At 39.5% G+C, this 136,926-nt stretch overlaps 1 protein-coding gene across 11 annotated transcripts; it reads right to left on the reverse strand.

Annotated features, from left to right (window-relative positions):
• Nucleotides 1–27,092: 27,092 nt before the first annotated feature.
• Nucleotides 27,093–117,226, reverse strand: pomt1 (protein-O-mannosyltransferase 1). 11 transcript variants are annotated; one of them, XM_069918518.1, is made up of 20 exons: nt 117,127–117,226; nt 115,530–115,667; nt 109,650–109,756; nt 88,360–88,410; nt 86,749–86,895; nt 86,119–86,230; nt 85,956–86,021; nt 85,126–85,219; nt 77,213–77,368; nt 76,028–76,158; nt 75,189–75,284; nt 73,941–74,033; nt 72,917–73,013; nt 64,922–65,014; nt 63,000–63,120; nt 62,421–62,518; nt 61,455–61,568; nt 60,542–60,668; nt 58,413–58,590; nt 27,093–27,394 (listed from the first exon to the last, which is right to left on the reverse strand). In XM_069918518.1, exons 1-20 carry the CDS (start codon nt 117,171–117,173, stop codon nt 27,289–27,291), a joined length of 2,172 nt encoding a protein of 723 aa, XP_069774619.1. In that variant the 5' UTR covers nt 117,174–117,226; the 3' UTR covers nt 27,093–27,288. The 11 variants fall into 11 exon arrangements, with proteins under 11 accessions (XP_069774619.1, XP_069774606.1, XP_069774612.1 ...); XM_069918505.1 differs by lacking the exon at nt 27,093–27,394 and adding an exon at nt 56,617–58,253 and having other exon boundaries at nt 117,127–117,225; XM_069918511.1 differs by lacking the exons at nt 27,093–27,394; nt 117,127–117,226 and adding exons at nt 56,617–58,253; nt 117,017–117,117.
• Between the last annotated feature and the right edge of the window lie 19,700 nt (nt 117,227–136,926).

A 136,926-nucleotide genomic window follows, 5' to 3' on the forward strand; every position in this document is an offset into this window, starting at 1 on the left:
TACCATCATCATCAGAGGTGGGAGGGCAGCCATCTTGCTGCACCACAAGGTCAACGCCATCTTACCCGTGGGCAACCCAGGATGGTGGGGGCCACTCGAGTGAGGAGTATGGAGTCTCTGGGATCCTAGCCATGATGGTTCTAGATCAGGACAGACCTCACCAGCTCAGCAACTCCACAGTGACAGTTAAGGTAAATGAACATTCTACTAAATGCCTAATCGACACGGTCTCTACTGAAAGCTTCGTAGATTTACTAACTATACAAGAATACAACCTGAAGATATATCCTTCTAATTACCGCACATTCCTTGTATCTCATTCACACTCTACCCGTATTTAAGAACATTGTATAGTACATCTGTCGTTTGGGGGTGGGGGGGGAATTATTTAAGATTCACCTGTATGTACTTGATGAATTGTGTGCTCTGGTACTGTTGGGTCTGGAATTCCTGTGTTACCTTAAAAGCGTGACCTTGGAGTATTCTGGTCCCCTTCCCTCTGTAACGGTTCAGAATGGAGGGCCCCTAAAAATCAGAATCATATGCAGCCTCTCCATACCGAATATCGACCCCCCCCCCCCCCACCTCTCTTCCTGAATCTGTCCCCTGACTGCAAACCCATTGCTACCAAGAGCAGGAGGTACAGCACAGCAGATCAAGATTTCATAAAGTCTGAGACACAACGTCTTGTAACGGAGTCCGGAGGACCCCAAAAACCAGCAGCAATAGATATGCACCACAATACAAAGGGTAGCTTAAACAAAAGTAGTTTTTAATTATCTTTAAACATGAAAACAAAATCAAACTTTAACTTATCACTATTAACTAGCCCAACTTAACCTACTTAATCCTACCTCTAGTACTAAAAGCAAGTGTTTTTCATGTTTATATAAGCTTAGAAAAGTTTTTTTGGATCACAATCCAATCTCACTGGTTGCAGGCAATTCTTCTGTGTATTAACAAAGTTCATCAGTCTTTGGTGCTTAACAGGCAAATGGTTACCACTCAGGAGGGTTCTGGTTGGTTTTCTGAGAGAGATTCCTTCTGTTCCAGGACATCCACACCTGATTCCTTTCTAATCAGTCTTGCTGACAAAACTTTCTCCCTTCAGGTCACCTTTCAGACAGCTCCTCTTCTCCTTTGACCAGGCAGTCTTCCAAAGTTTGCCAGCTTGTCCCTCTGGAACCAAAGTCTGTGTCTCTACTGTCTCTCTGCTCCCTCCTTCTCTGAGAGCAAATCTGTTCTCCTCTGCCTGCAAAGATCACATGCTCTCCCAGGCACTCCGCTAAATGTTGCTACTTTGTTGCTTTCTGAAAAATAGCACTTTGCAAAAGTCCTGCAAAAATTCTGTGTTTTAAAATGTTTGTGTGCAATCTGCTCTAACAATTCCTCCCAAACCACCTCTAAATACTCTGTCACAGTCTACTCTATGAAGGTATCATCAAACCTAGCACCAGCCCATGGAGAGTGCAGGTGGTGGTGGTAAAAGGAGAAAACAAGTTCAGGCTAGTAATTGACCATAGCTAAGCTATTAATCGATACACACCCCTGGATGCTTACCTCCTCTCCCCCCACCTCGAATTTTGGACATGGTGAATGATATTGTGCAGTATCAGGTCAATTCAACCACTGACCTGAAAGCTGCTTATCACCAGCTGCCAATCCGTTCTGAGGACCATCCATATATGGTATTGGAGGCTAACGGTCATCTCTATTAATTCTAGAGGGTCCCTTTCAGAATTACTAATGGGGTTGCTATCTTCCAGAGGCAGATGGACAGAATGGTCGACAAGTATGGATTGAAGGCTACCTTCCCCTTCCTTTATAACGTCACCATCTGTGGCCATACCCTAGAGGACCATGACGCCAACCTCCAGAATTTTCTCCACGCAGCGAAAGCCCTGAACCTCACATAACTCTAGCAAGTGTGTGTTCAGGACTAAACGTCTGGCTATCCTTGGCTACGTGGTGGAAAATGGCATAATTGGTCTCAAGCCCAATAGGATGTTCCCTGTTAGAGATCTCCATCCCCAGGACCATGAAGGCTTTGAGGAGATGCCTGGGCTTTTCCTCACATTATGCCCAGTGGATCACTCAATTCGCTGATAGCATTCGACCTCTCTTAAAAACCACTAATTTCCCCCTCTCAGCCAAAGCCCAAACAGCTTTTAACTACCTACAGAATCACATTGCAAAAGCCGCCATGCACGCAGTGGACGAGAATGTACCTTTCCAGGTGGAAAGCGACGCTTTGGACATGGCCCTGGCCGGTACCCTCAACCAGATGGGCAGGCCTGTTGCACTTTTCTCAAACATTGCAAGACCACAAGCTCCAAAACCACTCTGTGGAAAAGGAGGCTCAAGCCATTGTAGAAGCCGTGAGGCACTTGGGGACACTACCTAGCTGGTAGAAAATTAATGCTCCTCACTGGCCAGTGCTCAGTCACATTCATGCTTAATAATGTCAAGAGGGGCAAAAATCAAAAAATGACAAGGTTGCTAGGTGGAGGATCGAACTCTCCACCTACAATTATGACATTGCCCATCATCCAGGAGCCCTTAATAATCCTCTAGATGCCTTATCCAGAGGAAGCTGTGCCTCTGCACATACCGGCCAATTGTGGTCTCTATGTAATGAGCTCTGCCATCCAGGGGTTATCCACATGGCTCATTTTGTCAAGGCGTGTAATCTTCCCTACTCCATGGAAGATGTCCAGGTCTGCACAGAGTGAAAGCCGCACTTCTACCGTCCCACAAATGCGCACCTGATCAAGTCATCCAGGCCCTTCGAACGGCTCAGTGTGAATTTTAAGGGACCTCTCCCTCCACGAATGGGAACACTTTTTTCTTCTCAATCATTTTTTTTTCAGTTTGTCTTTTTTTTAAATTTTTTATTTTTCACACCATAAACCACATTAACCATGATACATACTTTTTCCTTTTCAAATATATACAGTGCCATTTTCTCCACCCCCCTCCCTCCTCCCATCCCACCCTCCCTACCTCCCCCCTCCCGTCCATTTAAAGTACAAAATCTAGGATACATTAAACCAGTCAAACAATGTTGTCATTCAATAAAAATAAACAAGAAATTCCACTGAGTCAATTCTTTTCATTTCCTTCTCCTTTCATTAATTTAGGTAGTGAATGTCCCCGGTAGGTTTTCGCTATTGTGTTTCATGTAAGGCTCCCATATTTGTTCAAATATTTCAATATTATTTCTTAAACTATGTTATTTTTTCTAATGGAATACATTTATTCATTTCTATATACCATTGTTGTATTTTCAAATTATCTTCCGATTTCCAGGTTGACATAATACATTTTTTTGCTACGGCTAGAGCTATCTTTAATCTTTTTTGTGCATCCTCCAAATCAATTCCAAATTCTTTTTTTTTTATGTTACTTAGGAGGAAGATCTCTGGATTCTTTAGTATATTGTTTTCTGTAATTTTATTTAATATTTGGTTTAGATCTTCCCAAAATTTTTCTACTTTCTCACATGTCCAGATTGCATGAATTGTTGTTCCCATTTCTTTTTTACATCAAAAACATCTATCAGATACTGTTGGGTCCCATTTATTTAACTTTTGAGGTGTAATGTATAGCCTGTGTATCCAGTTATATTGTATCATACGTAACCTCGTATTTATTGTATTTCTCATCGTTCCAGAACATAACTTCTCCCATGTTTCCTTTTTTATCTTTATATTTAAATCTTGTTCCCATTTTTGTTTAGTTTTACCATTTGTTTCCTCATTCTCCTTTTCTTGCAGCTTAATATACATATTTGTTATAAATCTTTTGATTATCATTGTATCTGTAATCACATATTCAAAGTTACTTCCCTCTGGTAAACTCAGACTGCTTCCTAATTTGTCCTTCAAGTAGGATCTCAATTGGTAATATGCCAGCATTGTATCTTGAGTTATATTGTATTTATCTTTCATTTGTTCAAAGGATAATAATCTATTTCCTGAAAAACAATTTTCTATTCTTTTAATCCCTTTTTTCTCCCATTCTCTAAAGGAAAGGTTATCTATTGTAAAAGGGAGTAACTTGTTTTGCGTCAATATTAGTTTTGGTAATTGATAATTTGTTTTATTTCTTTCTACATGAATCTTCTTCCAAATATTGAGCAGATGATGTAATACTGGAGAACTTCCATGTTGTACCAATTTTTCATCCCATTTATATAATATGTGTTCAGGTATCTTTTCCCCTATTTTATCTAATTCTAATCTAGTCCAATCTGGCTTTTCCCTTGTTTGATAAAAATCTGATAGGTATCTTAATTGTGCGGCTCTATAATAATTTTTAAAGTTTGGCAGTTGTAAGCCTCCTTGTTTATACCATTCTGTTAATTTATCTAGTGCTATCCTCGGTTTCCCCCCTTTCCATAAAAATTTCCTTATTATTTTCTTTAACTCCTTGAAGAATTTCTCTGTCAGGTGTATTGGCAATGCCTGAAATAGGTATAATATCCTTGGAAAAATGTTCATTTTAATACAGTTTATCCTTCCTATTAGTGTTAGTGGTAAATCTTTCCAATGCTCTAAATCATCCTGTAATTTTTTCATTAGTGGATAATAATTGAGTTTATATAGTTGGCCGAGATTTTTATTTATTTGTACACCTAGGTATCTTATTGCTTGCATTTGCCATCTGAATGGTGATTCCTTCTTAAATTTTGAGAAATCTGCATTATTCATAGGCATTGCTTCACTTTTATTTATGTTAATCTTGTAACCCGACACTTCTCCATATTCTTTCAATTTCTTATATAATTCTTTTATTGATAGTTCTGGTTCTGTTAAGTATACTATAACATCATCCGCAAATAAACTGATTTTATATTCCTTGTCTTTTATTTTTATCCCTTTTATATTATTTTCTGTTCTTATCAATTCTGCTAGTGGTTCTATAGCTAACGCGAACAATAAAGGTGATAGTGGGCATCCCTGCCGTGTTGACCTGCTTAAGTTAAATTGCTTTGATACATATCCATTTACTGTCACTTTCGCTAATGGTCCCTTATATAATGCTTTAATCCAATTAATATACTTCTCTGGTAAACTGAATTTTTGCAATACTTTGAATAAATAATTCCATTCTACTCTGTCAAAGGCCTTCTCTGCGTCTAAAGCAATTGCTACTGTTGGCGCTTTACTCCCTTCTACTGCATGAATTAAGTTAATAAATTTACAAATATTGTCTGTTGTGCGTCTTTTTTTAATAAATCCAGTTTGGTCTAGATTTACCATTTTCGGTATAAACTCTGCTAATCTGTTTGCTAATAGTTTAGCTATTATCTTATAATCTGTGTTAAGTAAAGATATTGGTCTATATGACGCTGGTGCAAGTGGATCTTTCCCTGTCTTTGGTATTACTGTAATTATTGCTGTTTTACATGAATCAGGTGAGCTTTGTGTTTTATCAATCTGGTTGATTACTTCCAGGAGGGGTGGAATTAATAAATATTTAAATGTTTTATAGAATTCTATTGGGAATCCATCCTCTCCTGGTGTCTTATTATTTGGTAATTTTTTTATTATCTCTTGTATTTCTACTATTCCAAATGGTTCTGTTAATTTATTTTGTTCCTCTATTTGTAGTTTTGGTAGTTCAATTTTAGTTAGAAATTCATCTATTTTGCCTTCTTTCCCATCGTTTTCAGTTTGGTATAATTGTTCATAGAATTCTCTAAAGTTTTCCTTGATCTCCTTTGGATTATATGTGATTTGTTTGTCTTTTATCCTTGATGCCAATACCATTTTCTTAGCTTGTTCTGTCTTGAGCTGCCATGCAAGAATTTTGTGCGCTTTTTCCCCTAGTTCATAATATTTCTGTTTTGTCTTCATTATATTCTTCTCCACCTTATATGTTTGTAGTGTTTCATATTTTATTTTTTTATCTGCCAATTCTCTTCTTTTAATTGTATCTTCCTTCATTGCTAATTCTTTTTCTATATTTACTATTTCCCTTTCCAACTGCTCTGTTTCCTGATTATAGTCCTTCTTCATCTTGGTTACATAACTTATTATTTGCCCTCTAATGAACGCTTTCATTGCATCCCATAGTATTAACTTATCTTTCACTGATTCCATGTTTATTTCAAAATACATTTTAATTTGTCTTTCAATGAATTCTCTAAAATCCTGCCTTTTGAGTAACATGGAGTTTAATCTCCATCTATATGTTCTTGGAGGGATGTCCTCTAACTTTACTGTCAATATTAAGGGTGAATGGTCCGATAATATTCTAGCTTTATATTCTGTTTTTCTTACTCTTTCTTGCATACGAGCTGATAACAAAAATAGGTCTATTCTTGAGTATGTTTTATGTCTAGCCGAGTAATATGAATATTCCTTTTCCTTTGGGTGTTGTTTCCTCTATATATCCAAAAGTTGCATTTCTTCCATCGATTTAATTATAAATGTGGTTACTTTTTTCTTTCTGTTAATTTTTTTCCCAGTTTTGTTCATATTTGAATCCAAATTCAGGTTGAAATCCCCTCCTATTAATATGTTCCCTTGCGTATCTGCTATCTTCAAAAAAATATCTTGCATAAACTTTTGATCTTCTTCGTTAGGTGAATATACATTGAGTAGATTCCAAAACCCCGAATATATCTGACATTTTATCATTACATATCTCCCTGCTGGATCTATTATTTCCTCTTCTATTTTAATTGGCACATTTTTACTAATTAATATAGCTACTCCTCTTGCTTTTGAATTATACGATGCTGCTGTTATGTGTCCTACCCAATCTCTCTTTAATTTCTTGAGCTCCAATTCAGTTAAATGTGTTTCTTGCACAAATGCTATATCAATTTTTTCTTTTTTCAGTAAATTTAGCAGTTTCTTCCTTTTAATTTGGTTATGTATTCCGTTAATATTTAAAGTCATATAGTTCAGCGTAGCCATTTTATACTTTGTTTATCTTCCCTTTCCGTTTCTCCATCATTACCTTTCCTTCTTATCCATTTCTGCTTTCTTGTTTTGAACACTTTATAAGACAACATTTCTAAAACATCAAACATTTTCCCTATTCTCCTATTTAAAACTTCTTTAACCCCAATCTCCCCTCCCCCTCCTGAGTTGTCCTTTATCCCTTGTCGGACAACCACATCTCCCCTCTCCATTTGGATTTGCGAATTCACTCGCAAACATCAGCTGATTTTACAGTGACCGTAACTCCTCCCCACCCAGCCCCCCCAGAAAAGATTTCAATTTTCATATGTAACAAAGGTCACTCTTTTAATTCCCTCCTTATTCCCTCTATTCCATTTTCCTCCCTTATTAATTCTTGTCTATACTCTATATATTTTCCTCTAAATATGGATACATTCATGTATGCACACTATATAGATATATACACACATATACCCCTTTACACACATACATATAGATCGTGGTCATTTTTACTCTTATTACATGTCTTCATCTCTCTGCTTGTTTTGTAATTGTTCTGCAAATTTACTTGCTTCCTCTGGATCCGAGAATAGTCTGTTTTGTTGCCCTGGAATAATTATTTTAAGTACCGCTGGGTACCTTAACATAAATTTATATCCTTTTTTCCATAAGATCATTTTCGCTGTATTGAACTCCTTCCTCTTCTTCAGGAGTTCAAAACTTATGTCTGGATAGAAAAAAATTTTTTGACCTTTATATTCCAGTGGCTTTTTGTCCTCTCTTACTTTCTTCATTGCTTTCTCCAATATATTTTCTCTTGTTGTATATCTTAAGAATTTTACTAAAATGGATCTTGGTTTTTGCTGCGGTTGTGGTTTCGGGTCTAAAGTTCTATCTGCCCTCTCTATTTCCATTTCTTCCTGTAATTCTGGTCTTCCCAGGACCCTGGGGATCCAATCTTTTATAAATTCTCTCATATTCTTCCCTTCTTCATCTTCCTTAAGGCCCACTATCTTTATATTATTTCTTCTATTATAGTTTTCTATCATATCTATCTTCTGAGCTAATAGCTCCTGTGCTTCTTTAGCTTTTTTATTAGATTCTTCCAATTTCTTTTTTAAGTCTTTTACTTCCATATCTACAAATGTTTCTCGTTTTTCCATATTTTCCACTCTTTTTGCCAATTCTGATATGGCCACTTCCATTTTATTCATTCTTTCTTCTGCATTCTTAATTCTTCTTTTTATCTCATTAAATTCTTGTAATTGCCATTCTTTCACTGATTCCATATATTCTTTAAAAAAAGATGCATCCATTGTCTTGCTTTTCTCTTCTTCTTCCACTTCTTTCTGTTCTTCTTCTTCTTCCTCTGGGTTGACCATCTGTTGTTTCCTTGTTTTCTTTTTACCCTCTTCTTTCTTGTTGTCGTTATTGTCTGTGTTCTGCACCTGTTGCTGTGCTGCAGGTGTCTCTCTCAGCTGTAGAGATCGACTCCGCAGCTGTTCCCCCCTCCCGTCAGTGTGTTTTTTGTGATGCGTGGTTGCGCACTTTTACTCGGCTCTGCGAGCCATTTTTGTAGTCCCGAGCCCGGGACCTCCACTGACCTGAGGGAGCGGGCTTCTCTCTCCGCGGCGGGCCTCTTCGGACAGGTAAGGCCTTCACCTTCTTCTTCCGACGTCTTTCCTTCTTCTTTTCTTCCCGTTGTTTTTGGTTTTTCTTTCTTCGCTGCCATTTTCTTCACACTTTTACTTTCACTTTGTTTTGGTTTTTAAGTTTGTGCCTTTGTTTTTTCTCTATCTTTTTTTAACTTTTCTGGAGAGGGCTGGAGTTCCTCTACCGGCCACTACTCCATCACGTGACTCCCCCTTCTTCTCAATCATTGATGGGTACTCCTGCTTCCCGTTCGCTATCACATGTCCAGGCACATCCATTTCATCAGTCATAAAGGCCCTAGGTTCCATTTTCACCCTAGTCGGGTATCCCCACTATATTCATAGCAACTGGGGCTCATCTTTTATGAGCGAAAAGCTACGTCAGAGCCTGCTGGCGAGGGGCATCGCATCCAGGAGGACCACTAGATACAACCCCCAATGGAACAAGCAGGTTGAAAAGGAAAATGCCACGGTCTGGAAGGCTGTCAACTGGCCCTCAAGCCAATAGGCCTTCCAGATTCACAGGAAGTCCTCCCTATGGCATTCCATTCCATCCAGTCACTACTATGTACCGTGACCAATGCTACTCCTCACGAGCTCCTATTCAATTTCGAGAGAAGGTCGGCATCAGAAACTACACTCCCAATCTGGCTCACCGCTCCTGGTCCAGTCCTTCTCAGGAAGCACATTAGGAGAAGCAAGTCTGATGCCCTGGTGGAAAGGGTAAAACTGCTCCACGCCAATCCCACTTACGCCTATGTGGAGTACCCGGATGGCAAGGAGGACACGTCTCCATCAGGGACCTGGCACCCACGGGAACAGAGGGTCTGTTGCCTCAAGTGCCCTACGAACCGCGGAACTCATTCTTGCCACCCCCAGTCAGGGTCTCAGGGAATCCGGTTTAGGAGGAAAGTGCATCCCCCTCCACTATAGAACCGGAGACCCCACCCACCACTCCTCCCTCACAAGGGGACCAGGAAACCCAAGGATCTCAAGGCCCTCCCATGCTTAAGTGCCCATCCAGGATCTCTGCTTGAGCCCTTCATCAAGATATTTACAGTATCAGTGCACGGGAGTACATCGATGTCATCTCTCTTGATTGAAGGCAGGGTTGGCACCAAGGGAAGGCATTTGCAGGCATTGCCCACCCCCCCGCAAATGAGGTGCTGTGCCCCCCCATTACGGTCACGAGACCCGTACCCATCCCCTCCCGCATCACGTGTCTAGCTTGATGCACACTAGCGACTCTCCACCCGGCCCTGGCCGCGTCACAAGTGTGCGTCAAGCATCAGTAGTGTCTAGTGATGCTTGATGCAATAAAGCAGTACCCTGGTCTCCTATGTTGGAGGAGTGGATGCTGTTAATGTTCATCGACAAGTAGGTCCTAGCATCCACTAGCACCCCCCGTCAACAGGTAGGTCCCAGCAACCACTAGCACCCCCCACTCAGCTGAGCAAGTTTATGAGCACTCCACTGCTCCCCCTCCATCACGCTAATATCCTCTCTAACATTCGTTCTGGCTCCGACCCTGATTGAAGGAGAGGTTATTGTACCAGGGTCCTCTGACATTTAACTGTACCATCAGGCTAATACACTGCCAGTCCTGAGGGAGCACTCCATTTTGAGAGGGCCTATTTTTCAGGTAGGACTTGCACTGAGGCTCTGCCTGCCCTTTCGGGTTAGCATAAAATATTGAAAGCTTGCCTCTCAGGGAAGAATTATTGGAGTTTGCTCATGTACCTCATCCTCCTTCTCGAAATGTTTCTTTCCTAATCACAGAGCACTCACGGCATAGGGATTATTTAAAGTGGGATAGGAGTGGAAAGAAAAGGTGGAGAACCACTGGTTCAAGGTGATGAGAGGAAGTTTTAAGGTGGATGTGTGGGGCAAACCTTTTTAACAGGGGCCTGGACCAGGCTGCCAGGAATAGTGGTGGAAGCAGATACAATAGTAGTGTTTAAGAGGCTTGAACATAAAGGAGAAGGTGAGATATCTACCAGAAGCAAGCACTGAATTTTAGTTCGATTTGGTTATTATGTTCAGTACAGGCAGGTGGGCCAAAGGGTCTGTTCCTGGGCTGCATTTTTCAATGTTCCTGTGTCTACAGTTATTGATTTTTATTTGTTTTCCATGCCTTTAATCTAAGGCTATTCCTTTCATGATTACTGGAAGGGTCATGATGTAAAGAAACAGCTAGGACACTGGTCTGAAGAGAGCTGAACTGAATACAGCCAAAGTTAATTGATACACAGAGAACCATAGAATGCTACAGCACCAAAACAGTTCATTCGGCCCTTCTACACTGTGACAAACTACTTTCTGCCTAGAAGCGTGGACCTGCATCCGGATCAAATCTCTTCATACCTCACCCGGCCACGTACCTGTCCATATTTTCCTTAAAATTGAGCCTATATTTACCAATTCAACTGGCAGCTCGTTCCACCCTCTCGCCACTCTCTGCATGAAGAAGTCCCCCATTATGTTCCCTTTAAACTTTTCCCCTTTCACCTTTAAGCAAATTCCTCTAGTTTTATCTCATGCATTGGTTTAAACAATAACACAGAGGAAACCATTGTAATAACCAGGTAAAAAGGTCCATTATTTGTCCTTGCTGGTAATAAGTAGGGAAAAAAAGCTTTTTGATGAAAAGAAATTGTCACAGTTTGGAAATGCAGCCTGCTTGACTATAGAAGATCCAAATGTTTAAAGAATTTGGGAGGAAAGTAAAGAGCCTTCTGAACTACCAACAGATTGTTGTCCTGCTGCAGCCTCTGGGGTCGGATTTGGACTCACAACCTTCTACGTCAGAGGCTATAGATGGTACCTGTTCAACTGTAGCTGGTAGTTCAAGTTTGTAACTTTCCCGATCAGCATGGGTCAGTTTGAACAGGACCTGTGTTTTTATTAACCAAAGCCCCTGGTGTGGAAAGTTTTTCAATCATGTGTGTCGATGTGGAGTGATGCAGATCATTGTTTCGCAGCTCAGACGTGTTAAATGACTGCAATGGAAGTAAAAAGAATTGTCTGGAGTTAATCATCAATTCTTAAAAGTAAACCTTTAAAATAAATGAAACGTGACAGTGTAAATGATGCATTGCAAAAAGACTTCAATCATATTCCACCTACAACAGCAGGTTGAACTCCCACATGCCTTCAGTGGTTGCTACGCCAGAGTAGTTTGCTTTATTCGGCCAGTGGGAGAGAATATAGAAATTGTCTTGAAGCTGGTACATCACTCTGCTCACCATCCAAACAGCAACATGACTGCCTGATTTCTATCAAATATTGTTTGCCTGAGCTTAACCCTGCCTCAGTTCCTTAGTAGCGCCGGAATATGGAGAACATTTCAGATTATTCACACTTGGGTCAAAACAGATTCCTATATTCAAGGAACATACAGTAAATTCCTTTACCCAGAATTCAAGCAATCCGCAAAAATAAAACCCCGCAGAAAGTAAATGGGTAAAAAACATGGATGTTTAAAATTGGTGTACCTTGCTGTTAGTTCGCCAATCACACAACATGCAATCTCAAGCAACCAGAAAATTCACTTATTGGCATCTACCAATCCTCATAGGTTCCAGATACCATGGTTTTACTTCATTTTGCTACCATATTTGGTCTGTCCATTCAAGGCCTCCCTTACAAGATGAATAGAGGAGAATGGGCACATCTTGTGATCAATGAATTGTTTCTTTAACTGATATTCCTATTTAATTTCATCTTTTCATTTGTGATGGCCATTTGAAAGTCAGAACATCCAGAAAAAAGGAATGCTCTTTAATTTCCATTTAGAGATTAAATATCCAGTTGGTAAGTTTTTGCAAAGTTTGATGCAAAGGGTATATTAAGTGTAAGACTTATTTGTTGGTTTCTATAATATTAACAAAATCAGTGATGTTTATTCTTTGTTTTTGGAAATTGTGTGAGTGCTATTCCATTATTAAGACAAAATAAATAATGAAACACAGCCAAATCTAATGGCTACAAGTCAACATGGCAGAGGCCACAATGCATAGAATTGTTTTAGTGAGGGACCTTTGCTGACTATCCCTTTTACAAGTACATATTACTTTACATCTGTGCTGGCTGGAATGGCCTCTGAGAAGACCTTAATAAAATAGTACATGGAAAACACTTGCAGGAAATTCTCCATCATGGTTTACAATCCCAATGTGAATGGGATACAATGGGATCACACTGAACAGGAGGTGAAAATTCAGCATGGATACAATTAAATGGGGTATCAGTGACATTATTTGTCTAATAGATCAGAGCTTTCAAGTTTGAATTCCATGATGTAATTTGAAATTATTTTCTTAATTCTGGACATATCACAGGCTTAAAACTCTGGGATTATTATTTTTTTTTAATTTTTTATTTTTCACACCATAAATCACATTAGCCATGATATACACTATTTCTTTTTCACACATATACAGTGACTTTTTCTCCCCCCCCCCTCCCTCCTCCCAAGCCACCCCCCACCCCCCCCTCTCATCCATTTTAGGTATACAATCTAGGTTGCATTAAGCCAGTCAGACAATGTTGTCATTCAACAAAAATACACCAGAAATTCTACTGAGTCCATTCTTTTCTTTCCTTCTCCTTCCATCAACTTAGGTAATGTTTGTCCCCGGTAGGTTTTCGCTATTGTATTTAATGTAAGGCTCCCATACTTGTTCGAATATTTCAATATTATTTCTTAACCTATATGTTATTTTTTCTAATGGAATCCATTTATTCATTTAAATTTAGTAGTTTCTTCCTTTTAATTTGGTTATGTATTCCATTAATATTTAAAGTCATATAGTTCAGCGTAGCCCTTTTATATTTTGTTTATCTTCTCTTTCCGTTTTTCCATCATTACCTTTCCTCCTTTTCCATTTCTGTTTTCTTATTTTCAACTCTTTATAAGACAACATTCCTACAACATCCAACATTTTCCTTATTCTCCTATTTCTATCTTATTTATCCCCAATCTCCCCTTCCCCTCCTGAGTTGTCCTTTATCCCTTGTCGGACAACCACATCTCCCCTCTCCATTTGGATTTGCGAATCCACTCGCAAGCGTAAACTGATTTTGCAGTGACCGCTATTTCCCCCCACCCCGCCCTCCCAGAAAAGATTTCACTTTTCATATGTCACAAAGGTCACTCTTTTAATTCCCTCCTTATTCTCTCTATTCCATTACCTTCCCTTATTAATTCTTGTCTATACTATCTATATTTTCCTCTAAGTACAGATACATTCACGTATGCACATTGTCTCTATTCACTCTTATACCTCTTTACCCGCATACATATCAATCGTGATCATTTTTACTCTCATTACCCGTCTTCATCCCTCAGTCTATTTTTGTCTTTACCCACATACATATCAATCGTGATCATTTTTACTCTCATTACCCGTCTTCCTCCCTCAGTCTATTTTTGTAATTGTTCTGCAAATTTTCGTGCTTCTTCTGGATCCGAGAATAATCTGTTTTGTTGTCCTGGAATAAATATTTTCAATACCGCTGGATGCTTTACTATAAATTTATACCCTTTCTTCCATAAAATCGCCTTTGCTGTATTGAACTCTTTTCTCTTCTTTAGGAGTTCAAAACTTATATCTGGATAAATGAAGATTTTTTGCCCTTTATACTCCAGTGGTTTGTTGCCCTCTCTTACTTTTCCCATTGTCTTCTCCAGTACCTTTTCTCTTGTAGTATATCTTAGGAATTTTACTACAATAGATCTTGGTTTTTGTTGTGGTTGTGGTTTAGAGGCCAATACTCTATGTGCCCTTTCTATTTCCATTTCTTGCTGTAGTTCTGGACATCCTAGGGTTTTAGGGATCCAATCTTTTATAAACTCCCTCATATTCTTGCCTTCTTCATCTTCCTTAAGGCCCACTATCTTTATGTTATTTCTTCTGTTATAATTTTCCATTGTATCTATTTTTTGAGCTAGTAGTTCTTGTGTTTCTTTAGTTTTTTTATTAGATTCCTCCAATTTCTTTTTTAAGTCCTCTACCTCCATTTCTGCGGCTACTGCCCGCTCTTCCATCTTGTCCATTTTCTTTCCCATTTCTGTTAAGGTCATCTCTATTTTATTCATTTTCTCTTCTGTGTTGTTTATTCTTTTTCTTAAATCATTAAATTCCTGTGTTTGCCATTCTTTAAATGACTCCATGTATCCTTTAATAAGAGAAAGTACCTCCTTTATCTTGCCTTTCTCTTCTTCTTCTATTTCACTGTACTCTTCCTCTTCCTCTTCTTCTTCCTCTGGGTTGGCCATCTGTTGTTTCTTTGTTGCCCTTTCCTTCTCTTCTTTCTTGTTTCTATTGTCTTTTGTGGTCTCTTCTTGCTGCAGGTGTTCTGCAGCTGTCGTTGTCGGCTGTGGAGATCGACTCCCCAGCTGGTCCCCCCTCCCGTCGGTGTGTTTTTTTTCATGCGCGGTTGCGCACTTTTACTCGGCTCAGCGAGCCATTTTTGTAGTCCATTATTTACCGACCTGAGGGAGCGGGTTTCTCTCTCCGCAGCGGGCCTCTTCGGACAGGTAAGGCCTTCACCTTTTTCCTCCGTTGTCTTCTCTTCCTCTCTTCTTACCGTTGATTTTGATTTTTCTTTTTTTGTCGCCATCTTCTTTCCACCTTTATACTCACTTTTCTGTAACTTTTATTTCTGTGCCTTTGTGTTTTCCTTTGTTTTACCCGACTTTTCTGGAGAGGGCTGGAGTTCACCGTCCGGCCACTACTCCATCACGTGACTCCCTCCAAAATTCTGGGATTATTGAAAGCTGGTTCATTATTACCTTTAAGTAGAAGGAATTCTGTTGCCATCATCCATCTGATTTATGTGTGGCTCCAGTCTCAGACCATTGCATTTGCCTTTAAATTGTCTCCCAAGGAGGCCTAAAAATGCATCCAGTTGAAAAATGTCCATAACCACCACTGATCAACTAAAGGGCCGCCTGACCATCAATATCCATGTCCCAAGAATTAACGAGGAAAGTTCACTGAAAATAAAAATTGATGGGTAATGCTCACATAATTCAGTCCAGTGGGATGGAAGTTCTTCCAATAGGTGCAAGAGGACCTTTTTTTTAACTATTTGACTTATCTGTTAATTAACTTAATTAATTACATTGTTAAAATAAATTGATGATATTGATGAGTTTGCCACCTGAAGATCAAGAGATTATTTCCCTTGCCACCCACACAAGATCCTCTTATAGTTTGAAAACCAGTTTAATTTCACAATTTACATCAATGGTACAAGCGATTCTTAATGTTAGCTATTAATTTTCATTTGGTTCATGTTTGGTGAACATTCTCAGATACTTTGGTGCATTTTACTGCTTCAATGGTGTGTCATCTGTTCATGCACATGATGCTGTAGTTCCTGTTCACAAGTCTATAGTTTCACAGGAATCAGACACAGGAAAACCAATGTGTCATCTTGTTATTGATGAGTTATTAGTGCAATAACTGGGTGGAGTGAATCCTACTTGGTGGGAGGTGGGGAAAGAGAAAGGAGCATATGAATAGAACAGTGGTTTTCAACCTTTTTCTTTCCACTCACATTCCCTATGCCCTAGGTGCTCGGTGATTAATAAGGGATTGCTTAAGGTGCCATGTGAGTGAAAAGAAAAAGGTTGAAAACCACTGTTTTAATTGTACCTAATTGACTCATTATGTGCACGGTTTCATAACTCCAAAGGAAATAGGCCAATGACAATTTTTCTCAAGCAAAATATTTCAGTAACTATTGGAACTAGAGCAGTGATTTTCAACCTTCCCTTCCCATCCACATACCTTAAGCAATCCCTTACTAATCACAGATAAATTATGGCATAGGGATTGCTTAAAGTGTGACAGATTATGTTGTGTTTGTATTGTATATAGATATGTTTTTGGGAGATAAATTTGGGAAAGTTTTTTAATGCAAGTCACATACAAACACTTCAAAACATATCTCATTTAAAATACTGGAGCTCTGCTCAAGCTAGACAGGGTGGCTCCTTGGGGCCTTTGCAAAAACTTTGGGGGGGGGGGGGGTGCCAAAGAGACTTCACTAATGGATTGTTGTTTTGAAAAGCAACAGATGAAAGAACTCGGAGCAGTAGTTTGGAGCCGCAGGCTATCTGGAGTGCAGCTTGCTGTTCTAAGAAGATTCTTGTCAGTTTTCAGAGAGAGATTTGTTGTTCCTGGATACAAACTGATCCCTTTTAATCAGCCACCTTGCTGAAGAGACTTTCCCCTTCAGGGTTCTCCAGATGACAACCTCTTTCTTTCAGGTCACCACAGAGTTCCTTTCTTGTTTCTCTTATTTCAAGTGAAACATTAGACAACCAGTCCTCTCTTCTTGTATGAACCACAAGGGCTTTGACCAGGCTGAACTAAGCACTTACAACCTGTCTTCAAAATTGGGGTTTTTCCACAAGCTTTCAAGCTTGTTCTGTTCCATTCCTAGCTGCTTCTGCTGCCTGTAACACTGAAGAACTGGGTCTGCTGCTCATTAGTAACATCAGAGTATGAAACACTTATCATGGGAACATTGCAGATTATTCCCATGTGGACCAATAGCACCAGTTAGTTGCTGCAGGGTTATGAGTTCAGGTGTAGATCACAATAGCACAGAGAAGAATTACTCCCGTCATTAATGCCAAATGTTATCAATAATATAAAGTATACAGTTATGGAAGTTAAAAATTAATTTCAATTAATGATTTATTTCCATAATCAGTCTGTAAAATACTGTGACACCCAGGCCATGGTAAAGCAGATTGCACTTCTGAGGCAAGAAAGAGTGATTTTAACTCAACATTATTTGGACTTGGTTTGTCTGGCTGCCTTATAAGAAAATGAGCTGGAGAGAGTTCAATTCATCTTTACTGCAACCAGACAAATTTTCCATTCAGGTTTGGCATCTGGGCCAGTATGGGGAAGGGTTGTGGCAGTCATGTGACAGCACTGCCCCCTACCTAGTCAGAGGACACACCAGCTACCAATCAAGGTTTGGTTCCGCCCCACCCATTGGTGCACACCTTGCTGTTGGCCCCTGGTTTGGACTCTCCAGCCTGCTTGTACTTGGCCTTGGGCCATTGGCTGTTGTAATTGGATTAACCCTCCTGGTACTGAGCCATTCGGCTCTGCTATTGATCAGGGCAGAACCCTCCAGCACTATAAAGGTGCCATGTGTTCTTTGTTCTCTCTCTTTGCCAACTTGGGACTACCCTGCTTCACTCCAGGCCTAGAAATGTGGAAGGGCACTGGAGAAACTGTTGGTAAGATGTGCACTATTAAAAGAGTTGGGAGCATTTAATTAGTGCCCTTGTAGCATAGAGCCATGTCTGCACTGAAGCAAGGGGTGGTGGGGCATCACAGTGATTTTTCCCTGATCATTGTATTACCAGTTCATTGTGCGTGTGTGTGTGTATTTTGTTCCCAAGCTATTTTCTCCATGTCTGTTATTGATTATCAACTATTATTTTCCCACGGTGGCTGTAGTGTGTGTGTGTGTGTGTGTGTGTGTGTGTGTGCTGCATCTGTAACCTTTTCCCACAATTGCCTTCTGTAAATAAAATCCTTCCCCATCAAAACTGTGTCCAGAGTCCTTGCCTTTGAGACCTACCAAACCTGTTTCTTCACTCACAACAGGGCCTCATTGGCAAACGCAGTATTTATTGCCTGTCTATCCCTCATTGCCCTTGAGAAAGAGGCATCTTGAAATGCTGTAGTCCTACTAGTAAAAGTATTTTCACTGTACACTTGGGAAGCAATTCCAGGATTTGCATTGATTGATGACAAGTTAGGATGCTGCTCCATTAGGGGAGTGGTGTTCTCATTTGTCTATTACTCAAGGTTGTGGGTTCTGTCGGAATAGTCCAGCTAAATATCTGCAGTACGCTTTGTAGTCGGTGCACATTGCAGGCACCATACTCCAAGGTTGTTTGGGATGAAGGTGTAGGCTATTTGACGAAGTGCCCACTCTATCTTGGTGTGAAATTTCTTGGGAATTGATGCAGTACATACTCAGACAAAGAGTATGTCTCTCAGGCCTTGGGTGTCAGAAAACGATTTACTCTCTGTAGAATCCACAGACCTTCTCTTGTAGCAATGATATTCATATGACTGGTCAATTGTTGGTGGGGGAACCAGGTGGCATTGAATATCGAGATTAAGTGAAATCTTGTTGAGGTGGTCTTTAACTATTATTCTTGTGGTGCAAATGTGACTTGCCACTTTTCAGTCCATGTCTCAATGTAAAGCAGGTCTGGCTACACATGGACATGGCTGCTTCATTTGCTGAGGATTTGTGAATGGAATTGGACATTGTATGAACTCTTCATTCTCACCTTTAGGACACAGTGCTGAAGAGGGGATGATTGACCATATTCTGACACTATCTCCAGAGTGTCTTCTCTTTGATGGTATAAATTTCCATTTTACCAGGTCTTTATGTTACACTAGGTCAACTGGTGCCCTGATGTCAAGGGGAAATCACTTGACATCACCTTCTGGAACTTAACAAGAATGCTTAACGGATGTGACCCTGTACAACTCGGAGAATTGTAGACCTAATGGTGAACAGGTTGAAGGTCAAATGATAATAAAGTGAGAGCCACCATTAAAATGTATTGAATGCCTGATGTGATTGATCAGCAGGCAGTTATATTACACTTGTTTTTTCACTTTTAGATTTTCCAATGGAAGCTTCTCCTAGTCAACCAATCTTCCAATATATTCAGTGTGGGTGTCAGGTCACACTGATGCTGAGTTAACTGAGAAGAATGAAATCATTCTACCAACCATGGGAGCCTCTGAAGAACAGAACTCTGGAGAATTCGTGTTTCCACAGTCAGCAAAAATAACAAAAATCTCTGCTGTTTGTGACTGGATGTTGCACAGTGGATATGATTGTCAGATCTGGCTCTCAGAGTGGCCATCTCTCATCTGCATTGGACCATTCAGGAGACCTGAGTCCATAGTTCAGCTGATGTTTCAGTGGAGCACATTGTGAATGCCTTGGTGTTGGGACCACTGCCATTCAGTTGAGATCATAAACCTGCCCTCATAGCAGGTGTTCAACAAAGATGGTGAGGTTCTACCCACAGCTCTGGCAAGACATCCCTCACCCAACATCACAAAAATAGACAAAAATTTTCACATTGCCGTCTATTTTCAGATTGCGTGATTTAAAAAAAAAAATTGCTTTCTTAATGGAATGGTGATTACTGTGATGGAAACATGCTGGTGAGCAATCATCGTTCACATGGTGATGGTGTTTCCACAACTAAACATTGTATGTGTGAGGTATTGAGATGCTTTCTGGTCTTCCGATAGATCCCTCAGTATTACTTTGAAGGTAAACTGGTTCCTCCTGTTAACAACCACTGCCACCAACAGCACAGATTTTTACTTCTTAAGATTCTTGTCTGAGCAAGTCTTCTGCAAGATTTTCGAAGGATGATGCGTGTGTGGGGCTGTGAGCTGCATTTTCTGCTGTGCTCACACCTTTAGCTAGTGTGTGGGAGGAGGTGGGAGTGAGAAGGGCACAGCTCCAACTCAACATTTTTCTTTTGAAGGAGTTAACAGGGTTTTTAATACCTCCAATTAAATAAACATCACAACCAGTAATTATTTTCGATGAGTTCATTTACAACTACTGGCTTTTGACATCTTCGGAACGTAAATGTGAAATACATAGCAAGGGAGCAATGAGGATGTGGGGTGGAAAACTGGTGCAAACTGATGTATTTTTCCATATATTCTTTTCTCATTAGATTAGTATTATTAACACGCCAGGATCTTTCTTCTTATTTTAGAAATATACCTTATAATTATACAGGAAATACAGTTAGGACACATCTTTATCTACATTTATTGTCAAATCAATGTTTTGTTGCAATGCACGTGCTGGGGGCAGTTGAAGAGCCCAGCACATTGAATTTTTGAACGGGTTTGTCGGTTAGTTGGAGGGCAGTCTGTCAGACTGTCAGTGTGCTCATCCAGTAATTCCAGTGGGAGAAAGGAGACTAAGCTACTTTGTATACGGTAGCCAGCACTGTTGTCCTGTCAGCAGTTTGTGCCACTCTGATACCAAGAGTGTGTGTGAGAGAGAGAGAGAGAGCGAGAGAGAGAGAGAGAGAGAGAGAGAGAGAGAGCTGGGCTTCCTCAGTCCCCTTCCAAGATGAGGACTTCATTTAACAGGAATCTCTTGACAACCCAATACGGTGTTTAGAGGAGTTAGACACTAGAGGACAATGGGCACAAACTAGCCACCAAAGTCTATTTCAAAACCACAGACACACACACCCTCCTACACACCTCCAGCCACCACCCAAAGCACACGTTTTGGAGAATTGTCAAGTCCCAGCTGACCCATTTCCACTGCATCTGCACAAGAGACGAGGACTTTAATCAGGCCACAACCATCCTCTTCACTGCACTCAGACAGAGGGGATACACCATACAGTTTCCTCCCACCATTGAAAAATGTACTGGGGATGTAGATCATTTGGGTGTATTTGGGCAACACAGGGTCATGGGATGAAATGACATGTTACTGTGCTGTGTATCTAAAATTTAAATTAAAAAAATTTTTCTTTTAAAAATGTTATTGTTTACATTATGCAAATTTTAAAAGTACAGTTATATAGTGTAATGTACAATTCAAAAGATAAGAACATTTTTAAAACCTTTATCATTCAAAACCCCTACCTACTTAGCAAGCTTAAAAGCTAACACTTAGGAATCAAGTGACAACATCCTGGGGATGGACTGTACAGCACAAAAGCTTCAGAACCATCATAATTCTTTAGGTTATAATAATTGTCCATAAATGGGGTCCATGTCTTTTCAAAGTTACTAGATTCTTTAATGGCATAGTCAATTTTTTTTTTTAAAGTTGAACACAACTGTACAGCAAAACACAGCTTGAACCACATCATCAAGTTTGTTGACGACACGTCTGTGCTGGGCCTGATCAATAAGAATGACGAATCAGCAAACAGAGATGAAGTACAGTCGCTAACGGACTGGTGCACAGCCAACAACCTGTATCTTAATGTCCAAAAAACAAGAGAGAAGGTTGTCAATTTCAGGAGGGGCCGGGGGACCTCGCTCCACTGACCATTGATGGTTTCACCATTGAGGTTGTCAAGTGTATCAAGTTCCTTGGTGTGCACTTGGTGGAGAGCCTCACATGGTCCTTTAACATAAGCTCCATAGCCAAGAAAATCCAGCAGTGCCTCTACTTCCTGTGAAGGCTGAAGAAAATTCATCTCCCACCCTCCATCCTCACCACATTCTACAGAGGATGTATTGACATCCTATGCAACTGCATCACCACCTGGTTTGGAAGCTGTACCACCTCAGACTGCAAGACCCTGCAGAGGATAGTGAAATTAGTGGAAAAGATCATTGGGAGCTCTCTTCCTTCCATGACGGAGATCTACAACACTCGATGCAGGTGAAAGGCAATAAACATTGTGAAGGACTCCACACACCCCTCGACTAAACTGTTCTCCCTTCTGCCATCTGATAGGAGGTACTGCATCACTCAGGCCCTTACATCCAGATTGGGCAACATTTTTTTCCCCCATATCATATGTGGATAGTGTATCATGGACTTTCACTGTATATCTCTTAATATTTCAATGTGTTCAACTTCTAACTTACATTGATGTAAATATGCTCCGTTGTCCTGGAGAAACGCTATCTCATCTTTACCATGCGAGCGTGGTATGAACAATAGATCAAGGTGATTTGACTTGACACAATATCACTTTACCATTGTGTATGTGTAGGTGGAGTATTATCTTTCCATTTAATCAATATTGCACGACTGGCCATCAATGAAGTTAAAGATAAAATTCTGTTTTGAGTTGGAATGAGTAAAACATCTTGAAATGATCTGAATCAAGCAATTAAAGAGCAAGGTTCTAATTTAATCTTAAGAATCACTGATGATGTGTGACAAATATCTTTCCAAAATTTTTCTAAACTAGAGCAAGTCCAGAATATGTGAACAAAGAAGCATCCCCAATTTTACATTTGTCATATAGAGATTTATATCTGAATAAAAATGAGACAATTTAACTTTAGACACATGTACTCTATGGATCACTTTAAATTGCAACAAACAATGTCGTGCACAAAAGAAGGTGGTATAAATCAGATTACAAATAGAGTCCCAAACCTCATCTGAGAATTAAAGGTTCAGATCTGGTTCCCAATCATTCTTGATTTTAACTAATGAGGCTATCCTTAAATCAAGCAAATTATTATAAATAAGATATTAAACCTTTATGAGAAAGTTGTAAATTAAAAGGTGTCTAATTATTGGATTATCAGTCAATTTATGTAAAGAAGCTGATTTTAAAAATAAACCCTAAAATTGCCAACATAGAAGTAATTTTAGTAAAATTCAGTTCCATTTCTACCCATGGAGGAGGGTCAAATAGATTATTGAAATCTAACAAAGGAAGCAAATTTAATAAAATCTAAAATTAGGTGGGAAATGTCAATCCACCATTCCTTTTAGCTTTTTGAAGATGAGCTTTATTTAAGTGGGAGCATAATTCTAAAAATTAAGTGCGAGATGTTGCATTTTAGGAAGTTAAACTGAGGCAGGATTTGAACAGAAAATACCAGGGATCTGAAGTGTGCTTGTATGACAGAGGCACCAAGGGATACAGATGCTTAGTACTTTGAAAGTGGCAACAAAAGTAGCTAGGGTGATGTAGAAGGAATCTGGTAAATTTGCCTTCATAGATCAGGAGATTGAGTACAAGAGCGAGAACATCATGTTACTACACAGACATTAGTGAGAATACAGTTGGAGTAATGTGTGCAGTTCTGGTTGCCTAGCAAAAGGAAGATGGTCATTAAGCTGAAAAGATGCCCAATGCTTACAAGTAGAGACTGGATTGTATGTCAGAGGGATGACCTTTTTAGAAGTATACAAAATCCTGAGGGGCATAGATAGGGTGAATGATCACTGTCTTTTTCTAAGGGAGTGTCTAAAACTAGCAGGCATAAATTTAAGGTGTGAGCGGAAAGATTTAAAAGGGACCTGAGGGACAACTTTGAGCACATGCAAGTATGTGGTACAAACTGCCAGAGGAAGTGGTGGAAGAGGGTACAATTACATTTAAGATATTTAGAAGTTACATGGACAGGAACAGATTAGAGGGATATGGGCCAAACATGGGCAAATGGGACTAGCACAGATCAACAAATTGTCCAGCATTGCCCAGTTAAGTGTCAAGTTTCTGAGCTGTGTAACACCATGAGAAGAATGGACAGCGTCTGATTGGTTCATGCATTGTATGTACATCCAATGAGTGGTTTAGAGAACCAGGTAGTTTCATGGTATGTTGGAGAGGTTCTCCCCGCGCATCAGGGAGTTTGAGCTCAAGTATAGGATACAGTTCTGTACCTATAGTTTGTGATTGACCCATTGGCCAGGCTTCACAGTGAGGTTAACTTGATGCACATTGGCTTCATATAGTGCAGACCTTCAGTAACGGATAACTTACCTTAAAGTAATTCTAAAGCTGTTGAGAGACTGGTTGAGAGAATGCAATGCAACTATTTGTAAACATATAATCATCATGTCCTGATGAAGTCAGCTCTTACTGAAGTTATGAAGCTGGCTGGGAGCCCTGATATGAATCACTGTAGAACTGGTGGTGAAAAGTGCCCTGACTGTCTCCTGTGAAGAGTGTTGGAATGTTTAACTGCATTGAAGGTGTTATGTAAACATGAGATGCTGTTATAGTTTGCAAACTTTTGGTCAGGGTTATAACCAACAATTTTTTCCCTCCCAGTTCAAATAGAAAAGTTTTACATGGTTGGAAGGAAGCATGGTAACCTTTCAAATTTTTTTTAGGATCTGAGTTCTCTGCCAAGGCCATTACTCATTGCTCATCAATCTAGGGCCAACTAACTGATCAGCGACCATTATAAAATAACATGTTAAGTACCCTGTCACACATGCAGACTAAATAAAACTTCAATTTGATTTGATGATCATGGACCTGCCATAAACATGCAAGTCGGGGTGCTGAATCACTCTGCTTCAATTCTCCAGGTTCCAAATACCTCATTACTGCCCAAATTATATTTGAACGATGGTTTAAAATTTTAGTTGCTAAATTCAATTTAATAACTTTTCCATACGGAAACAATCTTCTGACTATGAATTGTTGTGTGATCTGGTTCATTTTTATGATTGTCTTATTTGAAACCCCAGCAACAACCCTGGCTGGTATAATCCTGTTTGAGAGAATTAAACCTGTTTCATCTTTATGTACCACTCATGTTAACATATTCTGAATTCCTTGGTGGTGAAAGCTGCCGGTGCCTTTGTACATGCAAATTGTGCAGATGATGCATTTTGAAGAGGGAGAAAAGAGGTGAGAACATTTATTTAACTGATCAAAGATATGCAATGACAATTAGACCTTCAGTGCACAAATAATGAGAAGCTGGATCAAGCAGCATCTATGGATAGCAATGGTCAGTGGGTGTTCACTGTTTGTACCTCAACCAAATGTCCCAATCTGAAATGTTGACTGACCATCCATACCCATGGATGCTATGTGACCTGCTGAGTTCCTTTCATTGTTCAAGGTTCCAGCATCTGCAGCTTCTGGATTTCTCAATTGTAGATAGAACTGGAGTGAAACCAATGGCCACAAAATGCCATTGGATCATCCAAAACACATTTGCCATTGATTCTTGGTTATTAATTAATTATCCAGTGTATAGTCTGGCTTTCAATTCAATATTCCAACACTGATCAATCAATAGCTGAGCTTAGGCTATTTAGCCCCTTGTGACTGCTTTGTTGTTCAGTTGATCATCACTGATTCTTTACCTTAGCACTACTTTCCCGCAAAAACCCAGAATCTCACATTCCTTATGATCCAGTAATTGCTCTTAAATGAACTCTGCCATCAAATCTCCTTGGATTCACAACCCTCTGAAGAAAGTTCTTCTGATCTCTCTCCTGATTTCCTGATTGCTGATCCCATATTATGAAACTGATTCCAGGTTCTATACATCCTAGCCAGCAAAGGCATATTTAGCTTGTCAAAAAAAGGGCATTTCTTGCAGATAATTATGAGTTTAGGCCGACTCGGATTAATTTCTTGACACATGATACACTTGCCATCAAAGAAACCAACCCAGTGAACTTGTACTGCACTCACTCCTCCCCACTAGTGTTGCCTCCCATCAACAAGGAGAGCAGTCCTGGACATAACGCTCCACCAGGACACTGCAGATGGAGAAAGACAGACTCAAATCATCTTAATGAAAGCCATTTATTTTCTTAAATGTTTGCTGTACCTGCTTGATAAATTCCATTATTTATATGGGATACCAAAGGCCCTTTGAACATCTTTCACGATCCCATCTTTTAAAAAATACTCTGCCTTTCTAATTTTCTATCAAAGTGGATGATCTGATATTTTTCACATTATTTATCTGCCACATTCTTTTCCATTTACTCAGGTCTCCATTCTCTCCACAATTCATACTGTCACCTGGCTTTGTTTAATAAGTAAACTTTAATTCATGACACTTGATCCCTGCATTCAAACCTTGATGTACATTGTAACTCTGTGCTGATCCCTGCAACATCACACTGCTCTCTGTTATCCCCATCAATTTATTCTTGCTGTGTTTTGGCTGCTAATCAATCTTGAATCCATGATAGTATTTTAGAGCTCATATAAAATGCAACAATTTTGTTTCGTAATCTTGTGTGGCATCTTCAGCAAAGACAATATGAAAGTGCTCCACATCAAATGGTTTGCACTTGTCCATTTTCTAGATTTTGCTTTAAAGGAGCTAAATTTGTTAAACCTACATCATTTTTATTTAGACATTATAGTACGTGTCAGGCCTTTTTGGCCCATGAGTCTGTGCCACCCAATTTACCCCCAATTAACCTACACCCCGGAACAATTTTGAACAGTGGGAGGAAACCGGAGCTCCCAGAGAAAACCCACACAGACACGGGAAGAACATACAAACTCCTTACAGACAGAGTGGGATTCAAGCCCCGGTCTGGTTCCAATAGCTGGCGCTGTAAAAGCGTTGCACTAACCGCTATGCCAACTGTACTGCCCTGAAGAATCACCTTGGAAAATGGGCAAACTGTCAAGTAGGTTATCTTGCCCTGTGCTGTTTCTCAATTACAGAGCACAAGATCATTTGAACCTAGAAACTAAGAAAAGGATGTAGCAGGTCAGGAAGATTAGCATTCTGATGAGCAGATCACTTACCCAATGCTGGAATCCAATCTTGGGACTGCAAAAATTTGGATTATATTCTCTTCTCAAGTAAATTAAGTTGAGCTGTGACATGAAACCTTATTTCATGGTATAGTCTTCAGAGTGCTGAAGTTGGAAATATGTCAGTAGTAGGATTGTACATGCAGTAAAGCACGACTTCAGTTTATTAATCTTGTTTGTGTGGTGTAATTGTACAAGAAAATATATTCACCTTCTACAAAGAAAATCTCTCTGTAGCAGACAACATAGAAACAAATATGGAGACCCAAGTAACTTTTTTCTGCACTGGTTCAATAATATCAGTCATGGACAATATTACTATTTTTTTTGATGGGCAGATTTATAACACTCTTGATCATTTGACTGAATCTTTCTAATCTAGTTCTCAGAAATAATCTGGCACAAGTTTTATCTGCTTCAATAGTCAATTTGGTGAGGTGGTCTTACATCGGGTCAATCCATTATACTGTGAGAAAGAGCAGAGACTTATCAGGAAATCCATTTGAGCTTTCGTCTTTCTAAAGGTGACTCTGAAATGGTAGGAAAAAGATGGGTTTCAGAGAACAATGTCAAGATCAGTGGACTTTAAATTAAACTGTCAAAGACAACTTTAGTTTCCAATTTATCTATATAGAAAGCAAGTACAATATTTACAGGATCTGTAACAATTGGAAATGCTATGTTTGATCTTGTAAGGGTTAAAATGACTTTCAAACATATTCTTGAAACCAGCTGGCAAATATGGTTTATGAATTCCATTAAGTGTCTCCTAGTAACAGCCAACTTCAAGGCTGGCTAGTTTTTGCATATTTAAGATAAACAATCTGTCTTGCGCTTTCCTTTGTACTGTTAGAACCAGGACAGCATGGAGGCACTCCAAATAATTATTTTGACCATTTAATTGTTTTATTGAATGTTTGGTCATTGCTTTAAGTATAATTTTAATTGTTTTATCACAGTTCTAATCGTATAAGGTTCTAATAAACTGGAAAAACTCAACACAACTTTAGAATGGACTTTTCATTTAACGAGTCAAAACAATGGCACTCCATACTTTCCATGTGATTATAAAGGAAGATAGTCACAATATTTAGTCAAAAGAACTCGGATTGACTTGTTAATCAAGAGAAGATTGAATTGAAGACATAGAAAGTTGGAAATTGGATTTGGAAGAGAAGACTGGATCAATAAAGGAGGCAAAAACATCAACAATCCCAAGACCATTGAAGAAGCAGGTAAGACTTATTGGAACTTCCTTCTGTGTATATTTTAATTTAGAACACAGTTTGGTGAAATTGCTGCTTGTCCTATGAAGACTGTTTTGGTTTTGGAGAGATCATTGTGCATGTTTGATGTCTGAGTATGATGATCAACTGAATGGAGGAGACAGCAGCTGGGGAAGTCACGTGATGGAGTAGTGGCCGGACGGTGAACTCCAGCCCTCTCCAGAAAAGATGAAAAAAATAAAGGAGAGCACAAAGGCACAAAAATAAAAATTAAAGTAAAGTGAATATAAAGGTGGAAAGAAGATGGCGACAAAAAAAGAAAAGTCGAAACCAACGGTAAGAAGAGAGGAAGAGAAGACAACGGAAGAAGAAGGAGAAGGCCTTACCTGTTTGAAGAGGCCCGCGGTGGAGAGAGAAACCCGCTCCCTCAGGTCGGTAGAAAGTGGACTACAAAAATGGCTCACTGAGCCGAGTAAAAGTGCGCAACCGCGCATGCGCGACTCCTCGTGCATGCGCATTGCGCATGCAAAAAACCACACCGACGGGAGGGGCGACCAGCTGGGGAGTCGATCTCCACAGCCGGCAATGACAGCTACAGAACAGCAGCAGCAAGAGGAGAACATAGAAGACAACGAAAACAAGAAAGAAGAGAAGAAAAAGAAAACAAAGAAACAACAGATGGCCAACCCAGAGGAAGAGGAAGAGGAAGAGTACAGTGAAATGGAAGAAGAAGGGAAAGGCAAGACAATGGATATATTTTCTCTTATTAAAGAATACATGGATTTATTTAAAGAATGGCAAGCACAAGAATTTAGTGATTTAAGAAGAAGAATAAACAGTACAGAAGAGAAAGTGAATAAAATAGATATGACCATATCAGAAATAGGAAAAAGAATGGACAAGGTGGAAGAACGAGAAGTAGCAGTAGAAATGGAGGTAGAGGACTTAAAAAAGAAATTAGAAGAATCTAATAAAAAAGTTAAAGAGACACAAGAGCTGTTAGCTTAGAAAATAGATATAATGGAAAATTATAACAGAAGAAATAATATAAAGATAGTGGGCCTTAAGGAAGATGAAGAAGGCAAGAATATGAGAGAGTTTATAAAAGATTGGATCCCCAGGATCTTAGGATGTCCAGAACTACAGCAAGAAATGGAAATAGAAAGGGCACATAGAGCATTAGCTTTTAAACCACAACCACAACAAAAGCCAAGATCCATTTTAGTAAAATTCCTAAGATATACTACAAGAGAAAAGGTACTGGAGAAAACAATGGAGAAAGTAAGAGAGGACAACAAGCCACTGGAGTACAAAGGGCAAAAAATTTTTATTTATCCAGATATAAGTTTTGAACTCCTGAAGAAGAGAAAGGAATTCAATACAGCAAAGGCGATTTTATGGAAGAAAGGGTATAAATTTATACTAAAGCATCCAGCGGTATTGAAAATATTTATTCCAGGACAGCAAAACAGACTATTCTCGGATCCAGAGGAAGCACGAAAATTTGCAGAACAATTACAAAATAGACTGAAAGATGAAGATGTGTAACGAGAGTACAAAAGACTGCGAACTAAAATGACGTGTGTATAGGACTATATACATATATAATACATATATTACATAAGTGTATGTGCATTTAAAAGAAAATATATAGTGTTAGAGAAGAATTAATGAGGAAAAAAGGGGAAGAGAGGAGTAAAGAGGGAATTTAGAGAGTGACCTTTGTTGTATATAAAAATTGAAATCTTTTCTGGGGGGGGCTGGGTAGGGAGAAATTACGGTCACTGCAAAATCAGTTGATGCTTGCGAGTGAATTCGCAAATCCAAATGGAGAGGGGAGATGTGGTTGCCCGACAAGGGATAATGGGCAACTCAGGAAGGGGAGTGGACAATGGGGTTAAAGAAATATTAGGTAGGAGAATAAGGGGAATGTTTGATGTGTTAAAAATGTTGTCTTATAAACTGTTCAAAGAAAGAAAGCAGAAATGGATGAGAAGGAAAGGTGATGATGAGGAAACGGAAGGGAAAGATAAACAAAGTATAAAATGACTACATTAAACTATATGACTTTAAATATTAATGGAATACATAACCAAATCAAAAGGAAGAAACTGCTAAATTTACTGAAAAAAGAAAAAAATGATATTGCATTTGTGCAAGAAACACACTTAACTGAAGTGGAGCACAAGAAATTAAAGAGAGATTGGATAGGACATGTAACGGCAGCGTCATATAACTCAAAAGCTAGAGGAGTGGCTATATTAATCAGTAAAAATGTACCAATTAAAATAGAAGAGGAAATAATAGATCCAGCAGGAAGATATGTAATGATAAAATGTCAGATATATTCGGAGTTTTGGAATTTACTTAATATATATTCGCCTAATGAAGAAGATCAAAAATTTATGCAGGATATTTTTCTGAAGATAGCAGATACGCAAGGGAATATATTAATAGGAGGGGATTTCAATCTCAATTTGGATTCAAACATAGATAAAACTGGGAAAAAAATTAACAGAAAGAATAAAGTAACCAAATTTGTAATTAAATCGATGCAAGAAATGCAACTTTTGGATATATGGAGGAAACAACACCCAAAGGAAAAGGAATATTCATATTATTCGGATAGACATAAAACATATTCAAGAATAGATTTATTCCTGTTATCAGCTTGTACACAAGATAGAGTTAGGAAAATAGAATATAAAACTAGAATATTATCGGACCATTCACCCTTGATATTGACAATAGAGTTAGAGGATATCCCTCCAAAAATGTATAGATGGAGATTAAACCCCATGCTACTTAAAAGACAGGATTTTAGAGAATTAATAGAAAGACAAATTAAAATGTATTTTGAAATAAATACGGAATCAGTGAAGGATAAGTTTATATTATGGGACGCAATGAAAGCGTTCATCAGAGGGCAAATAATAAGTTACGTAACTAAGATGAAGAAGGATTACAATTAGGAAACAGAACAGCTGGAAAAGGAAATAGCAGATATAGAGAAAGAATTAGCAAGGAAGACACTACTAAAAGAAGGGAATTGGTACATAAAAAAAATAAAATATGAAACATTTCAAACATATAAGGTGGAGAAAAATATAATGAAGACAAAGCAGAAATATTACGAACTAGGAGAAAAAATGCACAAAATTCTAGCGTGGCAGCTTAAGACAGAACAAACTAAAAGAATGGTATTGGCATCAAGGAAAAAAGACAACAGATCACATATAATCCAATGGGAATTAATGAAAATTTCAGAGAATTCTACGAACAATTATACCAAACTGAAAACGAAGGGAAAGAAGGCAAAATAGATGAACTCTTAACTAAAATTGAACTACTGAAATTACAAACAGAGGAACAAAATAAATTAATAGAACCATTTGAAATAGTAGAAATACAAGAGACAATAAAAAATCTGCCGAATAATAAAACACCAGGAGAGGATGGTCTCCCAATAGAATTCTATAAGACATTTAAAGATTTATTAATTCCTCCCCTCCTGGAAGTAATCAACCAGATTGATAAAACACAAAGCTTACCAGATTTGTGCAAAACAGCAATAATTACAGTAATACCAAAGGCAGGGAAAGATCCACTTGCACCAGCATCATATCGACCAATATCTCTACTTAACACAGATTACAAGATAATAGCTAAATTATTAGCAAACAGATTAGCTGATTATATACCAAAAATAGTAAGTCTAGACCAAACTGGATTCATAAAAAAAAGACGAACAACAGATAATATTTGTAAGTTTATTAACTTAATTCATGCAGTAGAAGGAAATAAAACTCCAACAGTAGCGGTTGCTTTAGACGCAGAGAAGGCCTTCGACAGAGTAGAATGGAATTATTTATTTAAAGTACTACAAAAAATTAGTTTACCAGAGAAATATATTAATTGGATTAAAGCATTATATAAGGGGCCATTGGCAAGAGTGACAGTAAATGGATATGTATCAAAACATTTTAACTTAAGCAGATCAACAAGACAGGGATGCCCACTATCGCCCTTATTGTTCGCGTTAGCCATAGAACCACTTGCAGAACTGATAAGAACAGAAAATAAAATAAAAGGATAAAAATAAAAGGCAAGGAATACAAAATCAGTTTATTTGCAGATGATGTTATAGTATACCTAACGGAACCAGAAACATCAATAAAAGAATTACTTAAGAAATTGAAGGAGTATGGAGAAGTGTCGGGATACAAGATTAATGCAAATAAAAGTGAAGCAATGCCAATGAATAATGCGGATTTCTCAAAATTCAAGAAAGAATCACCGTTTAGATGGCAAATGCAAACAATAGAGCATTGGAAAGACTTACCATTAACACTAATAGGAAGGATAAACTGTATTAAAATGAACATTTTTCCAAGGATATTATACCTATTTCAGGCATTGCCAATACAACTGACAGAGAAATTCTTCAAGGAGTTAAAGAAAATAATAAGGAAATTTTTATGGAAAGGGGGGAAACCGAGGATAGCACTAGATAAATTAACAGAATGGTATAAACAAGGAGGCTTACAACTGCCAAACTTTAAAAATTATTATAGAGCTGCACAATTAAGATATCTATCAGATTTTTACCAAACAAAAGAAAAGCCAGATTGGACTAGATTAGAGCTAGACAAAATAGGGGAGAAGATACCTGAACATATATTATATAAATGGGATGAAAAATTGGTAAAACATAGGAATTCTCCAGTATTGCACCATTTGCTTAATATTTGGAAGATTCATGTAGAAAGAAATAAAACAAACTACCAATTATCAAAACTAATACTGACGCAAAATCAGCTAATCCCTTTTACGGTAGATAACCTGTCTTTTAGAGAATGGGAGAAAAAAAGGGATTAAAAGAATAGAAAATTGTTTTTCGGGGAATAAATTATTATCCTTTGAACAAATGAAGGATAAATATAATATAACTCAAGATACAGTGCTGGCATATTACCAATTGAAATCCTATTTAAAGGATAAATTGGGAAGTAGTCTGAAGTTACCAGAAGGAAGCAATTTTGAATATCTGATTACAGACACAATGATAATTTAAAAAATTATAACAAACATGTATATCAAATTACAAGAAAAGGAGAATGAGGAAATAAATGATAAAACTAAACAAAAGTGGGAACAAGATCTAAACATAAAGATAAAAAAGGAAACATGGAAGAGGTTATGTTTAGGAACTATGAGAAATACAATAAATACGAGATTACGTATGATACAATATAATTGGATACATAGGTTATATATCACTCCTCAAAAGTTAAATAAATGGGATCCAACAGTATCTGACAGATGTTTTCGTTGTAAAAAAGAAATAGGAACAACAATTCATGTAATCTGGACTTGTGAAAAGGTGAAAAAATGTTGGGAAGATCTAAACCAGATATTAAATAAAATTACAGAAAGCAATATACCAAAAAACCCAGAGATCTTCCTCCTAAGTAACATAAAAAATAAAGAATTTGGACTTGATTTGGAGAGTGTACAAAAAAGATTTGTTAAGATAGTCCTAGCTGTAGCAAAAAAATGTATTATGTCAAACTGGAAATTAGAAGATAATTTGAAAATACAGCAATGGTATATAGAAATGAATAAATGTATTCCATTAGAAAAAATAACATATAGTTTAAGAAATAATATAACATTATTTGAACAAATATGGGAGCCGTACATGGAATATAATAGAGAAAACCTACCGGGACATCTATCACCTAAAATGACAAAAGGAAAAGAGAATGGAAAGAATTGACTCAGTGGAAGTTTTTGTTCGTTAATGTTGAGTGACAACATTGTTTGATGGGTTTGATGTATCTTGGACTCAGAGTTTTGAATGGATGGAGGGGGAGGTGGGGAGGGGGAAGGGGAGGAGGGGGGGTGAAAACGACACTGTTTATTTGAAAGGAGAAATGTGTATATCTTGAATAATGAGATCTATAGTGTGAAAAATAAAAAATTTTAAAAAAAGAGGAGACAGCAGCTGCAGCACCTAAGGAACTGTGTGTCGAGGAGATGAAGGTATAGGAACTTATAGAATTGTGAAGCTGGAAATTAGAGACAAATGGAAACAAAGCAACTCTTGAAACAAGACTGAGGGAGGATATGGATAATAAGGTTAAGTTGTTGGGGATATAAATCTCCCAGAATTACTGCAAATACCAGTAATTTTTAAAAAAATTAAGAACAGCCACAAGGAAATGGCTGAAGCTGAGCCACAAGATGGTGGTGAGGAGGATGAACAATCCAAAATGGAGACAGGGTCAGATATTAAAGCAACATCTGATGTACAGGACCTTATACGACCCAAGGATAGAGTTTCTAATGCTGCAAGCAAGAGAAGTAAGAAGAGTTCCAGACCAAGCTCCAGTGTTACAAGTACTGCATCTACATCTAAAAAGATGCAGGCTGATGTGGCAGCTCTTGAAGTAAAAAAATCCTTCACATCAAAGTCAACTTAGAAAAATGCCAGAGATGGTTAAAAAGATAAAAGGAGCAGCAATTACTTCAAGAGAGATAAGACTTTGAACAGCAGGAGGAGCAGTTACAGACGGAACAGGAGCTGCTGGATCTAGAAACAAAAATTGCTCTTAAACAGGTCAGATCAAAGGCACTAGGAGGCTCAGTGGTATCTGGTGCTCAAAGTAAAGTATTAAGAGCATCATGCTTTGACGAAGGACAACAGAAAAAAGAAACATTGAATACCAAGACTGAGCCATTGCCACAGTTGCGAGATGTGCAAGATCCTGAATTGATCGGGTTAAGGCAAGGGGTCAGATCTCAAACCCTAATGATGACCCCATTGGTCAGGGATGGGAGCCAAATACTATCTTATGAAAGGTCATACCAGGCACTCTCGGCAAGTATCAGAAACCTGTTGTACACCTAGGCACAACAAGACAAGATAGCTGCATATTTAATACATTTACAGACAATCTCTTTTCTGCCCAAGAGAGATTGATAGTGACCCCATTGAAATCAGAATCAGAATTTATTGCCAAGAACAAGTCATAAAATTTGGTTGGTGTTTTGTGGCAGCATCACAGTGCAAACATTCATACTACAACAATATATAAAAAAAAATTAAAATAATAAAGCACGAAAAGTAAGGAAGTGTCTTTTATTCACTGATTATTCAGGAATCTGATGGCAACAGAGAAGAAGTTGTCCTGTGTCCCCGAGTGCTCGTCTTTAGGCTCCTGTATCTTTTTCCCGATGGTAGCAGAGTGACAGCATGGCCTGGGTAGAGGGGGTTCGTTGAGGAGAGAGGCTCCTTTTTTTAAGACACCACCTCATGTGGTTGTCCTTGATGGAGTGAAGTCTGGTGCCTATGATGTCACAGGCCAAGTTAACACCCTCTGGAATTTTTCCTCATCCTGAGATTTGGCTCCTCCGGATGGTGATGCATCAGCCAGGATGCTCTCCATGGTGCATCTGTAGAAGTTTTCAAGAATCTCCAGTGACATACTGAATCTCCTCAAGGACCTCACAAAGTATAGCCACTGGTGAGCCTTCTTCATGATTGCATCAACATGGACCTTGGAGATGTTGACACCCAGGAATTTGAAGTTCTTGACCCTCTCCACTACTGAGCCCTTGATGAAGACTGGTTCGTGTTCCCTGACTCCCTCCTGAAGTCTACAATCATCTCCTTGGTTTTGCTAATGACAAGCTCAAGGTTGTTGTCATGACACTAATCAAAGAGCTGCTCGATTTCCCTCCCATACACTTCCTCATTGCTGTTTGTGATTGTGCCGACAATTGTGGTGTCATTGGCAAACTTGTAGATAGCATTGGAATTGTGCCTGGCCCAATAGTGGATGGATCCTTGGGATGAAACTGTGTTGATAATCATTTTTTATAAACAATCATTTATAAAAAGCTTTGAATGCAGTATTAAAATTAGGTGTCAAAGCCAGGAGAATTGTTTATATTATTTGCAGCAGTTTACAGAGGATCACCTCAAGATCTTGTAAAGAGTTGCCAACATATGGCTCCTAATGTAGGATTCAAACAGTTTAAGTGGCTACTGGAGAAGCATTTTGGCCACAAGCATAGAATTTCTACAGCTTATTTACAGAAAGCTCTTTCGTGGTGTTAGGTCTGCTTTGTTCATGAATGAGTGAGACAAACACCAGACTGAGTCGAAATCAGGGTTCTTTGTTCTTTATTACCGGATTGTAACACTTGCAACTAACCATGTTAGTCGGAGAATGCATTCTGCCGTTATCAGCAAAATGGTGATTTTTTATACCCTTGGATATGTGCTTAGAACATCATCATATCATTACTTGTCCAATGACTAAAACTGTTGCTATCCTTTCCCTGCTAGCTTCCTGCCTCTCAATCCATCAATGTCTCTCTTATCTTGTAAGTACAAGGATGCATTTACATCTTGTTACAGCCCTGTACAGGGCAGGGTAACTCCTTACACATTCCCATCTCATGATGTTTTACCTTACAGTGGTCATTAATAAGACCAGAAGACATGAAGGGTTTACAAGCTTACACCTTCTTTCTAGGAGGATGTTGCAACATCATGATAGAGATTGGCCATCTTCGAGAGCTTGACGTACCTCATAATATGGTAATCATTGTAAATAAATTACCCAACCAGATAAGAGAATTATGGAGAAGTCAAGTTGTTGACGTAAGAAACTATGTGACAGTTACTTTTAAGGATTTGGTGGAGTTCATTGAAGGGTAAGTGGACACTGAGTACTTTAATTCCACACACTGGATCTGTGACAAACAGATAATAAAGAAGTTGAAAAGTCCAAATTGTATCCTCAACCAAAACTGAAGAAAAATACGTTTGCCACCTCTCTGACAAATGAAAGTTTGCCTGTTGAGAAGAAATATTTGTTCTGAAATGATAAGCATGGTTTGGAAAAGTGTGTACCGATGGAAAAGAAGATGCATAGAGAGAAAAATCTCTTTTCTGAAGGAAAATGGAGTATGCTTTGGCTGTCTGTGAAAAGGACACACCAACAAAAACTGCAAAAAAAGACAGCTGTGACAAATGTAGTCAAAAACATTCTAAGATGCTACATGTCTTTAAAGAAAAGAATGATATGGAAAGTGAACATATAACAAAGAAAGAAGCAGTTGAAAACAGTGCTGAACCCTTGCTATTGACAAATGGTCTTACTGGGGGTGGTGAAAATAACCGCAAGCTTTTAATAACACCTTTGCAGGTCAAGGCCAAGAAAAGTGCATTAGTATGTACTTTGCATTTCTTAACTCAGGAAACACTGTGGGGTTAATGAATAACCTCAATTTTCAAGGAAGTACAAAGATTCTATTGAAAACTATAGGTCAAGTTAAACACATTGAAACCAACATGGTTTTTGGCCTAGAGATCGCTGGACTGGATAGCAATGATTTTTGTGAACTTCCAGGCGCATATACTCAGAAGACTATGCCTATACATAAAGAAAACATGCTACAGCAAAACACTGAACCATGGACACATTTGAAAAATATTTGTTTACGCGATATTGACTCTGAGATTGAGTTGCTAATTGGTTCAGATGTACCAAAATCTCTGGAAACAATGGATATGATAAAAAGTGTGGAACTGTCAAAATTATGCTTGGTTGATTGACCATTGACCATTAGGAGAAAGAGGTTCAAAATCAATCAACTATAAGTGTCAACAAGATTTCAATTGTGAAGCTTGATAAGCTGTGGGAGCAGCAGTTCAAGACTTTCCTGAGTGCATCAGGAATGACTAAGAACCTACAAAGACCAGCAGTTCTTGGATTCGGTGTCACAATCTGCCAAGCTGCTTAATGATCATTATTGCATTGGATTACCGTTGAAGGGAAATATGCCTGTCTGACAATAGAAGTGTTATTGACAACATACACTGAATTTGAAGATTCAAGATTCTACCTTTCAATCAGACTACACCAAATGCATGTCTGATATGATATCCAAAGGATATACAGAGAAAGTATCAGATGATATTTTGGATCATAGTGATTGCAAAAACTGGTACTTACCATCCCATAGGGTTTTCCATCCACAAAAGAAAAAAACTTCGTGGTGTTTGATTGTGGAGCAACCTTTCAAGGAGTTTCACAATTATGTAGTCCTGATTCGAACAATATGTTGAAAGGAATCTTAACTAGATTCCGTAAAGAACCTGTCATCATTACTGCAGATATTGAAGCAATGTTCCATTTGGGTGAAAGTACCAAATGAAGACCGTGACTTGTTACGATTCCTTCAGTGACCTGATGGGAACTACAAACAGAACTTGGTGGAATGCAGAATGACAGGGCATCTATTTGGAGTGACTTTATCACCAAGTGGTGCGAATGTTGCCCTTAGGAAGTATGCTGAGGACAATATGGAACAATTTACCTCTCAAGATACAAGATCAAGAATAACTTCTATGTAGATAACTGTAGCTGCAGAAGTGAGACAGTTAAAGAAGCAATAGCTCTTTATCATGAGTTAAGTGATCAGTTTCAAAGGAAGTTTTCTACTTACCAAATGGACAAGTAATCTTCATCTTTGGCTTGGCTTCGTGGACGAAGATTTATGGAGGGGGTAAAAAGTCCACGTCAGCTGCAGGCTCGTTTGTGGCTGACCAGTCCGATGCGGGACAGGCAGACACGATTGCAGCGGTTGCAAGGGAAAATTGGTTGGTTGGGGTTGGGTGTTGGGTTTTTCCTCCTTTGCCTTTTGTCAGTGAGGTGGGCTCTGCGGTCTTCTTCAAAGGAGGCTGCTGCCCGCCAAACTGTGAGGCGCCAAGATGCACGGTTTGAGGCGTTATCAGCCCACTGGCGGTGGTCAATGTGGCAGGCACCAAGAGATTTCTTTAGGCAGTCCTTGTACCTTTTCTTTGGTGCACCTCTGTCACGGTGGCCAGTGGAGAGCTCGCCATATAATACGATCTTGGGAAGGCGATGGTCCTCCATTCTGGAGACGTGACCCATCCAGCGCAGCTGGATCTTCAGCAGCGTGGACTCGATGCTGTCGACCTCTGCCATCTCGAGTACCTCGACGTTAGGGGTGTGAGCGCTCCAATGGATGTTGAGGATGGAGCGGAGACAACGCTGGTGGAAGCGTTCTAGGAGCCGTAGGTGGTGCCGGTAGAGGACCCATGATTCGGAGCCGAACAGGAGTGTGGGTATGACAACGGCTCTGTATACGCTTATCTTTGTGAGGTTTTTCAGTTGGTTGTTTTTCCAGACTCTTTTGTGTAGTCTTCCAAAGGCGCTATTTGCCTTGGCGAGTCTGTTGTCTATCTCATTGTCGATCCTTGCATCTGATGAAATGGTGCAGCCGAGATAGGTAAACTGGTTGACCGTTTTGAGTTTTGTGTGCCCGATGGAGATGTGGGGGGGCTGGTAATCATGGTGGGGAGCTGGCTGATGGAGGACCTCAGTTTTCTTCAGGCTGACTTCCAGGCCAAACATTTTGGCAGTTTCCGCAAAGCAGGACGTCAAGCGCTGAAGAGCTGGCTCTGAATGGGCAACTAAAGCGGCATCATCTGCAAAGAGTAGTTCACGGACAAGTTTCTCTTGTGTCTTGGTGTGAGCTTGCAGGCGCCTCAGATTGAAGAGACTGCCATCCGTGCGGTACCGGATGTAAACAGCGTCTTCATTGTTGGGGTCTTTCATGGCTTGGTTCAGCATCACGCTGAAGAAGATTGAAAAGAGGGTTGGTGCGAGAACACAGCCTTGCTTCACGCCATTGTTAATGGAGTAATAGTCAAGTAATAGTCACCAGGTATTGGCTGCTGTACCTGAAAGGGGACTTGGATCATGACAACCTTCCTGTTGAAAGGGTATTCAGAGGACAATGTAAGGTCCAATGTGTTTTTAAGTTGAAAATAATTTTGAAGTACCGACCTCTCACAAGAAGGGGGATTCTATCAACAGTTAGTTCAATATATAGTCCTCTAGGAATATTGACACCAGTTGTCCTGATTTCCAAGAAGACCCTGCAAGATATGTGTAGGAAGAAGATTGGTTGGGATGATGAAATATCAAAATCCAGTATACAAAAATGGATGTGTTGGATGCATGATCTTTGGAAGCTGGAAGACTTCAAGATTAACAGATACTTCAAACCTACAAACTTCGGAACAGTAACGTCTGTTCAATTGCATCATTTTGCAGATGCACGTGAAGACAGTTACAAAACTGCTGGTTACCTATTACTGCATGATAACAAAAATCAGGTACATTGTGGATTTGCAATGGGAAAGGCCAGAGTGCTCCATTGAAACCAGTCACTAGCCCACAATTGGAGTTGATGGCCGTTACCCTGGCAAGCAAGATGGACACAATGTTGAAGAAAGAGTTGGAGATGAAACTAACAGACACCATATTTTGGACTGATAGCACCTCTATGCTCAAATACATCAACAATAAACAAAAGATTTTGAACTTTTGTGGCTAACAGAGTCACTCCTGATGTACCTTCCTTTGCATTTGTTGGAGTTTATTTTGGACCTTTTGAAGTGAAGCGCTATGGTATCATTTTCATGTTTAGCCATAAAAGCAATTCACATCAAAGTGGCATAATCACTTGATACAGACTACTTCATTGACACCCTTTGGTGTTTTATTGCCAGCCGTGGGCAAGTGAAGGAACTATCATCTGATAATGGGACTAAATTTGTGCTGAGCTCCCATGAAATAAGATACAATAGTAAACTGGAATCAAACTCAAACTAGTTCAAAAGAAAATTAATTGGATCTTCAATCCCCCTACTGGCCCACGCCATGGAGATGTATGGAAAAGACTGATTAGATCAGTATGAAAAGTTCTTAATTCAATATTAGATGGACAAAATCTTGAGGGACTTCAAACAGTTTAATATGAAGTTGAAGCTATCCTCAACAGTCATCCAATCGCTAAGACTTCAACAGATTCAAATGATCTTGAAGCACTTACCCTGAACCATCTTTTGCTTAAAGGAAAAGCTTTGCTGCCACCAGGACAGTTTCAGAAGGAAGATCTATATGTGCACCACAGGTGGAAGCAGGTGCAATTTATAATGGATTTGTTCTGGAAAAGATAAGTGAAAGAGTTGCAGGAACGACAGGAATGGTTTAAGATCAAGCACAATTTCATGGAGTGGGAGTCACGTGATGGAGTAGTGGCCGGACGGTGAACTCCAGCCCTCTCCAGAAAAGTCGGAAAAAATAAAGGAAAACACAAAGGCACAAAAATAAAAATTAGAGTAAAGTGAGTATAAAGGTGGAAAGAAGATGGCGACGAAAAAAGAAAAATCGAAACCAACGGTAAGAAGAGAGGAAGAGAAGACAACGGAAGAAGAAGGAGAAGGCCTTACCTGTTCGAAGAGGCCCGCGGTGGAGAGAGAAACCCGCTCCCTCAGGTCGGTAGAAAGTGGACTACAAAAATGGCTCGCTGAGCCGAGTAAAAGTGCGCAACCGCGCATGAAAAAAAACACACCGACGGGAGGGGTGACCAGCTGGGGAGTCGATCTCCACAGCCGGCAACGACAGCTGCAGAACACCTGCAGCAAGAGGAGAACATAGAAGACAAAGAAAACAAGAAGAAGAGAAGAAAAGGGCAACAAAGAAACAACAGATGGCCAACCCAGAGGAAGAAGAAGAGGAAGAGGAAGAGGAAGAGTACAGCGAAATGGAAGAAGGGAAAGGCAAGTCAATGGATATATTTTCTCTTATTAAAGAATACATGGAGTCATTTAAAGAATGGCAAACACAGGAATTTAATGATTTAAGAAGAAGAATAAACAACACAGAAGAGAAAATGAATAAAATAGATATGACCTTATCAGAAATGGGAAAAAGAATGGACAAGGTGGAAGAACGAGAAGCAGCAGTAGAAATGGAGGTAGAGGACTTAAAAAAGAAATTAGAGGAATCTAATAAAAAGTTAAAGAGACACAAGAGCTGTTAGCTCAGAAAATAGATATAATGGAAAATTATAACAGAAGAAATAACATAAAGATAGTGGGCCTTAAGGAAGATGAAGAAGGCAAGAATATGAGAGAGTTTATAAAAGATTGGATCCCCAGGATCCTAGGATGTCCAGAACTACAGCAAGAAATGGAAATAGAAAGGGCACATAGAGCATTGGCCTTTAAACCACAACCACAACAAAAGCCAAGATCTATTTTAGTAAAATTCCTAAGATATACTACAAGAGAAAAGGTACTGGAGAAAACAATGGAAAAAGTAAGAGAGGACAACAAGCCACTGGAGTACAAAGGGCTAAAAATCTTCATTTATCCAGATATAAGTTTTGAACTCCTGAAGAAGAGAAAGGAGTTCAATACAGCAAAGGCGATTATATGGAAGAAAGGGTATAAATTTATACTAAAGCATCCAGCGGTATTGAAAATATTTATTCCAGGACAGCAAAACAGACTATTCTCGGATCCAGAGGAAGCACAAAAATTTGCAGAACAATTACAAAATAGACTGAAAGATGAAGATGTGTAACGAGAGTACAAAAGACTGCGAACTAAAAAGACACAAGTTTTGAACTCCTGAAGAAGAGGAAGGAGTTCAATATAGCGAAAACGATCTTATGGAAAAAAACTATTCTCTGATCCAGAGGAAGCAAGGAAATTTGCAGAACAACTACAAAACAAGCAGAGAGATGAAGACATGTAATAAGAGTAAAAATGACCACGATTTATATGTATGTGGGTAAAGAGGTATATGTGTGTATATGTATAGTGTGCATACATGAATGTATCCGTATTTAGAGGAAAATATAGAGAGTATAGACAAGAATTAATAAGGGAAGGAAATGGAATAGAGGGAATAAGGAGGGAATTAAAAGAGTGACCTTTGTTACATATGAAAAGTGAAATCTTTTCTGGGGGGGCTGGGTGGGGAGGAGTTACGGTCACTGCAAAATCAGCTGACGCTTGCGAGTGAATTCGCAAATGCAAATGGAGAGGGGAGATGTGGTTGTCCGACAAGGGATAAAGGACAACTCAGGTGGGGAAGGGGAGATTGGGGCTAAAGAAGTTTTAAATAGGAGAATAAGGAAAATGTTTGATGTTTTAGGAATGTTGTCTTATAAAGGGTTCAAAACAAGAAAACAGAAATGGATAAGAAGGAAAGGTAATGATGGAGAAACGGAAAGGGAAGATAAACAAAGTATAAAATGGCTACATTGAACTATATGACTTTAAATATTAATGGAATACATAACCAAATTAAAAGGAAGAAACTGCTAAATTTACTGAAAAAAGAAAAAATTGATATAGCATTTGTGCAAGAAACACATTTAACTGAATTGGAGCACAAGAAATTAAAGAGAGATTGGGTAGGACACGTAACAGCAGCATCGTATAATTCAAAAGCAAGAGGAGTAGCTATATTAATTAGTAAAAATGTGCCATTTAAAATAGAAGAGGAAATAATAGATCCAGCAGGGAGATATGTAATGATAAAATGTCAGATATACTCGGAGTTTTGGAATCTACTCAATGTATATTCACCTAACGAAGAATATCAAAAGTTTATGCAAGATATCTTTTTGAAGATAGCAGATATGCAAGGGAACATATTAATAGGAGGGGATTTCTGTCAGAAATAAAACTTCTCACACATGAGTCTCTTTAAAACTGATGACACGACAAGCTTTATTTACAAGTCTGCAGAGTTGGACTCAACTGGCTTCTCACCAGTTAAGCCCCGATACATACAGTGCATTGATTTTTATACCCTTATTGTTTGCCCTTCCCCTACTTATTAATACTGTTTTAATTGGTTAGTATTGCAAAAGCATTCTAAGTACAACTGCATTTTTAATTATCACGTTCGTTACGTACGCTGCGAACTCTACATACACTAAATTCTGTTTCTCACCCTTCTTATCAATCTTTTGTCTCCTGCATGTCTCTCACTATGACCATGGAAAGATATGTTTAAAAAAACATATCCAGCTGAACCTTTTGTCCTTGGCTGCTAGTAAGCTCCCTGTCCGTTCTGGCTTCCCTTTTTATGATTAATCATCACATTTTAACTTAAGCCATTTTAACCTAAATTCTCTATATATAACAATCCACCCCTTTCTCTCTTTAAAATGTGTGTATGCAAAACCAGAGTCCATCAGGGCATGGTGGGCCTGAGTCACCCTTCCAACCGTTAAGAGGGAAAGGAGTGGTATTAGGAATCTGTATATAATGACCCATATTATTTCCTTCTTTTTCCACACAAGGGGTATATGGATGTTGGGTGGTATTTTCTGCCCAGCATTTCTCAGGAACTGAGGTATGGGAAATAAAATTACCCTCCTTTCTTCCCCAAATGTGGTCCTGAAACAGGACCACTGTGTCTCTGCATTTCTTACATTTCACACCTGATAAAGACATAGGCAAACTAAGAAAAATCAAAGAACATAACAATAACATTGTGAATCAAGTCTTTCTGCGAAATCGCAAGGTAAGAGGTTTTTCTCCAGGAACACAAGTCCAATCTGAGTTCGTATCAGGGTCCTGAGGCGCCTCTACAGGTCCCTTAAATCTGGATGCGTGCGTCCACCCCTTCTCTCTTGTTCATGCTGCAGCCTCTGTAGTTAAGAGAACTTGGTATGGACCTTCCCACTGGGGCTGGAGTTTTTCAGTTTTCCAGGTCTTGATGAGAATCCAGTCTCGTGGTTCCACTTTGTGTAAAGAAAAGTCTAGAGGCGGTGTTTGTGCCAATAGTCCTCTCTTTCGTAAATCTGTAAGAGAGCGTGACAGTGCCTGTAAATAGTTCCTAACAAATATATCCCCTTCCCCCAAGGTGGGACACCCCTCAACTGTACTCCAGAAGGGAAGCCCAAACATCATTTCATAAGGGGACAACCCTACATCTTTTCGTGGGGCAGTATGAATTCTTAATAAAGCCAGGGGCAGACACTTTATCCAAGGCATTTTAGTTTCCACCATTAATTTTGTCAATTGCATTTTTAGGGTTCCATTCATACGTTCAACCCTCCCTGAGCTTTGTGGATGCCAAGGGGTATGCAATTTCCAAGAGATCTGTAATGCATTACAAATCAATTGCTGGATTTTTGAACAAAAATGTGGACCCCTGTCTGAGTCTATAGAATCCATTATATCATATCTGGGGATTATCTGCTCTAGGAGGAGGCGAGCTACTGTAGAGGCTGTAGCATTTACTGTTGGGAAGGCTTCCACCCATCGGGTAAAGTGATCTATTACCACCAACAGATACTTCCATCTTTGGACTTGAGGTAACTCTGTGAAGTCGATCTGGATACTTTGAAAAGGGCGTATGGCTAATGGTTGACCTCCCATGGTCCCTGTCCTCATCACCTTTTTTATTAATTTTTGTGCATAGGTGACAGTTCTGCACCTCCTGTTGGGCCAAGGTGTAGATTCCTTTACACACATATTCTCGAAGCACTGTGTCACATAAGGCTTGGGTGCCCCAGTGGCTCTGATGATGCAGGTGTTTTAAAATATTGCGAGTTATTTCTTTATTTAGAACCATTCTTCCATCTGGTGTCTTCCATGTTCCATCAGGCAGCTGGCTTGCGCCCAGCTGAGCCATGTCCTTTTCTTCCTTAGCAGAGAAAATGGGAGCCTTCTTTATGCCTTGTCTTATTGGGATTAAGGTCAGCAAACGGACTTCTTGTTGCATGGTTGCCCTTTTGGCTTCTTCATCAGCCAGTCTGTTTCCAATTGCTGTCGGGGTATCTCCCCTCTGATGGCCTGGTATGTAGACCACTGCTATTTCCTGGGGTAATGTCAAGGCTTCTAAAGTCAGAGTAATCATCTGTTCGTGTGCCAATTCCTTTCCTCTTGATGTAATTAGACCACGCTCCTTCCAGATCTTACCAAAGGTATGCACTACCCCGTATGCGTATTTGGAATCAGTGTAAATCGTTCCAATTTTCTTTGCCAGCATTCTGAGGGCTCTCTGCAAGGCATATAGTTCACAGGACTGTGCTGACCAGCTTCCGGGTAGTCTCGTGGATTCTACTACTTTCCAAGTATTTCCTTCTATTATAGCATACCCACTTCTTCTCATTCCGTCAACACATCTGGCGGAGCCGTCAATGTAGAATTCATATTCTTCTCCCAGCGGAGTATCGCAAAGGTCTTCTCGGGTCTTGGTCTGAAGATCCGTCAACTCGACACAGTCGTGCTCCACCTCTCTCTCTGTTTCACTGCCGTATAAAAACTGAGCTGGGTTGCAGCTATTAATCTTTGCAAACTGTAGATCTTCTCCAACCATTAAAATGGTTTCATACTTTAATATGCGAGAATCAGTCAGCCATCGATGGGCAGTTTGTGTTAATAAAACACTCACAGAATGGGAGGTGTACACAGTCATCTTTCCTCCAAAAGTAGGTTTACGTGCTTCCTCTACCAACAGAGCAGCAGCCGCTACTCCCTGGATACACGTCGGCCATCCGCGAGACACTGGGTCCATCATTTTGGAAAGGAAAGCCACTGGGTGTCGCTGACCGCCTTTTTCCTGTGTTAAAACCCCCACTGCTGTTCCTTGGTTATGAGTGACAAATAGCTGGAAGGGCTGTTTTAAAGAGGGCAGAGTGAGTACCGGGGCTCGTGTCAGGCGATGCTTCAAGTCCTCAAACCATCCCTCCTCCTCCTGGGTCCATTTCAATGGATATTCATTTTCATTTGTCAGCTTTTCATACATAAACTTCACCAACGCTGAGTAGTCCTCTATCCATAACCTACAGTAACCTAAGAGTCCCAGGAATTGTCTTATTTCCTTCTTATTACGGGGTAACGGCATTCTAGTGATTCCCGCAATCCGTTCAGGGGTAATCCGTTTCTGTCCTTTACTTATCTGGTGTCCCAGATATACCACAGTTCTCTCAACGAACTGTAACTTGTTCCTGGACACCCGTAGACCCTTTTTCCCCAGATAATTCAAGAGTCTAATTGTATCTCCCCTCATTTCTTGTTCCTTGGGTCCTGATAATAGTAAATCGTCCACATACTGCATTAGTTGGGAATCATCAGATTGTGGATAGTCCGCCAGGATTTGTTCTAGCATTTGTCCAAACAGGTTCGGAGATTCAGTGAACCCTTGGGGCAATACAGTCCACCGAAGCTGTCTCCGTCTACCTGTCCATGGATTTTCCCATTCAAACGCGAACATATCTCTACTTTCCTCTTCTAATGGACATGTCCAGAAGGCATCCTTCAAGTCGATAACACTAAACCACTCATGGTCTGGGGGAATCCGACTCATAATAGTGATTAGGCACCACTGGGTGGCGGGTCTGAACAATAGCATTCAAACTTCTTAGATCCTGAACTAGGCGATAGGATCCATCTGACTTTTTCACTGGGAGTATAGGGGTGTTATAAGGTGACATGCATTCTTCTAATAGTCCGTCTCGTATTAGAGTCTCAATAACCGGCTGTAGCCCTTTTCTCCCTTCCAAAGAAATAGGATACTGACGTTTCCTTACCGGCTGATGACCTGGTATTAATGTGACATGTAAAGGTGGGATGTCCAGACCTCCTCGATTTCCCTCCTTATACCAGACTCTCTCGTCAATCTGCCGTTCATCCTCTTCCTTTAGAGCACAGAGGTGGACTCGCACTTCTCCGTCCACAGGGAGAGCACCCAAACCTAGGAGAGCCTGTAAGTCCCTTCCTAGGAGGTTAAATCCAGCCGACGGTAACAACAAGAGGTCTTGTACCCCTTCTCTTTCTTCCAGTTTCACTGTTACTTGGGGAATTATTGATACCATTCTGGGAGCCCCTTCTATCCCAGAAATTTTCAAATTACTTTTTACAGGTTCAGTCCCGATTGGCACAGTTATTACACTACTTCGTTCCGCTCCTGTGTCCACCATAAACACCACCTCTTCTCCCTTGGGACCAATTTTTAGTTTTACCAGGGGTTCCCTCTTATACTTGGTCCCTAACATTTGGAACCCCTGACCCCCCTAATCTTCTTCCATAAGTTTGAGGGCACGCAATTCCCTCTTGTATCGGGGGCATTCCCTCTTAAAGTGTCCTTCCTCATTGCAGTAATAGCACTTAACGAACCTCCGGGGTCTTCCCTCTCTTGGATATCTTGGATTGTTTAGAGGAAGGTTTTGTTTTCTTTCCCCTCTGGATTCGGCATTCATCTGTCGGATAGTCTGTACCATAACCTTTGTCGCCCTCTTTTGATCTTCTTCTTCTCTCTGCACATATACTTTTTGCGCCTTTTTTAACAGGTCGCTTAGGGGTTTTTCGCTCCAGTCCTCCTCCTTTTCTAGTTTCTTTCTAATGTCCTGCCATGATTTGGAAACAAATTCAATTCGAATAAGCTGTTCACCCATTGGTGTACTAGGGTCCACGCCCGCATACTGTTGGACATTCTTTCTCACCCTCTCCAAAAAATCAGTAAGGGACTCGTCTTTCCCTGGTGGGTCCCAAATGCCTTGGTGAAATTGTGACCCTATGGCACAGCCTCCCGTATCCCTTTAATTGTCCACTCTCTATATTGTCTCATACTTGCCAATCCCTCGGGTGTTCGTTTGTCCCACCTGGGTTCATTTAAGGGATATTTTTGTTCATGGGGTCTGGGGTCCCCAGGTTGTTCATATTCCCACGAGGAGGGCAGCCCGTCGAATCATCTGCCTCTCCTGGGGTGAGAATAATGTTCCCATTATTGCCTGCATCTCTTCCCACGTATATGTGTTTGGTCCCAGGAATTGGTCGAGCTGTTCGGCCAGTCCTATAGGATCTTCCAATAACTTTTTCATTTCTTTCTTAAATCCCCGCACCTCTGTACTAGTTAGGGGAACATTCACATATCCCGTTCCCCCTCCCGGTCCTCCCATAGGAACTTCCCTCAGGGGATTTAGGCTTACTGAAAACTTTGATGGTCCTGGACCAGTCTGGGATCTTGTCCAGGGTCGGTTTACCGGTGGAAGTTTAGGGTCTGACTCCCTTAATTCATTCTTTTTTTCCCGGCCCCTTTCGGGGCAATCAGATTCATCACCTTTCCCCTCCAGTAATGAGCTTTCCTCGGGCGCAGTAGGCACCGGGGGAATATAAGGAGGGGGAAGGTTGTCCAGAGGTTCCCACTTCTTTTCTCCCGCTACCCTCAATTTAAAACATTTTGTTAAGGATCCTGGCCAGGGAACCCAACAAAATGCATATGCTGACTCTTCTTGATTCACCTTTGGTCTCGAATTTACATATATGTTTAATGCTTGTCTAACCCAATCCTCATCAGATCCAAATTTCGGCCACCAGACCGAGGAACCTTTAATAGGTTGTTTCGACCAAAGGAGACAATATTGAACCATCTTTTTCTTGTTTTTGTCTCGATATCTTTTACTATCCCAATTTTCAAACATTCTCCCCAAAGGGCTGTCAAGGGGAACTCCCAGGAATTGTCCTGAATTTTCAGACGAGCCCTTAGATATTGATCCTCCCATTTTCCCACCTAGATCCGTTTATCGTTGCTGAGGACCCTCTCATTCTGGACCGTACTCCCTTCTTCTCAGACGCCTCGTCGGAGGTACTGTCCCTCCTTCGGTTACCGCTGAGGTTTCCCTGGGGTCGACCCCTCTCTTCTCGGCACTTCGTCGGAGGTGCTGTCCCTCCTTCGGTTACCGCCGAGGATTCCCTGGGGTCTATCCTAGAGTCCCACGACAGGGTCCTCACGCCACGACAAAAGCTCTATACCTGATCTATTACGTTAGGTTTTTTTATCCTAACAGGTGTATCCCGTTACACCTGTTACCCAATCCCCACACCACAATCGTAAGTCGTCACTTACCGGTGTCTTCTCGGGGATTGAACCGTCACCCTTCTCCTCTCCGTCTTGTCGTGTCACCTTGTCCGGATACCACTCGCTCAAGCCGCCCGAAGCGACGAGCAAGGGACTAGGAGCCGCTGAACTCAGCGGGGTGCACCACCTCCGATGTCCCTCTTCTCGCCTCCCCTCACGGCCGGAGTGTAGATCCCGGACGAGCCCCCATTTGTCAGAAATAAAACTTCTCACACATGAGTCTCTTTAAAACTGATGACACGACAAGCTTTATTTACAAGTCTGCAGAGTTGGACTCAACTGGCTTCTCACCAGTTAAGCCCCGATACATACAGTGCATTGATTTTTATACCCTTATTGTTTGCCCTTCCCCTACTTATTAATACTGTTTTAATTGGTTAGTATTGCAAAAGCATTCTAAGTACAACTGCATTTTTAATTATCACGTTCGTTACGTACGCTGCGAACTCTACATACACTAAATTCTGTTTCTCACCCTTCTTATCAATCTTTTGTCTCCTGCATGTCTCTCACTATGACCATGGAAAGATATGTTTAAAAAAACATATCCAGCTGAACCTTTTGTCCTTGGCTGCTAGTAAGCTCCCTGTCCGTTCTGGCTTCCCTTTTTATGATTAATCATCACATTTTAACTTAAGCCATTTTAACCTAAATTCTCTATATATAACCTGAATTTGGATTCAAATATGGACAAAACTGGGAAAAAAATTAACAGAAAGAACAAAGTAACCAAATTTATAATTAAATCGATGGAAGAAATGCAACTTTTGGATATATGGAGGAAACAACACCCAAAGGAAAGGGAATATTCATATTACTCGGCTAGACATAAAACATACTCAAGAATAGACCTATTTTTGTTATCAGCTCGTATGCAAGATAAAGTAAGAAAAACAGAATATAAAGCTAGAATACTATCGGACCATTCACCCTTAATATTGACAATAAAGTTAGAGGACATCCCTCCAAGAATGTATAGATGGAGATTAAACCCCATGTTACTTAAAAGGCAGGATTTTAGAGAATTTATTGAAAGAAAAATTAAAATGTATTTTGAAATAAATACGAAATCAGTGAATGATAAGTTTATACTATGGGATGCAATGAAAGCATTCATTAGAGGGCAAATAATAAGTTATGTAACCAAGATGTAAAAGGACTATAATCAGGAAACAGAGCAGTTGGAAAGGGAAATAGTAAATATAGAAAAAGAATTAGCAATGAAGGAAGATACAACTAAAAGAAGAGAATTGGCAAATAAAAAAATAAAATATGAAACACTACAAACATATAAGGTGGAGAAGAATATAATGAAGACATAATATTATGAACTAGGTGAAAAAACGCACAAAATCCTAGCATGGCAGCTTAAGACAGAACAAGGTAAGAAAATGGTATTGGCATCAAGGAAAAAAGACAAACAAATTACATATAATCCAAAAGAAATTAAGGAAAACTTTAGAGAATTCTATGAATAATTATACCGAACTGAAAACGAAGGGAAAGAAGGGAAAATAGATGAATTTCTAACTAAAATTGAACTACCAAAACTACAAATAGAGGAACAAAATAAATTAACAGAGCCATTTGGAATAGTAAAAAATTACCAAATAATAAGACACCAGGAGAGGATGGATTCCCAATAGAATTCTATAAAACATTTAAAGACTTATTAATTCCGCCCCTTCTGGAAGTAATCAACCAGATTGATAAAACACAAAGCTTACCAGATTCATGTAAAACAGCAATAATTACAGTAATACTAAAACAAGGGAAAGATCCACTCACACCAGCGTCATATAGACCAATATCTTTACTTAACACAGATTATAAGATAATAGCTAAACTATTAGCAAACAGATTAGCAGTGTATGTACCGAAAATGGTAAATCTAGACCAAACTGGATTTATCAAAAAAAGACGCACAACAGACAATATTTGTAAATTTATTAACTTAATTCATGCAGTAGAAGGGAATAAAGCACCAACAGTAGCAGTTGCTTTAGACGCAGAGAAGGCCTTTGACAGAGTAGAATGGAATTATTTATTCAAAGTATTGCAAAAATTTAGTTTACCGGAGAAGTATATTAATTGGATTCTTTGGCTTGGCTTCGCGGACGAAGATTTATGGAGGGGGTAAAAAAGTCCACGTCAGCTGCAGGCTCGTTTGTGGCTGACAAGTCCGATGCAGGACAGGCAGACACGATTGCAGCGGTTGCAGGGGAAAATTGGTTGGTTGGGGTTGGGTGTTGGGTTTTTCCTCCTTTGCCTTTTGTCAGTGAGGTGGGCTCTGCGGTCTTCTTCAAAGGAGGTTGCTGCCCGCCAAACTGTGAGGTGCCAAGATGCACGGTTTGAGGCGTTATCAGCCCACTGGCGGTGGTCAATGTGGCAGGCACCAAGAGATTTCTTTAGGCAGTCCTTGTACCTTTTCTTTGGTGCACCTCTGTCACGGTGGCCAGTGGAGAGCTCGCCATATAACACGATCTTGGGAAGGCGATGGTCCTCCATTCTGGAGACGTGACCCATCCAGCGCAGCTGGATCTTCAGCAACGTGGACTCGATGCTGTCGACCTCTGCCATCTCGAGTACTTCGACGTTAGGGATGTAAGCGCTCCAATGGATGTTGAGGATGGAGCGGAGACAACGCTGGTGGAAGCGTTCTAGGAGCCGTAGGTGGTGCCGGTAGAGGACCCATGATTCGGAGCCGAACAGGAGTGTGGGTATGACAACGGCTCTGTATACGCTAATCTTTGTGAGGTTTTTCAGTTGGTTGTTTTTCCAGACTCTTTTGTGTAGTCTTCCAAAGGCGCTATTTGCCTTGGCGAGTCTGTTGTCTATCTCATTGTCGATCCTTGCATCTGATGAAATGGTGCAGCCGAGATAGGTAAACTGGTTGACCGTTTTGAGTTTTGTGTGCCCGATGGAGATGTGGGGGGGCTGGTAATCATGGTGGGGAGCTGGCTGATGGAGGACCTCAGTTTTCTTCAGGCTGACTTCCAGGCCAAACATTTTGGCAGTTTCCGCAAAGCAGGACGTCAAGCGCTGAAGAGCTGGCTCTGAATGGGCAACTAAAGCACGAAAACCAACAAGGTCGGGTCAGATACAGCAATGAGCTCTCTGAACCCTTCTCCATTAACAACGGCGTGAAGCAAGGCTGTGTTCTGGCACCAACCCTCTTTTCAATCTTCTTCAGCATGATGCTGAACCAAGCCATGAAAGACCCCAACAATGAAGACGCTGTTTACATCCGGTACCGCACGGATGGAAGTCTCTTCAATCTGAGGCGCCTGCAAGCTCACACCAAGACACAAGAGAAACTTGTCCGTGAACTACTCTTAATTGGATTAAAGCATTATATAAGGGACCATTAGCGAAAGTGACAGTAAATGGACATGTATCAAAGCAATTCACGGCAGGGATGCCCACTATCACCTTTATTGTTTGCGTTAGCTATAGAACCACTAGCAGAATTGATAAGAACAGAAAATAATATAAAAGGGATAAAAATAAAAGACAAGGAATATAAAATCAGTTTATTTGCGGATGATGTTATAGTATACTTAACAGAACCAGAACTATCAATAAAAGAATTATATAAGAAATTGAAGGAATATGGAAAAGTGTCGGGCTACAAGATCAACGTAAATAAAAGTGAAGCAATGCCTATGAATAATGCGGATTTCTCAAAATTTAAGAAGGAATCTCCATTTAGATGACAAATGCAAGCAATAAGATACCTAGGTGTACAAATAAATAAAAATCTCGGCCAACTATATAAACTCAATTATTATCCAATAATGAAAAAATTACAGGACGATTTAGAGCATTGGAAAGATTTACCACCAACACTAATAGGAAGGATAAACTATATTAAAATGAACATTTTTCCAAGGATATTATACCTATTTCAGGCATTGCCAATACAACTGACAGAGAAATTCTTCAAGGAGTTAAAGAAAATAATAAGGAAATTTTTATGGAAAGGGGGGAAACCGAGGATAGCACTAGATAAATTAACAGAATGGTATAAACAAGGAGGCTTACAACTGCCAAACTTTAAAAATTATTATAGAGCCGCACAATTAAGATACCTATCAGATTTTTATCAAACAAGGGAAAAGCCAGATAGGACCAGATTAGAATTTGATAAAATAGGGGAAAAGATACCTGAACACATATTATATAAATGGGATGAAAAATTGGTACAACATAGAAGTTCTCCAGTATTACATCATCTCCTCAATATTTGGAAGAAGATTCATGTAGGAAGAAATAAAACAAATTATCAATTACCAAAACTAATATTGACGCAAAACAAGTTACTCCCTTTTACAATAGATAACCTTTCCTTTAGAGAATGGGAGAAAAAAGGGATTAAAAGAATAGAAAATTGTTTTTCAGGAAATAGATTATTATCCTTTGAACAAATGAAAGATAAATACAATATAACTCAAGATACAGCGCTGGCATATTACCAATTAAGATGTTACTTGAAGGATAAATTAGGAAGCAGTTTGAGTTTGCCAGAGGGAAGTAACTTTGAATATGTGATTACAGATACAATGATAATCAAAAGATTTATAACAAATATGTATATTAAGCTGCAAGAAAAGGAGAATGAGGAAACAAATGGTAAAACTAAACAAAAATGGGAACAAGATTTAAATATAAAGATAAAAAAGGAAACATGGGAGAAGTTATGCTCTGGAACGATGAGAAATACAATAAATACGAGGTTACGTATGATACAATATAACTGGATACACAGGCTATACATTACACCTCAAAAGTTAAATAAATGAGACTCAACAGTATCTGATAGATGTTTTCAATGTAAAAAAGAAATGGGAACAACAATTCATGCAATCTGGACATGTGAGAAAGTAGAAAAATTTTGGGAAGATCTAAATCAGATATTAAATAAAATAACAGAAAACAATATACCAAAGAATCCAGAGATCTTCCTCCTAAGTAACATAAAAAACAAAGAATTTGAAATTGATTTGGAGGATGCACAAAAAAGATTTGTTAAGATAGCTCTAGCCGTAGCAAAAAAATGTATTATGTCAACCTGGAAATTGGAAGATAATTTGAAAATACAACAATGGTATATAGAAATGAATAAATGTATTCCATTAGAAAAAATAACATATAGTTTAAGAAATAATATTGAAATATTCGAACAAATATGGGAGCCTTACATTAAACACAATAGCGAAAACCTACCGGGGACAATCACTACCTAAGTTAACGGAAGGAAAAGGAAATGAAAAGAATGGACTCAGTAGAATTTCTGGTGTATTTTTATTGAATGACAACATTGTCTGACTGGTTTAATGTATCCTAGATTTTGTACCTTAAATGGACGGGAGGGGGGAGGTGGGGAGGGTGGGATGGGAGGAGGGGGGGGAGAAAATGGCACTGTATATGTGTGAAAAGGAAAAAGTGTGCATCATGGTTAATGTGATTTATGGTGTGAAAAATAAAAAATTGAAAAAAAAAAAGCACAATTTCATGGCTGGAGATGTCGTGATCGTCATGGACAAGTCAGTGCCTCAAAATTCCTGGCTGATGGGGAAGATTATTGATGCCATCCAGGACAAAAGAGAACTTGTATGTCAAGTTCAGATTAAAACTAAAACTGGCTTTCTGAACTGACCAAATAGCAAAATCTGTCTTTTACAAGAAGCAGAAAGCTTTGGTGATTGACTTTCACTTTCCATTGAATATTTACCTGATGTATTAGGGAATATGCAATCATTAATTGATTTGGGCCTACAAGATTATCAGATTTCTTTTATCTATTTAGCTTTAGCTGTGGCCAAGAAATGTATAGCTCTTACTTGGAAAGATAGAAATATATTAACTTTAGTTAGGTGGTATTTGGAGATGCAGTTCTGTTTGACTATGGAAAGGATATCTTTTTCAATTCAGGATAGGATGTCTTTTTATAGGTTGAAGTGGACTCCGTTTGCTAAATATATGCATTTAAGTTTGATTTAAATATGTTTTTGTTTGATATTTTAGTATTGATCATTTTTTTTAATTTTATATATTTTTTTCTTTTTTTTGATGTTAGTATCTTTATGTGTTATGTTTTAACTTTTTTTGTATAAGTTTTTTTAATATATAATTATTGTTCATTTTATTAACTCTTCACTCTTTATTTTGGGGGGGTTGGACTAACTTTAAGCTAGGTTATTAATGTTGTCTACTAATTTGGGGGGGGGTTTAGTTTATTTAGTCTGCCGATGTAATATTGTAATTTTTATTATATTATGCTTAATCTTTTTACTGTAACTTTCTATTTTATTCATGTTATAAAAATTTTAAATAAAGTTTTAAAAAAATATTTACCTGATGTATTACTATGTTTGATTTTTTTCTTTGTAATAGTAATTATTTTTTTTAGGGGCCAGTATTGTAAGGGTTAAAATGAGTTGCAAACATATTCTTGAAACCAGCTGAAAAATATTGTTTACAAATTCCATAAGTGTCTCCTAGTTATAGCCAACTTCAAGGCTGGTGAGCTTTTTGCATGTTTAAGATAAACAATCTGTTTTAAGCTTTCCTTTATACAGTTAAAACCAGAACAGCATGGAGACACTCCAAATAATTCTTTTGACCATTTTATTGAATGCTTTATTGTCTGTTATAATCATCATTTTAAGTATTGTTTTATTTGTTTTATTATAGTTCTAATTGTATGAGGTTCTAATAAACTGTGGAAAAACTCAACACAACTTTAGAATGTACTTTTCATTTAATGAGTCAAAACAACTGCATTCCATTCTTTCCAAGCAATTATAAAAGAAGATAGTCATAATGGATCTGATTTGGTATTGGTAATAAGGCCTTCAACCTCCTAGGTTTCATACTCTGGAATGTGTTCCCTGAACCTCTCTAACATCTTTCATCAATTTCTTTAACCAAATATCTTTTCCATTCTGTCCAAAATTTTCCTTCAGAATTCATGTTTTTGTGATTGGTATCTAAATACATTGTCCTTCATTGACAGTACATTTTCAATTTTCTAGATCGATTTCCATTATCACACACCTTTAGTCCAAAATTCCCCATGTTCTATTTTATACAGGGACTTAAAAAGCAAAAGTAAAATTCCTCACATTCATCAACATAACATTTTTGTCTCAATGTTATCAAATGATGATTTGGCATTGGAGGAAACACTTGTATTTCATTTGCCAATTCCAGAATAGCCTGCAGATTTCATTACAAACATAATTATCATGCTTCAATAATTGGTTTCCAAACTAAATCCATAATATTCACATTCTTTTCACAATATATTGACACAAGACCTCTTAAATTTTTGTTGAGCTGAATTTACCTTAAAGAACATACTTTAATACTTCTCAATGATAGGAATACAAATATACAATGCGCACCAGCAAGAGAACAGTAATATTTCAAATATAGTTTATAATTTTGATTTTAAAGCTTTCCATGCAAACCTCACTTTAGAGCAAGATTAGGGATGGTTTGAAATTCTGGAAAGAGTCTTTAGTCCATAAAAATTATAAAAAATCTATGTCAATCAATCAATTACTGAAAAGAAGGATAAATGTTCCTTCAAACAAATTTAAAATAGAATAATCTTATCCTTCGCCACACATTCCGGTCCTTTAATGAATTGGATAAGACAGTGAACATCTTCACAAATTCTGGATACTTATTTCACAATCACCCATCGAATTGCCACTTTATATTTTGGCAAAGTTGGCAGCAGTAGCTTTTTTTGTATATTGAACAGAAAGCTCTGTCCTAAGGCACTAAACCTGGCACAACAAAGAGCTTACAAAATTAATTATATTGTGACCGTGTAAATAACCATAATATTTAATTTTCACCCTCAAACGTTATGAAAATCTGACACACTATAGTGTTTATAAGAACTAGGACATGGTAATAGCTCTCAATTGTAAACTTCACTTAAACCAGACATTTAAGACTTTTACGAGCAGCATCACATCTGATGCACTGTATAGCGTTCAATACATGAAATGATTCTGAGATGATAGTGCATTATCAGAAGTCCATTTCACTACCAATAACCAATCAACTTTTTTACCTAATTGCAAAATTATTGTGCATAAATGTAGTCTGTAATACTTCAAAAGTGCTTGTGCTTTAAAGTTTCAATGGACTTCTGTCTGCCTCAGTGATGTTATCCATTGATTTAATGCTATTGTTTACGTATAAGAATGTCCCAGCTGTCTTTCCAGCGCAATGCAGTCAACTCTGATACTGAAAGAGCTGGGTACCCATAGGTAAGAGGACTAAATGTCTTGTACACAAAGTAGACAGAGGAGATCCAAGCTAAGACCACTGCGCTGAATGTATTTCTGGAGATGGTAGACCTGAAATGGGAATGGTGGCAGTTCAGTTCAAAGTTCCATACAACTAATGCTAGATCAGAATTAAAGATCTAATTATAAATTCAGTGTTCTGTTGACAAATAAGTTATCGGAAATAAGTCATTCAAAAATTAGCGGAAGAGAAAAATGCATTCTACACACCTGAATATGTAATTGTGAAGATGTTCAAGAACAATGGGCAAGAGGAGGATTTTGAAGGTGAGACCTGGCAGGTAGTGATATAAAAAAAGTGTTTTCTCCATCAAGAAAAAAGGCAGATAATTAACTGCCCATCCTCCAATGCAGATAGCTCCAGCCAGAACTAAGTGCTCCCAGGAATCTAAAGGATCAAAAATATAAATAATGACTTTTGAAATCACCAACAATGAGACATGGATTACATTGGAGACATAAAAAGTTTCAATTTCTAAAGCAATTCAATTTTTTGACTGTTTAATTGAAGAATGCTAATAATGAAAGCCAGATATGTATTTATAAATATGACAAACTATCGAAAACAAAAATAAGTGCACATTGGAAGGTTGCTCATTTACAAACTGTATCCATGGACATTTTGCCTGGGAGAACATTGAGTAATGTTTTTAATTTGGCAGATGCATGCTTTGGCAATTGAAAATTGTTGACTATATGGTAAATAATTACATGGTTCACTGCTGCTCGATGTGTATAATATGAAAAAAGACCTCCAACTTTGTAGATCATGAACTAACACAGTTAAATTATAAAGCTCATTGGCATGGTCATATCCTGAAAATACAGGGTATTAAAGGTCTGAAATTTATCTTGCGCATAACATCAGCAGTTTTAATTTTAGTTTTTAAAGGTTTGCTGTCAAGGTCATAGTTAGATCAGATGATTAGCAACAGTAAGGACCTCCCTGTAGCTAACCATTTCAATTCCACACCCCAATGCCACGTTGACACATGGCCTCATATACTGTCACATTAAGGTCACTCATAAAGTGAAGGAATAACGCCTTGTGTTCTGCATCAGCAGTCTCAACTAGACGGCATCAATATCAACTTCAATTTCTGTTAACCTCTTTCCCTCATCCTGATCTCCCTTCCTCCAGCTCCCCACCCTTCTTCTATCAGAACTACCTTTCAGCCCTCTGCCCTTTTCCCCCATCACCTATCAGTTCTTTTCTCCCTTCCATCTGTATCCACCTATCACCTGCTAGCCTATGCTCCTTCCTTTTCCTCTCTCCTCACCACCATTTGTGGCATAGGCCTGTTTTTTCTGAAGACTCAGGCCTGAAACATGACACCTCCCTCCACTCTTGTTTGAATGCCAGCTAACATTTTTCCATACTTTGATGAAGGGTTTAAGCCCGAAATGTCAGTTATGTATTTTTACTTTTGATAAATAAAAGGACACTGCTTGATCTGTTGAGTTTCTCCAGCATTGTGTTTGTACTGAAACGTGGATTATCTTTTGCTTTCTATGCTTGCTGCATGACATGCTGAGTTTCTCCAGCACTTTTACCTATTGCATTAGTAACATTTTTTGCTTTTTTTTTTGATAAAGGTTTAAAGAGACAACAGGCTTCATTGGGACACCAACTTCCTTCCCTGAAAGGTTTTCATGAATGAGTTTTTAAACAACTTTTTTTCTGAAAATCATTAATTGCAATTTCACAAGTTGCCACGATAGGTCTAGAATTCTTCTGATAGCTGTAGATCATTTATTGTGGTGCCATAATCACTAGCATGTGTCATGTTTCCCAGCTGAATGTGTACAAAGATAGGTTAATGTTATCACCTTTAAAGTGTTGCAAACATTCCATCTAATAAAATTAAAAATTGCTTCTTAATCTCCAACACAAATGAAATCTAAAACTATATTTGCAGTCACCAAATAACTGTTACCTTCACACTAGGAACATTGCATGATGGCAGGTATGGTATTCTGGACGAGAAGTTAAACTAAGGCTAAATTTACTCCTTCATGTTTAAATAATATACTTTATGGACACTATTGTGGAGGAGGGAGTTTCTTCCAAATGTACCTATAATCCCATCCCTTTAATGGTGTGACAACACCCTCATTAAAACAGATTATCTGGTATGTATCACACTGCTCTTTTCGGATATTGCTATGAGCCAAACTGGCAGATACTTCAATAGATGCAAATGTACTCAGCTTAGAGATTGCTTTAAAACACCATTCATTCTTTCTTGTAAGTGCAAGTATATTTGTTATCTGCTCCCCCCACCCCCTTTCATTTTTAAATGTACAATCCAAAAATTGATATTTTTTGAAGACATTACCTTTTGGGATTGTGTGGATTCTCCTGCGTTGCCTCAGCAGATGCCAGAGAAAAATTGCTGTATAAACAACAATTCCAATTGTTGCTGTTGACCATGTTGCAATATTTCCAATCAAATGGATCTGTGCCTGCAGAATGTGTAGATATTTGAGATGATTAATAGAACTGTGGTGCACAGGCTAATAAATCAAGCTCTTCATATTCCTGGAATTAGCTTATGGACTAGAATCATTCAAATGAAAATACTATATTAAATTGCTTCATTAATTAAAATCTATATTTCAGCAAAAGTAAATGTAAAGTTAACAAAAGTGGAGTGGTTAAAGGAAGCACAGCATTTTATGGGTAGCTACTTCACTTTCTTGTAGGCAGACAGAGGTTGGGCTTGGGCTTGCATTTATTTTATTTCCTCCACTAAAGCCTAACATTTCAGCTAGATTTTTCAGGAAATTCTATGAAGGGTGATGAAAGTATTCTCTACTGAGGAATGCACGCAAGAGGGAGAGAACCTACATACAGGATAATCACCACTAGAAATTTGTTAGCAATGTCATAAGGGCACTGTCTCTACAATGATGCAAAAGGAATGATCAGGTAGCTAAGCTACCTCAGCTCATCTTTCTTTGTAAACTAATTGAAACTTAATTGTCAATCACTGGCTCCATAGTTGGTAGTGTGAGCAAGAATATTAATTTGCTTTAATTTTAGAAGCAAATGTGTGTACATTTTTTCTCTCATTTATGCCTGTTTCTAAGAAATTGATTACAGTGGATTTCACAGCTTTTTTACCCCAGAAATATAGTAATATTTATGCAATTGTGAACAAAAAATGGAAAAAGGACAGCACTAAAAAGTACAGATACAGTATGTCAATATTGTATGCATTTTCATAAATATTTCAATTAAATCAGTACATTGGTGCTGGGGTGAAGCCAATAAGCAATATTAGTGTCCATGTTTATCCATTCCAGAGGGGAAGAGCTGTATTTGTGTTCAGTCTCTTCATTCTTCAACATCAACATCTTCAACTGAAGAAAACAAAAAAAAACAATGGTTGCATTAAATAAAATTCTTAACGTACGCAGATGATTAGGCAAGGACTAGTAGACTGAACTAACTTAGGTTTATATCTAGTTGCTGGAGGAAGTTGGGGGGCATGGGGTTGACAGGGCTTTTCCTTTCTCCTTTTCCCGAAAGATGCCTTCCGATGAACTAAGTTTTCTTAAAAACTTCTTTTGCTGCAGTCTCTTAAGTTTAAATCTGTCTCAACTGGAATTCTCAGTTGAAGATTAACTGGTCTCAGAGGCAATAGAACAATATCTTCTAATCATATAACGTTCCACCATTTAAACTTAGGACATTAAAAGGAGTTGGAGTTGAAAATATCCACAGATCTAACATAAATCTTATTAGCGGGTACTTTCCAGATTTAAAAGTCCTTGTCTGTGTCTAGGATCATATGCTTCCTGAAATAGATAACTTAAGAACTGAGAATATGAAAATATTATAATATTGCATATTCAACTTTAAAAGACAGTAATGAGAAGGGAAAATTTGGATCTTGGGGAACTAATCAGTAATAAAGAAATTAGCTGAAGAAAACCCCAGTGATGGGAAGTTTTAAGTTCCCCAATGTTCAATCACCATGTAAGATATCAAACTACTCAATGCCAGAAGCTTTAATGAACTGAGAAGCACATTCAAGGTGGAGATTGATTTTAAGGATTGTCTTTAAAGAGCAGAAGAATTTAAGGAGAGAATACCAGAGTGTTAAGCTAACTAACAGCACAACTGCTTTAAAAAAAAAAAGGGGCTGGAAGCATGGAATTGCAGAAGAGGCCAAAATATAACCAGGACCATAAAATTAATGTTTCTATTACTTGTAATTCCAGGAATTTGGCCATAAAGCTCATGTTCTTGCTGACATCCATCTGTGCTGGAGTTTGAAGCTCCAATTCTCTATCCTTCTGTTCCTCACCTGGGTGTACAAATAGAAAAAATGCAGCAGCTTAATAAAACAAGGCACTATTTGGAAATTCAAAAATCATACAGAAAAATTGCTTCAAGTTTGAAAGGAATTCATTTTTGTATTTCCAAGCTCAATCATTTTCAAGAGGTGCCAATTCCACATTTATTGACCAATATTTTAGAATTGCAAGGCATATTTCTGATCAAGGGACTCATTTCATAATCTAAAGCAGGGGAAGTTTAAAAACAGGACTTTTCTGCAAAGCAACTGTCTATTTTACTGCAATGCCATCTGTTGAACATGTGTTCCAGAACTGGAAGAATGTAAAAATTTCAGATTGTTGCAATGCTGTAGGAGAGGTTAAAACAAAGCCATGGAGGGATTTGAACACTGATAGAATTTTACATTTTGTGGGCATTGACATATTCAGATCAACTTTTGTGTTCTCAACTAACTTCAGTTATTTTCATTTGCAAACAATGAGCCTTACTTTTTCCATATCTGTGCTCTTCAACATTCCACGCCATGTTCTGATGATAAACCGTAGAACTTTTATCTCCAACTATCTCCAGTTGGCAGTAGCCCCAATTGGGTAAAGAAGAACCACTCAGCTGAAATGAAAAGCGCAAGAAAATATCACAGGGCTCTATGTTCACAAAGAAGAGAACAGTTTGAAATGGCATTGATCGTGCAAATCACTATCATTTTTACAGAGGCTGAAAGGAAAAAAATTAGACTGAAGTTTGATGAATGGAAATGTCTCCCAACATGAAACTGAAGATGAAGATTTAAGGAATAATTATCTTGATTTTAAAATACATGATTAATTATGATTTAAAGGATTCATGAGGATGTGCTGGGATTGGAGGGTTTAAGTTGTCAGAAGAGGTTAAATAAATGGGATTGGTTTTCCCTGGAGCATAGGAGGCTAAGGGTTGACCTGAGGTATATATAAAATTCTGAGCATAGATTTGGTGAATTTATATAAACTGTAAAAAAAATTGAAATCCCTGCACAATTCTTAGGATCCTTCATTACATTTTGCCTATTTTTGCCTGCTTTCTGTTTCCTGTAGCCAGTGAATCTTGTCTCCACGCCAACTGTGATAAAAATTATCCAAGCTTGTTATCAAACAAATAAAGAGCCTAGTTAAGCAAAATCTTGACTTAATAATAGAAGGCCATTATTATTATACAGTATTTCCAGAAAATCATACTAGGAAGATTACAGCTCATAATAACTTTTTTTTTAAAACACATCCTACAAGTGTGGTTCATTTTAGATGTATGGGGATTTCAGAAACCATGAAATCCATGAATATTAAGTTTATTAACAGCTTGTAAAAACACAAAGACTGGAGGAACTCAGCAAGTCTCACAGCATCCATTGGAGGTAAAGATACATAACCAACGTTTTGAGCCTGAACCCTTCTTCAAGGTATGAGTTTAAAGCAGGCAGGTGCCAGAATTAAAAGGTTAGGAGAGAAGAAAATAAATGGTGGGGAGAGGAGCACAGACAAAAGCGATAATTGGAAATGGAGAGGAAAGGAGAGAATTGATCAGGGGAGAGGTGGCTCTAGGAATGCAGAACCGGAGGAAAGAGAGAGGGAAAAGAAAAGAGAAAGACATAGCTAGAGGAAAGGAGAAATATGGATAGAAAGGGGTGAGGGGGGGTGGCTAACAGAAGTTTATGTTCATGCTATTCAGTTAGAAGGTGTCCAGATGGAATAAATTGTTCCTCCAATTTATGGGAGGTCCTAGTCTGGAGGTGGCACGAGTCCATACACAGACATTTCAGCATAGGAATTGAAATGGGTGGCCACTGGGAGATCACCACTATTGCGGCGAACAGAGCACAGCTGCTTAGTGAAGTGATCTCTCAATCTGTGTCCAGTCTCTCCGATGTAGAGGAGGCCACAATGGGAGCAACAGATACAGTAGATGACTCCTGCCGATTCACAAGGGTTGCTTCTCTTGGAAGAACTGTATTGGGCCCCAAATGATGGTGAGGGAGGAGGTGTAGTCACACGTGTAGCACTTGCTGTGGTCACAGAGGTAGTTGACAAGGGGGGGGGGGGGGGGTCGAGTGGTGGGAAGGGAGGAGTAGACGTGTCACGGAGGGAGGGGTCCTTGAAGAAGGTGGAGAGAGGAGGAGAGGGGAATAAGTGTCTGGTGGTGCAATCACGTAGCAGGAGGTAGAATAGCAAAGGATTATATGTTGGATGCAGAGGCTAGTGGGGGCATATGGGGGCTGGGAAGATGTGTACATAATGGAGGATATGCAGGTGAAGGCAGAGTTGATGGTAATAGAGGGGAAGCCAAGTTATTTTGAAGAAGGAGGACATCTCAGGTGATCTGGCATGGAAGATCTTGTCCTGGCAGCAGATGTGACGTGCATATTTTACAAACTTGCCTTTAACACTGCAGAGGTGTTCACATGCAAAAGCTTTACTTCTGATAATATAGTTTTCCAGACTTCATTCTCGGTTTCACGATTGACAATTTCCTAGAACAAATGTGAAATGTGAGTTGTTAAACTTGAGTCTTTGGACTAGGATTATCCCAGACCCTATAAAACTTCACCTTTGTTTCTATATCCACACAGTTGCAATTGGAAAACCAGTATTTCAGCAAGCTTAAATAAATGGTGCAAGTGAAATCATTGCTGCAGAAGTCTTAAATGTAGCACTATATACAAATTCATATAGGAACTATGTTAAGGGATAATATTTTATAAGACCAGGAACTGAAGTACTGGAATTCACCTTTCAACTAGTGCCCATAATGTTGGCATTTTCATTTAACTGTTCAGCTGCAGCCTGTGCAACAAAAATTGAAGAATCCAGCCTTCCTGGAACCCCTGTCTAAGGGGAGATTTTAGAAATCCCAACGCTCATTGGATTTCTATATATGGTGCAGAGAATTATTGAAATTACAGCCTATTAAAAAGAATATTTGGCCAAATCACTACTCTACTTTCGTATTCTTCAATTCATCTATCTCTCAACTCTTAAAGTTGAAAATTACCATATTTTAATGACACTCTGGGTTTTAAAAAAAGGTTTCACCTGAATTTACTATTGAATTTATTGATGATTCATGGTTTCTGGTTTTAGTACCCATGACCACCAAACCCTTATGTAAATGCAGACTGTTAAACTGATCTCATGATTTTTTTTTACCTTGAGGAGGGCTCAGAACAGAAACCTTAGTTTATATATCTTTTCCTCTTATGGACGCTGAGACCTGCTGAGTTCCTCCAACATTTTGCATTTTCACTATAATCACAGCATCTGCAGACTTTTATGTGTTTCATGAATTTTAAGTTCTCTCTGTTAGAGTACCCCTCAGGCTATGATGATCCCTTCAATTTCCTAATCCCTAAATTCTGGAATTAATCCCCCTAAACTCTCTAGTTTCTTTTATAATTGAAAGCACTCATGAAAGCATACATTTTGACTTTTAATCATCTGATCTATTTCATTGTAATCTTATCAAATATTGTTTGATAATACACCTGAGAAGTGCTTTGCATATTTTACTATGCAAGAGGTATGCTGGTCTAAAAATCATTGTTACTCTCAATTCTAACATTTTCAGCATTGATCAGACACTTTAATCACCCATGTTTAAAAATTACTTGTGATTATCTTCCTTTACAATCGCCTGGAGAGACTAGAATATCATTATTGTTTATGACTTGTTCAAACAGATCCGAACCAAAGTTGAGTTTTCCAAGGTTTATTAAACCTTATATAGCTAACTACATTATTACATCTTTTTATACAGTAATAAAATATGATTAAATAAAGCTTAAAATAATACTTAAAACTGTCAATAAAAGTTTTCGGACATTTCAAGCCTCTCGATCTTTGCAGAACAAAGGAACTCAAAAACTGAACTGCTTATCTGGCTCTAGCAAGCATTCTATGACCCTCAGAATGGCTGTTACCAGGAGACGACATGAAAACTGTCAATAAAAATTATTTACAGACAAATGCAAACATAAAACACATTTTAACCCAAACAATACTAACCCTTAATTATTAGATGTAAAAAAAATTACATTACAAAGGGGGGAAAAAAAATCAAACAGTAGCATATATTAGTTAAAATATTGAAAAGAAAGTGAAAGTCAATTATCAAAGCTTTCTGCTTCTTGTAAAAAAAACAAATTTTGGTAATTGATCTCTTCAGAGTGCCAATTTTAATCTTAATCCGAATTTGATGTACAAGTCCTCTTTTGTCCTGGATGGTTTCAACAATCTTCCTCATCAACCAGAAATTTTGAGGTGCTGAATGGTCTATGACGATCACAACATCCCCAGCAGTGAAATTGCACCTTATCTTAGACCATTTCTGTTGCTCCTGTACAGTGGAAGATATTCTTTCACCCATCTTTTCCAAACAAATCTGATATAAATTGTACCTGCTTCCACCTATGGCACGCATAGATGTCTTTCTTTTGAAATTGTCCTGGTGACAACCAAGGTTTACCTTTAAGAAGGAAAAGATGCTTCAAGGTCATTTGGATCAGTTGAAGTCTTAGTGATTGGATGACTGTTGAGGATAGCTTAAACTTTGCATCAAACTGTCTGAAGACCCTCCTCATTAAGATTTTGTCCATCTACCATTGAATTAAGAAGTTTTTGCACTGATCTAATCAATCTTTCCCATACACCTCCATGGTGTGAGCCAGTAGAGGAAATGAACATCCAATTAATTTCCTTTTGAACTAGTTCTTTATGAATTTGAGTTCGATTTCAGTTTACAATTACATCTCTTATTTTGCGCTGAGCTCTCACAAAATTAGTACCATTGTCCACATCTGGCAATAAAATGCCGAAGGGTATTGATGAAAGACTCTGTAACAAGGGATGATGCCACTTCAATATGAATTACTCTTGCAGCTAAACATGTGAAAATAACACCATAGCCCTTCACAGCACTCCTTGTATGCTTCACTTCAAAGGACCCAAACTAATCAACTTTAACACAAGTTCATCTGGAGACTCTGTCCAGAGGCAAATCCACCATCAGATGTTGTCCAGATGGTGTATTTATACACTAATAAACATCACATTTCATTACAATCTTTCTGTTTACTCTAGTGGCATCACAAATCCAACAATTTTCTCCTAACATATAGTTGAAACCACCATGACCTATCTCTTTGTGAGTATGTTGAAGAATTAGATTTGAAATGTGAAAACCTTTGGCCAGTATGACAGGATGTTTAATTTCTTCTGGCATTGCTGCCCTTCTAAGGTGCCCATCAACTCTAAAACACCATTCTTGAGAATAGGGTTGAGTTTACAAATGTGGCTTATCCTTTTGACACCCATTCCCTTCTTCAGACTTGAAATTTCATCTGCAAATCTCTTCCTCTGGCAAAAGCAGATCATCTCCATATCAGCATTAATGATTTCTTGAACTGTGAGATGTCCCTTTTCTTGAGACCTAAAATTACTTTGTCTCTCCTCTTTGATTCAGAAACCATCTTTTAAATCAGAGCATCTATACTGTTGTCCCTTTCAAACTATTCCAGGATAAGAAATAATGAATTAAGTAAGTAACTGAATCCATTTATTCAGACATTATCTTAACAGCATTTGAAGTCATTTTTTTGATTTCAGGGTCTTCTGGTAAAAACTTCTTTTAATTTATCAAGATTTTGAGGCCACTCCTTTTGAGGCTGTAGAAGAAATCAAGGCCCTGACACCCACATTTCTTTCTTCAGAAAAGACGACTTTCAAATCTCAGGAAGTCAGATTGGCCGGAATGTTAACTGCATTAACATATCTCCAATGTATTGGACATGAAACTTTATCAATTTCAGTGATCCTGTTAGCCACGAAAGTGGCTATAAAAGGCCATAAAACATTGTGGTTTTATTGTTGATGTATTTGAGTACAGAGGTGCTATCAATCCAAAATATGGAGTCTGTTAGTTTCATCTGGCACTTTTTTCAACATTGTGTCCATTCTTCTTGCCGTGGTAGCAGCCGTTAACTCCATTCATGGGATAGTGACTGGTTTCAGTGGAGTCACTCTGGCCTTTCCCATTGCAAATCCACAATGTACTTGATCCTTGCTATCATGTAGTAATAGGTAACCGTCTTCACATGCATCAGCAAAATGATGCAATTGAGCATATTTACAGTTCCAAAATTTGTGGGTTTGAAGCATCTGTCAATTTTGAAGTCTTCAGCTTACAAAGCTCCTGTATCCAACATATCCATTTTTGTACAATGGATTCTGGTATATCATCATTCCAACCAATTTTCTTCCTGCACAAATCTTCCAGTATCTCCTTGGCAGACAGGACGATTGGCATCAATATTCCTAGAGGATCATATATCAAACCGACTGTTGATAAAATGCCCCTTCATATAAGAGATAATCATTCAAAATTATCTTGAATTTAAAGATGTCACACTGAACACACCATTGTTCAGCTCTCAACAGGAAGGTTGTCATGGTCTCAGTCTGAATTCTTAATTTCTTTTGCCATCTCTCTTTCAGGGATGGCAGTTAATACCTGGTGATTGTTACTTGTCCATTTGGCAAGTAAAAAACCTCTTAAAACAGATCACCTTCAACTCATGATAAAGAGCTATTGCTTCTTTAACTGTAGCTGCAGAAATAAGACAATAATCCACATAGAAGTTATTCCTGATGGTGCTTATAGCTTGAGACCCAAACTGTTCCATATTGTCCTCAGCACACTTCCCAAGGACAAAATTCACACAACTTGGTGATGGAATCGCCCCAAATAGATGTACTGTCACTCTGTATTCTACCATGTTCTGTTCGTAGTCTCCATCAGGCCACCAAATGAATCATAACAAGTCACGGTTTTCATTTTGTACTTTCACCCAAATGGAACATTGCTTCAATATCTGCAGTAACCAAATTTTTTTGAAAAGTACATTTGCTACCTCCGACAGAAAATGGAGGATAATTGGATGTTCATTTCCCCTACTAGCTCACAGCATGGAGGTGTATGGGAAAGACTGATTAGATCAGTGCAAAAAACTTCTTAATTCAATCATAGATGGACAAAATCTTAATGAGGAGGGTCTTCAGACAGTTTGATGCGAAGTTTAAGCTATCCTCAACAGTCATCCAATCACTAAGACTTCAACTGATCCAAATGACCTTGAAGCATCTTTTCCTTCTTAAAGGTAAACCTTGATTGTCACCAGGACAATTTCAGAAGAAAGACATCTATGCGTGCCATAGGTGGTTGGAAGCAGGTGCAATTTATATCAGATTTGTTGATAAATTCTTTATGGAATCTAGTTAAGACTCCTATAAACATACTGGTCAAGTCTGCACCATGTAAGAGTTGAGAATTTAGTGAAACCCCTCCCCAAAAGGTTGCTCCACAATCAAACATTACATGAAGTTTTATCTTCTGTGGATGCGAAACCCATGGTATGGTCACTATGATCCACAATATTATCTGGTACTTTCTCTGCATATCCTTTGGATATCATATCGGACTTGCATTTGGTGTAGTCTGAATGAAAGGAAGAATCTTTTTTGAATCTTCTCTTTAAATTCATTGTACACTGCTTGATAACACTTCTATTATCAGGCATGCATATTTCCCTTTACCATTGAATTAAGAAGTTTTTGCACTGATCTAATCAATCTTTCCCAATCATTTTCCAAAACATGTTCATCATTACAGAACAAACATTTCCTCACAACAGGCAAACTTTCATTTTCCTTAATTTAATTATCCTCCATTTTCTGTCAAAGAGGTAGCAAATATAATTTTCAAAAAATTTTGGTTGAGGTTACAATTTGGACTTTTCAACTTTTTACCTACTGTTTGAGTGTCCGTGATAATTCCATACACTGGATTTGTGACAATGTCCACTTGCCCTTCAATGAACTCCACCAAATCCTTAAAAACAGCTGTCACAGTTTCTTTTCTGGTATTCAAAACTTGACTTCTCCATCGTTCTCTCATCCGGTTGGATAATTTATTTACAATGATTAGCATATTATTAGGTATGTCAAGCTCTTGGAGGCAGCCAATCTCCGTCATGACATCGCAACATCCTCTGAGAAAGAGGATGTAAGCTTGTAAACCCTTCACGTCATCTGGTCTTATTGACGACCATGAAAGAGCCTTCTGTACATAAGCTGTAGAAATTTTATACTGGTTGCCAAAATGCTTCTTTAGTAATGACTTAGCCTGTTTGAATACTTTATTTGGAGCCATGTGTTGGCAACTCTACAAGATCTTGTGGTTGTCCACTTGTGAATTGCTGCAAACAATCCAAACAATCCTCTGAACTTTGACACTTAATGCCACATTATTTAATTATCTTGAAGATTAAACCCCCGGAGGTTCCCAGTGCTTGCTTTGAATAGTTAGAAAGTCATTAAAGATTTCAGCACTGTTCTGCACCAGTTTCTTTGTTTAACCCACCCATGCACCCCCAGGATTGTTATTTTTATTAATTTCCTCATTGTGTCCACACAAGCTGAAATTGTCAGCAGCATAATTAATGTTAATTTCAATACTGTATTCAAACAATATCATAAATGCTTAGAATTTAAGTGAGTCACCATCAAAAATTAGAATCTTTCTCTTGAGTAGAGAAGAGAGAGTCTGTAACTGAATTAACGATTCAGCCATTTAATTTTGTCTTGTCATGCTTGGGCGTACATTACTTTGTTCACCCAGATTTCTATTACCTGCTGGGAATGATGGTATTCTCCTACATAAGATGGCAATAGGCTCATCTGGCACCATGTCTTAGCCTGTCTAGTTCATGGTCCAAGCATGTCTTGTGACATAGAACTAACTGCCTTAACCTATCTAGTATACGACCAAGCACATTTTGTGACCATTGCACTGGCTCAATCTTGTTATTAAATGCTTTCTTTTCCTGTGGTCCTTCCTCAAAATGTGATGCTTTAGATAATTTATTTCGAGCACCAGATACCTCTGAGCCTTCTAGTGCTTTTGACTTGGCCTGATTAACAATTCTTTAGTCCAGTTCCAGTAGCTCCTTTTGCCTTTTTAGTTGGACTTCCTCTCTTCTTAGCTGCTCCTGTTTCAGCTCCTCTTCTCTCCATAGCTGTACTTGTGTCATTCTAATCTACTCTCCCCACTCTTCTAAGTCCAATTTAATTTGAAGCATTTTTATCCCTGCTTTGAGAGCTGCCATATCAGCCCATGTACACATGTAGATGAGGTACTTGAAACACTGGAGCCTGATCTAGAACTCCTCTTGCTTCTCCTGCTTCCAGTATTTGACACACTACCTTAGGTCCTATTTCATCCTGAATGTCAGATGCTGCCTTAATATCTGACTCTGTCCATTTTAAATTGCCTATCCTCCTTACCATCATCTTATGGCACAGCTTCAGCCATTTCCTAGTGGTTGATCTTAATTTCTATTAATGTTTTTGTAATTCTGTGAGATCTGTACCTCCAGCAGCTGAAACCTTCTGCTTTTCTATTTCCTCATTCAGTTTTGCTTGAAGTCACTTTGTTTCCACTTGCATCTAATTTCCACCTTTGCAATTCTTCTATAAGTTCTATTTTTTTTTCATCTTCTCGACACATAGCTCCTTAGGTGAGGCAGCTTCAGCAGCGATTGCCATCTTATCCATTCAGCCGACCATAAAATTCAAACATCAAACATTCACATCTTAAACTCCAAAACAAAACAGTCCTCAAAGGACAAGCGGAAGTTTCTCCAAACTGTGTTCTAATTTGCAATAAACACACAGAAGGAATCCTTTAGTAATGCTTACCACTCCTTCAATGGCCTTGGTGCTGCTGTTGATGCCTCCTTGTTCAAAATGCTCTAAATGGAGTCAAATTAATCCAGTCTGAATTCCAAATCTAATTTCCAACTTCTTAAGTTCTATCATTTATTGACTAACAAGTCAATAGTTCCTTTTCTATTGACTAAACGTCGCATCTATCTTCCTTTATAATTGCCTGGAGAGACTAGAATCTTGTTGGCTATGACTTATTCAAAAAAAAAGATCTGTACCAAAGTTGAGTTGAGTTTTGTGAGGTTTATTAAATCTTATATAGATTACCACATGATTACAACTTTTTTTAAAAATATGGTACTAAAACTATGATTAAACAATTAAATGATGCTTAAAGCAAAACTTAAAACAATCAATACAAGTTTTCAGATCATTTCAAGCCCTTCCATCTTCACAGAACAAAGAGAATCAAAATCTGAACTGCTTATCTGGCTCTAGCAAGAATTCTATGACCTTCAGAATGACTGTTACCAAGAGACAACATGAAATACAACAACAAAAATTGCTTACAGACAAATGCAAACATAAAGCACAATTTAACCCTTACATTAATGATCTAGCATTTGCCAAGGCTGCAAGTATCAGTCAACACTTACCACTTTCCATAGGTTCTGTGCTGGCATTGAAATATTGTAATCAACATAACAAGAAATCTCCTGCCAATGAGGACTCATAGGAGCTGCAACATCATGCCTAAAAAAAATTCAGTAAATAATAAATTATTATTGATCAATAATTTAAACATTAAGTAACATTAATTATGCTGCTGACAATTTCAGCTTGTTTGGACACAATGAGGAAATTAATAAAAATAACAATCCTGGGAGTGCATGGGTGGGTTCAGCAAAGAAACTGGTGCAGAACAGTGCTGAAATCTTTAATGACTTTCTAACTATTCAAAGCAAGCACTGGGAACCTCCGGGGGTTTAATCTTCAAGATAATTAAATAATGTGGCATTTCATAATACTACATGACATGAATTGGAAAGCCTCAATTCTGATTCTACCACCAACTTTCATACATCTTGTCAGTAAGTAATTAACAGCAAGGTCCAAGCAAAGACCTCCAGATACCTCCCTGTCCATTAAAATAAGGAGCATTGCAAGTAGAAGTAAATACTTCCTTTAATAACTAATCCACAATGATGCCAAAAGCAGTCTGTTTTCTTTTACATATGTAAAAAATCTTAGTTAAAATGATACGGAGATTTAAAAATAAAAATCTTGTATACCATTTTCCTGTTCACTGAATTATGATAGGTCCACAAGTCCTTTACCATCTGAAGATACAAAAATTGCTTGCGGATTTGGTCTGTAATTCTACCCATGTCTACGTGGGTTTCTTCCGGATGTTCCGGTTTCCTCCCACATTCCAAAGACCTATGGGGTTAGTAGGTTAATTAGTCACATGGGTGTATTTGAGCAGTGCAGGCCCATGGGCCAGAAGGGCCTGTTACTGTGCTGTATCTCCAAATTAAATAATTAATTTAAGATGTACCAAATTTACTGCTAAGACTTTGGGAGCAGGAAATCCTCAATTGTTTTACTGAGCATTATTAACAAAAATATAAATGTAATATGAAATTGCCATCAAGATAATAGCAAGAACTCTGTACATACGTGTTGAGGTAACGTGCTGTCATCCCATGGACCAATTGTACAATATCACCATGGCGAACTGAACGAGGTGGATTGCTAACAACCAGCTCCTGTCTGCATAAGAATCAAATAATAGACCACATATATTTTAATAAATTTTGTTAAAGTTGTTTTTTTTTAAAAAAGGTGACCAAGCAGACTAATAAGAGCATTGCAGTGGACATTGTATTGATAGAGTTTAGCAAGGTTCTTGACAAGGTGGTAGGTTATATCACATGGAATCCAGCTTGAGTTGGTCATTTATATTCAAAACTGACTTGGTAGAAGGAGTCAGAGGGTAGTGGTGGAAAGTTGCTTTTCTAATAGGAGGTCAATGACCAGATGTGCTGCAGGGGTTGGGGAGCTGCTTCTCTTCCAAGTTGTTAAAATCGAAAACAAGTACCTCATTTGCTAAGTTTTCAGATGTTACCAAAATTGGTGACTTAGTTCAGTGAGGAAATATACTTAATTTTCAACAGGATATGGATATTGGACCAAAGAGTGGCAAATGGAATTAAATTCTGACAAATAGGAAGTGTGACACTTTGGTAAGCTGAAGCAGTGTAGGACATGCACATGGTAGAACCTGGGAGAATGTTGTGGAAGAGAGACTACAACCCTTTGCCCAGGGTAGACTATTCTATAGCTGGAGAGCACAGGTTTAAAGGTGAGAGAGGAGATTTAAGAGACACCCTAGGGGCAACTTTTTCTACTTCGAGGGTTGTCCATTTCTGGAATGAACTGCCAGAGTGGGTACAATTATGATATTCAAAAGGCATTTAGACAGATATAGATAGAAAAGGTTTAGACTAGAGTGTATGGATTAAATGCAGGAAAATGGGACATCTTGAATGCCAACTATATCAGTGTGGAGGAAATAGGACAGAGGGCCAGTCCATATTGACTGCATGCTAATCCTCCCCAATAGGGAAATTCAAGATAATGGTTTATTTTCTAACCTTATCCAACATTTCTGACAATATTAAACAAATTTATACCCCATGGCAGGTTGCACAAGAACGTTGTTGAGTGCGAAGCCTGGGAACTGAGAAAAATAAACTTTTATTTTCCAACAGAATATTATAGCACCATTAACTTTAGTTCTGAATTAGTAGTGGAGTGGACCTAAAATTTGGAAAGCATCATAATACAATTGTGAAAACAATGGCAGAGTACAGACAAATTCTTCCCAATTGCAATTCTTTTCATGGAAGCAATACTCTCACATACTTGCTAGGGTCCTTTATAATCCACCAATTGTTCACATCTTTAAAAGGATAGCATGTTACTTGCTGCTGATGGGAGCTACCTCTGCCACCATCATACCTGCAAAGATCACATACAATTTCAGCTTTCACAGTACAAAACTCTCTTGGCTGAGCCCACAAATAGATTCTTAGTATTTACCTCCTCTGGATTTTAATTAAAAAAAAGTGTGGTACCTTCTAATGAACAAGATCAATGCTGGCCTGATGATCTTTGATTACCCTTCATTATGTATCTTAACTATGTTGCCTGTATTTTAACTCACTCCATGTCTGGTTTAGCAACATGACAATGCTTGCACCAAGTCTGCCAATACTTCAGTTTTAAAATTATCACCCCTCTTTTCAACCTCTCCATGACCTTGTTCATCAATATTTCTCTCGTATTACAAGCCAAGAAATCTGTGCTCCTCCAATTCTGGTCTTTTGTGTAATGAAAAGTTAACGTCTCCACTGTTGAAAGGTGTACCTTCAGTGCCAAGGTCTTCCTCTAAACTTTTCTGCCTCTACTTCTAAAATGTTACCTATCTTTTGGTCATCTGTTCTATATTTGCTTGTGTAGCTAGATATCAAATTTGGGCATCATATGACAGATAAAGCAGAAGTCATTGCTATAGCATGCACAGTACAAAGCTATAGTATCAACATGTGTTGTACATTGTTGGAAGATTCAAACACGGGCAGTTGCAGCAATTAACTGTGCAAAGTGCTGAGTATGGTCACAGATTGCATACAAAATCTGTGCACCCAAACTTCATAAATGGTATCAAAATAAACATTAATCTCCATCACCTGAACCGTTACCTGATAGGATACATGCTCTTATGTGAATGGAGCCAGCATGGAACAGGTTTGCTCCATGCATTTCTCAGTGTAATCTGGGACCCATAGGCTATTTCAAGAGGCTGACCCTGTGTGATTCTTGCCAGTCCACCCTGTAAAGGAAACCAAATACAACATTCTGATCTGATTGGGAAATCAAATACACTGTTCAGCAAACATTTGTACTCATAACAGAAAGGGATGACAACACAGAGAAATTGATTATTTTTGTAATCTTCTATGTCTCAAACCTGCCAACATTTTGTCTGCCACCACCCCTCACCTGAAGTTACTGACAACTCGCTGTGTCTCATGGTTTTCTTGTATCACATCATTGTGCCTGAAGCTAGGAATGGTGGCAGACTGTCCAACGAAAAGCTTATTTTTTTCTCACCTTTCATCAATACTCATTGCTGGATGGTGAACAAATGCAGGAACCAAGCTACCTTTCCCTGTCACTTCTTGTCCTTCAAATGACATAAAATTCAATGGTCTGTGCTCCTATACCATTCCTACTGAGCAGAGCTACTATTTTTTTTTAAATCAATGACCAATTAATTTCCTTAACTAAAACAGGAAGGTAAATTGTAACTCCAATCAGCAGAGAATAATGGTCTGATTATATTCATCCTCTTCCCACCAGTTTTGATTAAAGGGTCCAGATCTGAAACTTTGTCTGATCATTTCTATCTAAGGATAATGTCTGACCTGCTTAGTTTGTCAAGTCATTTTTTGTCCAAGTTTCGAGCAACTCCCTATTACAATTCATAATCTTTTTATAGTTGCAATTTCATTTTCAAGAAAAAAAAATTAAATCAGTTTAAGTATACTTTTAAATAGTATCATCATCATATTCTCTCAAATGCAAACAACCAAGAATGAAATCACCCCTTGTTGGAATAACCTCCCACTTTAGTTCAAGCTTACCAGCTACTTTGTTTCAACTCCCATTTTTTGGTAGTCTTCTTGCTTCCAGCAGCACTTCCCTTACTTAAACATGTTGTATAAATCTTCTCCACTGTCCTTGTGTAATATATTATTTTCATCTCTCTCTCTCTCCTCCCTCCCCACCACCCCCCCCCCCCCCCCACCCCACACACTTGGCACATCTGTTAGTAGAATAAAAGCATTGATAGCATCACCCAGCATAACACCCAGTGGTCTTACCTCCAAATTGGCTTGGAACATGCTGGTCATTATTTGATCATGTGGCCCAGTGCGATACAACAAAGTCAGATGGAGATAGAAGAAGCCCAGATACAAGATTATTGGGAACACTAAAAGTGCACATACACGGGCCAGAACATGATAAAGTACTGTGATCTGCAAATGATGTTTCAAAGAAAGTGCAAAACTTACTTAGTCTTAAATTCAAGCAATATGCTCATTTTTTAAAAAAAACTGGTTCAGTTTTTTAAAAAATCAATAATGCAAGGACAGAATTCTATTCCCATGTTCAGAGTTCTTCTTTCGTGAGCCAAAAGATCAACAAGCAATCAATACATAGTAAAAAAAAAATCAAGTACAGTACACTTTACTTCATCTAAGAAAATTAAAGGAAGGATTCAACACACTTGTTCAAACAATTATACAATAGAATTTGTATGTTCCTGTCAGAATTAAAGAAAAAGTTAACAGGCATAGAGAATGTTTGTTTTCGAAGAAGAGAGAGGTATAGGCAACACAGAGCAAATGAGGTACTTGAGGAGTATAAAAATGTTGAAAAAGTCAAGAAATCAGGAAGGCTAAAAGAAGACACGAGGTTACTTTGGCAGATAATGTGAAGGAAAATCCTAAAGGTATATAGGAAGCAAAAGGACAGTAAGGAACAAAATTGGGCCCCTTAAAGATCAGAGTGGTTCGCTCTGTTTGGAGCCAAAAGTGATGAGGAAGATCTTAAATGGTTTTTTTTGCATACAGCCAATTTACTGGTTAATCAACGTGAAAAGGGCAGTATTTACTCAGAAAATTGGCAGAGAGTAAAGGGAGGTTAGGAAAACAAGCAGTCAGGTCATGGAACCTATACAGATTAAAGGGGCGGAAGTGCTTGCTGCCTTAAAGTAAATAAGAGTGGATAAATCCCCAGGGCCTGACAAGATATTCCCTCGGGCCTTGAGGGAGGCTAGTGCAGAAACTGCAAGGGCTCTGGCAGAAATAAGACTTAGATGTGGGTGTGGTGCTGGAGAGCTGGAGGGTAGCTCACGTAGTTCCATTGTTTAAAAAAGGCTACAAAATTAACCCTGGAAATTTATAGGCTAGTGAGACTGATATTAGTATTAGGTAAATTAGTGGAAGATGTTCTAAGAGAAGGGATATACAAGTATTTGGATAGCCAAGGACTGATTAGGAATAGTCAACATGGGTTTGTGCATGGTAGGTAATGTTTAATCAATCTGACAAAGTTTTCCTAGAAGGTTACCAGGAAGGTTAATGAAGGAAAGGCTATGGATGTTGTTTACATGGACTTTAGTAAGGCCTTTGACAAGATCCCACAATGGAGGTTAGTCAGGAAGGTTCAGACGCTCGGTGTTCATGATACAGTTATCAACTGGATTCAAAATTAGCTATACGGGAGAAGTCAGAGAGTGGTGGTTGATGATTGCTTTTCAGACTGGAGGCCTGTGACAAGTGGTATACCTCAGGGATCAGTGTTTTGTCATCTATATCAATGATCTGGATGATAATATGGTAAATTGGATCAGCAAGTTTGCAGATAACACAAAGATTGAAAGTGTTATGGACAGCGAGGAAGGCTTTCAAAGCTTGCAGAGGGTTCTGGACCAGCCGGAAAGATGGGCTGAAAAATGGCAGATGGAATTTAATGCAAACAAGTGTGAGGTGTTGCATTTGGAAAGAGAAACCAAGGGAAGACATACACAGTAAATAGTAGGGCACTGAGGAGTACAGTAGAACAGAGGGATCTGGGAATATAAATACAAAGTTCCCTGAAAGAGGCATCACACATAGATAGGGTTATAAAGAGAGCTTCTGGCATATTGGCCTTCATAAATCAAAGTATTGAGTCTTGGAGTTGGGATGTCATGGTAAAGTTGTATAAGACATTGGTGAGGCCAGATTTGGAGTATTGTGTGCAGTTTTGGTCACCTAAATACAGGAAAGATACAAATCAGATTGAAAGAGTGAAGAGATGTTCTAGGATGTTACCCAGACTTCAGAAAGTGAGTTACAGGTAAAGGTTAAAAATGTTAGGACTTTTTTCCCAGGAGCATAGAAGAATAAGGAGAGATTTGTTAGAGATGTTTAAAATTATGAGAGATATAGACAGAGTAAATGTAGGTGGGCTTTTTCCATTGAGGGTAGACGAGATACAAACCAAAGGTCATGGGTTAAGGGTGAAAAGGGAAAGAATAGGTGGAATTTCTTCACACAGAGAATGATGGAATTGTGGAACAAGCTGCCAGCTGAGGTGGTGAATGCAGGCTCATTTTTAACATGTAATAACAATTTGGACAAGTACATGAATGGGAGAGGTATGGATGGCTATGGACTGGGTGCAGGTCAGTGGGACTAGGCAGAAAAATAGTTTGGGACAGACTAGAAAGGCCAAAGGGCCCGTTTCTGTGCTGTAATGGTCTATGGTTCTATGGCAAAACAAAAAAAAATGTATTGACAGTTTTGATAAAATAGTTTTCATCTTTTGTCAGATCACTGACCTGAAATGTTAATTTTGTTTTTCTCCAAAGATGCTTTCTGACCGGAGTCCTTCAGCATTTTCTGTTTCTATCTCATCCAATGCACCTTTAACTTTTTGTTTTTATTTTAAAACAGTATTTGCAAGGACAGTTCCTCCTTATTCATGGATCATTACATAATTTTGGCTTGGTAACAATTAGATTGAGTTTCAAAAGGGATTAAGTTATGCTCCCATGGCTTTGATTAAAACCACTCGATATATACTTCTGAAGCCAGAGGCCAGGCAGCAGCTAGGGCAGTGGAATGCTCCAAGTGCAACATGTGGGAAATCTGAGACAACACAATTGTCCCTTATGACTGCACCTGAAAGAGTTGCATCCAAATGCAGCTCCTGGAAGACCGATTTAGGGAACTGGAGCTAGATGAACTCTGAATCATTTGGGAGGCAGAGTTAGTGATAGAGAAGAGCTTCAGAGAGATAGTCGCCCCCAAATGTCAGGAGGAAGATAGCTGGGTGACTGTTAGGAGCGGGAAGGGGAATAGGCAGACAGTGCAGAGCTTCCCTGTTATTGTTCCCTTCAACAATAAGTATCCTGTTTTGGATACTGTTGGGGAGGGAGGGGAAATGATCTACCAGGGACAAGTCATGGTGGTCACGTCTCTGGCACAGAGGCTGGCATCTCTGGCTCAGAAGGGAAAGGGGAGGAGATCTATGGTAAATGGGGATTCATTGATTTGGCACGTGAACAAGATTGAGGCTCCAGGATGGTATGTGGTCACCCAGGTGCCAAGGTCAAGAATGTCTCTGATCAGCATTCTGGAAGGGGAAGGGGAGCAGCCAGATGTCGTGGTCCATGTGGGGACCAATGACAGATAGGAGTAGTGATGAAATCCTGAAGAGGGAGTATAGGGTGTTAGGAAAGAAGTTTAAAAAGCAGGACCTCAAGAGTGGTAATATCGGGATTGCTGCTTGTGCCATGTGCCAGAGAGGGTAGGAATAGGAAGCTGTGACCAATGAATATGTGACTGAAGAGTTGGTGTAGGGTCAGAGTTTAGATCTGTGTACTATTGGGAACTCTTCTTAGGATGGTCTGACCTATGCAAAAAGGACTTACTGTACCTGAACTGGAAAGGGACCAATATCTTGGCAGGCAGGTTTGTTAGAGCTGTTGGAGAGGGTTTAAACTAGTTTGGCAGGGGGATGGGAACGAGAATATGAGTGAAGAGAATTGGGAAGAATGTCAAAAGCATGATGCTATATGTTCTGAGTTGGAGAGGAAGGACAGGCAGGGGACAAAACATAAATGTAGCCAGTTAGAGGGGTTGAAATGTGTATTTCAATGCTAGGAGTATTAAGAATAAAGGGATTTAGAGCATGGATCAGTACGTGGAACTATGATGTTGTGGCTCTTACACAGACTTGGCTGGAGGGAAGACAAAATTGGCTGATGCAGGTTCCAGGGTTTAGGTGTTTTAAAAGGAATAGAATGAGAGGCAAGAAGAGTGGGGTGGTGAGAGAGAAGAGTAGCATTACTGGTCAGAGGTAATATCAAGGCTATAGAAAGGGAGGACGCTGCAGAGGGAGTGTCTACTGAGACGGTGTGAGTGGAAGTCAGAAATAGGAAAGGAACAATCACTGTACTAGAAGTAGTCTATAGGCCCCCAAAATAGCCCTTGAAACATCAAGGAGCAGATAAGCAGGCAGATTTGGGAATGGGGCAGGAAATACAGGGTTGTAGTTTTGGGTGACTTCAACTTTCCTAATTGACTGGTACTTCCTGACTGCAAGAGGGATAGATGGGGCTGAATTTGTCAGGTGTGTTCAAGAAGGATTCCTGACACAGTAATGTGGACTGGCTGACAAGAGGAGAGGCCAGACTGGATCCGGTTCTGGGGAATGAACCTGTACCTCTTGGTAGGGGAGCATTTTGGTGAGAGTGACCACAACTCCCTGAGCTTTAGTACAGCTATAGAAAAGGATAAAATCAGACGAGATGGGAAAGTGTTTAATTGGGGAAAGGCTAATTATGAAGGGATGAGACAGGAACTAGCAAAAGTAAATTGTTAACAGTTGTTCAAGGGTGAAGGCACAGAAATAATGTGGAGATTATTAGTAACCACTTACGTAGGGTTCAGGATAGGGTTATCCCACCAGGTCAGGAAAAAGATGGTAGGAAAAGGGAACCGTTGACGAAGCAATTGAGGCAGCTAGTCAAGGGGAAGAATAAGCAGGAAACAGGAAGGGCTTATAGGATGTATATGGTAGTCAGGAAGGAGCTTAAGAGGAGAGCTCAAAGGGGCATGAGAAGGCCTTGGCATGTAGGATTAAGGAGAACCCCAATGCGTTCTATGCATACGTGAAGAACAGAAGGATGACGAAAATGAAAGTGGGGCCACTAAAGGATAAAGGAGGCAACATGTGCCTGGAGATTGAGGAGGTCCTAAATAAATACTTTGCGTCAGTATTCACAAGAGAAAAGGACCTTGATCAGGGTGAGGTCAGGCTTGTGTGCTTGACAATGTGGAGATTAAGGAAGATGAAGTGTTGGATCTTCTTAAAAACATCAAGATTGACAAGTCCATGGAATCATCCCCAATATACCCCTGGTTGCTGTAGGAAGTGAGTGAAGAGATAGCTGGAGCAGTAACTATGATCTCCAAATCCTCTTTGGCCGCAGGGGAGGTGTCAGAAGATTGGCAAATGTAGTCCCTTTGTTTAAAAAAGGTAATAAGGAGAATCCTGGAAATTATAGATCGATGAGGTTTATGTCAGTGGTATGCAAACTATTGGAGCGGATTCTTAAGTATAGAATTTATGAGCATTTGGAGAAGTACAGTCTACTCAAGCATAGCTTTTTGAAGGAAAGGTTGTGCCTCATGAGCCTAATTGAGTTTTTTGAGGAGATTACAAAAGAAATTGATGCGGGTAGGACAATAGTTACGGTCTATATGAATCTTAGCAAGGCATTTGACAAGGTACCCCATGAGACATTCATTCAGAAAGTCATGAGGCATGCGATCCATGGAACCTTGGCTGTGTGGATAAAAAAATATTAGCTTGCAGAGAGTAGTAGAGGAAGGAAAGTATTCTGCCTGGAGGTCAGTATCTAGTTGAGTACTGCAAGAGGGATAGATGGGGCTGAATTTGTCAGGTGTCTTCAAGAAGGATTCCTGTCACAGTAATGTGGACTGGCTGACAAGAGGAGAGGCCAGACTGGATCTGGTTCTGGGAAATGAACCTGTACCTCTTGGTGGGGGAGCATTTTGGTGAGAGTGACTATAACTCCCTGAGCTTTAGCACAGCTATAGAAAAGGATAAAATCAGACGACCCCTTCTCTTTATGATTTTTATAAACTACCTAGATGATGAGGCAGAAAGATGGGTCAGTAAGTTTGTAGATGATACAAAAGTTGGAGGAGTTGTAGATGGAGCTGAAAATTGTCAAAGGTTACAAGAAGATTATAGACAGGATGCAGAGTTGGGCAGAGAAGTGGCAGATGCAGTTCCATCCAGATAAGTGTGAGGTGATGCATTTTGGAATGACAAGCCAGAGGGCTGAGTACAGGATTAATGGTCAGTTACTTTAGAATGTGGATGAACAGTGGGACCTTGGGGTCAAAATCCATACATCCCTCAAGGACGCTGCACAGGTTGATAGGATAGTTAAGAAGGCCTATGGAATGCTGGGCTTCATTAATAGGGGAATCAAGTTCAAGAGCAGCGAGGATATATGGCAGCTCTACAAATCTCTGGTAAGACCACACAGAGTATTGTGTTCATTTCTGGTCACCTCATTATAGGAAGGATGTGGAAGCTATGGAGAGGATGCAGAGGAAATTTATCAGGATGTTACCTCGATTGAGGCAAAGTTAACAGAGCTGGGACTTTTCTCTTTAGAGGATAGAAGGATGAGAGAAGACTTGATAGAGGTCTACAAGATTATGAGAGGCATCGATAGGGTGGTCAGCCAATGCCTGTTTCTCAGAGCAGGAATAGCAAACTTCAGAGTACATGTGTACAAAGTGAAGGGAGAGAAATTTAGGGCAGACATCAGGGGATATGTATTTTTTGGTTTTTTTGCAGTGTTGTGGGTGCCTGGAATCTATTTCCAGGGATGGTGGTGGAGGCTTAAACATTAGGCACATTTAAGAGACTCTTACACATGCACATGGATGGAAGAAAGAGGGTTACAGAGTAGGAAGGGTTTAATACATTTTTTAAAGGAATATTTGGGTCAGCACAACATGTAGGCTGAAGGGCCTGTACTGTGCTGTAGTGTTCTATGTTCTCCGTTCTATATTATTAAGAAAGGCTGTTCTAAACTGGAGAAAAAAAAAATCACAATTATTTACCATTACCCCTATTTTTAAATCTACATTTACCTAAAATAATTGCAGAGAGCACTGATTTCAAATGACCACCCCAGATAACAGTTAACTATTAAAATGGGACCCCAGACTGAATTCTAAGTATGAGTATTGCAAAATGAGACCTGAACAAATGAACTAGTATAGTGCGCACCCACACACTAACAATAAAAACATACTTGTACGATATCTGTGACAAGAGGAGAGACATGTTACAATCAATTGCTAACCGCCAGGATCATCTAATTAACCAGGATTAACACCTTACTTACCCACATTACTGTGGTATCTATTTTGCAAATTGGCTTTACATTTCAATATTATACCAATATTGCCTTGTAAAATAATAAAACAAAATATGATATAGAATCATACATTTTTTTTGGATGGATGATCAAAACCTGATTGCATAAGTCAATTCTAAGGAGACCTGAATGACTCTATGTCCTTGAGAAGAAGAAAATTGAGAGAGGGATGGAGAGGTTTAAAGTGGAAGTTTCAAAACTTAGGGTCATGGCAACTGAAAGCATGATCTCTAGTAGTGAGTTAATTAAAATTACAATGATCATTAGACCAGAACTTAGAGACATACAGTCATCTTGTGACTGGAGAATGTTACAGAGATAGAGAGGGCTATCAAACCAAGGATACCAATTTTATAATCAAATTTATGCAATGCCCAGCAGTGAGTGAAAAAGTGATGATAGAACTGGACTTGGTGCATGGACAACAGTTCTGAATAATTCAGGATTCCAGCTTAGAGGGGTTTAAAATATTTAAGCTTGAAGATATTAAAAGATGGGATGAAAGTTAGATAAACCATGGAAAATTTAGATGATTTTATACAATAGGTGGCTTAATGGTTCCACAAATTTCTTCTTTAAAAAGCACTGAGTCATCAAGTGTTTTGTAACACACCCCTACTTACCACAGCAATGCTGGTATAGCAGAGTTATTAATTATGTGCATTCAGGTTCCAATAATGCTCAGTGAATTGATGCACCATACAACATATCTACCATTCAAAACTAAATTAACATAGAATTGTAGATACCTACATTCGATAATGCTGTATCCCCAATTAATTGCCATGTATGAGCTCCAGCAATAGCCAACAGAAGCAAGTATGTGAATAAGCCCATATATTTTATACTGTAAACACATCAAAATAAAATTATCCATTGGTTGTTCAGAAATCTAAAATAAACATTTATTAAGCCAATAATGAAGGTCATAGCTTTCCATGCTATACAGTAAATTCTAATGAATTACAAACAACTTGCATATGTACAATGCTTTAAAGCAATAAAATGGTCCAGAGCATCTCATAGCAGCATTCAACAAAATTTGATGGCAAGTCATAAAGTGGTATTACAGCAAATGATTTAAAAACTTGGTCCAAAAGTCCAGCTTTAGGGGAGGAAAGAGATCAAGAAGTGAAGAAAATAGTTAGGGAGAGAATAGCATAAGCAGCTGAAGGTATGGCTACCAATGGTGTAGAGATTGACTAAGTACAGAATTGAGTAAATGAAGTACAGAGATTGAAGAATCTTGTGGAAATAAAGTAGATTAAAGCAGTAGCTAGGGGTTATGGCTGAATTTTCCTCTCCATTCTTAGCATAGAGATGAATCCTTAATGTCAACCTCACTTAGAACAGCATGAAACTTATAAGCTTTCTCAAATTTATAACTCAGCACTATTACAGGTACACAAAGAGATTTTAAATTTCATTTCTGAATCTGGTTAATTGAATTAAATAAAAAGTGTAATAATGCTTACATGTGCTGGAAATGTGCAGAAATAACATTCAACAACATCAATTTAGCTAGCAACTTAAGGAGACGCTACAATTTGTGGTTTAAATATACTGCACGTGAAGGAACTCACCCAATGGCAAATGCACATGCTATTCCAGTTAGCAAAAGCCAAGACCACCATTTCAGTGAAAACGAGCTGAAACAAAGCATAACTGATGTGAGGCATTAATGTATTCACTGCACAATTTCCAAAGTTTACGACATGAAGATACTGCATCAATGTTTCATCATACCTGCTTCTCTGCATATTGTAGAATTTCAGATAAGATAAAACTGCCAGCAGTACAAAGAAAATGAGAATGGATTCCAGAAGCATAAACTGAGACTGGGTTATTAGGGAGTTTTCTATTTAAAAAAGAGCAAAAATATAATATTGGAACAGGGTATAAATTTTGCACAAATACATATTAAGTTGAGATCAATACTTGTAAACCAGACTCTGTAGTGGTATAAATTAAGTCTAATACACATGAACATACAAGGCAGCGAAAAAAATTATTTCAAGAATTGCTATGTCACCCCATCCCTCCCACCCACCTCATGCTTCCTCAGGGCAGAATCAATATAGAAGAACAAAAGATGCTCCAATTGATCAGCTGATTAAAATAGTTGTAAACACCCAATAATGGTGAAAGCCTGATAATGAGGTATAATCAGCAAAAGGTAATAAAAACATGCAATGTTGTTTATGTAAGTAAGTTATTATCGGAAAATATTCATTCTCTACAACTGTAAAAAGGGATTCCCTACACCTCACAAAAGAAGAACACAATAGTGTACATCATTCTCCCCTGGGAATTGACCATTATATAAAACTTCGATACATTTTTAACACATGCTCGTGAATCATGTAATCAAATTACCAAACATGATAAGAAAGGCAGCAATAAGTGCCGAAGTGTGAGAATATTTGAGTTCTATGATAATCTGGTATGCCAGAGAAATGCAGAGTGCACCCGCCAAAGCTGGAAAAAGCCTCAAGTTCCAAACTGGGACATTCCCTGTGTACTCTGAAGAAAAAAAAACACAAATGTTACTGGGTTATGATCATTTACAATTGAAACTAGTAGAAATGTCAGACCACCCAAAATCAGCATATCTTTGACCAACATTCCAAACACCTCAACAGGAGAGAAAAAAAATCCTGAAAGACTTCAAAGGGCCTTGGACCCAATATATTAACAATTTTTTTCCCCAAACTTTCTTTATTGAAAAATTATTGGTAAACATACAAATCTGAGGCATGACGAAAACAAATGGCTCCAAAACAGTGCAACTACCTTCAGAGAGCAAAATGTTTAAAGAGGACAAATCATTGATTAATAAAATAAGACAGCTGACTACAGAAAACAATCAAGAATGTAATTTGAAGGCCCAGTTAATAAAGATGCAGTACACAGGCACCATTGGCTGGGTTGACATGCATGCTTGGCTTGGCCCTGGCAACAAGCAGTTGGAGCCAGGGCCAGTGCGTTCTGCAATGAGACCATGCAGGAGTTTGCGTGCATTGAAAAGTAGGTTCGTTTAGCTCACGTCATCAGTTGGACACTTTCAATCCTGAAGTTGTGCCTCTCTTGACCTCGACTCTCCCACCATGAGAAACAACCTTTCTACATCTACTCTGTCTATGCCTTTCAACCTCATTCTCCTAAATTCCAACAAGTACAGGTTAAGATCCTTGTATAATAACCCTTTCATTCCCAGAATCATCCTTGTGAATCTCCTCTGAACCCTCTCTAATGTCAGCACATCCTTTCTTAAATGAAGAGTCCAAAACTACTCACAATAATCCAAAATGAAGTCTCACCAGTGCCTTATAAAGTCTCAACATCTTGTATTCGATTTCTAATAAATTATGTTAAATAATGCTACTTCAATCTAAAGTATACAAGTCCTTGAAAAATACTGGAAATAAGCTAGTCAGGCAGAGTTAACATTTCAGGCTGATGCCATTTCATTTCAAATTTTGTCTTCTCAGCAATTGGTGCCTGAGCTGCTGAATATTTTGACAATTTTGTGTTTTTATTTCTAATTTCCATCATCTGTAGTTTATTGCTTTTAGGTTACTTATGAAAGTTCAATCAACCAAACTATTTCTTTTTATTGCATACTCTTTTATTATTTTAGTATTGATTACAACCACAAAAATTTTACCCTAATGATTGCAATGAAATGTAATTGTATTGATGTCTGCTTTTCTAATCAATGTCAGAAATTAGATATGTCATGACTATGGCCACAGGCATGAATCTTGAAAAAGTAGAAATATCAATGCATTGTACTTTCTCCAGTGGGAAACAGCAGTACTGTACATATTAGCATAATCCAAGGATTTATTTAAAGCCAGTAGGTGGCATGTGTGCAACAGGTAAAAAATACTTTGTGTGAGTCTTTGTTGCTTATATTTATGTTTGAGCCATCAAATTACTGTCGACTTACACCACAGAACAGTGAAAAAGAAAAATGATACCCACCAGCACCAATTCTATTCCAAGCGAAATTTCCATCAAAACCACCAAGATATGCTGAAGATGAAACAGAAATAGGCAGTGCAATTAGTACACAGTAAAATAAACCTTTTTAAAAAAATATACAAATCCTTTGTAAATTTCAGTTTTGGAAAGAAATTGTAGGACACAGGTTTCTTAGAATTGTTAAAAAAAATGTCACTGCAACATATCAAACAAGTACAATACAACACTACAGTACACTGAGCACAGTGCAGTCCCTTCAGCCCTTGATGTTGTGCTGACCCACATGTTCCTTTTAAAAAATACTAAACTCACCCTACCCAGTAATCCTCTATTTTTCTTTCATCCATGTGCCTAAGAGACTTTTAAATACCCCTAATGTTTCAGCCTCCACCACCATCCCTGGCAAGGCATTCCAGGCACCCACAATTCTGTAAAAAAACTTGTATCTGATGCCTCCTACAAACATCCCTCCCTTAACTTTGTACTCTGGTGTTTGCTACTCCTGCCCTGGGAAACAGGCGCTGGCTGTTCACCATCTCTATGCCTCTCATAATCATCTAGACCAGTGGATCTCAACCTTTTTCTTTCCACTCATATACCACTTTAAGTATTCAACTATGCCCTAGGTGCTCTGTGATTAGTAAGGGATTGCTTAAGGTGGTATGTGGGTGGAAAGAAAAAGTTTGAAAACCACTGTTTTAATCGTACCTAATTGGCTCGTTATGTGCATGCTTTCAATAATTCCAAAGGAAATGGGCCAATGACAATTTTTCTCAAGCAAAGCATTTCAGTAACAACTGGGTCTAGAGCAGTGATTCTCAACCTTTCTTTCCCACTCACATGCCACCTTAAGCAATCCCTTGCTAATCACAGAGCACTGATGGCATAGGGATTATTTAAAGTGGTATGTGAGTGGAAAGAAAAAGGTTGACAACCACTATTCGAGACCTCTATCAAGTCTCCTCTCATCCTTCTATGCTCCAAAAAGAAAAGTTCCAGTTTTACTAACCTTGCCTCTTAAGACTTGTTTTCCAATCCAGGCAATATCCTGGTAAATTTCCTCTACACCCTCTTCATAGCTTCCACATCCTTCCTATAACAAGGTGACCAGAACAGAACACAATAAAGTGTGGCAACATGACCTCTCTATTCCTGAACTCAATTCCCTATTAATGAAGCCCAATATCTATAGGCCTTAACTATCCTATCAATCTGTGCGGCGACCTTGAGAGATGTATGGATTTGAACCCCAATTTCCCTCTGTTTATCCATTCTTAAGTTTCTAAACAGCAATTTTAACTTTCTATTTATGACGTACATTAAAAATCAAACACATACTCCCATTACCAAACTGCACAGTTTGATGCCATATTATTTAAATCCCACACTAAGATACAATTCATTGGTAGATGATCTTTGAAACCTGTCTTTCATGTACCTGAATCTCAAAGAGATTTTGATCAAGACACGCTAATCCTTTGTATACACGTGAATTTGCGTTGAGTCACTCGTAATAACCAGAAGAGAAACTTTGGTACATACAGATCTTTGCTGCCAGCAGTCTACATGGCCACTTAAAACGTCAAATAAATCCTGCCCAAGGTCCTGCTCCTCTCTGAATTACCATATTTAATCACCTCTTCCATAATATTCTCACATAGTCCAACGTTTTTAAAAAATTACTAACGTCAATGTTGTGTTTAAGAATAGATTCAACGGGTTCAAAGAGAATCAAGGCTGGACACATGTATGAACAAACAGTGGTCTTTATTTACACGTAGGGAAATTCACAAAAAGGCCACACACTGACAGACTAACATTTACAGCACGCAGGCATGGTATTCCGAGAAATGAGGGTTCAACTTCTTCAGCACCCACAGGCACTAGAAATCGAGAAATAAGGGCTAAACTTCTTCAGCACCCACCACCCACAGGCAAAGTATACCACGTAACTTAATGAGTACATATGCATGAACCTAATCTCCAGTGTTGCTGCTGTTCAGGCTCAAGGATGAGCCCATTGCAGTTGGCCCTCTGAAACTGCCCATGGCTTGTAGCCTGGAGTTCAACAATGGTCACAACTAACGAATGCATACACATCCATAACACACAAATAACTACATATCGGGTGCAAATAATTCACTTCTAAACATTCTCAACTCCCGAATGGAAACACATGGGTTAAATGTACAGTACCACAAACTCTCTATCGTATATCAAATGAACCTGGTCTCCAGCATTGCCCACACCTCAGGATCCAGGATAGGCCCATTGCATTCAGCCCTCCGGAGCTTGCCCATGACCTGCAGCCTGGAGTTCAGCAATGGTCTCCATTCAGCAGCAACAAAGAAAGAAAGAGAGAGCCAGAAAAGGCACATGCTTGTCTTTTTCAATGCAAGACCCATCCATGTGATCTATGAGGACCAAATGTCCATCAGCCTCACCTGTAAGCAGATCTAATCACTGACAGGCACCTGGAGGACCAATCACACATCAGTTGCCAAGGCCAATCATACATCAACTTCACAGGTGGACAAATCTAACACTTGTTTGGCAGGTGAGGTGACTTCCAACTAGGCTCGAGCCAGAGAGGTCACATGAATCCACAATCCACATTCCCACCAAATTCCAGACCAAGAAGCCACATGACCCTCCACAATCCATGCTACTCTCTGACCAGAGTGCTCTCTGTAACTGCCACCTTCAATATGCCTAATCATTCCATTCTTTTGCATGGTTCATAACTTAAGACATCTCCAGTCATTCCCCAAGAGCATCTACTTCCAGTGCCAAAATACACCCTCTCTCCTTCAAATTTTACATCTACTGCCATGGAAGTCCTCAACTATTCCTTAAATACTTCCAGAAACAAAGGATGAATTTTCTCCCAGACTCCACCCTGGACAAACTAACTCAATCAAGATTAAATTAACCAGCATCTTTCCATTTTCAGTGGCACTAAACTTTAACCCTTTCCCTCACCAATATCTACTGGCAATGCATCACCTTTAACAATTCCCTTTACCATTCAACTTGAATTATATGCCATCTAATATTCTATCGTAAGACCGTAGAACATCTTGAACCACGCTATTAGTTAAATCCTCTCTCTCTCAACTCCTATTTGGTGATTTAAGGTGCTTATAGAGTCCCTATGAATATTTTTAATTTTTACAAGGGTCTATATTCAAAGTTATTGTCCAAAGTGTAACTGAGCATAAATAGTCATCTAGGTCTGAGCCATACCATACAGGCATGAATGATTAATGCTATGCAAAAAAGTGCCATGGCCCTTCATCACAACAAGCATCTTGTCTCACCCAAAGAAGTAATGATACAGTGATCTGCAGCAAAGTCGAAATGCTCTGGGAATCCTCAGCGTTAACTGATGATTTGTCAAATAGGAGCATAAAAACATTCTCCACATAATTCATTTGACTCCAATGGACTTCATCATCCACAACCCAAGGGAGACACTATCAAACAAGCAGGCAGAGATGTGAAGGAAACCTCCTTAAGTAGTAACAAAACCAACACAAGGGCTAAAATTACTTTGACCTTGTCTTCACCAATCTATCTGTTGTCAATATACTCATTCACAAAAATGTTTGCTGAAGTAACCATCATACAACATTTGAGAAGACAAAGTCATTCTTCAGACAATTGTGTTACACGGCACTAACAATGTTCTGAATGGCAAAAAATATGATCTTGTATTTCAAACTTGGATATTCATGTGAAAAAAAAAGCACTACATACAACTAAAGTTTGATTTGCCAACCTGGCAAGGTATCACAGGAGTAAATGTGTTAAACAACACAAGCAACATTCAATAGAGTCAGGCAATTCCACAAACCAAAGAATCAGATCCAAGCACTTCAGTGGTGTCACAGCCAGATGTGGTGGACAATTAATTAGCAAACAGGAGGGAGCTTCAATAACATTTGCATCTTCGATAATGGTGGAACAAAACACGAGTGTCAAAGACAATGGTGAAGCACTTTCAACACCTTCAACCAAAGTGCTGAATAGATTTCCATCTCAGTTTCCTCCTGACTCCACAATCGTAGTCTAATTAATTTAATTTCAGGCAATATCTAGAAAAGTCTAAAGGGCATGAACATTGAAAAAGCTTTAGTACAGAACAATCCCAGTTGTAGTGTTGAAGACCGGTGCTCAAGAACTAGCCACACTTTCTCCGAAGTTGCTCCAGTGAATTTACAAAACTTGTATTTAACAAGAGTGTGTAGCAGCCCATGGCCCACGCCTTGGACCAACACCAGAAATGGCTGTTAAACGCAGCGACCAGCAAGACCTCGCACAGGCTGAGACGCCTGTTTCCATAGGCCACCAGTAGAATGGTGAAACTGGCCAACCATCGCCAGCGGATCACAAGGGGCCCAATTGGGACCCGGATGCTGGAACCAACCAATCAATGGCTGGCCCGTTCAAGTCACGCCCCAGTGGTGACATGGCTGAGCTCACTATAAAAGTCAGAGCTGCCCCTGAATAAATTCACTCTACCAGCATACACGTCTTCTTTCCTCTCCAAGTTTCAAGCTACAGCCCAGGAGCTATAACCGTGAGCTATAACCTGGCTGTAGCAGTAGCGAACCCGCTACAGTGGTGGTCCCAACCAGTCCAAACGGTGTTTTAGACCCGACGATGGAGCAACAACCAGAGATCAATGCCATCGTGTTGAAATTGCCCTGCTTCTGGAGCGCCCAACCACAGGTGTGGGTCCAGCAACTGAGGTGCAGTTTGACATTCGAAGGATCTCCAAGGACAACACACGCTACTACTACGTGGTCAGTGCCCTCGACCAGGACACGGCAGCTAGATTATCGATTTCCTACAGCAGCCATTTCCCCCCCCCACCACTTCCAGAACAAGGAAAGTATGTGGCTTTCAAAGAGCTACTAACCTGCACTTTCGGGCTCTCAAAGCGCGAGCGCGCTGCCTGTCTGCTGCATATTGACAGTTTGGGGGACAGGGCCCCATCCGCCCTCATGAACAACATGCTCGTTCTCTGCAATGGCCATACCTCTTGCCTGCTGTTCCAGAAAATATTCCTGGAGAAGCAGCTCATCGTGGTGGAGAATTTCGAGGACCTCAGAAAGGCAGCCACCCGAGCAGATGTGCTATGGGCAGCGAAGAGGGATACTTGTGCTTCAATTGACCAGGTGACGACATCATGTCAACAGCGCCAGTCACGAAGAACACTAACTGGCCATCTGACTGACCATCCGACTGATCGACAAACTGAATGAGATGCCCCACCGGTGAGCTGCACTATTATTATCATCAACAGTGAGCTCTGATGCCCAGCGATGCCACTCCCCCACATGTTCCAGGGAAACAGGCTGACCATCGTTAATGGCTGCGACACCAGCCAACTGCATAGCCTCCTACATATCCAGGGCTAGTTGTCAGACTGACGCTTCTTAGTGGACACTGGGGCACAATACAGCATCATCCCCCCCCACCAGCCTTGAGCCTCGCTGCAGCAAAATGGGCCAAGGACTCTGAGCGACAAACAGCTCCATTATCCAAACGTTCGGCACCCATTCTATGCCCCTCTGCTTCGGGGACTGCCAGTTCACCTGGAAGTTCACTGTGGCAGCAGTGCAGAAACCATTTTTAGGTGTCGACCCTGAGGGCCCACTCCCTCCTGGTGGACATCAAAGGGCGTCGACTGGTACATGCCCGGACATTCCAATTGCTCTCCTTCAACGGCACCAAGCTCACCAACCCCCACCTGCACTCAGTGAGAAATGCCACCAAGTTCGTCAAGATCCTTATGGATTTCCCCACCATCACCATGCCTCACTTCCATTTGGCAGAACCCAAACATGGAGTGAGATACTAGATCATGACTGAGGGCCCTGCCCTCCATGCCAGGGAGCGCCACCTCCCCCCTGACAAACTTAACTTGGCCAGTTAAAAAAAAATTTAAATGAAGGAACTAGGCATTATGCGGTGCTCCTATAGCCCCTGGGCCTCACCCTTCCACATGGTCCACCAGTCAGCGGGTGGATGGAGACCGTGCGGTGACTACCACCGCCTCATTGAGGCCACCATTCTGGACAAGTATCCCAAGTCCCATATTCAAGACTTTACTACGAACTTACAGGGGGCACGGATATTTTCAAAGGTGGACCTCATCAGAGGCTATCACCAAATTCCGGTTCATCCAAATGACATTCCAAAGACGGCCAACATAACCCCTTTGGATTACTTGAATTCCTCCGCATGCCCTTTGGGTTGAAAACTGGGCTCAGACTTTCCAGAAGTTGATGGACACGGTGGGCCAGGATCTTCCCTTTGCATTCATCTACCTCAACGACATTCCAATTGCCAGCCACACCTGCACTGAGCATGCCACCCACTTACAGCAACTGTTCTCCAGTCTGATCGATTTTGGCCTCACCATCAATCCAGCCAGGTATCAATTTGGCCAAGAGACTATCGATTTCCTGGCTCATCAAATCGATTGTCACGGGCCCAGACCATTACCAGCGAAGGTGGAAGCTATATGCTCATTCTCCATGCCTTCAACAGTGAAAGGGCTACAGGAGTTTGCAGGTATGGCCAACTCCTATCACCGGTTCATACCTGCAGTGGCATGATTCATGAGCCCACTCTTTCCCCTCATGGCAGGGCCCAATAAAAACTTACAAAGGGCCTAAGAGGCCACCAAGCCCTTCCAAGCGACTAAGAATGCCCTAGCCAACGCCACCCTCCTTGTGCACCCCAGGAGAGACAACCTGACCGCCCTCACCACAGACGTCTCCAGCACAGCGATCAGGGGTGTACTCGAGCAGCTCGAAGGTGGACATTGGCAACCACTGGCCTTTTTCAGTAAACACCTCGGGCCACCAGAGCTCATGTACAAGGCCTTTGACAGAGAACTGTTCACCTTACACCTGGCAATTTTGCACTTTCGATACTTCCTGGAGGGCAGGAAGTTCAAAATTTACACCGACTACAAACCCGTGGTCACAAAGGCAGCAGCAGCACCTGTCTTACATCTCTGAATTTACTACAGACAGTGAGCATATAGCCGGGAAATCCAATGTAGTGGTCGATGCCCTATCCGAGCCGGTTATCTTGGCAGTACACAACCCTAACCCTGGCATCGACTATATGGCCCTGGCGGAGGTGCAGCAGGCAGACCCTGACATTCCAGAGTACCGGACAGCGCTCACTGGCTTACACCTGGAGGACATCCAGATTGCCCCTGGCAATTGCACGCAGCTCTGCAACACCTTGACAGGTAAACCTCGCCCTTTTGTTCAAGCCGCATGGAGGAGGCAGTGTTTGACTCAGTCCATAACTTGGCTCCCCCTGAAATCAGGACTACTGTTAAGGAAGGAGCCACATGATGGAGTAATGGCCGGTCATGAAAACCAGCCCTCTCCAGGAAAACAGGAAAAAAGTTAGAAAAAGACAAAGCACAACAAAAATAAAAGAAGGCCTTAACTGCACGAAGGAACAGGATGCAGTGGTGGCGAAGAGCGCCTGACCCCTGAGGTCAGTGCCTGCCCTGTGGAGTCGCGACTCATCTGCCGGTGGACTTCAAAAATGGCTCTCGGAGCCAAACAAAAGTGCACAACCAACGGAAACAAGGGAAAAAGAGGACACTGGTGGGAGGGGGGCCCAGCAGAGAAGCAGACAGCCGCAGAGCGAACAGCTGAGGGACACCCAACACCAGGGCGCTCAGCTGGAAGACAAGAAAGGCAGGAGAGAAGGGAGCGATGTGGGAGAGAGACAGAGAGACGACCAGCAAGAAGATCAACGGCAGGAGGCACAACAGAGGAGTAGCCCAAGAGGGGAGGCCCAGCAACAAGAGGCAGACAAAGAGGTGCAAGCAGATCCACAGGAAAAACAGAAGAGACACAGACACAAAGAAGAGAAGAAGTCACAAACACAGAAGAAGAAGACCAAGATTTGTCCATCAGTTATAACTGATGGACAAAGAGAAATAGAAGGTAAAATTAATGGACAAAGAGAAATAGAAGGTAAAACTGATGGACAGAATATAGATAAAGTTTTTTTTTGAAGAACAAATGAGGTCACTAAAAGAATGGTTATCATTAGAATTTAATGCAATTAAAAGGAAAATGAAAAGAACAGAAGATAAAATGCAAAGGTTAGAACTGGTAATGACAGAAATAGGGAAAAGAGTAGAGAATGTGGAAGAGCAGGAAACAGCTGTAGAAATGGAAGTAATTAACTTAAGAGAAAAATTGGAAGAAAGTGACAAAAAAAATTAAAGAGACACAAGAGTTGTTAACTCAGAAAATTGATATGTTGGAAAATTATAGTAGATGAAACAACATAAAAATAGTGGGCCTGACGGAAGGTGAAGAAAGCACAGACATGAAGGAATTTATAAAAGGATGGATCCCAAAGGTCCTGGGAACGACAGAAATACAGGAAGAAATGGAAAAGGCTCACAGAGCACTAGCTCTGAAACCACAGCCACATCAAAAATCAAGATCCATCTTAGTAAAATTTTTGAGATACACAACAAGAGAAAATATACTGGAACGGGCAAGGAATAAAGTTAGAGAAGACAATAAACCATTGGAATACAAGGGTCAAAAAATATTTTTTTTACCCATAGTTTTGAACACTTAAAAAGGAGGAAGGAATTTAATACAGCAAAAACGATTTTATGGAAAAAAGGTTACAAATTTATGTTAAGACATCCAGCTGTGCTTAAAATATTTACACCCGGGGAGCAAAACACACTGTTCTCGGATCCAGAGGAAGCGCTAGAATTCGCAGAACGTTTGCGGGACAGAAGAAGAGATTAAGAGGTGTAATAAGAATGAAGAACGGCGATAAAGTATATATAAAGATGTAAAAACAATGTATATGTAAATAACTAAAGAAGGAAAACAGAAGGAAAGGAAGGAAGTAAGGGTGGAAAAAAAAGCTTTGTTACATGTGTTTTAAAAAAATGTGTTTTCTGGGGAGGGCTGGGGGGTGGGGGAAAGGGAAGAACCGTCACTGCAAAATCAGTTAACGCTGCGAGCAAGATTACAATCCAAATGAAAAGGGTAATTGTGGTTGCCCGCCAAGGGATAAGGGGCAACTCAGAGTGGGAGGGTACTTTTGGGGTTAAGGTATTAGTGGGTGTGGGAAATGCGGGGGTACTTTATGTTTTAAATGTGCTGTCATTCATTAAGTTTAATAAGAGAAAACTAAGAGATGAAAATGGGGAAAAGGGGGATGGAGGTGACGAAGAGGTGGAAAAGAAATATAAATAAGATATAAGATGGCCATGTTCAACTATATGACTATAAACATTAATGGAATACATAACCAAATTAAAAGGAAGAGGCTACTAAATTTATTGAAGAAGGAAAAAATAGATATAGCATTTGTGCAGGAAACACATCTAACTGAAGTGGAACATAACAAATTAAAGAGAGACTGGGTAAGACACGTAGCGGCAGCATCTTATAATTTTCAAAAGCTAGAGGTGTGGCCATACTATTAAACAAAAATGTACCAATTAAAATAGAGGAGGAAATATTAGATCCGGCAGGGAGGTATGCAATGATAAAATGTCAGATATACTCAGAATTTTGGAATTTGCTCAATATATGCGCCCAATGAGGAGGATCAAAAGTTTATGCAGGATATTTTTTTGAAGATTGCAGACACACAAGGAAATATATTGTTAGGAGGATATTTTAACCTTAATTTGGACCCAATGTTGGATAAAACTGGGAAAAAAAACAAGTAATAAGAATAAAGTAGCAAAATTTATGATTAAATCAATTCAGAAAATGAAACTTATGGATATATGGAGGAAGCAGCACCCAAAAGAGAAGGAATATTCATATTATTCGAGTAGATATAAAACTTACTCAAGGATTGATATGTTTTTGTTCTCAGCCCATATGCAAGGGAAAGTTAGGAAAACTGAGTATAAAGCTAGACTACTATCAGATCATTCACCCCTATTATTAGAAGTAGAACTGGAGGACATCCCACCAAGAACATATAGATGGAGGTTAAATTTCATGCTACTTAAAAGGAATTTAGGGAGTTTATTGAACACCAAATTAAAACATATTTTGAAATAAACACAGGATCAGTGAAAGATAAATTTATATTATGGGATGCAATGAAAGCCTTCATTAGAGGGCAGATAATAATTTATGTGACTAAGATGAAAAAGGATTACAATCAGGAAACAGTATTATTAGATTAAAGAGTGAAGGGTTTTTTTTTGTGTTTATAAAAAAAAGCATAAGAAAGTATTTGATTGTTTAAAAAACTAAAAATTGATGTGTTTTTTTTGTAAAGTTTATTCAGTAGATAAGGAATATTTGAAATTTAAATGTGAATGGGATGGATAAGGTTTTTTTTATATTTTTTCTTTAACTTTAAGGTGAAAGGAGTGGTAATTCTGGTGTATATTATTTTGCTATTTTAGTTATAGAACGAAGGGAATAATGGTGAAAGTTATAAATTGAATTGTATAATTCTTAATGAGGCTTGAATTTTGTTTGTGGTTTATGCTCTATTTGTTGAGGATATAGATTTCGTTGTAGATGTGTTTTTATTATTTGGATATCTGAATTTTAGCGTCATGATTGGGGATATTTAAATGTGGTATTGGAGCTTTTATTGGATAATTATTCAAGAGTAAAAGGGAAAAATGGTGGAAGAGTACTAAAATTGAATTGTACAATGTTTAATGAGATTTGAATTTTGTTTTAAGATGGTGGTTTATGTGACTAATACATCCGGTACCGCACGGATGGCAGTCTCTTCAATCTGAGGCGCCTGCAAGCTCACACCAAGACACAAGAGAAACTTGTCCGTGAACTACTCTTTGCAGATGATGCCGCTTTAGTTGCCCATTCAGAGCCAGCTCTTCAGCGCTTGACGTCCTGCTTTGCGGAAACTGCCAAAATGTTTGGCCTGGAAGTCAGCCTGAAGAAAACTGAGGTCCTCCATCAGCCAGCTCCCCACCATGACTACCAGCCCCCCCACATCTCCATCGGGCACACAAAACTCAAAACGGTCAACCAGTTTACCTATCTCGGCTGCACCATTTCATCAGATGCAAGGATCGACAATGAGATAGACAACAGACTCGCCAAGGCAAATAGCGCCTTTGGAAGACTACACAAAAGAGTCTGGAAAAACAACCAACTGAAAAACCTCACAAAGATAAGCGTATACAGAGCCGTTGTCATACCCACACTCCTGTTCGGCTCCGAATCATGGGTCCTCTACCGGCACCACCTACGGCTCCTAGAACGCTTCCACCAGCGTTGTCTCCGCTCCATCCTCAACATCCATTGGAGCGCTCACACCCCTAACGTCGAGGTACTCGAGATGGCAGAGGTCGACAGCATCGAGTCCACGCTGCTGAAGATCCAGCTGCGCTGGATGGGTCACGTCTCCAGAATGGAGGACCATCGCCTTCCCAAGATCGTATTATATGGCGAGCTCTCCACTGGCCACCGTGACAGAGGTGCACCAAAGAAAAGGTACAAGGACTGCCTAAAGAAATCTCTTGGTGCCTGCCACATTGACCACCGCCAGTGGGCTGATAACGCCTCAAACCGTGCATCTTGGCGCCTCACAGTTTGGCGGGCAGCAGCCTCCTTTGAAGAAGACCGCAGAGCCCACCTCACTGACAAAAGGCAAAGGAGGAAAAACCCAACACCCAACCCCAACCAACCAATTTTCCCTTGCAACCGCTGCAATCGTGTCTGCCTGTCCCGCATCGGACTGGTCAGCCACAAACGAGCCTGCAGCTGACGTGGACTTTTTACCCCCTCCATAAATCTTCGTCCGCGAAGCCAAGCCAAAGAAAGAAAGATGATGATAGATGCGAAGTTAGTTGATATTTGGTGAAGGTTTATCTCTATAGAGAAAGTTTTTTTTTCATTTTTTTTTTCTCATGCTACAATTTTTTTTAAAGAATTGATTATTGTTTAAGAATTTTTGATAGACAATGTTACTAACTTTACTAATTTTTTATATTAAGTTTGAGTTAAATATATGTTTCATCTTAACTCTGTTTGTTAAATATATGCATTTAAGTTTGATTTAAATATGTTTTTTAAGTCTGATATCTTAGTATTAATTACTTTTCTTTTTGTTAGTATTTTAATCGGTTATGTTTTTGTTTTTTTTGTAAGTGGGTTTTTTTTCTCACATATATTATTAACTTTATTAATTCTTCACTCTATTTTGGGGGGGAAAGGGGGGGTTGGACTAATTTGAGTTGGGTTATTAATATGTAATAATTATTGGGGAGGGTATAGTTTATTTAGATTACTGATACTGTATTGTAATTTTATTATTTTGTTCTTATTTTTTTTAATGTAATTCTATATGTTATTCATGTTATAAAATCTTAAATAAAGTTTAAAAAAAACAATCAGGAAACAGAACAGTTGGAAAGGGAGATAGTAAATACAGAAAAGGAATTAGTAAAAAGGGATGATATAACGAAAAGGAGAGAATTTGGTTGACAAAAAAATAAAATAAGAAACATTACAGTAAACTTAACAAATTGGGGCTCAAAAATAAATGGTCTGGACGATTGCCATTATATAATAATCAACTTGTTCTTTTTACAGTCTCTAATATCACCTTGAAACAATGGGAAAGGAAAGGAATAAAAAACTTATCTGATTGTTTTTCTGAGGGATGTTTTTGTTCCTTTGATGAATTACAAAGAAAATTTGGTATTAGTGGAAATTCTGTATTTGTGTATTATCAATTAAGATCTTTTGTAAAACAGATATGATCTTACTGCCTGATTCTAATTTTGAGGAATATGTACTTTCAATACCAAAAAAGGGATATATATCTGATTTATATTGTATTTTACAAGAAACCAAAAGTAAAAAAGATTGGGATAAAGATAAATTGAAATGGGAAAAAGATTTAGGTTTTACAATAGCTGAAGAAGCCTGGATGGAAATTTGCCAGAAGAGTATTCGGAAATTAATTAATGCTAGATTAGCGATGATTAATTATAATTTTATACATCAGTTATATTTAACACCGGAGAAACTAAAAAAGCTTGGCCTTAGTAAGTCGGATTGCTGTTTTCGTTGTGACCAGACGGCTAATACTTTTTTGCACACTGTCTGGCTTTGTGATCGATTGCAACAGTTTTGGAAAGGTATTCAATCTATACTTAATAGTTTATATAATATCTGTCTTGTATTAGATCCTAATATATTTTTATTAGGGAATATGCAATCACTAATTGATTTAGGTTTAAAGGATTATCAGATTTCCTTTATCTATTTAGCTTTAGCTGTGGCCAAGAAATGTATAGCACTTACTTGGAAAGATAGAAATATATTAACTTTAGATAGGTGGTATTTGGAGATGAAATTTTGTTTGACTATGGAAAGGATATCTTTTTCAATTCAGGATAGGATGTCTTTTTATAGGTCAAAGTGGACTCCGTTTGCATTTAAGTTTGCTTTAAATATGTTTTTAAGTGTGATATTTTAGTATTGATAACTTTTTTTGCTAGTATCTTTTCTTGTTATGTTTTATCTTTTTTTGTAAGTGGGCTTTTTTTTCCTATATATTTTGTATATATTGTTCATTTTATTAACTCTTCACTCTTTATTTTGGGGGGGTAAACTAATTTTAAGTTAGGTTATTAATGTTGTGTAATAATCATTGGGGGGGTTAGTTTATTTAGTTTACCGATGTGGTACTGTAATTTTATTATCTTTTTTTTAAATGTAATCTTCTATTTTATTCATGTTATAAAATCTTAAATAAAGTTTTAAAAAAATAAACATTACAAACGTACAAGGTGGAGAAGAACATAATGAAAACAAAGCAAAAGTATTATGAACTGGGAGAAAAAAAACACATAAAATATTAGCCTGGCAACTTAAAACAGAACAAGCTAAAAGAATGGTATTGGCATCAAGGAAAAAGGACAAACAAATTACATATAACCCAACAGAGATTAATGAAAATTTTAAGGAATTTTATGAACAATTATACCAAACTGAGAACAAGGGAAAAGATGACAAAAAAGAGGAATTTTTACCTAAAATTGAACTGCCAAAATTGCAAGAAGAGGAACAAAACAAACCAATAAAACCATTTGAAATAGAGGAAGTACAAGATATATTTAAAAAAAACTGCCGAACAATAAAAAACCAGGAGAGGATGGATTTCCAATAGAATTTTATAAAACATTTAAAGAGTTATTAATTCCTCCTCTCCTGGAAGTAATGAACCAGGTAGAAGAAACACAAAACTTGCCAGATTCATGTAAGACAGCAATAATTACAGTAATACCAAAGATGGGGAAGGATCCATTAACACCAGCATCATATCGACCAATATCTCTACTTAACTCAGACTATAAGATAATAGCGAAATTATTAGCAAACAGATTGGCCGATTGTGTACCTAAAATAGTAAAACAAGATCAAACTGGATTTATTAAGAAAAGACGAACAGCGGACAATGTCTGTAAATTTATTAATCTAATTCATGCAGTTCAAGGAAATAAGAAACCAACAGTGGCTGTTGCTTTAGACGCAGAAAAAGATTTTGACAGAGTAGAGTGGAACTACTTATTTAAAGTAATACAGAAGTTCAGTCTACCAGAAAAATATATAAATTGGATTAAAGCATTGTATAATGGACCATTGGCGAAAGTAGCAGTAAATGGATATGTATCGAACCAATTTAAATTAAGTAGGTCAACTAGACAAGGATGTCCACTATCCCCCTCATAATTCACCTTTGCAATAGAATCTTTGGCAGAACTGATAAGAATAGAAAATAAAATAAAAGGGATAAAAATAAAGGAGTATAAAATTAGCTTATTTGCAGACGACATTATAGTATAATTAACAGAACCAGAGATATCAATAAAAGAATTACATAAGAAATTGAAGGAATATGGAGAAATATTGGGGTACAAGATCCACGCAAATAAAAGCGAAGTGATGCCAATGAGTAACGCAGATTATACAGAATTTTAAAAGAATCACCATTTAAATGGCAAGCACAAGCAATCCGATACCTAGGGATCAGGTTAGATAATAATTTAAGCCACTTGTACACACTAAATTATCAGCCACTAATAAAGAAATTGCAGGAAGACTTAGAACATTGGAAAAAACTGCCGTTAACGTTGATAGGGAGGGTGAGCTGCATTAAAATGAATGTGTTCCCAAGGATACAATACTTATTTCAAACGTTACCAATTCCCTTAAGAGAACAATAAGGAAATTCTTGTGGAAAGGGAAGAAACCAAGAGTAGCGTTAGATAAATTAACAGAGAGGTATAATCAAGGTGGTTTTCAGTTACCAAATTTTAGAAATTATTATAGAGCCGCCCAATTAAGGTATTTATCAGATTTTTACCAGACAAAGGAAAAACCAGACGAGACTAAGATAGAACTAGATAAAATAGGCGAGAAGGTACAAGAAGATATACTTTATAAGTGGGATGAAAAACTGGTGCAATATAAAAACTCACCAGTATTGCATCATTTACTTAATACATGGAAGAAGATCCACTTAGATAAAAAAAAATAATTACCAAATACCAAAATTATTATTGATGCAAAATCCGCTAATGCCTTTTACAATAGATAACCTTTCCTTTAGAGAATGGGAGAGAAAAGGAATCAAAAGAATAGAAAATTGTTTTTTGGGAAATAATTTATTAACATTTGAACAGTTGAAGTACAAATATGGAATAACTCATGGTACAATGTTTGCATATCATCAATTGAAAGCTTATTTAAAGGATAAAGGGAAACAACTTGAGATTAACTGAAGGAAGCAGCTTTGAATATGTGATTACAGACACAATGATAATTAAAAGATTTATAACAAACATGTATATTAAGTTGCAAGATAAGAAGAATGATGAAATAAACTATAAACCTAAGCTGAAGTGGGAAAAGGATTTAAACATAAAGATAAAAAATGAAGTATGGGAAAAGTTATGTTCTGGAACTATGAAGAATACAATAAACACAAGGTTACGTATGATACAGTATAATTGGCTACACAGGGTATATATTACTCCTCAAAAATTAAAAAAATGTAACTCAACATTATCAGGTAGATGTTTTCGCTGTGAGAAGGAAATGGGAACAACATTACATGCAACTTGGACATGTGCGAAGGTGAATACGTTTTGGGAAGAACTAAATCAGATACTAAATAAAATACGAAAAAAACCAGAGTTATTTATTTTAAAAAACATAAGTAGTAAAGGATAAGGACTCAAATTGGATAAAGCACAAAAAAATTCATTATAATAGCTTTAGCAGTAGCAAAAAAAATGTATAATCTCAACTTGGAAAAGGGAAGAGAGCATGAGTATACAGCAATGGTACGTGGAAATGAATAAATATATTCCATTGAAAAAAATAACATATAATTTAAAAAATAAAGTCATAATGTTTGAACAAATTTGGGAACCAAACATGGAACATATCAGAGAGAGAATGCCTAGGACCTCCATCCCCTAAAATGAAAATGATAAGAAGACAAAACGACTAGATTTAGTGTGTAATAAATAGACGACGCATTTTTCTTCTTTATTTTCCTTTGTGTGAAGTTATTGTTTTATGGTTTTATTGTATTGTATATGTTGAATACCAATGGGTTTTGGGGGGAGTAGGTAGAGGGGAGGGAGGGAAAGGGGGGAAAAAAAGGGAGAAAAGGTCACTGTGTATATTTATTGAGAAACGTTTGTACGTATTTTGGTTGACATGATTCACAGTGTGAAAAATTTTAAAAATGTTTTAAAAAAGGCCAACATGGCCTGTTTCCGCTCCGTAAATGGTTATATGGTTATATAAAAAGGATTACTGTTAAGATGGGGTGACGAGCAGGTACGTCTGGCACGGCCTCTGCAAAGAGGACACACTATGGGCCAGAACTTGTCCTCATTGCTAGTCGTCCAAAATTCAGACCCACATCAAGGTCCCCCCCACCACAGACATTTGAGCCTGCACGTCACCAGTTCGAAACGGTGCCACTATCGAAAGCTTCCACAGAGGCCCTACTCAACACTTGGGTAACGTATTTCAGGGTCCCCGAACTCCTGACTTCAGACAGGGGAGCCCAATTTACTTCTAGTCTGTGGACCGTCTTAGCCCATGCCCTGGGGACCCAACTCCACCACACCACATCACCTGCAAGCCAATGGGTTGCTGGAGAGTTTCCACAGACACCTCAAGGCAGCTTTAATGGCAAGGCTTACTGGATCTAACTGGGCTGATGAGCTTCCCTGGGTCCTGTTGGGAATTCGAGCCACACCCAAGGAGGATCTCGAGGCATCCTCCGCTGAGTTGCTCTACGGCGCACCCCTGGTCATACCGAGCAAATTTGTAATGACCTCTAAGGACTTAGGGGAGCCCCCAGCAACCACACTGTCCTGGCTTCGTGTGTGCCTAGGCACCCTGGCCCCCACCAAGCCTAGACCCCCACGGCCAGCCCCACACATACAACCCCAAGGACTTGGTCGAATGTAAATACGTACTTGTTCAGCACGGGGCACACTGGTCACCTCTCCAGAGACCTTACGAGGGGCCATACCATCTCATAAGAAACAACAGCTCCACCTGTGTTCTGGACATTAATGGGAGAGAGGAGACTTTTACCATCGACCAGTTGAAACCAACCTACTTAGACTCTGATCAGCCCAACATCCATCTGACCCCATGGCGCAGGGGATGGCCTCCTAAGAACTCTGCCCCGATCGTCGGTTCTTGGGGGGGTAGGGGGGGTTGTGTAGCTGCCCGCAGCCCATGCCACGCACCAACACCAGAAATGGCTGTCAAATGCAGCGACCGACAAGACCTCACATGGGCTGAGATTCCCATTTCTATAGGCCGCTGGAGGAACGGTGAAACTGGCCAACCACTGCCGGTGGATCACAGGCCCCTAATGAGGGCCCGGATGCTGGAAATGACCAATCGGTGGCTGGCCCACTCAAGACACGCCCCGATGGTGACGCGGCCGAGCTCACTATAAAAGGCAGAGCTGCACCTGAATAAACGCATTGTCGAATTCACTCTACCAGCATGCGTGTCTTCTTTCCTCAGCAAGTTTCAAGCTGCAGCCCGGGAGCTACAACCGTGAGCTATAACCTGGCTGTAGCGGTAGTGACCCCGCTACAAGTGGAAAACTAATCCAACGTGTCTTCTCCATAAAAGCAGTAAATCTAGTCCATTTCAAGTCTGCTGTCAACTATCAATAAAAATGATGCAAGGTGTCATCAACTGTGGTATCAAGCAACAATTACTCAGACATAACCTGTTCAGCTTGGGTTTCACTAAGTTGATTCAGCCTGAGACCACATTCTTGGTTCTAAATGAGTAACCAGAGCTAACTTTCAGGGATATGGTAAGAGCGGCTGTTCTAGATACCAAGGCAATATTTGAAAGAATAAAAAGATCAAGGAGTTCTAATAAAACTAAAATCAATAAGAATTGATATTTTCTTGGAAATATAGTTATGGTTGTTGATGTCAATCATCCAGCCCCATGACATGAGTGCAGGAGCTTATCAGGCAGTGTATGAGCCTTAAATCAATTTCAGTTGCTTTATCACCGACATTTTCCTCTGCCATAAGGTAGCAAAAGAGAAAATATACCGATGAATGAATAAATATTTAAATCTATGAAAATGAAATATCTTGCCGGATAATGACCATATTCAAAAACAAAATCTGACAAACTCACTCCTAAGAATCAATTATGTTACCAATATTACAGTCCCTTGCCATCAGCATTTGGGGGTCACCAATGAACAGAATTTAACCAAGGTAACCACATAAACATTGTGGCTAGATTGTTTTTTTTTTACATTTTAGACATACAACATGGTAACAGGCCCTATTGACCCACGACGAGCCCTTGCTGCCCAATTACACCCAAATGACCGACAACCCCAGCATGCTTTGAATGGTGGGCAAAACTGGAGTACCCAGAGGAAACCCAAGCAGACACATCGAGGAGATGCAAACTCCTTATAGACAGTTCAGATTCGAACCCCAGATTCAAACACTATAACAGCCAACTGCATCGCCCCTGCGATGACTGCTCTTGATACCAAAGTAGTATGTACCAGTACAAGAAATCAATAAAGACCTAATAAAACTAAATGCAATAAGAGATTGGGTGCGCTGCAGTAGTTACTCAACTCCTGCTTCCCTCAAGCCTTTCCAAAATCCATGAAACGCAATCGAAGAATGTGATGATATATTCATCACTTGCCTGAAGGAGTGCGCTATCAAGAACACTCAGGAAGTTTGATACTACCCTGGACAAAGCAGCCCATTTGTCTTCCTAATATTCATTCTCTCCACTACTGGTACACAATGTAAACTACATGCAAAATGCAGTGCAAATGCCTGCTAAAGTTATGTCAATAGCTCTTCCAAAACATCACCTGCAAGTTCGCCAAATCACACCCCATCCTGACTTGGAAAAGTACTATTGCTCCTTCATAGTTATTGGATTCAATTTTGTAAACCCTGCATCTAACAAAATTATGGGAGTATTTTCACTAGCAATTCAAGGGAGAGGTTTGCCATCAGTTTCAAGAACAAATAGCAACAAATCTAGCCTTGCAAGTGATTCCCATACCCTAAACACTCACTGTCTACCACTGGCACATCATGGCTGCAGTATATACCACCAACAATACGCACTGCAGTTGAATAGATACAGAGGAAAAGTCAAGAGTTCCCAGCTCAAATTACAAAAGCAGACACTGAACAATGAAAAACTGTGTATCACTGCTGGAATTTCTTGAGACAATTAAATGGTCAAGTAGGCTCAGGGGAAGTTTTAAGTGTATAGTGAAACCTCGATTTTACGCACCCTGATATAACGCAATTAGGCATTGGACTCGGAGGTCGGACTCCCAGCAGCACCACATGAACATCAGGCTCCCACATTGATTTAAAATGTATGCAGAATAACTGGTATGTTCCAAATAAAGGAGAAATGGAAATGATGTAGGTACGCAAATTAAACAGGGAAAAACAGTGAAACCCCAATTTAGAGTGACCGCCCCCCCCACCCCGCCATTTATCAAGATAAGATTTTATGGACCCCAATGATCGCATTATCTTGGGGGTTTCACTTTATTTTTATTTGTGAAGAATGAGTAAGTCTGGAAATACAAGGATATTTATTAACACTTAGGTCAAGAAAAAAGATTCTCACCCAGACAATAAACTTGTTGTCAAGATACATATCACAATAAACGAAAAGGGTTGGCCTCTTCATTATATTATAAACAAGGTTATAACACAGAGGCAAAGGCAGAAAAAATTATGCATATGTAGTAAACAGCTAATGATGTGGTTTGATAAAAATATCTATTCTACTCATTACATAGCCTCAAGTCACAGATGTATTAGTGCATAATAATAGAAATTAATTTTCTTTTTAAGGCAGGGTCCTCTCAGGAAGGCCAGAAGCCACTCAGCTTGTATTTTTTCTGGTCATTCTAGGACTTGGGTTTGAGAATTGTTGCTGTTTTGGGTTGGAATGTTTTTAAGTTACCTGGATCCTCAAAATCAGACTGCATTATTTGCAGGTCATTTTCTCATTTAAAACCAATATGTCAATGTGTGTTATAATAACACTGCTCATTTATTTTCCCTGGACTAACAAGCTTTTGTTGCCATGATGACCAGATGTAAACAATATCCTAGTAGCATTAGAATTAAGGTGCTAGTTAGTGATTCAGAAAGACATGTTCAAATTTAAACACAATTAATTCATAAAAATGATCATCTCAATAATTGTAGCTATGAAATTATCAGATTGTCATTACAAATGTATCTGGTTCAGCAAAATCCTACAGGGGAAAAAAATTTGCTATTCTGATCTAATCTGGTGAATACATGCCTCCAGACCAAGGTGTTTGACTCCTGACTGTCTCATTTCAAGTCATTATGGGTGGGCAATAAATGTTGGGATTTCAGCAACATATCCCATGAACAAATAATGTGTTAAAAGATTCTTGTCAGTCCATTTTTTAATTTATGAATAAGCCTTAGAAAAGTCAATAATCTGGTTCCCACAGAGCCAAAGAACAATAACATGAACAAAAATATACCCCCATATTAGATCTATTAGCAGCAACTTAAAAAAGTTATTTGATATTCTTCAAGCAGGTAGGCTTTAATTATTTTAATTGTTAGTGGTACAAGGATGGTGGGTAATGCTGCTATTATTTTAAAACTTTTCTTCAGAAGCTAGTTTCCTTACCTCCAAGAGCCAGAATCATGTGACCAAGGGGAGGTCCACTGTCGTCAATAAAAAACATTTGTTTCACGTATAACGAAACAAATTGTCCATAATAAACTTCATCAAACCTGGGAAAAGATGTTGGATGCCATAATCAATGAACTGCTGAGGAACAGGGAAATACTGAGCTATGTGCATTGGCCAGCTTGATTAATAAATGGTTTCATGATGCATCCAACATACAGATTAAATTACAATTTAATATCACACTGCAAAAATGTTTTTAAATTATCTATTAAAACTTTGTTGGTAGCTAATGTTCTAACTTTGGCAGTATGCTTTGATAATATATTTTTCCCAAGCAATTATGATGCAACATTAGAAATAAGTAAAAATGTTAAAACATAGTACCCTGTATTAGTGTCAATCGATGGCAGGCATCGGCTTGCTGGGCAGAGCACCTGCTTCTAAGTTGCATGACTCTATCTTTTTGTTATATCGACAAAAGCCACTGCTAATCTTCCTGTTATTCACTTTCATTCTTGTTCTCTCAGATACCAGTATTGGCACTGCATTTCAAGATTACAGATAAAAACATTTTGGGTTGAGCACCAAGGGAAAATGGACAAGAAATTAGGTCAATTTGTACTTGCTCTCCTCAGATTTACATTTCTGTAGTTATGAATCTTTAGTGATGTGGCAGAATTTTTTGAAAGTTTTTGTTCAGGATTGAAGGGTGTCTGCTTAGAACAGAGATGCAGAGGAATTTCTTCAGCCAGAGGGCAGTAAATCTGGAATTTGTTGCCACAGGCTATTATGGAGGTGAGGTCATTGGGTGTATTTAAGTCGGAGATTGATAGGTTCTTGATTAGCCAGGGCATCAAAGGTTATAAGGAGAAAGCCAGGCAGTGGGGCAGAGTGGGAAAATGGATCAGCTCATGATTAAATGGTGAGGCAGACTCAATGGGCTGAATAGCCTATTTCTGCTCCTTCTTTTCTTTGGCTTGGCTTCGCGGACGAAGATTTATGGAGGGGGTAAATGTCCACGTCAGCTGCAAGCTCGTTTGTGGCTGACAAGTCCGATGCGGGACAGGCAGACACGGTTGCAGCGGTTGCAGGGGAAAATTGATTGGTTGGGGTTGGGTGTTGGGTTTTTCCTCCTTTGTCTTTTGTCAGTGAGGTGGGCTCTGCGGTCTTCTTCAAAGGAGGTTGCTGCCCGCCAAACTGTGAGGCGCCAAGATGTACGGTTTGAGGCGATATCAGCCCACTGGCGGTGGTCAATGTGGCAGGCACCAAGAGATTTCTTTAGGCAGTCCTTGTACCTCTTCTTTGGTGCACCTCTGTCACGGTGGCCAGTGGAGAACTCGCCATATAACACGATCTTGGGAAGGCGATGGTCCTCCATTCTGGAGACGTGACCCACCCAGCGCAGCTGGATCTTCAGCAGCGTGGACTCGATGCTGTCGGCCTCTGCCATCTCGAGTACTTCGATGTTAGGGATGATGTCGCTCCAATGAATGTTGAGGATGGAGCGGAGACAACTCCGCTCTGCTCCTATATCTTATAGTTAATTCAACTAATTATTTATAATAAAAATAGCTAACTGCTTAATTCAAAGATTTTTCTTCCCCCAAAAATATTATACAAGGACTGGCATACAGGAAACTAGTTTATATCTTTTTAATTCTAAAAATACTCTGTCACAAACTCCTTGTAGTAATTGCTGAATCGTGGAACTCAAAAACCATTTCGCTAACTCAAATTAACAGCTCTGAAAGACAATCAAGCAAGAAGACTATTCTATAAACAATCCATTTTCTTTAATTTTCAGAAAATTTGTTTCTCCCTTCTGAAATTGAAGTTGGGTTACACTAGGCATATCACAGATCAAATTGGAATTGAAGAACCAGTCTGGAAGGAACAAGGGCCATTTCAAAAAGTGATTCAGCATTAACAAAAGAATCACACTTGGGTGTGATCTGCTCCATTTTTATCATCTTCAGGAACAGCATCAAAATGAGGTTACAGGGCATAGCTGAATAATAGACAGACAATTAATTCCTAATCTATAGCCTCTAGGCAATACTACTCTGTCTAATTATCTCCTGCCTTTGGGCCTGTGCTCCTACCCCTGCACCCCCCCCCCCCCCCAACAACCCTTTTGTTTGAGCACCTGTTTACATTTTGTCATACCTTGATGAAGAGCTCAAGCCCGAAACCTTGGTTAAGTATCTTTATCTTTGATACATAAAGAACACTGTTTGACCGGAGGAGTCACGTGATGGAGTAGTGGACGGACAGTGAACTCCAGCCCTCTCCAGAAAAGTCGGGAAAAACAAAGGAAAACACAAAGGCACAGAAATAAAAGTTACAGAAAAGTGAGTATAAAGGTGGAAAGAAGATGGCGACAAAAAAAGAAAAATCAAAATCAACGGTAAGAAGAGAGGAAGAGAAGACAACGGAGGAAAAAGGTGAAGGCCTTACCTGTCCGAAGAGGCCCGCTGTGGAGAGAGGAGCCCGCTACCTCAGGTCGGTAGAAAAAGAACTACAACAATGGCTCACAGAGCCGAGTAAAAGTGCGCAACCGCGCATGAAAAAAAACACACCGACGGGAGGGGGGACCAGCTGGGGAGTCGATCTCCACAGCCGGCAACGACAGCTGCAGAACACCTGCAGCTAGAAGAGACCACAGAAGACAATAGAAACAAGAAAGAAGAGAAGGAAAGGGCAACAAAGAAACAACAGATGGCCAACCCAGAGGAAGAAGAGGAAGAGTACAGTGAAATAGAAGAAGAAAAGAAAGGCAAGATAAAGGAGGTACTTTCTCTTATTAAGGGATACATGGAGTCATTTAAAGAATGGCAAACACAGGAATTTAATGATTTAAGAAAAAGAATAAACAACACAGAAGAGAAAATGAATAAAATAGATATGACCTTAACAGAAATGGGAAAGAAAATGGACAAGATGGAAGAGCGGGCAGTAGCAGCAGAAATGGAGGTAGAGGACTTAAAAAAGAAATTGGAGGAATCTAATAAAAAAACTAAAGAGACACAAGAACTACTAGCTCAAAAAATAAATACAATGGAAAATTATAACAGAAGAAATAACATAAAGATAGTGGGCCTTAAGGAAGATGAAGAAGGCAAGAATATGAGGGAGTTTATAAAAGAGTGGATCCCTAAGACCCTAGGATGTCCAGAACTACAGCAAGAAATGGAAATAGAAAGGGCACATAGAGTAACAAAAACCAAGATCTATTGTAGTAAAATTCCTAAGATATACTACAAGAGAAAAGGTACTGGAGAAGACAATGGAAAAAGTAAGAGAGGGCAACAAACCACTGGAGTATAAAGGGCAAAAAATCTTCATTTATCCAGATATAAGTTTTGAACTCCTAAAGAAGAGAAAAGAGTTCAATACAGCAAAGGCGATTTTATGGAAGAAAGGGTATAAATTTATACTAAAGCATCCAGCGGTATTGAAAATATTTATTCCAGGACAACAAAACAGACTATTCTCGGATCCAGAAGAAGCACGAAAATTTGCCGAATAATTACAAAAATAGACTGAGGGAGGAAGATGGGTAATGAGAGTAAAAATGATCACGATTGATATGTATGTGGGTAAAGACAAAAATAGACTGAGGGATGAAGACGGGTAATGAGAGTAAAAATGATCACGATTGATATGTATGCGGGTAAAGAGGTATAAGAGTGAATAGAGACAATGTGCATACGTGAATGTATCTGTACTTAGAGGAAAATATAGATAGTATAGACAAGAATTAATAAGGGAAGGTAATGGAATAGAGAGAATAAGAAGGGAATTAAAAGAGTGACCTTTGTGACATATGAAAAGTGAAATCTTTTCTGGGGGGGGCTGGGTGGGGGGAAATAGCGGTCACTGCAAAATCAGTTGACGCTTGCGAGTGGATTCGCAAATCCAAATGGAGAGGGGAGATGTGGTTGTCCGACAAGGGATAAAGGACAACTCAGGAGGTGAAGGGGAGATTGGGGATAAAGAAGATAGAAATAGGAGAATAAGGAAAATGTTGGATGTTGTAGGAATGTTGTCTTATAAAGAGTTGAAAATAAGAAAACAGAAATGGAAAAGGAGGAAAGGTAATGATGGAAAAACGGAAAGAGAAGATAAACAAAATATAAAAGGGCTACGCTGAACTATATGGCTTTAAATATTAATGGAATACATAACCAAATTAAAAGGAAGAAACTACTAAATTTAAATGAATAAATGGATTCCATTAGAAAAAATAACATATAGGTTAAGAAATAATATTGAAATATTCGAACAATTATGGGAGCCTTACATTAAATACAATAGCGAAAACCTACCGGGGACAAACATTACTTAAGTTGATGGAAGGAGAAGGAAAGAAAAGAATGGACTCAGTAGAATTTCTGGTGTATTTTTGTTGAATGACAACATTGTCTGACTGGCTTAATGCAACCTAGATTGTATACCTAAAATGGATGAGAGGGGGGGGGTGGGGGGGTGGCTTGGGAGGAGGGAGGGGGGGGAGAAAAAGTCACTGTATATGTGTGAAAAAGAAATAGTGTATATCATGGCTAATGTGATTTATGGTGTGAAAAATTAAAAATTTTTAAAAAAAAAGAACACTGTTTGACCTGCTGAGTTTCTCTGGCATTATGTTTTTACTACAACTTTGTTAGAAGTTATGTAGAAACTGCTAACTTTTGAACAATGGAGGTTGGGCTGATTATAAAGTGCAATTATTTGATGGTCATTTCATAGCTAAGAATGCAGCCTTAATAGAACCCACACATAAAGAGAACCAGTTTTTATATTAGAGGGGTAATACAAAAATCTGTAGACACCAAAATATAAGGTGGTAGATTTGGAAAATTTTGCTGGAGAACAATAGAAAAACTACATCCTATGAAGTACTTAAAATCCCAGTGAACTGGTTTAAAAGATTTAATAAGCAAAATTGAAGTTATGTTTGTGATCTTGACAGAGCATACACTCAATTCCTTTCGAATCTCAAGGCCAGCGGGCTGAAAAGGGAAGTTGAGATGGAAGATTAGCTGTGAACTTAGCCCCGGCACATGATCAATTTCTCCAACAAATCAAAAGAAGCAAATGACAGCATGGGATTTTCTCCAATAGGACATTAAAAACAAAATATCCCAAGTAAGTACTCAAACAATGTTGAGAAACATTAGAAATGTATGGAAAATTATTGCAAATAGAAAAAAAGAAAATATGTCGACAATGGAGATCATCAAGTTATTTTTCCAAATTTAAAGAGATGACCATTTCTTGAAGGTTTTAACTGCTTGCTGGGATGGTGACTGTTATCCAATTTGGGTGAGTCATCTGCCTTAGCTATGCAAATCCCTGTAATGTGGCCGCTGATAGTTTATTTCAATGAACCATCAGTTTAATATCATATGTGGTTATATGAACTTTACAATTCACATCAAGTTTTTTAAGATTATGACATGAAGACCTTGCAATCATCTAGTGGCCATCTTTGATCACCCAATAAGTTGCTGTGGTCTTATTAATATCCTGTTCCACTGTTTAAAATTTGAGCCTATCCCAAAGCTATCTCAATAACTTTTTTTGCTTCCTAAATATGCCCTTCCTGACTTTTAAAACATAATTTAAAAAGCAGTCACAAATGCAAACTTTAAACCTATGCTTTTGACATTAGTTGTTCTGAGATAACCATATAAAATGACCCTTGATAATAGAGCAACGGGGACCACAAGGATCTGAGGTAACTAGGACATAGAGCAGAAACACCTCCTGCCTTTTGTTTTCCTCCAGCACTTATGTATATTTCACAAGGGCCTGAAGATGGGGATAACTTACTTTAAAAAATGCCCATACAAACAAGCAACATCTACTTACACAACAGCTTTTGGGTACCACAGACCCCACAATCTGCTTCCAATTCCGAGGACAGTAAGAATAGCTAGCGTCACATCAACCTGCACTGTGATTATAATTGGCATTTTCAGCAATTCAAACATTTTCCACTTGGTAGTTCTGCAAGAAATAACATGTATTTACACAGATCAGTGAAAAAAAATCCCTTTAGTTTATTTCAGTTAAGTACAGCTATCACTCCCACATTGGCCTTGTTAGTTACCTCAGAACTTGCAGAATCTCAAAGCAAGTCATCCTCGTGGATAGCCACAATAAAATTCACTTTCACAATTTCTGATAAAGTGCCAAACAGATTCAAATTTTGCCATATATAATCTGATCTGGCAGAATTATTTAAAAGCACATACTCAGAGTAAATACATCACTGCTTGCTTTATAAATGAGTCAATAGATGTTAAATTGGACTATTGATAATTAATAAATTTTGTCACATAGAATTGGATAAATTTCATCTGGTGCAATGCAAAAGCAATGCACCTTGCAGAATGCCTAACATCAACTGGGGACAGTAATAAGGAGGTGGCAAGAGTGTTCATAGTGATTAGGTATATAGCTTTGTTGGAGATACATGGGTACAAGATAGCTACACAGCAATAGATCAGGTTTTTTTTTAATGATAGCAAATTTTTAGCTGGAACAATCATGGTTGAAACTGGGTTTGAAACTCCCCAACTGTAAATAGAAGATACTTCAAACTTCTTTGGCCCACCATTTATTAATTTTCTACTTCAAGGAGCAAAGAGGGCATATACAAGTAAATGACAAATAAGGTACTTTCAGGTGGCCAAAATACCCCGATGTAAAGCCGCATTTTCTACCCCTATGCGGCAGTCGGAAGGCCACCTGAAAGAGCAGGAGGCGCCTCCGAGGCACACTTTCCAACCCTCCTCCAAGAGGGATAATCGCAGGAGCACTGAAGTTCCCTGTAAGCGGCTCCAGATGTCTCTCACATTCAGTCAGTGTTAACAAAAAAAAACGGACAATAAGTATTGTCCACTGAACTTTAAGTGTATCCTGCACCTGGGGACCATGAACAAGTTTCATGTTAATATAAGCTACATCAGTTAGACATCAGTGAAATTGTAAATTATAATTAGTTTAACTGTGGACAATACACAATGACTGATCTTAAAGATGATAGGACTCAGATGCCAGGCTTGTTCTCCAGAATATATGTTTGACACCAGAGTTAGAATCTTTCCAATTGGGCATGTCTCCAAGATATTGGTATTTACCCCAGTTCGCCACTTCTCCTCCTGGCCGGGTTGGAGGGGTGTAACCAAGAACTAATTAAGGGTGCTTGACTCCCCGGTCAAGGGGAGACAGCTTCAAGGGTCACCCAACACTCGCTCAGTGGGGGTGGCAAAGTTCAGCCCCGCGGAGTGAGCTCCGAACAGCCGCACTACTCCCCCGGGCTTGGAGGCTTGATCATTTCCTTCTCCACTCACTTCGCCCTCCTGCCTTGAGCTTTTTATTTATTTATTCGTGGCCGATACTGACTGCCTGGGAGTTTCCGAGCTCCGGCCTTGCGAGAGGCTGCCCCGAGCGCGCGCAGTACCTGGGGCTGACGGAAAATGGAAGGCCAAACCCGAGTGCTGACATCATCCGCAGCGTGGGTGCATAGCGACCGTATCCACGTGACGTCCGAGGAACGGCGGCGTGTCACGTGACGGCTGGCGGTACTCCGTCGTGCGAAGTTCGCGTCAGCAACCGCGCCGTGGAAGGATGTGAGGCGGTTCGTGTCCGTCTTCTGCAAGTCTGGCCACCAGGAAACCTTCCATCAAAAGTAGTTGGGATAATGTGAGATGTCTTCTTCTTTAAATCGAGTCCACGCTGCAGGATGGGTCCGGCGATGGCGGCCCTGGCGCAGCAGCGAGTGGGGCGATGCATCTGGAGCCGATCACCTCAATGGAATTCGTAGGGAGATTGTTATTCCAGAACCGGACCCATAATTTCATCATTTTATTACCGTTCCACCGGGGAACGGAGTTTGCTGTCGATTCGTCAGTTTAAATCATTTTGCCTGCTTTTTTTCGAATGGTGAAGGACGTTGTCGAAGATTTAGCCCTTGGAGTTGGCGATGTGGGCTGGAAAATGGCTGCAGGAATTTCACTCCGCTAAACAATGAAATGCTGCTCTTTGGGGAGTCAGATGTAAAAGGCAAGACCTTTAAGAACATTGATATACAGAGGGATCTTGAGGTACAAAACTGATACTCCCTGAAAGTGGCAATACAAGAAAATGAGCTGGTAGTGTTGGAATCTAGGGGTTAAAACATTATGGAAGAAATGATTAATTAATAAATTTATATGTACTGCATGAGTCAGGGAAAAAGAGGAATGTGATTAAGTGGCAATCACAGCATGGAGCAAAGTTGGCTGAGCAAAATTGTCTGCTCCCAAAATTTCTTTTTTCTTTGGCTTGGCTTCGCGGACGAAGATTTATGGAGGGGGTAAATGTCCACGTCAGCTGCAGGCTCGTTTGTGGCTGACAAGTCCGATGCGGGACAGGCAGACACGGTTGCAGGGGAAAATGGGTTGGTTGGGGTTGGGGTTGGGTGTTGGGTTTTTCCTCCCTTGCCTTTTGTCAGTGAGGTGGGCTCTGCGGTCTGCTTCAAAGGAGGTTGCTGCCCGCCAAACTGTGAGGCGCCAAGATGCACGGTTTGAGGCGATATCAGCCCACTGGCGGTGGTCAATGTGACAGGCACCAAGAGATTTCTTTAGGCAGTCCTTGTATCTTTTCTTTGGTGCACCTCTGTCACGGTGGCCAGTGGAGAGCTCGCCATAAAACGATTTAGGAGGAATGCTCAAACTGAAGGAGGTGGTGAGTAGCACAGGAGACACAGGCCAGACCAGAACAAAGAATGGCCTGCAAGAAACAAAGGGAATGGAAAACCAGTCTAGGAGGAAGATTAAGGCATGAGGAGGTGTTAAAGAGAACAGCAGAAATTGGCAAGACAGGAACAGAATGGTGATTAGAAATATCTGGGGATGAATTAATTTCTGATCCAATCAACAGGATAGTCTGGCTTGGAGGATTAAGATGGGAGTGCTACACCCAAGATATCTGCAAAACAGGAGATGACTTGTGATAACCCTTATGCAAAAAGATCTAGCAAAGGAAGCCAACTTTTGTTCTGTATGATAAGGTTGATCTATATAAACTGAGCCAACTGGACAATAGGGGTCAGTCTTGGGGAATAGCTCACTGTGCAGGTGACCTATGAACTAACGACTGACCCAGAGCTCTGTTAAGTTTTATTCTTGTGCTGTGTAATAAATTGACTGTTGAACCGAATACCTTCTCCTATCACTTCATTCAAAGAACACGCTGGACTCAGACCACACATAGACTAAATTAAGAGTAAGGTAAAGCCAGAGTCCGACAGTAGGTCATGGCCATCTTCATTGGCAGTGACATTGTTTAGGCCTGGGATTATACTCGAATTCAGAAGAATGAGAGGCGACCTTATAGAAACATATAAAATTATGAAAGGGAAGATAGAATCAGGAAAATTGTTTTCACTGGTAGGCAAAACCAGAACTAGGGGTCGCCGCCTCAAGAAGCAGGGGAGTCGATTTAAGATGAAGATGAGGAAAAACTATTTTCCAAGAGAGTAGTGAATCGGTGGAATTCTCTGCCCAGGGAAGCAGTTGAGACTACTTCATTAAACAGATTTAAGGTTCTGTTAGATAGATTTTTACATTTAAAAAAAAATGGAATTAAGGGAAATGGGGGAAAAGGCAGGTAGGTAGAGTTGGGTCAATGATCAGATCAGCCATGATCTTATTGAATGACAGAGCAGGCTCGATAGGCTGGATTGCCTACTGCCACTCTTACTACTTATTGTAGGATGTTGCTGGAATTAAATTGCTGTAAAACAAAATTGGACGAACTTTGATGATTTTCTTTGGAGCGTCAGATACTGAAGCACCTGGGATCTGTCTGCTGCAGTAGTCTGGATCTCTCAGTAGCTAGCTATTCAGTGTGGAGGAAATGTGGCCTCCCTGCCTGTCTGGAATGTGTGTATTGTGAGTGGTCACAATCCCTCCCCGTCTGAAACCTGTCAATCAAGATTGGACTCATCAGTACAAACCTTCCCATTGTCTAATTTAAACCTCCTGGGGTCATTATTGGCTAGAAGTACAGATCAACACTGTATATAACACCAATGCACAGCACATTCTTTTTCTGTGTCATGGTCCAAGCCCTGGACATTGCTATTGTGGACATCGCTGGAAGTGTCACAGATAAGGTGTGCACAACACTGAAGCTGAGTCGTAGTAATGCAATAGATCAATACCTTTTTTTTAAATATTTTTGATTTTCAAAGACTCCAATTCAACAAACAATACATTGTAAACCATTTTTCATGAGTCCACTTCCCCCATTCTTTCCTCTCCCCATCCCTTAAATTATACAAATACAAAAATATAAGAATACAAAAATCACAAATACCGGTGAAATCGACGATCCTCTGCAAGGCTAGAGAACCCCTGATGTTAAATAAAAATGGGTGGGGGGGGGAAAAACACGTCATCTACACCATATTCCCCAATTCACACTCTTAGTCATTTATCAGCTGGGATGGATTGTGTGGTGATGCATATAATTGACAGACATGTCTCTGTGTTCACACATCAGTGGAGCAGTCGCATCAAAGATGGCGCCTGACGGTCTTTCTCTTCTGTCAGAAGCTCGGGGACTGGAAGTCATTTACTTCCTGTGCTATAGGATCACCAAGGGTGGTGCAACATCCCGACCGGGCAAAGTAGAAGCCATTTGCCAATTCACCAGGCCTACCAATGTAAAAGGCCTGCAGAAATTTGTGGGTATGCTTAATTTTTACAACCATTTCATCCCGAAGGCTGCCAGCATCATGTGCCCACTCTTCACCATGATGTCTGCAACACAGAAAGATCTGGCATGGGATGACAACGCTGCAGCAACTTTCTAACTTACCAAAGATTCCCTAGCCAGCGCCACATTGCTTGTACACCCGAGGACAGGTACCCTAACTGTTGACACTTCGAACACCACAATTGGGGGAGTACTCAAGCAGCTCGTGGATGGCCACTGGAGGCCCCTGTCATAAGCAGAGCCAAGATACAGGGCTTTTGACAGGGAGTTGCTAGCCGAAATACAGGGCTTTTGACAGGGAGTTGCTAGCACTTTACCTTGCAATATGGCATTTTTGATACTTCCTTGAGGGGAGGTCATTCACGGTTTTCACGGACCATAAAAGCATTTAACTTGCACTTTTTCGAAAGTTTCCGAAGTCTGGTCAGCCCGCCAACAATGCCACCTTGCCTACATCTCAGAGTTCACAACCACCATCTGACACCTCTCAAGGAGAGACAATGTAGTGGCAGATGCCCTTTCTAGGCTGCACTTCAGTCATTGTCACAAGGTCTCAATTGCACAAGCCCAACAGGTGGATGAAGAGATTCGCCATTTATGCACCATGATCACCACTTACAGCCAAAGCGATAGGATATTGCTATGCATCATGTCCACAGCCCACTCCTAACCTGTTCTGTGGAGAAGGAGGGCATTCGATTTAATTCACAGCCTTTCACACCCCTCCATCAGAATCACAGTCTGCATGGTTTCCTCTTGTTTTGTATGGCACAGCTTGCATAAACAGGCCAGTGAAAGGGCATGGACGTGCACTCACTGTCAGACTGCCAAGGTCCACAGTCACACTAAAGCCCCCCTCAGCAGTTCGAAACGGTGACTCGCAGATTCGCCCATATACACGTCAACATTGTGGGCCCCTATCAGTTTCACGAGGCTACCGTTACCTCCTCACAATTGTTCACCAGATGGCCTGAGGCCGTTCCTATCACTGAAACCACAGCTGACACCTGCCCCAGAGCCCTGCTGTCCACATGGATATCCCGTTTTGGCATCCCAGCACACAACCACAGACCAGGGAGCTCAGTTCACTTCCGCCCTTTGGTCAAAATTAGCCAACCTACTTGGCCCACAGCTATGCCACACCACAACCTACCACCCCCAATCCAATAGCCTGGTTGAATATTTTCACGGGCACCTCAAATAGGCCCTCACGGCCAGGTTAACTAGCCCCAACTGGGTGGACGAGCTACCCTGGGTCCTTCTGAGGATCTGCACATCCCCGAAGGAAGACCTGCAGGCGTCATCAGCTGAGATGGTGTACGACGCACCCCTGGCAATTCCTACCAGTCAATTCCAACCAGGAACCTGTTGCAGTGACTCCATGAGAAACTAAGTAACCTTGTGCCAAAACCATGGGCCCACCATGGACACTCCACCTCCTCCATCCCCAAAGACTTAAAGCACTCCGAGTTTGTGCTCATCCACAGGGGCATGCATCATTCGCTCCTCCAGCTACCTTACAAGTGCCCTTACAAAGTAATACGCAACAAGTGCTCTACTTCCACTCTGGACATTGGGTGAAAGGAGGAGCTTTTCACCATTGACTGTTTGAAACCAGCACATCTGGACTTTAGCCAACCTGTTTCACTACAGCCAGCCAAGAGCAGGGGGCCCTTAAAATGAAGACTCTGCAAACCTTGCACAACGCAGACACTAGAGCCTGTTCTTGGTGGGGTGGGGGGAGGGGGATTGTGTGGCGATGCACATAATTGATGGACAGGCGAAACAACTTCATGTGTTATATGCGTGTCAGCAGAGCAGCTACATCAAAGATGATGCCATGTAGTCTTTCTTTTCCAGCAGAAGCTTGAGGCCCGCATGTATGCAGGCTGCATGTTTATGTCATGATGACACAGTTTCTGGCACATGGGGGTGGGAGCTTTGAATGCCCATAATAAAGTTCACGAGTTCTAACATGCCCACCTATTGCTGATTTCGTTCATTCACTGTTAGCTTGCTTGCTACAATTGTTTTCTCATAATGGGGTGAGAGGGGGAGTGTGAATTATATCTGTGGACCTATGTGCTTCAGATACAGTTGCCACACTTCAACAAATGTGTCATATCTCTTCCTTAAATTGTAAGTGATTTACTCCAGGGGAATGCAACTGTATTTCATCGTGTGATATTTAGCTAGGAGGTGGACTTCCACGTGACCACTATACACTTCCTGGCTACTGACAAGGCAACCTTCACAAACTGAATTTGGAGTTTGGATAGTCTAAACTGTACTTCCCCAATGTTGCACAGAAGGTATCCTGTGGAAAAATCCACTTTTGTAATCTTTTTCAGAATGTCCCCCAGGTCTTCCCAGAAGGACCTAACCCTTGAATACAGTGGAGTGGACAAAGGTTCCAACCTCCACACCACACCTAAAGCACATTTCCAAAATTTCTGGCCTTGACTTGTGTAATTTTTGCAGTGTGAGGTACAACTGATACAAGGAATTATATTGCACCAGCCAGCATGTATCTGGCATTGACAATTCCCAACATGCTATTCAGACACAAATCTTCCCACCATTGTTCATCAATTGTGCCCAAGTCCGACTCCCATCTTTCTGTCAACAGGTGTAATCCCGGCTTCGGGCCCTCACTTTGGAATATGAAGTAAATTTATGAGATAAATTTACACACATTTCCCCTTTCAAATTAGAATCTCCATGTCGCTACAGCCAGACAGGGTCATTGTTGGTCTAACTTGTCCCTTAGGAAAGGTCTTAATTGCAGAAACCAAAAGAATGTTCTGTTTGATAACTCATATTTGATCCTCAACTGCTTGAATGACATGAGCTGTGCTTGATGGTAACAATCCTCAATACACCTGACCTCTTTCTGGCACCAGGTGTCCAGGATCTTAACACCCAGAGTCAAGGGTATTAAATTATTCTTAGTCAAGGGTGTTTTAGGAGATAACCTCAGCTTCAATCCAATACATTGATTTATTCTTTATCACGTCTGATACACGTGTATTATTGTGGGGTTATCTGATTTTTAAAAATTAATTTAATGTCCCATTTGTATATAAACTCTCCTGCCTTCTTTTCCCATCACACATAGCCCAATTTGTGCCCAAAAAGGGGGACCCCCTCCCTCAAAATATAAGGTGATAAACCTCGCCTGAGATGCCCAGTAGTATTTTTTTAAATCTGGCAGATTTAAATCCCCAATTTATATTCCCATGGAGATTCTAGACACTTTACCATTCCACCCAAAGTTTCTGACACATCCATTGAGCATCTTAAAGAAGCAATGGGGCAATGAAATGGGCAGCGTTTGAAAGATTGTTGACTTGGCATCACCTTCATTCTTACACAGTTAACTCTGCCCACTGACATTGTGGGCAGAGTTTTCCATCTTGCCAGGTCCTCAATCTTCCAGAGCAAAGGGAGATAATTTAATTTATATACATTGTGCAAGTCTTAAACCACTTTTATTCCCAGGTATTTAATGCCTTCCTGCAGCCACTTAAATTGGCTTTCCTGTTGGTAAAGTCTATAATTCCCTTTTGTCAAAGATATGATCTCACTTTTGTCCAGATTTACCTTTTACCCCAAGACCTTCCCATAATTCTCCAGTGTGGTCCTCAGCCTGGCCAATGACCTTCCAGGGTCTGTCAAATACACTAACACATCATCAGCAAATAGGTTGATTTTGTGCTCCACCTGGCCCACCTTGAACCCTTTTATGTCTGGATCCTGCCAAATGGTTTTTGCCAGCAGCTCAATAGATAGTAATAAACAGAGCTAGGGACAGTGGGCAGCCCTGCCCACTAGATCTACTCAGCGGAACACTAGAGACATCTGCCTATTTGTGATGATTTTAGCCTGGAGTTTATAATAGTAGCATATGATTACACTAAGCAGAATAATGGCCTGCCTGAGGTTGATGATGCAAAGGTATTATTTTTTCAAAACTTTAGCCTGACCTTGATTAAACAAAGAAAAGAACTTGAAGGTGTGAAAAGCCAACTACGTGCTAAAAACTTGAAATACTCAATGATATATCCTGCGACTTTGAGGGTCGAAGTAGCGGAAGGGAACTGGCGATTTTTCAAGACTAAGAACGTGGTGGAAGACTTTGTGCAAAGTTTGTAAAGTTTCCCAAGGGAGTAGATAGTGAAAATATTTATAATGGAAGTAAGTAGCAAAAGTTGTATTTTTTATTTTTGTTAACCCGTCTTATATTTATTGTTTAAAAGTAAAATGCATAAAAATATTTATGGTGAGCTCAGTAAAGAGAAAAAATCTGGGAAAAGTGGTAGCAGGGTGGAGACTCTGGTCTAAGGGAGAGAATAGTGACTTGAGAGAAATAAAAAAAGCTTATTTGAGGGACAAGTTATTTCTTACACTAAAATTGTGACAGATTATGTTGTGTTTTATATCGTATATAGATATGCTTTAAAGGATAAATTGAGGTAGGGATTTAGTGTAGGTCATGTACAAACACTTCAAAACAGGTCTCATTTAAAATACTGGAGCTCTGCTCAAGCTAGACAGGCCCAGCTCTGAGCGCCAAGGGACTTCACTAATGGATTGTCATTTTGAAAAGCAATAGATGACAGAACTTGGATGATTAGGTCTGGAGCCTCAGGTTATCTGAGTGCAGCTTGCTGTTCCAAGGGGGTCATGCGGTTTTGCAAACAGAGGGAGTCAAACAGGCTTTTCTCTGGGGGGGTGGGGGGGTGGAAGAGAGAGAGAGAGAGAGAGAGTTCAGTTCAGTAGCAACAGCTGGGACTGAAACAGGACAAGCTGGTAAGCTTATGGAAAAAAAACATTTTAAAGACAGGTTGTGAGTGCTTAGTTCTGCCTGGTGAAAGCCATTGTGCTCCATACAAGAGGAGAAAACTGGCTGCCTAATGTTTCACTTGAAATAAGGGAAACAAAAAGGAACTTTGTGGTGACTTGAAAGAAAGAGGTTATCATCTGGAAAACCCTGATGGGGCAAGTTTCTTCGACAAGACACTGATGTGGCTGATGAGAAAGAATCAGTTTGTGTCCAGCAAACAACAAATCTCTCTCTGAAAACCGACAACAACCTTCCTGAGTGGTAACCATTTACCTTCAAGCACCAAAGCCTGGAGAACTTCATAATTGTTAAATTCTGTGCACAGTATAAAAATTGCCTGCAACCAGTGACCTTGGAGGAGTGAGAAGTGAGATTGGACTGTGAATCAAATAACTTTTCTAAACTTACACACACGGGCGCTTAGAATTAGAAGGGGTTAAGTTATGTTAAGTAAGTTAATAGTAATAAGTTAGAGTTTGATCCTGTTTTCAGGTTTAAAGATAATCAAAAACAACTTTTGTTTAAGTAACTATTTGTCTTGGTGAATTTCTATTGCTGCTGAGTTTTTGGGTCCTCTGGGCTCGTAAGAGAATATGTGAGAGATTTAGACGGTCTAGGGAAGGATATAACAAAATTGGAAAATATCAGGAGCTCAAGAAAAATATAGAATATTAGAGAACAAAAAATTACAATATAATACACTCAAACATATAGAACACAAAAAATGATATTAAAAACTAAACAAAAAGATTATGAACCAGAAGAACGGGGACATAAAGTGTTATGTTGGCAGGTTAAAGCAGAGGAGTCATTCAGAATGATAAATACAATAGAAACAGAAGCTGATGCTATAACATATAATCAAAAAGAAATAAATAGTATATTTAGACAATAATATATGAAACTATATAAATCAGAATTAGTTGGAGATGGAAACGAAATGGAAGAATTTTTAACAAATGTTAAACTTCCTAAAGTAGAAGATAGAAAAAAGAGATGATGTAGATGCTCCTTTTACAAGGAAAGAAATAGAGAAAGCTCTGGGTACTTTACAAACCAATAAGTCCCTGGGGAAAGATGGGTTCCATTCTGAGTTCTATAGACAATATAAAGATTTGATGATGCCCTTTTTTGATGGATTTGTTAGACTGGGCAGTGGAGACCCAAACCCTCCCAGAAACGTTTCAATTACTATAATTACAATGCTACCGAAGAAAGGTAGAGACCCATTAAAAACCTCATCATACAGACCAATATCACTTCTGAATGCAGACTATAAAATTACAGCAAAGGAACAACTCAACAGGCTGGGTGAGTACCAAATCTAATACAGGTACACTATCCTTTATCCGGACATTTAAAATCCAGAAAGCTCCAAAATCTGGTAAGTGGAGAGAGAGATGGCCGGTGCTTGGGGGAGGCGGCCGAGGAACCGGCGCTTGGGGAAGGTGGCTGAGGGACCGGCGCTTGGGGGAGGCTTTCTGAAATTCAGAACACACAAGGGATCCGGATAAAGGATTGTGTACCTGTACATTCAGATCAGATGGGATTTGTTAAAGGAAGGCACTCTTCAAATAGTCTGGGTAGGTTATTCAATATAATTCATATGCAAAATCAAAGTTGAATCCAAGCATAATTATTTCTCTAGATGCAGAGAAGACATTCCATTGATTAGAATGGACTCTTATTTAAAACGTTGGGAAATTTTACTATAGGCAGAAAATTTATAAATTGGATAAAAACACTATAATTAGCCACAAGCTAAAATTATAACTAATAAGCAAATGTCATCTATTTCTCCCTTGAGTGGATCGAATAGACAGGGGTGTACCCTATCACCAGGATTATTCATCCTAGCTATTGAACCTCTAGCAGAGATTATAAGAAGGGATCCAGATATTAAGGACTTCGTAGTTGTCAAGAAGAACATAAAATTAGTTAATTTGCTGATGATGTGCTATTATATGTCTGTCCCAGCTGAATCCTTGATAAGATTACAAACAATATTAGAAAAATATGGAAGTATATCAGGATATAAAATACATATGGAAAAAAGTAAAATAATGCCATTGCAGAATTTTGGTTATGAAAGATACCAAAAAGGCAGTGGATTTAAATGGAAGAAGTATGGAATTAAATACTTAGGAATAATGACATAATAATTTATACAAGCTTATTTATACCCCTCTACTAGAAAAAATAGAAAAAAGATCTACAGAAATGGAAAGATCTGTTGATTACATTAGTGGGAAGAGTAAATTGTATAAAAATGAAAGAAATGCCAAGACTACAATTGTTGTATATCTTTTTCAATTGTTGTCTGTTGCATTAACTAAATTTTTATTTAAATTATTACATAATTGTATAAGACAATTCCTACCAAGAATTGCACTGGAAAAGTTAACATGGGACTATAAATTGGGAGGCTTTAGGTTTATGGATTTTAAGTATTGTTTATCAGCGCAAGCAAGATTTCTATCAACTTTCTTTGAAGAAAACAATTCTCTTCATGGATTCAAATGGGACTGAATTCAATAAAAGCGGAGACAGTGAAGGACTTTATTTATAAGTGGAATGTTAATTCAATAACAAAAAATGGATAATACTAGATTAATACATATGATTAGAATATGGCAAAAAATTAATGAATATCAGAAAAAAACAGGTATATCACTGAGGCCACCTTTTTGTAAAAATATACAACTGCCTATGAATCAGGGTAACAAAATATTGAATTCATGGTATCAGGTACACAATCCTTTATCCAGAACCCTTGGGGGACAGTGTGTTCTGAATTTCAGATTTTTAAGGATTTCAGAACAAAAGACAGCTGCCCCAGATTTAAGTCCACCCGAATTGTGCTGCCATATGCACCCCATTCCAGATGCATTGGCATCTCTCTCCCCCTCGCCCACCCGTCATCTCTTTCCCCCACCCGTCCTGCCGTCTCTCTCTCTCCATCTGCCGGAGTTACGCTGCCTTCTCTCTCCCCCTGCCCGCGTCACGCTGCTGTCTCTCTCTCCCCTGCCTGCCCGAGTCACGCTGCTGTCTCTCTCCCCCTCGCCTGCCCGAATCACATTGCCTTCTCTCTCCTCCAACAACCCGAGTTACAATGCTGTCTCTCCCCCCACCCGAGTAATGCTGCCATCTCTCTGCCCCCCCCCCACCCAACCTAGTCGTGCTGCTCTCTCTCTCTCTCTCTCTCTCTCCACTGTACCAACACCAGAAAAAAAATGCTGGTTTTTGGAGCTTTCTGGATTTTAGATGTCCGGATAAAGGATTGTGTACCTGTATGACAAAGGAATAAGATATGTTGATGATTGTTATATGAAAGGATCTCAATTGTGTTTTGAACAATTAAGTAATAGTATGGAGTAGCTAATAGGATATTCTTTTGCTTTCTCTTCTTTCTTAAGAGAAAGAAGGGGACCAAACTTGGCCCCATCTGAAATTAGAGAGATGGAACGAACAATTTGGCTAGGGAATACACCTAAATTTATATCTAAGATGTACATTGCTCTCCAAAATGAAAGTGGAAAACCAGGTTTACAGAGATTGAGAGAGAGAGATGGGAGTTGGATTTAGGAGTTGTTCTAATGGAAAGATGCTGGTCTGATTGGTGTTTGGATAGCATGATGTCAATTGTAAATGCAAAATACAGATTAGTACAATATAATTTTCTACACCAATTATACTTCACACCCCAGAAATTACATAAATCAAAATCAGAAATATCAGAGATGTGGTTTAGATGTGGAACAGAAATAGGAAGTCCTGATGGATGGGTGTGATAGATTGTGAATGTCATCAAAACAATGCCATCTCCAAGATAATAATGGTTGAGGATAGCCCAACAATACATCACAAAGGAGTTCTGCACTACCTTGTGGTACCACCTGTTGAATGTCGAGTCCAGTAATAGCTGTACTGTATGCCTGTATATCCGGATCCGTGGATTGTGCCGCAGCCAGTTCAGCAATGTTGACTCCATCTTGAATATGGCACACACTTGATCTAGAGAGCACATCTGCGACCAGATTGTCCTTTCCTGAAATATGACATATGTCCGTAGTAAACTCCAAAATGTTGGACAAATGTCGCTGATGTCTAGCTGACATCTGTGACTTTGCTCAAGGCAAAAATGAGTGGTTTATGGTCTGTGAATATAGTGGAATGTCGACCTTCCAAGATATAACAAAAGTGCCTTATAGCCAGATAAAGCATCAAAGCAGCTTCAGGATTTGGATGCGCAAGCATTGCTGCTTTGGCTAATGCCTCTTTGGCTGACATAAATGTGGCCTCTGCGGTCCAGGTAATGTTTTTGTTTGAAGCAGAGATTATGTCAAACAGGGGTCGCAGGATGTCAGCAATCCTGGGAATAAATCTGTGATTAAAAATTTATCATTCCCAAAAACCTCTGTAGCCCTTTGACAGTGACAGGTCTGGAGAATGTATGGATGTCATCTACCTTGCCTGATAACGGAGATATGCCGTTTGCTGTAGTTTTATGCCCTAAGAATTCTATGGTTGACTTGTCAAATTGACACTTGTCAAGGTTAATTGTCAGACCAAAGTCTTGGAGCTATTGGAAAAGGCAGCGCAAATGCAGGCGGTGATCTTGCTCATTTTGACTTGCTACAAGGGTGTCATCCAAGTAACTATACGCAAAGTCTAAATCTCTGCCAAGAGCGTCCATAAGCTGCTGAAAAATTTATGCGGCATTCTTTAAGCCATGGTATTCTGAGGAATTCAAAAAGACCAAACAGTGTAATAATTGCTGTCCTGGGAATATCATTCTCACAAATCAGTATCTGATGATATCCCTTAACCAAATCAATCTTTGAAAATATGCGGCAATGATGCAGATGGGCGGTGAAATCCTGTATGTGTGGAATTGGGTATCTGTCCCGAGTAGTGACATCAATAAGCCTACGGTAGTCACCGCAGGGTCTCCATCCGCCTGTCTTCTTGGGTACCATATGCAAAGGTGAGGCCCAAGGGCTGTTTGAGCGTCGGATGATACCCAATTCTTCCATTGGTTTAAATTCTGCCTTTGCTTGCCACAATTTATCAGGCGCCTGACAACGAGCCCTGGCATGGACCGGTGGGTCTGATGTGTCTATGCAATGAGACACACCATGGGCTGTTCTTTGAGGCATTGAAGTTAGGGGTGAGAATATGGGGAAATTCATTGAGTAGAGCAGTATATGCATCCTTGTGTAATGTATGTACACCAAGTTGTAAAACTCTCCCCTTGATGCACGGCAGTGGATATAGCTGAAAGGTGGTGGCGTGAACGAATTTTCTGCATTTTATGTCTACCAATAAGTAGTGGGAACATAAAAAATCCACACCCAAAATGGGTTGAGCGACAGAAGCGTGGACACAATTCCAATGGAACATGGTTCCACCTATTCAGATTGCAACTCGTCTAGTGCTGAAACTTGGAATGGCAGTTCCATTCGTCGCTCACATGGTCAAGTGGCTTTTTTTATGTGTCCTTTCAAAATAGGTCAGTGGGAGCAAACTAAGTTCAGCATCTGTGTCAATGAGGAATTTGTGCTTACCCGCATTGTCCTGAAGATACAATAGGCCTGTATGTACGACAGCTGCCAAGGCCACTACTGGCAGCCGGCTCTCTCGTTTCCCGACTTCTTTTTGTAGTAGGTATATGGCTGGACGCACTTATGGTCATTTTTTTTCCCAGCGGCAATAGTAAAAACACCACTCTCAATGTAGATCAGCACGTTCCTCTTTCTTGGATTGGACTGAGATACAGGAGGCTGGTCGGATGCGGGAGATGCTTCTGCTGCAAAAACTGGATGCATTCGGGCAGACTCTTGTGTAGGATATGATAGAGCCTGTCAACCTCTCGAGCCACGTCATGGGGACGGCGGAAATCCATGTTACCAATGGGTATGGCAACGGGAGCTGGAAGTTTTGACAGAAATAAGGTTTCGAAAAGCAGACAATGGGAATGACCATCTGACAAAGCCAGCATCTCATTCATCAGGTCTGATGGATTCTTGGCACCTAGGCCTTCTATGTTCAAAAGACGCAAGCCACACTCATACCTAGTAAGTTCCAATGTGTCAAGAAGAAACTGACGGAACCTGGTGTACTGGTCTTCTGCTAGAGGATGAGCAATAAATTTGCTTACTTGCGATGCAGTGGCTGCATCCAATGTACTCACGACATGCCAAAATTTTGTGTCTTCTGTCTTTATACCCCGAAGACGAAACTGGGCTTCAGCTTGGTGAAACCAAATTCGAGGCTGATGTGTCCAGAAAGGAGGCAAATGAAGATCAATTGCATTCACTCCCAAGGCGCCGGCAGTTGTTGGTGCTGTTGAAATGTCCTCCTTTTCCATAAAGATTCAAATTTGTTGAATCTTAACTTCGGGGTCACCAATTTGTAGATGCTACTAAATAAACACACAAAGGTAGTCAACTCAAGACTGGTTTATTGCAGACATACACAGACCTTTTATTCCCTGCCTGTTAATGACCTCATTAGTGAACAGCTGCAGGGATTTCATCTGATCTTAGGCGCCCAGCACAGCTAGCCCACGATTGGTCAAGTAAGTCTGTGAAGTGACGGTGGCGGTTCGCAATACTGCGCTGTGCGCCTGCTACAATATATACATTATGTACAAGCAGGTCTTTTCTTGTCATTGACCCTTCATCACTTTATCTTTGGGAATCCTCCTGGGCTGTGGCTATGTTATTGGCAAACCTCACTGCCTCTTTAGCTTTTGGGAAGAACTTCTCCACCCCCTCCCACCCCCCCCCCCCCCCCCACTGCTCTCAAGGCAGAAACACCTTTAAAGTTGGCAGATGTAGCAATGCAAAACCAACACTTTTATTTTTAATTTATTTTTGCCGCATCAAATTCCTTTTGTCTCTTTACTGGTCTGACACTTATATCTAGGAAAAAATGAACTTTTTTCCCCCCTCTACTTCTAACAGGCTATCTCTTTGCTTTGCACCCCCTGCCACCGTGCAAAGAATCCATTCTCTATCTTGATATCTCTGAAGTTTTAAAAGGACCGAACGGGGCCTTTTTCTTGGCCCTGGCTTAGGGAAGGGGAGCCTCATCTGCCTGAAGTTCCTCTCCCTCCTTTCCATCCCCAATATCTCAGGGACCCACCCTTTAAAAAACACAATGTGGTCTTTTCCTTCCTTCCCCTCCTTAAGCCCTACAATTTTTATACTATTTTACCTATAAAAATTTATTTTTTCCTATATCTAGCTTGCCCCAAATCTTTTGCCTAACTTTTACCCCCATGTCTCTATCATTCTCTAAATTGTCTACACTATCCTCCATCCTATCAATCTTCTCCTCCACCATATTCACCCTTCCAGACACTTACCCCATGACCCTCCTGCGTTCCCCTATCTCTAATGTCAATTCTTTTAATACCTTCTTCAACCTTTATTCAGAGGCCTCCATGATGCTTTTCATGGAGGACTCCAAGCCGTCTCCCTCTCTACTCCATGTTCTCTTCCTCTCTCCTGCCCATGACAACAGGCCTCCTGATCGACTGGTCTCCCCTTCTCCATCTGTATCATTTCCCACGCTCTACTGCTGCTGCCACTGCCATCTTCGCTGCTCTCCCTGCTACCACCTCATTGCCTCTGCTGCACCCAAGTTGCAGGCAAGGCCATTCTCACAGTGCTGCCTGTTCCTCCACCCACACCTTCTCAGTGCAGGGTGGGGGGTCACCTACCTCCTCCATGACCTCTCCTGCACTACCACCTTCAGTCTGCTCTGACTGCCACCCGTGGGGTTCAATGCTGCCACTGCCGCTAACTCCACCTCTACCGTGACCGGTATTGCTGCCGCCACCACTTACACTTATCGCAGGGCTGCTCCAGGGCCTCCTCCACAATGTTCTCCCTGTCGCCGCCTCTTTCGGTCTGTTCCTGTCACCACCTGCAGGTCTCACCTCGACGTGTTGGCATTTGCTCTCCCACAATGATACCAGTACTTTTTCATGGGCCTGCTGACAAGTGGGTCCCGTTGTCTTCAGACTTGGCATCTCGTTCAATTAAATTGTTCCTTCTCACGGGTGCCTCATGCAGGCCCCACCATTTTCTTTGCTATGAGGCCACCTCTCCTGGTTTTTGTGGTGTCCTGGGGTCGCTATTTCTTTCTGGATTGCCTTTTTTTCTTTATACCCCATTTTTTTTTTTTTAAATTTTTTTTTTTTTCACACCATAAATCACATTAGCCATGATATACACAATTTCTTTTTCACACATATACAGTGACTTTTTCTCCCCACCCCCCCTCTCATCCATTTTAGGTATACAATCTAGGTTGCATTAAGCCAGTCAGACAATGTTGTCATTCAACAAAATTACACCAGAAATTCTACTGAGTCCATTCTTTTCTTTCCTTCTCCTTCCATCAACTTAGGTAATGTTTGTCCCCGGTAGGTTTTCGCTATTGTATTTAATGTAAGGCTCCTATACTTGTTCGAATATTTCAATATTATTTCTTAACCAATATGTTATTTTTTTCTAATGGAATACATTTATTCATTTAAATTTGGTAGTTTATTCCTTTTAATTTGGTTATGTATTCCATTAATATTTAAAGACATATAGTTCAGCGTAGCCCTTTTATATTTTGTTTATCTTCTCTTTCCGTTTTTCCATCATTACCTTTCCTCCTTTTCCATTTCTGTTTTCTTATTTTCAACTCTTTATAAGACAACATTCCTACAACATCCAACATTTTCCTTATTCTCCTATTTCTATCTTATTTATCCCCAATCTCCCCTTCACCTCCTGAGTTGCCCTTTATCCCTTGTCGGACAACCACATCTCCCCTCTCCATTTGGATTTGCGAATCCACTCGCAAGCGTCAACTGATTTTGCAGTGACCGCTATTTCCCCCCACCCCGCCTCCCCCAGAAAAGATTTCACTTTTCATATGTCACAAAGGTCACTCTTTTAATTCCCTCCTTATTCTCTCTATTCCATTACCTTCCCTTATTAATTCTTGTCTATACTATCTATGTTTTCCTCTAATTAGATACTTTCACGTATGCACATTATCTCTATTCACTCTTATACCTCTTTACCCGCATACATATCAATCGTGATCATTTTTACTCTCATTACCCATCTTCATCCCTCAGTCTATTTTTGTCTTTACCCACATTCATATCAATCGTGATCATTTTAACTCTCATTACCCGTCTTCCTCCCTCAGTCTATTTTTGTAATTGTTCTGCAAATTTTCGTGCTTCTTCTGGATCCGAGAATAGTCTGTTTTGTTGTCCTGGAATAAATATTTTCAATACCGCTGGATGCTTTACTATAAATTTATACCCTTTCTTCCATAAAATCGCCTTTGCTGTATTGAACTCTTTTCTCTTCTTTAGGAGTTCAAAACTTATATCTGGATAAATGAAGATTTTTTGCCCTTTATACTCCAGTGGTTTGTTGCCCTCTCTTACTTTTTCCATTGTCTTCTCCAGTACCTTTTCCCTTGTAGTATATCTTAGGAATTTTACTACAATAGATCTTGGTTTTTGTTGTGGTTGTGGTTTAGAGGCCAATACTCTATGTGCCCTTTCTATTTCCAATTCTTGCTGTAGTTCTGGACATCCTAGGGTCTTAGGGATCCACTCTTTTATAAACTCCCTCATATTCTTGCCTTCTTCATCTTCCTTAAGGCCCACTATCTTTATGTTATTTCTTCTGTTATGGTTTTCCATTGTATCTATTTTTTGAGCTAGTAGTTCTTGTGTCTCTTTAGTTTTTTTATTAGATTTCTCCAATTTCTTTTTTAAGTCTTCTACCTCCATTTCTGCTGCTACTGCCCGCTCTTCCATCTTGTCCATTTTATTTCCCATTTCTGTTAAGGTCATCTCCATTTTATTTATTTTCTCTTCTGTGTTGTTTATTCTTTTTCTTAAATCCTTAAATTCCTGTGTTTGCCATTCTTTAAATGACTCCATGTATCCTTTAATAAGAGCAAGTATATCCTTTACCTTGCCTTTCTTTTCTTCTTCTATTTCACCATACTCTTCCTCTTCTTCTTCCTCTGGGTTGACCGTCTGTTGTTTCTTTGTTGCCCTTTCCTCCTCTTCTTTCTTGTTTCTATTGTCTTCTGTGGTCTCTTCTTGCTGCAGGTGTTCTGCAGCTGTCGTTGCCGGCTGTGGAGATCGACTCCCCAGCTGGTCCCCCCTCCCGTCAGTGTGTTTTTTTTCATTCGCATCGCGCATGCGCGATACTTCGCGCATGCGCGGTTGCGCACTTTTACTCGGCTCTGCGAGCCATTTTTGTAGTCCATTATTTACCGACCTGAGGGAGCGGGTTTCTCTCTCCGCAGCGGGCCTCTTCGGACAGGTAAGGCCTTCACCTTTTTCCTCCTTTGTCTTCTCTTCCTCTCTTCTTACCGTTGCTTTCGACTTTTCTTTTTTTGTCGCCATCTTCTTTCCACCTTTATACTCACTTTTCTGTAACTTTTATTTCTGTGCCTTTGTGTTTTCTCTTGTTTTTCCCGACTTTTCTGGAGAGGGCTGGAGTTCACCGTCCGGCCACTACTCCATCACGTGACTCCTCTCCACAACTTATTTATTCTTGAAATGTAATTTATAGCAATATCTGCCCTGCGATGCGGTCGCAAAACAACGAATTCCGTGACGTTCACGACAATGAATTCTGATTCTGGATAAATGTCATGGATATTGGACCGTGTTCGTTTCAAATGGCAAATAAACCTCACCTTCTCACACGCAGGGGGGCAGTTATTTCAATGGGAAGAACCTCAATAAATACAAACACAGCAATTGAAATTTCCACTGGGTCATTCGGTGAATAGAAGGGGTGGTTCAGAGTAAGTTGTGTGACGGTTAAATATCCTCTTTCCCAAACACAGTGAACTCGCCGAGTTCAGGACTGGTTTCTGAATCAGGGTTGAACGTGAAATGGACGCAGCATCGTCTTATCTTGTTCTGTATAACTTCGATTTCTTGCAAGCCAATGTCGTTATTGAGAGCGAGTCCCGGCAAACGCCACTGATATCAGTGGAAGGCGCAGACCCGAACCCACCGCTGAAAATGAAATGTACCCCACCAGCCATCCCTCGGATGGCTTGGGGATTTTATACCCCATTTTGATAAGGTTTAATCTTCTTCCAGTCACAACCTCAAGATTCAAGGGAGTAGATTTAAGACGGAAATGAGGAAAATCTTTTTCCCAGAGTGGAGTGAATCTCTGGAATTCTCTACCGATGGAAGTGGTTGAGGCTCCTTCATTAAACATATTTAAAGTTCAGTTAGATTTTTACATAAAAAAGGAATTAAGGGATATGGGAAAAAGGCAGGTAGGTGGAGTTGAGTCAATGATCAGATCAGCTATTGAATGGCGGAGCAGGCTCAATGGGTCAGATGGCCAACTCCTGCTCCTATATCTTATATTATGTTCATTCACTTTTTCTGCCACTTTTCCGACTATTCTCATGTTATTTCTGGAGTTCTTGGATTCGCGCCTTCCCCCTGCATTACACGACTCCTCACAAAAGATCAGTGCTTGCAGAGGGCCACATCTCCATTGGTACGGGGATCCAGGTGTGTGTAAGAGTCCCTGTTTGTAGTGTGTTTACGCAAGTGTGTGAGCATGTCAAGTTTAGTTT

Source organism: Narcine bancroftii, chromosome 1 (assembly GCF_036971445.1).
Source record: "Narcine bancroftii isolate sNarBan1 chromosome 1, sNarBan1.hap1, whole genome shotgun sequence".
Taxonomy (NCBI): Eukaryota; Metazoa; Chordata; class Chondrichthyes; order Torpediniformes; family Narcinidae; genus Narcine; species Narcine bancroftii.

Bases quoted from the DNA above. Each gene is read 5' to 3' on its own strand.
- pomt1 (XM_069918505.1), bottom strand. From the start codon at position 117,173: ATGATGTCAGCACTCGGGTTTGGCCTTCCATTTTCCGTCAGCCCCAG. The intron at 86,896-88,359 runs GTGGGTATCATT...TTTTTTCTTCAG, and splicing joins TTGGAATAGAATTGGTGCTG to AGTACACAGGGAATGTCCCA. The intron at 61,569-62,420 runs GTAATAGAAACA...TGTTTTCTTCAG, and splicing joins CCAAATTCCTGGAATTACAA to TTGAAGATGTTGATGTTGAA.